Source organism: Ranitomeya variabilis, chromosome 1, assembly GCF_051348905.1.
Source record: "Ranitomeya variabilis isolate aRanVar5 chromosome 1, aRanVar5.hap1, whole genome shotgun sequence".
NCBI classification, from domain to species: domain Eukaryota; kingdom Metazoa; phylum Chordata; class Amphibia; order Anura; family Dendrobatidae; genus Ranitomeya; species Ranitomeya variabilis.
The window spans coordinates 669,923,156-670,067,334 of record NC_135232.1 but is presented as its reverse complement, the minus strand read 5'-3'; the positions used below and the strand labels follow the sequence as shown (position 1 = coordinate 670,067,334).

The window sequence follows — 144,179 nt, the reverse complement described above, 5'->3', positions numbered from 1 at the left end:
GCCTACCAACCCGAGGAACTGCTGGACTTCATGGAGGTTGCCAGGCTTCGGCCAGTCTTTGATCACAGTGACCTTGTGAGGGTTTGAGGCCACACCTTCGGCACTCACTACATGGCCCAGGTACTGCACTTTGGGTTTTTGCAGATGGCATTTGGACGGTTTTACCTTTAAGCCAAAGTTGGACGGGGCTTCGAACACCTCGGCCAGGTGCTTCAGATGGTCGTCATAAGTCTTGGAGAAGACAATGACATCGTCCAAATATAGCAACACGGTTTCGAAATTCTTGTGTCCCAGACAGCACTCCATCATCCTCTGGAACGTTCCCGGGGCATTGCACAGTCCGAAGGGCATGTAGTTGAACTCGCAGAGACCCATCGGCGTCGTGAAGGCTGTCTTTTCCTTGTCCGCCTCTGCCACGGGAACCTGCCAGTACCCACTGGTGAGATCCAAGGTGGAGAAGTAGTTAGCAGATTTTAAAGCAGCCAAAGACTCCTCTATACTGGGCAGTGGGTATGCATCCTTATGTGTAATGCGATTTAGCTGCCTATAATCAACACACATCCTCATTGTGCCATCTTTCTTCCAAATGAGGACTAATGGAGCTGCCTAGGGGCTACAACTGTCTCTCACTACCCCAGCCTCCTTCATCTCTCGCAACATGTCTTTGGTACACTGATAATGAGCTGGGGGTACAGGACGGTATCTCTCTTTTATGGGCGGATGATCTCCTGTGGGGATGTGATGTTGAATCCCTTTTACCTGCCCAAAATCTAGGGGGTGCTTGCTGAATACCCGCTCATACTCATGAACCACTCTGTAGGCCCCGTTTCTGGTGTGATGGGGTAGAGTCAGTGCCCACGTGTAATTCCTAACACCAATCTCTCATTTGCCCTGCAGAGCCACTGTTCTCCGCCTGGTTGGATGGGACCAAGGGTTCAGGTGCCTGTATCACACTATTATCAACAGTAAATAGTTTGGCAAGTGTGGCATATTTGGTTAGGTGGATCTCTTCCTCTCCACAATTAAGGACGCGTACTGGCACCCTCCCCTTGCGGACCTCAACCACTCCTCGGGCTGTCAGGAGGGTAGGCCTACTATCTGAATATACAGGTTCTACCAGGGCCTGGTAAACTTTACCCCTGAGGCCTATTGCTGCCCGACACCATATTAACATTTCACTCCTGGGGGGTATTGCAATGGGGGTTGAATCACTCACTGTGACACTGCCAATTTCACCACCAGTCAGTTCTACCTGTTGTCTCTGCATCAGAGCTCTGATTTCTTTCTGCAGGGCACGTTGTTCACTGTAACCAGCTGTTTCTGCCACCTGCTGTAACAAGACAATTTTCTATGACATTAGTACCAATGGTCATCATGGGGTTACATTCACGTCGGTCAATGTCAACAATTACAATTCCTTGGGCCTCCAATTCTACCCGCCCCACTTTAATGGTGACCTCTTTGTATCCCACTTGTGGCAATGGCTGACCATTACTGGCTATTATAGTGAAATCATCATCGTGGCCACGAGTAATGTCGGTGTCCTCCCAATAACGCTTGTAAAGGATGTAAGGCATAGTTGTCACCTGAGAACCGGTGTCCAACAGAGCGTTCATGGGAATTCCGTCGATCACAATGGGGAGAACAGGTCGTCCTCCAATATATTTGGCTCTCCAATTTTGCGGGCCGGGTCGTCCTACTCCTGGGGGTCAGCCCTCTGCCCCAGGGGTTGCTCGTTTAAATGACAGTACATTGCAAGGTGGCCCACCTGGTGGCAGCAGCGGCAGATGGGTCGTCCGTCCTGATGAAAGCAATCGTTGTCTCTGCCTCTGGTCGGCGGAATCCTCCTCTGTGTCCGCGAGGGGACATCCTCCGGTCTGGAAGCCAGCTTGATCTTTTCTTTGGGGGCCTCCTGTAGAGACTGTACGGTCCGGGCTAAGGCAGCAACGCTCTTGGTCAGTTCTTGCATCTGGAGGCGTAGTACTGCAGGGGAATCGTCTTCCAGGGTCTGGGCATCGGCCTCGGCGGAAACTGGAGTATCCAGCACCACCTCCTGGTGGTACGTGAGAACTTGCCGCCTGGGAAGTACTGTACGGCCGGGCTGTCGCTCCTGCAGCACTTGGATGGCTTTGTCCTTAAATTGCGCAAAGGTCAGGTCAGGGTTCTGCATGGCCAGGAGGTGCAGTTGGGCCCTTTGTTGACTGCACAGGAGCCCCTCAATGAACCACCCCTTCAAGAGTTTATCCTCATCTTGCATGCTGTTTGGATCATTCTGCTTGATGGCCCGCAGTGCCTCCTGGAGTTTAAGGGCATAGTCCCGTAAGCTATCCTGCGGCCTCTGCTTGCACCCATAGAACGTCAATTTAATTTCTGTGGCGGAGCGGGTGTCAAAGGTGGCTTTGAGCTTTGCAAAGGCCTGCTGCGCAGTTCTCTTATCCGCAGCGGGCCAGGACTTCACTTCTCTCAGAGCCACTCCAAACAGTTGACCCGTTACCATGTGAACTTTCTGAGGCTCTGTCAAGGGATAAAACTCAAGCAGGCTGCAGATCCCTGCTTTAAAGTCAGTTAATGTATGCTATTCTCCAGAGTATCGTGGGAGCCAGGCTGCTCCAGGTATATATGGCATAGAGAAGGGCATTATGGCCGCAGTAGCCGCGGCGGTGTCTGGCTGGCTGATGGGAGCGGCAAGCTCTGCGGGACCAGGCGGCGGTGCAAGGCCTGCAGCTGCGCCTATTGCGGGGCCTGGGGGCGCTTCTGAGTCTGCGGCTGCGACCACCGCCACCTCCCCTCCGGGATCGGACATGGCCGCTCTCCCCCTCCGCTAACCTGGTGGAAGTCGGGGTTCCTTTCCGTAATCGACACCCGGCCTCTTGCTTCGCGCTCCTTTCGGCTGGCTCCGCCCACAAAGCTACGGCTCCTCCCCTCGCGCTCCACACGGCGCGGCAATGGCGGATTTTGGTGGTAAATAGCAATACACAGTCTTTGCAATAAATCACGATTCAAGCACAATTCAGTCACAGTTCCAAGGCACACATGACCTGATTCTCAGGCTTAAGTAGATCCTGTTCGTGACGCCAAATTTGGAGCACCCCCAAACGCAGAGCAGTGGGGTATTCGGTACCGGGTCCCTCGGTCTCGGTTCTAGGGGTGTCACGGTGGCCCAACCCGGTCCGTGCTGCTAGGGGTCCGCTGGGGTGATGGAATGGCAGCTAGATGGTGTAACTTCCCACAGGTGAAGTATGTCCCCAGGGCTTCCCTTGATGAGTAGATGGTAATGGTGTAGGTCGCAGTAAATGACGAGGACACAGGGTTGCAGTCTCTTTACCTTTTTACTGAAGGCTTCGGCATCCACAATCCAGAGCACTGCTAACAGGGCTGGTTGAGACCGGCCGGTCCGAAGGCACATCCAGAGTTCCCTTTGCAGGTGGAAATCAGTAGCCTTCCTACTAGCGCCTGTGTGTAGTACTCCCCTGCTGAGCACCACGGGATAGTCCTCACAACTGTCGTGTATGTTTCTGTTCTCTCTCTCCGTCCCCCAGATGGTATGGATAGGACGCACCCGTATGACGGGGTAGGCCTGGAGTTATTTTATAGGGACCCTAGAGACGCCCCACTCCCACAATTGCCTCCGTTGTCTTCATTAGGTGTAAAGGTGAGACAGCCAACCTAGAGTTAACTGCCCTGCCGTAGTTAAAAGTAATGCGTAGAGCCTATTACTTCCTCGGTGTTCCGGCCACCGGCCACGCGCCTCAGAAGGATGTTACCGATCTTGGGGCACGACTCCTCCTGGTTCTATCTCCTTTTTGCTGTGATCTCTTTTCTCACTTCTCCACAATATACTTCGCTTCGTGTCCTTTCTTAGGAGACTGCCACTATGCAGTGCAGGCGCAGCTCCGTAACGATCTGTCTCGTGCTAGGCCACTGTCAGGATCCCACCTGACAGGTCCTCCCTGGAACTCTCCCAGGCTGCTTTCTGACTAACTTCCTATCCAACCCCCAGTTTTACCAGAGTGTGAGGAGTGGCCTAATACATAGAACCTTTTGCTCCCCCTGGTGGCCGGAGTGTGAAGTGTAGTGTGTGACTGTGATACCTGGTCAGGTGAACTCCTTTAGTGCCATCAGAAGTACCATCACTCCCCCTGGTGGAGGAGCGACGTTACTGCAACGACCAGACTCTGGGGCGCTGCACTTACACAACTCCATCACTTTAGACATGAAAGGAGTTCCTTGGTCCGTCAGGATCTTTTTTGGCAGATCCGTCAGGGAGAAAGTATAGACAAGCTCTCGGGCTATATTCCTGAATTTCTCAGTGGTACCGCTTCCGGGTACCATGTTGAGTAGTCCTTGATCACCAGGATATATTGGTGCCCTCTGGCGGATTTAACCATGGGTCTGGCAATATCCATAGCACTGAGGTCAAAAGGGACCTCAATTATGGGTAATGGCAATAGGGGACTACGCAAGTGAGAGACTGGAGCAGTTAGCTGGCAGGTGGGACAGGACCAGCAATAGTTAGCAATCTCATGGTGACATCCAGGCCAGTAGAACCTCTGAAGGACCAACTTTTTTTTATTTATTTTTTTTATACGCCCAGATGCCCATCCAAAACAAAAGAACGTGCCAGGTCTAACACCCTACGCGTATAGGGCTCCGGTACTAACAGTTGCTCTAATACCTTCCCCTCAGTTTAGTAACCCAATATAGCAAGTCCTCATTTACCGCACAATATGGAAATCTGGTATTGGCCTCCGGCTTTTAAGCAACCCTATTTAGAACAGTAACATTATCAAATGCCCATTAATGTAAGGTCCTTCACTTGAGCAGCCCCAAAATTCCCCCAGAAACCCCCAACTCAGGAATGTCAGCCTCATGGGTTGCAGTCTCGTCCCCAACAATGACACACAGGGGGGAACTCATCCACCTCCAACCTCAATGGGGAGTCTTCATGGTTGAATCGGCTCTTATCTGGGTAACTTGGCACCCCCACCTTTCGTCATAAGTCCCAGAAAAAGCTAAAGCCCTGACCTATTATAACTAGTAGTGATGAGCGAGTATGCTTGTTGCTCGGGTTTTCCCGAGCACGCTTGGGTGATCTCCGAGTATTTGTTATTGCTCGGAGATTTAGTTTTCTTGGCCTCAGCTGCATGATTTACGGCTGCTGGACAGCCTGAACACATGTGGGAATTCCTTAACAGGCATTCCTCACATGTATTCAGCCTGTCTAGCAGCCGTAAATCATGCAGCTGCGGCAACGAAAACTAAACCTCCGAGCACTAACAAATACTCGGAGACCACCCGAGCGTGCTCGGGAAAACCCGAGCAAAGAGTATACTCGCTCATCACTAGGTCTGCACTTCTAGCACCAATGGTGGTAAATTACCTCTTTAAGAAGCTGAGTGAGTCAATCACAGGAACACTTTCCGTTTCAGTTTTCAACTGGTTTATTAAAAACATAATTCAAAAACAAGTCCAAAATTAGGTAAACAAAAAAACTCTTCTGGCATAACGGGAAAAACAAAATAGCATACGATACAGTGTGTGGCTGCAGGTATGAAAAAACACGGTTCAGTTCTTTTTAAGCCATTCACCCTGAAGCCTGTTTTCACCTTCCTGACTAGGCCGATTTTTTCAATTCTGACCACTGTCACAACTCTGGAACGCTTAAAAGGATCCCACTGATTCTGAAATTGTTTTTTGTGACATATTGTACTTCACGATAGAGGTAAAATTTCTTTGATATGATTTGTGTTTATTTGTGAAAAAATTTTTTTTTTGCAATTTTCAAACTTAACTTGTATGCCTTAAGTCAGTCATGTGACACAAAAAAGTTAATAAACAACATTTCCCACATGTCTAGTTTACATCAGCACAAATTTTTTAAACAACTTTTTTTTCTGTTATGAAGTTATAAAGGTTAAAAGTTGACCAGCGATTTCTCATCTTTACAACAAAATTTACAAAAATATATTTTTTTACGGACATCACATCACATTTGGACCGACTTAAGGGGGCCTATTTGACAGAAAATACCCCAAAGTGACACCATTCTAAAAACTGCACCCCTTCAGTTTATTAACCCTTCAGACACTTCACAGGAATTAATGGAGCGTGGAAGGAAAAAAAAAACATTTAACTTTTTTTTCACAAAAATGTTCCTTTACAACCATTTTTTTTAAATATTCATAAGGGAACTGGAAAAATTACACCTTACAATTTGTTGTGCAACTTCTCCTGAGCATGCCGATACCCAATATGTGGGGGGAAACCACTGTTTGGGCACACGGCACTGCTTGGAAGCGAAGGAGCGTCATTTGACTTTTTGAATGTAAAATTTGCTAGAATAATTAGCGGACGCCTTGTCATGTTTGGAGAGCCCCTGTTATGCGTAAACAGTGGAAATCCCCACAAGTAACACCATTTTGGAAACTAGACCCCTCAGGGAACTTATAGAGATGTGTATTGGGCACTTTGAAACTCCAAGTGCTTGACATAAATTTATAACGTTGAGCCAATAAAAAAAAAAAAACATTTTTCCCACAAAAAATGTTCTTAGCCCAAAATTTTGTATTTTCAGAAGTGTACCAGGAGAAAACGGATCTCAAAATTTGTTGCGCAATTTCTGCTGAAATCACGGATTCCCCATATGTAGTCAAAAACTACTTTTGAGGCACAGTGCCAAGCTCAGAAGGGAAGTAACGTCATATTACATTGCAGATTTTGCTGCACTGGTTTGAGGGTGCCATGTCACATTGGCAGAGCCACTGAGGTCCCAGAACAGTAGAATCCCCATAAGTAACCCCATTTTACAAACTATACCTCTCAATGAATTCATCAAGGGGTGCGGTGATTATATTGACACCACAGGTGTGTCACAGATTTTTATACCATTGGCAGTGAAGGAAAAATAAATACAATTTTACCATCAAAATTGTGTGTTAGCTCCAAATTTTACATTTTCATACTGGAACATGGGTAAAAATGGCACCAAAATTTGTCACAATTTCTGCTGAATGTAGAAATATCCCATATGTGGGGTAAACAGTAGCCATGCAGATTTTAATAGAATAGTTTGCGGACTCCATACACAGAGCCCCCAGATATTAGAAAAGTGACTCCATTTTGGAAAATTATACCCCTTTGGGAAATTATATAGAGGTGTAATGACAATTTTGACTCCATGGGTGTTTTCCAGAAACAAGCAGCAGTGGGTGTTGCTGAGTGAAAGTTGCAAACTGTCATTGTAGTGATCAGTACATTGTAATGACTAGTACGTTATGGCCAGCTCATGCTTCTGGAGACAGGCACCTGTAAATTAGGTGGAATCTCATCCATACAGAAATGCCAAACATGTGGGAGCTTTATGTGGTTTAGACAAATTGTGGCTCAGAAGGGAGGGGGGCATATATATGCCACCAGTAACGTGGAAGCCCCTATATTTCCATTAACAGATGATGGACTTGAGTGGGGACTTGCTTTTATTGTGGATTGAGGTGAAGTTTTTTTTTCTGAACACTTTACATAACATTTTGGAGCACATTTATCCGGGGCTCTGCGCTGATCACTTACTTTGGGATTTCGATCTAAATCTCTGAGTGACGTGATTCAGATGAAACCCCCCCCACGAGGGATCCATTCACTATAATTGGGCAGCAGAGTTACTCTGCACTCTGACTGGCATCTGTTCAGCATTGTCCTTTTCAGAAGTGCACAAAACTGTGGTCGACCACACTTCTATGCATGCCTAAGAAGATGGACACCGCCGGATCACAGGTCCGATGGCGTCCACAGTGCCTCCATCTGCCTCATTATGGGGAATCTTCCACTGGAGGTTCCATCTGAATCATGTATTTCAGAGAATTACACGGAAACCCCGATGTAAGTGCTCAGTGCAGGATAGTCTTAGTTACTCACCGGTTAACGGTGTTTTTCGGAGTCCATGACAGCACTACGGAGAGAGGGGATCCGCCCTTCAGGAACAGGAAACCTACAGATACATAAGGGCGGCACCTCTCCCACGCATCAGTTGGTTTACAGAGCACAAGAGGACTACCAAGGTTAATAGCATACATAATAAACAATGATACAATAACTATTCACTACCCGTGAATTATAAAAATAAAGGAAGAGGCGTACACCCAGAACTTAAGAAGACGGGAGGGTATGTACAGGTGCTGTCATGGACTCCGAAAAACACAGTTAACCGGTGAGTAACAAAGACTTTATCGGTTGTCCATGACAGCACTACGGAGAGAATTACAGAGTAACTAACTAGGGAGGGACTACAGCTTGCAGCACCCTTACACCAAAAGAGAGGTCAGAAGAGGCACCCAAGTTCAATCTATAGTGGTTATAGAATGTGTTTGGGGAAGACCAAGTAGCAGCCTTACAAATTTGGTCGATCGACACCTCCAATCTTTCCGCCCACGAAGCCGCCATAGCTCTAGTGGAATGCGCTTTCAGACCTTCAGGCGCCGGCTTGCCCTTTGAGATGTATGCCAGCGAGATAGCCTCCCTGATCCATCTAGCTAAAGTAGATTTTGATGCCCTGTGACCCTTCCTACTACCCTGATAGGACACGAATAGGGCATTATCTATCTTCCAGGGATCAGTTACTGCCAGATATTCCAGGATACATCTTTTTACATCTAAAGTGTGTAGCTTCCTTTCCTTATCGTTAGTAGGATTGGGGAGGAAGGATGGAAGAACTATTTCCTGTGTTCTGTGGAACCTGGACACTACTTTAGGAAGATATGCTGGATCAGGGGATAGTATCACTCTATCATCCCTAAGCTGCATGTAAGGGGGAACCCTGGATAATGCTTGGATGTCGCCTATCCTACGCGCCGATGTTAGGGCCACCAGGAAGGCTACTTTAAGGGATACATTTTTAATAGAGGCTGATGCAATTGGCTCAAATGGGGCCTCTGTCATGGCCGAGAGGACTAGGTTCAGGTCCCATGGCATGACCCTATTCTTCACCATTGGCCTAGACCGTTTTGTCGCTCTGATGAATCTGCTGACCCAGTGATTCTCAGCAATGTTGCAGCCAAAGAGGGCCCCTAAGGCTGATACCTGCACTTTAAGTGTATTTGGGGATAACCCCATATCCAACCCCTTCTGTAAGAATTCTAAAATCTGGTCTATTGGTATTGACTGACCAGCTATTACCCCCGAGTTTTGAAGGAACTTCTTCCAGATCCTAACATAAATCTTTGTGGTGATTATTTTTCTGCTCTTCAGCAGAGTGTTAATGAGGCCCGGAGAGAACCCCCTATCCTTTAACAGCGCCCGCTCAAAATCCACGCCGTCAGATGAAGGCCAACCGCCCGAGGATGGTAGACTGGGCCCTGGGATAGGAGATCCGGGATGTCTGGCAAGACCCATGGGTCGGATATCGACATAGCCCTCAGGCATGGAAACCACGTCCTTCTGGGCCAGAAGGGGGCAATTATTATTACTGTGGCTTTGTCCTTCCTGATTTTCCTCACCACCAGAGGAAGTAGAGACAGGGGAGGAAAGGCGTAGGCTAGCCTGAAGTTCCAGTCTATGAGGAGGGTGTCTACTGACAGAGGATTTTCTCTGGGGTTGAGAGAGCAGAATTGTGCCACTTTCCTGTTTTCTTTTGTGGCAAACAGGTCTACCTCTGGTTGACCCCATCTTTCCACGATGAGGTTGAAGATGGAGTCGTTCAGGGACCACTCTCCCTGCCTCAATGTGTTGCGGCTTAAGAAATCCGCCGTAGTGTTTTCTGCCCCTCTTATGTGAAGAGCCGTCAATGAGAGAAGATGTTGCTCTGCTAGATGGAATAGACGATCTGCTACGCACATTAGGGATTTGGAACGAGTCCCGCCTTGGTGATTTATGTATGCCACGGCGACCCGATTGTCCGAGAATACCCGCACGTGGTGGCCCTGTAGATAGACAAGGAGTGATTTAACTGCCTGTTCCACAGCCGTTAACTCCTTTAGGTTGGAAGACATTTCTATCTGATCCCGATCCCAAAGCCCCTGGACCAACGTATCCCCCATGTGAGCCCCCCACCCAGAAGGGCTAGCGTCCGAGGTGACTATACGAGTTACATTATATTCCCAGGGGACCCCTGTGGACAGGTTCTCTTGGTCTAGCCACCATCCGAGGGACATAATAGCGTCTTGGGATAGGGTCATCAGGCTCTCCAGACATCCCCCCAACCTTTTTTGTTGTAACAGCACCTCGCCCTAAAGTATCCTCGTATGATACTGGGCCCATCGGACCGCTGGAATACAGGACGAGAGAGAGCCCAACAGAGACATGGCTCTTCTAAGGGACATGGTGGGGTTTTTAGAGGCATTCAGCACCTGAAGGTGCAGGCGATCAATTTTCTCTTGAGGCAAACGGCATTCCTGAAACTGGGAATCCAGGGTCAGGCCTAAAAATCGCTGCACCGTCATGGGCTGTAAGCGTGATTTTTTAACATTTAGCATCCACCCCAGACGCTCCAGAGCAGACATCACTTTATGTAACTGTTCCAGACAGTGATCCGCCGTTTTACCTACGATAAGGAGATCGTCCAGGTAGGGGATTATTAGAATGTTGGACTCATGCAGGTGTGCCATAACTTCCGCCATAACTTTGGTAAACACTCGAGGGGCGACCGATATACCAAAGGGGAGGGCCCTATACTGGAAGTGTCTGATTACCCCATCCAACCTTACCGCCACCCTCAGGTATCGTTGGTGACCTGCATAAATAGGGATATGGTAATAGGCGTCCTTCAAATCCAATACTACCATAAAGCAGTTTTTAAACAGCAGCTTTATTGCGGTGTTAATAGTTTCCATCTTAAATGATTGGACGGTCAGGAAATTATTAAGAGCCCTAAGGTTAATAATTGTTCTGAAGGAGCCATCAGGTTTACTTATTAGGAATAGAGGAGAGTAGAATCCTCTACCCCGTTCTCCTTCCGGAACCTCTGACAGGACATTCTTATTGAGCAGGTCGTGAACTTCTGCTTCCAGGGCCGCCTGTTCTGCTGGAGAGGACCTGAGTGGGGTAACTCTGAAGAAGTTCTGAGGGATGGAAGAGAACTCTAGCCGCAGACCCGTAGCTATTAACCCCAAAATCCAATCACTACTGGAGATTTTGGACCAGGCCGGGTAGAAGGCAGATAGTCTACCTCCCACCGGGGCGACTAGTCATTGGGGTGGTTTTTTCACCTCACGGGATGGCTCCTGACGTCCTCCACCTCCAAACATAAATCCAGTACCTTTCTTCTTTTTCTCATCCCATCTGCTCTGGTCTCTGGCTGGTCTCCTCCGAAAGCATTAAGCTACTTACGGGTAGCGGCATTTTTCGGAGGCCCATGACAGCACCACGAGAGAGGGGATCCGCCCCTTTAGGAACAGGAAACCCACAGATACAAAAGGGCGGCACCTCTCCCATGCATCAGTTGGATTACAGAGCCTGAGAGGACTAACCGCAGTTAATGACAAGCAAACACAAAATTGCATACAATTAAACACAATGACTTTTAATAAAGTAATACACGTGAGAAGATAACATTCCTTCTTTAAATTATTTGGTTGATTATAAACCCAGGATGTGCAACCCCATGTGAAAAGGGAGGGAACTAAGGGTGCTGTCATGGGCCTCCGAAAAATGCCGCTACCCGTAAGTAGCTTAATGCTTTATTCGGACTCCCATGACAGCACCACGAGAGATTTACAGAGATGTAAGCCATTTTTAGGGAGGGACCACAGCCTGTAGCACCCTTAACCCGAAGGTGAGATCTGAGGAGAACCCCAAGTCTAACCTATAGTGCTTAAAGAAGGTAGAAGGGGATGACCATGTGGCCGCCTTACATATCTGGTCGACCGACACTCCAGACCTCTCTGCCCAGGATGACGCCATGGCTCGGGTGGAATGTGCCCTCAGATTCTGCGGAGCTGGACCCCCACCTGTCGTGTAAGCGAGAGAGATAGCCTCCCTAATCCATTTCGCTAATATGTATTTAGATGCTCTAGCCCCTTTCCTTGGACCTTGGTAGGACAGGAATAGTGCATTATCCTTCTTCCAATCATTAGTGACCGAGATATATTGAAGAAGGCATCTCCTGACATCTAAGGTATGGAGCTCACTTTCTTTAGGGTTAGAAGGATTAGGGATAAACGAAGGTAAAACTATCTCCTGCGATCTGTGAAACTGGGATACTACTTTTGGTAAGTAGGCTGGGTCCGGTCTAAGGATAACTCTATCCTGGAGAAATTCTATATACGGGGGAAGTCTAGAGAGTGCCTGGATGTCTCCTATCCTGCGAGCTGATGTTATAGCTACTAGGAAAGCTGTTTTGAGAGATAACATCCTGACTGAGGCTTCATTCAACGGCTCAAAAGGGGGTTTTGTCAAAGAAGAAAGGACCAGATTTAAATCCCATGGTACCATTTTGTTTCTATACAGTGGTCTAATTCTGCCGACCGCCTTAATGAACCTCGACACCCAGTAGTTACCCGCAATGTTACATGAGAATAGGGCTCCAAGTGCTGAAACTTGTACCCTTAATGTGCTTGTAGAGAGTTTTAACTCTAACCCTCTTTGCAAAAATTCCAATATTTGACGTATTGGTACCCCATCATTAATATTAAATTTTGAGGAAGTTAAGAACTTTCTCCAGGTTCTGGAGTAGATTCTTGTTGTTATCGGCTTTCTACTTCTTAAAAGGGTATCGACTAATTTAGGAGAGAAGCCTTTATTTTCTAACAATGACCGCTCAAACTCCAAGCCGTCAAATGAAGTCCCTTTACTTGTGGATGGAGTATCGGCCCCTGGGAAAGCAAATTTGGGATGTCTGGGAGTACCCAGGGATCGCCCACTGACATCATCCTGAGCCATGAAAACCAGGTTCTCCTGGGCCAAAAGGGAGCAATCAGAATGAGTCTCGCCCGATCTTCTCTGACCTTCCTCACCACTAGAGGTAGTAGGTTCAGTGGCGGGAAGGCGTAGGCCAGAGAAAAATCCCATTTTATGAGGAATGCGTCCACTGCCAGTGGATTTTCCCTGGGATTTAAGGAACAAAAGTTTTTTACTTTTTTGTTCTCCCTTGTGGCGAATAGGTCCACCACCGGTCGACCCCACAAACGGACAATCTGTCTGAAGATGTCTCCATTTAGAGACCATTCTCCTTGCTTTAGGACATTGCGGCTGAGAAAGTCCGCTTTTATGTTGTCTTTTCCTGTGATGTGCAGCGCAGTCAAAGATTGTAAATTCTCTTCTGCCACCCGGAGGAGACGATCTGTGATCTGCATCAGAGCCTCGGAGCGTGTCCCTCCTTGATGATTTATATAGGAGACTGCCACCCGGTTGTCTGAGAGGATCCTGACGTGGTGGCCCTGCAGATACATGAGGAGGTTTTTAACCGACAATTCGATTGCTAATAATTCTCTCTGATTGGAAGAGGACGTTGAGTATGGTTCCCATTGGCCTTGCACTACAATGTCATTCATGTGAGCCCCCCAACCTGAGGAGCTGGCATCCGTAGTCACAACCCGGGACACATCTATCATCCAGGGAACGCCTGCTGACAAGTTATCCCTATCCAGCCACCAATTTAGGGATTTGAGAGTCGCTGGTTCAAGCGTTATTTTTTCCTCTAATACACCCCTCAAGATCCTATCCTTAACCAAAATCTCTTTTTGGAGGGATCTAGTGTGAAAGTGTGCCCACCTTACCGCTGGAATGCACGATGTGAGGGACCCCAACAGGGACATAGCTTGCCGCAGGGTCATAGAGGGTGTATTAACTGCTTTTAGAACCTGATGCTGAATCTGAGTTAATTTATTTTCTGGAAGATAACACTGTTGTGTAGTTGAATCTAGTAATAGGCCCAGAAACTTCTGAATTTTTTGAGGCTGTAACCGAGATTTTTCAAAATTAATTATCCAGCCCAGGCGTTCCAACTTAACTCTAGTTAGCTCCAGTTGGGACAAACAGTGTTCTACAGAGTTACCTACTATGAGGAAATCATCAAGGTATGGGACAATAAGGACATTAGATTCTCGCAAGTGAGCCATCACTTCCGCCACTATTTTTGTGAATACTCTAGGGGCTGATGTTATACCGAAAGGAAGAGCCCTGTACTGAAAATGATAAACAACTCCTCCCATTAACACTGCTACCCTCAAAAACTGCTGGAAATCCACATGAATAGGTACGTGGTAATAGGCATCCTTTAAATCGACTACCACCATAAAGCAGTTTTTGAACAGTATCTTTATTGTCGAGGTGATGGACTCCATTTTAAAGGTATGCTTAATCAAATAACTGTTAAGATGTCTGAGATTTATGATGGTCCTATACGTGTTGTCGGGCTTCTGAATAAGAAACAAGGGAGAATAGAAACCTTTCCCTCTATCAGCCTCTGGAACCTGTGTAAGGACATTTTTTGAACAGAGAGACCACACCTCTTCTTCTAGAGCAGATTGTTCTAGGGGATTAGAACGCAATGGAGTCAACATAAACTTATCCCGTGGGGTATGGCAGAACTCGAGAGTAAGACCCCGAGAAATAGTATCTTGCACCCAGATACTATTCGTGATCTCTGACCATTCTGAACCAAAATGTAAAAGTCTACCCCCCACCGGGGCTCCTAGTCATTTGTCCTCCTTCTTCCTTTCTTTTGAGGAACGACGGAACATATATCCCGTACCTCGTCTACGTCTGTCATCCCACCTAGACCGATCCCTTGAAGGTGAAAAGGTACGCTTCCCTCCGCGACCGAACCTTCTTTTATTAAAGGGACGACGGTAGGACCCCAGCAGATTGGGGAACTTCTTTTTGTCATCTCCCGCCTTCTCTAGGAGTTCGTCTAAGGTGGGCCCGAATAGGTACTCCCCTTTACAAGGAATGATGCAGAGTTTTGACCTTGATTGTATATCGCCTGGCCAACATTTCAGCCAAAGAGCCCTCCTGGCCGCATTCGAGAGACCTGCTGCTCTAGCGAGTCAATAGATGCATCTGATAAGAAAGCAGCCGCTTCTTGGATCAGTGGTAAGGCAGTCAAAATAGAATCCCTTGATGCACCTTCTTTTAACTGAGTCTCTAACTGTTCCAACCAGACCATCATTGATCTGGCTGTACAGGTTGAAGCCACCGCAGGCCTTAAAGAACCGGCCGCCATCTCCCAGGTACTTTTTAGAAAGGTGTCCGCTTTTCTATCAAGGGGGTCCTTAAGGGTCCCCATGTCCTCAAAGGGGAGAGAGGCCCGTTTTGCCACTTTGGCTATTGCTGCGTCCAACTTAGGGGCTTTTTCCCAGTTGGTGACTGCAGGATCATCGAATGGATATCTGCGCTTCTGCGCTGGAGGTAAGGAACCCTTTCTTTCCGGTTTTTTCCATTCTTTATTGATGAGATCCTGGATTTTCTCATTGAGCGGGAAGACTCTCCGTTTTTTCTGCTCCAACCCACTGAACATAATTTCCTCCTTGGAAAGTTGGGGTCTCGGTTCCGTTATGCCCATCGTTCCTCTGACCGCCTTAACCAGCTTATCCACTCGTTCAAGGGGTAGACAAAAGCGGGCGGTGTCCTCATCCGAGGAAGAGGATGACGCAGCTGAACCGGAAAAAACTTCCTCCTTATCCTCTTCCACTGAAGAATCGGAGAGTAACGGAGCTTTGGACTTAGAGCTCCCTCCTTGAGAAAGATCCTTTAAGGATTGTCTGACCTCCATCCTGATCATTTCCTTCAAGCTGGTGGTCATAGTAAGGGATTCCTCCGCTACCTGAGGGGGGTAAGTAAAGCAATCTAATCCCTGTAGATATAATGCTCTCCCCCTCACCCCTTTCCTGAGACCTCACCGTCTGCTGGATACAGGGCCCACATAATTTTTTAGGGCACGAATCAGGTAGGGGAACCCCGCAGATGCCACATTCCCTGTGTTTCGCCTTCCCGGCACATTTCTTCCCCTATAATGGAACATATGAGGGGAATCATGTCACTGGGTGAACTTTCACGAAGATCACTTACCAGCGCTGCCCAAAAAAAGTACCGGAATACGAGGGGGATTTCCACTGGCTGATGCTCCAGACCCCTGTCTGGAGGTGCTTTTGTGGCCAGACTCACTACTCCTCCTGTCGCGATCCTTCCCTTTGGGCTTCTGGGACACCTCTTGCAGCAACTGCACGTGCTCGTCCTCCATCTTCACCATATGAGGCCAGAAGCAAGGGATCACGATCCGGAGTTCCTTTTATAACCCCTCCTCCGGTCAGCAGCTGTGCCTAGCGCTCCCCTGATTACTTCTTCCGGCCTCCCCCTGGTGCAGGCGGCAAGCCCTGGGGCTCAGAACGCCGGCGACGCTATTACCGGTGGGCGCCGCCATCTTGGATTCACTGCGCATGCGCAGGACCCCGGAAACCCGGAAGTGACCGCCGACTCCTCCCCCGGCGTCACCCGGGCTCCCAGCGCTTCAGTATCGGCGCACAGAGCGGCGAGGACGCCGGACAGAGCCGCATCACTCCCGGATGGCACCCCCGAGCACCGCCGCATACCTGAGACCCCAGCCACCACAGAAGGAGGAGACCCAGGGGACATACTCACCCGGCGCTGGCCCGGAGACAGGACACCACCGGTGGCTGCTCCCTGCTGGAATGTCGCCACATGCAGCCCTGCCAGGACCATTGCAACATCTACCAGGAACCCCGCACCGGCCGAGGTAGGAGACCCCCTCGCTACCTGAGTCGGCCGGCCGGCCTGGGATCCTTTTGAAATCTGCAGGATCCCGTCCCGTTAGGAACAGGAAACCAACTGATGCATGGGAGAGGTGCCGCCCTTTTGTATCTGTGGGTTTCCTGTTCCTAAAGGGGCGGATCCCCTCTCTCGTGGTGCTGTCATGGGAGTCCGAATAAAGAATCTCTTCCCTGCGAAGGGACGCCTGTAAGAGGTACTTGGTAGATTGGGAAACTTTTTCTTCTCGTCTCCAGCTTTCTCCAGCAGTTCGTCTAGGACTGGCCCAAACAGGTATTCCCCTTCGCATGGGATAGAGCACAGACGGGATCTGGATTGAAGGTCACCCGGCCAACATTTCAGCCATAGGGCCCTGCGTGCTGCGTTTGATAGTCCGGCCGCCCTAGCCGCCATTCTTGCCGAATCCGCAGATGCGTCCGCGAGAAAGGCAGCGGCATTCTGAATTGTTGGCAGGAATTTCAACATAGAATCTCTGGAAACACCGCCTTCCAACTTAGACCCTAGCTGATCCAGCCAGACCATCATCGATCTGGCTGCACATGTTGCGGCTACAGCACGTCTCAGGGCACCCGCCGACATCTCCCATGTCCCTTTAAGGAATGAGTCAGCCTTCTTATCGAGAGGATCCTTTAGGGAAGCCATGTCATCGAAGGGGATAGATGATTTTTTAGACGCCTTAGACACCGCTGCGTCCAATTTCGGCGCCTTATCCCATGTATTCACCATGGGGTCCTCAAAGGGATATCTGCGTTTAAAGGCAGGTGGAAAAGAGCCTTTCTTCTCTGGTTTTTTCCATTCCCTTTTGATGAGGTTCTGGACCTTGTCATTGAGCGGAAAAGACCTACGTTTTTTAGGGTCTAGACCGCCAAACATTAGGTCCTGTGTAGAGAGTTCTGGCCTTTCATCAGCCACACCCATGGTGGATCTAACTGATTTAATTAGTTTGTCCATTTGGTCCAATGGGAAACAGAACCGGTTAGACTCTTCTTCCGAAGAGGACGCTGAGGAGACAGAGGCGTCTGACTCATTCTCCCTACTAGGGCCAGCGGACGAATCCGAATCTGAGGCGCTAGGCTCCCTTCTTCTTTTGGAAGGCTCCCGGGACAGGGATTTCAGGGAATCTTTCACCTCCTTCCTGATAATCTCCCTAAGGTTTGATGTGAAATCAGGAGACTCTTCCGCCACCTATGGGAGCGGAGAAAAAGGCTATGTAATTTATCTGGCGCTACCGCTATTAGAGTTTCCATCAATTTATTTCCTACCGTCTGCCGTACACACGACTGACAAAGTCTCTTAGGGTATGCGTCTGGCAAAGGGCAAGCGCATAGCGCGCACTCCTTGTTTTTTGTTTTACCAGCGCTTTTTTTCCCCTACGGAAATAAACATAGGAAAAGACTGCATCAGGGTACATTCACGAAGATCTCTTACCCAGGCAGTAGCGGTAGGTACCGGATTACTGGGGGGTCGGTCCAGATCCTTCTGTTTATATCTGTGACCGGGCTGGTTACTGCGTCCGCGGGCCTTCGGCTGGGGGTTCGCATGGGACTTCTCCGAGGATCTGTCCTGCTCCTGCTCCAGCAGACCGACGGCAGCTTCCGGCTCATCCATAGCTGCAGATGGGCTCACAAGCAGCCCTGCAGCGTTATGCTCGGCTATATATAGCCCACCCCCCGAATCCGGAACATGTGCAGGTGTGTGGCCAGAATCTTTTCCTCCACCTGCAAATCCGTGCCCCCCCCCCGCCTACAACCGCTCCCAAACCCCCCCCCCCCCCCCCCCGCCCCATGCAGGACAGTGGTGATTTTTGCAAAAAAAACGGCCGGCGTCCAACTTCCGGTTTTAGCCCCGCCCCCTGCGCGGCACTTCCAGTATCGGCCTGAGGGCTCAGGAACGCACCCGGAAGCCGGGGACAGCGTCGCCGGACCCCCTAGCCGCCCGCCGCTACACCACCGCCGCCCGTGGCCGCAGCACAGCGGCGAAAGCGGCAGAAGCCGGCACCCGACCCCCGGCCTGCCGACCAAAAAGGAGCGCACAGGGTGCCGCACCACACCACACTGCACCGACGGGGACCAGAGGCGGGGAAGACCGAGGCCCAGGAGGGTGAGCGGACCCCGGGGGGGCATACTCACCTCGCTGACCACTGGGGATGGACCTCCTCCGGACGTCGCTCCACCCTGCACCGCTCACTGTCGTGGAGTCCTACCCGGACCCACCATGGCGCTTCCAGGGACCCGCACTGCCCGAGGTAGGAGACCCCCTCGCTACCTGGGTCGGACAGCCGGCCTGGGTATTGATAAGAGAAACAAAGTCGTATCTGCAGGGAATCCTGTCCTCCAGGAACAGGAAACCAACTGATGCGTGGGAGAGGTGCCGCCCTTATGTATCTGTAGGTTTCCTGTTCCTGAAGGGCGGATCCCCTCTCTCCGTAGTGCTGTCATGGACGACCGATAAAAACGTGGGCTAGCCTTACTGCGATCTTTGGGAGGCAAAATAAAAAATAAAAAAATCAACAGCAAGCGAAGAATTGGTTTTATTTTTTACACCATTCCTCGTATGGTATAAGTGAGTAGAAGACTTTATTCTTCGGGTTGGTGCAATTACAGCGATACCAGATTTATTTTGGGCTTTATGTTTGGCTGCTGTCACACACTAAAAGACTTTTTATCGCATCCCCATATTTTGAGAGCTATAAGTTTTCCATATTTCAGCTGACAGTCATGTTGGGGCTTGTTTTTTGCGGGACAGGTTGACGTTTTTATTGGTACCATTTTCAGTCACATGACTTTTATTGCTTTCTATTCCGATTTTTGGGCGGTAGAATGAACAAAATTCAGCAATTCAGTAATTGTTTTTGGAGAGTTTTTTTAATGCCGTTCCACGGGTAGTAAAATTGATAAGGCGGCGTTATTTTCCGGTCAGAACGATTATTTTTATGTTTTGGTGCTTTTACACAATAAAAACTATTTTATAGAAAAAATAATTATTTTTGCATCGCTTAATTCTAAGAGATATAACTTATTTTTCTGCTGATGGAGCTATATGGCAGCTTCTTTTTTGTGGGACAAGAAGACGTTTTCAGCGGTACCATGTTTATTTACATTCGTCTTTTTAATTGCGTTTTATTGCACCTTTTATTCAGTGGTATGATGATAAAGCATTGTTTTTGCCTCTTTTTTTCACTGAAGGGGTTAACTAGTGGGACAGTTCTAAAGAGCGCGTCATTCCAAACGCAGTGATACCAAATAGGTGTACTTTTTTTTGTTTAATTTTTTTTTACATACATAAATGTATTTATTGGAATAATATTTCATTTTTCTTGTTCTTTTTTGTGGGGATCTTTTTTTAAATATTTGTACACTTTTTAATAACTTTTTCACTTCTTTACATTGTCCTAGGATGGGACATCACTGTACCGTAATAGATCGCTGATCTGATACTCTGCAATGCTTCTGCACAGCAGAGCATCAAATCAGTTTCTGACAGGCAGAGAAAGAGGTGTCTCAGGTCCTGCTCTTAGCAGGCACTGAGAAGCCACCTTCCCTGAAGGACCCCACAGCCATCTTGCGGCCATGGGTCTCCATGGAGATCATCAGGACAATGAGATCGTGAACGTGATCCCATGAACACACAAGGAGCCCCCTCCCTGTGTGCAATCTCCTTGCTGTCACTATTGACACCGGCATCAGAGGTGTTAAACGCCTGTGATTGGTGCTAGCACCAATCGTGGCGTTGCTGTAGGGTGTCAGCACTCACACAGAGCTGACACCCGCACCCGATTGCCGCAGCTCTCAGCATGAGGCCACGCGATCAGTGAGCCGTACATATACTTCTCTTGGCGGGAACGCAGTTCCTGCAGAGCAGCATATGTACGGTGCATGTCGGGAAGTGAATAACACGAACACATCTCTTGAGATCTCATCTCCAGACACACTGAACACTGAATCCAAAGGCTCAATTTCTGTATCACACCCTGGGGGTGGAGATATGGTGAATAGCCTTCTACCTACTCTTCAACTGTCCACAAAAGACCCGCCCTCAATATGGCCCTCTCAGCAGTGTTTTTCCAGGTTCAGATCACTGAGGCTAATATCCTGAGTGACACATCTCCCAGTCAGTATTTTACAAGTGACCTTCTCACAGTATATGCAACATAAGTAGAAGAATAAACAGCACCAAAATACACAAATAACGTGCATCAGCATGGATTACAAATTGAAGTACTTATTAACAGATCACCTGCATGGATATACATTATATAATTCTGACAATGTTTCTAATAGGATTCAGTTATGGTGTATCTGTTATTGTGGAATTTGTTGCACTTTATTTGGGTATTTTGCTGCCGTTGCTTGTTCTATATATATTATATATACACCGTCGCTTTAAAGGGAAGGTGCCACCAGTTTTCTTGTAGGTTTTTTCTGTGAAATTAAGCTTAAAATAGTAATTAAAATGTATTAATGCAATGTTTGCAAACATTTCTATATGAAAAATATTATATATTTTCTTACAAATATATATATTTACCACTAGGGGGAGCATTTTCCATTTTAGACCTCAAGCAGCTATAGTAAGACTTACCAGCTTTACTGTTAGCTGGAAAATTGGGGCAGTAACTGCTGTCATCACCATTTCCCTCCTCTTTTGGGTGGTCTAGTATCCCTGGGGCAGAATGAAGAGTAGCATCACAGGGCAGCGCCATTTTGTGGGTGACTGCCCTGTGATCTGCTATCACCAGCAGTTACTGTCTCTCTCACCCAGATTACATGATTCTCTCACCCCCCTCCACAATGTCTGGCCATTAACTGCAGACTTGCAGTTCCTTCTTATCTTACTGAGGGATTAATCACAACTCCTGCCCAGCAGCTGACAGCTCTGGTTCTGATAATGGTACACTGTTCCTCCTTGATGTCTCTGCTATTCTGCCCCTGCTTTTCTCCTACATTTTACTCCCTTCAGCCGTCAATCTAGGATCTGCTGGAAGCAGTACTGCTTATGTTAGCAGATCCGAGGGCTCCATGAATATGGCAGCAGAACACTCCCACTACTGTGAATTGCGCAGCCCACAGAGGCATGCCCAGTTCACAGCAGTGACAGTTTCATTACAACAGATGGAGTCGGAGTCTTTAATCTCCTATGACCATGGGGTGCCATATTATGACACTGATAGTGTCGTGCTGCTACTGTGAAACCATGTCAGCCTCCAGTGCCTTCGTTAAATTCCTATAACACACTAAATATGTTTCAAATGCAATCAAAACATGGTTATAACAGCATGTTATGCTACATTACATTGATTTATTAATGATCTACAAACGTGGTACCTTCCCTTTAAAATCCCCTATGGAAACAGTGTGCACGCTTCGCTTGCACACGTCTCTGGGCATCTATTGTGTTGTCTGCGAGCCTCGGCAACCAGCCGCGAACCTAGGCATGCACAATGACGGCCTGATGACTGGTTGGTTTCTGGATGACGGGCACTGTATGGGGCGCATGCTCCGCCTCTACCGATTCCATTTTCGGAAAAGGGTCGCATGACCGCCACTATGGACACATAAAGGTCCTGGTAAGTACTGCTGTTACCAATTCCCCTTGAGAAAGCAAAACACAAAGAGCAAAACGTGCTTTGGGGACTTCAATTTCTCTGGTAACAAGTCAAGCTATCATTGGAAAGGTGGTCTCTTTCTATCCTCAAGCAAAATTAAATGAAATAATTGTGGATACTTTTTTGACCATTGTGGCTCCACTTTGGGAGATCCCACATTTGCCTAATAGGTATAATCTGATATAATCTGATATCTGTCTATATGTATACAAATATGCAAATTGCCTCTTCTGTATATGTATACAATTCATCAGCGATTGTTACCTGTCTTTTTACATGTCTTTTTTGTACTTTGTAAATACTATTTTTCTATTCAAAATTTTGTAATGAATAACACATACTTTTTAACCATTTCAACTCCAAGTTATCCTCCTGTTTATACTATGCTAGTTAGAAGTGGTTCAAATTTTCTATTTGAGTAGATTTTTTTTTACCACAGGCAGTGGCATTATCCACATTTATTATGCAACTGGGTCTCTGTTTACATACAATATGTCATCTAGTTACCTGTCTAGCGTTTTATACTTTTCTGTCGAAATGCTTTCACTCCACTTCATGCGAAAAGGTCAACCATGGTGCCTTTTCTTATTTTTAATGGGACTGTCTCATGTTCCTATATCCAGGAGCGCAGCACTCCTCCGCCTCCAGCTTGCTATCCACCGGCCCAAACAGTGCACTCTTCCATGCTACCATTGACCCAAACAGCGCGCTCTTCCATGCTACCACTGGCCCAAACAGCGAGCTCTTCCATGCTACCACTGGCCCAAACAGCGAGCTCTTCCATGCTACCACTGACCCAAACAGCGAGCTCTTCCATGCTACCACTGACCCAAACAGCGAGCTCTTCCATGCTACCACTGACCCAAACAGCGAGCTCTTCCATGCTACCACTGACCCAAACAGCGAGCTCTTCCAGGCTACCACTGACCCAAACAGCGAGCTCTTCCATGCTAACACTGACCCAAACAGCGAGCTCTTCCATGCTACCACTGACCCAAACAGCGAGCTCTTCCATGCTACCACTGACCCAAACTGCGAGCTCTTCCATGCTACCAATGGCCCAATTAACAGCGCTGAGGAATAAGGGTATAGCTCCCCCCAGAGTCAGAATTTCTCCGGGGTCTCAGCTACCACAGGTAGCTGAGACCCAAGAGAACATGAATCGGGTTGGTTTTAACCAACCCCAGTGTCGAAATCGCCGTTAAATATATATTAAATACCGTATTTTCCGCTTTATAAGACGCACCTGATTATAAGACGCACCGCCAAATTTGGTGAAGAGAAAAAAATAATTTTATGTTAAATGGGGGTCTGTCTTATAATGCCAGTGTCAGTCTTACAAATCATATATGTTCCTCCTCCTGGCACACTGCCCCCCATCCCATCCTGGATATGGCCCCCGGTGACTATATGCCCCCCTGCTGGCACGCACATGGCCCCCGGTGACTATATGCCCCCCTGCTGGCACGCACATGGCCCCCAGTCACTATATGCCCCCTTGCTGGCATGCACATGGCCCCACTGGTCACTATATGCCCCCTTGCTGGCACGCACATGGCCCCCCGGTCACTATATGCCCCCCTGCTGGCACGCACATGGCCCCCCCAGTCACTATATGCCCTCTTGCTGGCACGGACATGGCCCCCCTGGTCACTATATGCCCCCCTGCTGGCACGCACATGGCCCCCCGGTCACTATATGCCCTCTTGCTGGCACGGACATGGCCCCCCTGGTCACTATATGCCACCCTGCTGGCACGCACATGGCCCCCCGGTCACTATCTGCCCCCCTGCTGGCACGCACATGGCCCCCCGGTCACTATCTGCCCCCCTGCTGGCACGCACATGGCCCCCCCGGTCACTATATGCCCCCTTGCTGGCACGCACACGATAGAATAACAAACAATTAACTCACCTTCTGATGATGGCTCCATGCCCCCAGCGCCTCGGTTGCGCTTCCTGTTTCCCGGGCATCGGATCATGTGACCTGGGCACACAGTGATATTACTGTGCTGATCACATGATCGGATGTCGGCACAGACACAGGAAGAGCCACACATCAGAGGAGAAGTAGGGTCCCCCGGTCACCTCCCCCAGTACCTCTGGTGTCCCTGCATGAAGGGCCTGTCTGGCCATGGGCTGCCTTGTCTGCTACATTGTTAACAGAATCGATGTTCTCAGGATACCCATACTGTTAAGAGTTGTGATGGAGCACAAAGTTGCTGGCTCCGTCACTTACCCCAGCAGGCCACGGGTATCATTAGAAATACTGGTCTTGTAGTAAATCTTCCTTTCCTCCATCCAGGGTAATATTAGTAATATATCCCATCTGGTTCATGAGGACAACATGGGCCTGTGTGATTTCAAATGCCAAAGCTGAATTTCAGCCCCAGTACATTCCTGCCGTGAAGTTCCCCGAGCCGCCGGCATCTTCTTCCGGGAGCCCACCAAGATCGCCAGCCAGTACCCGGCAGCAATAGGAAATTTTTCCTATTGGTTCATAGACCCTATCACAGTGATCAAAATAAAAAAAAAATTAAATAAACCCCCCCCCCTTTATCACCCCCTTAGTTAGCTAAACATAGTAAAGTACATTTTTTTTTTTATTTATTTCCATTTTTCCATTAGGGTTAGAGTTGAGCTAAAGTTAGGGATAGGGCTAGGGTTGTGTTTGGAATTAGGGATGTGATGGGTTTAAGTTTGTTGTTAGTGTTATGGTTAGGGTTAGAATTGGGGTGTTTCCACTGTTTAGGTACATTAAAGGGGCTCCAAACGTGACATGGCGCCACCATTGATTCCAGCCAATTTTGCGTTCAAAAAGTCCAATGGTGCTCCATCACTTCTGAGCCCTGCCATGTGCTCAAACAGTGGCTTTCCCCCACATACGGGGTATCAGAGTACTCAGGACAAATTGTACAACAAATTTTGTGGTCCATTTTCTCCTGCTACCCTTGTGAAAAGAAAAAAAATGGGTCCAAAGTAATTTTTTTGTGAAGTAAAATGTTCAATTTTTCCTTCCACATTGCTTTAGTTCTCGTAAAGCACCTGAAGGCTTAATAAACTTCTTGAATGTGGTTTTGCGCACCTTGAGGGGTGCAGTTTTTAGAATGGTGTCACTTTTGGGTATTTTCTGTTATATAGATCCCCCAAAGTCATTTCAAATGTGAGGTGGTCCCTAAAAACATGGTTTTGTAAATTTTGTAGGAAAATAAGAAATCGCTGGTCAACTTTTATCCCTTATAACTTCCTAACAAAAAATATATATTTCCAAAATTGTGCTGATGTAGAGTAGACATGTGGGAAATGTTACATATTGAGTATTTTGTGTGATATAACTCTCTGATTTAAAGGGAACCTGTCACCTGAATTTGGCGGGACCAGTTTTGGGTCATATGGGTGGGGTTTTCGGGTGTTTGATTCACCCTTTCCTTACCCGCTGGCCGCAATATTGGATTGAAGTTCATTCTCTGTCCTCCGGAGTACATGCCAGCGCAAGGCAATCCAATATTGCGGCCAGCATGCAGCCAGCGGGTAAGGAAAGGGTGAATCAAACACCCGAAAACCCCGCCCATATGACCCAAAACTGGTCCCGCCAAATTCAGGTGACAGGTTCCCTTTAAGGGCATAAAAATTCAAAGAATGAAAATTGCAACATTTTCACCATATTTCTGTTTTTTTCATAAACTCAAGTTATGTCAAAGAAATTTTACCACTAACATTAAGTACAATATGTCACGAAAAAAACAATCTGAGAATCATGGGGATCCGTTGAAGCGTTAAAGGGAACCCGTCACCCCCAAAATCGACAGTGACCTAAGCCCACCGGCATCAGGGGCCTATTTACAGCATTCTGGAATGCTGTAGATAAGCCCCCGATGTATCCTGAAAGATGAGAAAAAGAGGTTAGATTATACTCACCCAGGGGCGGTCCCGCTGTGGTCCGGGTCCGATGGGCGTCGCGGTCTGGGGCCTCCCATCTTCATAGGATGAAGGGCCTCTCTGAACTTTCCCGGCGCCTGCGCACTGCAGTACTTTGCTCTGCCCTCAACAGGACAGACAATATACGCCTGCGCCGCAGTGTGAAGACAAGAGGACGTCATCGTAAGAAGATGGGACTGGACCTTGACACCCACCGGACCGCAGCAGGACCGCCCCTGGGTGAGTATAATCCAACCTCTTTTTCTCCTCTTTCAGGATACATCGGGGGCTTATCTACAGCATTAAAGAATGCTGTAGATAAGCCCCTGATGCCGGTGGGCTTAGCTCACCTTCGATTTTGGGGGTGACAGGTTCCCTTTAAGGCCATGTGCACACGCTGTGGATTCCATTGCGGAATTTTCTGCAGCGGATTTGATAAATCCGCAGTGCAAAACCGCTGCGGTTTTTACTGCGGATTTATCACGGTTTTTATTGCGGTTTCCGCTGCGGATTTTCACCTGCAGTTTCCTATTGGAGCAGGTGAAAAACTGCTGCGGATTCTGCACAAAGAATTGACATGCTGCAGAAAATAAATCGCTGCGTTTCCGCGCGTTTTTTTCCACAGCATGTCCACTGCGGATTTCATTTACCATAGCTTTACATGGTACTGTAAATGCATGGGAAACTGCTGCGGATCCACAGCAAAATCCGCAGCGTGTGCACATAGCCTAATGAGTTATGACCCCAAGGGACAGTAGTCAGAATTGAAAAAATTGGCCTGGTCATTAAACTGCAAATTGGCTCTGTCACTAAGGGGTTAAACAAATAGAGAAATACATTATATAAAAATATATTCTGGTATAAGAAAAATTGAAAAATTTCTGTTGGACATTTAGAACTAACAAAATGTCGCAATTTGTGCAACACGTTTTGTGAAGAGCCAGATCCCGTCCGTCATTCCTGCACATCAGGAGCGTGTAGCAGTAGCATCATACAGGCATTTTGGGGATGTCACGTTTCCCGGGCGGCTGAGCCGGCTACTGTGTACAGGACGCTCCGCAGTCATTGCTCACCACATGCACACGCTCTGGGCCGGCATTAGAACACGTTCCCGGAGCCTCCTCTTCCTCGTCCCGCGCTCCTTCAGTCCTCACACTCTGCCAGTGCTTCAGCCTCAACTGGCAGCCAGGTCTCTCCTCGATACCCGGACACTGATTGGCTGCTCCAAGTCACGTGGGCGTGCCCCGGTTTTGCAGCAGCAGACAGAGGCAGGACAGTGCTCCGCAGAACTGAGTGCAGCCCGGGACCGGAGAGCTGCGGAGTCCGGCACACAGGCGCTGCAGCTGGGATTACCGGGAGCGCAGCTGTCCGCAGCATTACCCCCAGCGGCCAGAGGTGAGTGCAACTTTCACACCTGGCACAGAGAGGCGCCCCCTCCTGCCGGCGCCCAGCACCACACCTCTGGTCAGTGCAGCCCCTCTCATGTCCCAGTGTACGTGGCCATGCGCAGCACACCCATCGGTGCCCAATGATTGGACGATCAAACTGTCCCAATTCTCCAGCTCAGCGTAGTGTATCCCCCCCCCATTGCTCAGCGTAGTGTATCCCCCCCCCATGCTCAGCGTAGTGTATGCCCCCCATGCTCAGCGTAGTGTATGCCCCCCATGCTCAGCGTAGTGTATGCCCCCCATGCTCAGCGTAGTGTATGCCCCCCATGCTCAGCGTAGTGTATGCCCCCCATGCTCAGCGTAGTGTATGCCCCCCATGCTCAGCGTAGTGTATGCCCCCCATGCTCAGCGTAGTGTATGCCCCCCATGCTCAGCGTAGTGTATGCCCCCCATGCTCAGCGTAGTGTATGCCCCCCATGCTCAGCGTAGTGTATCCCCCCCCATGCTCAGCGTAGTGTATGCCCCCCATGCTCAGCGTAGTGTATGCCCCCCATGCTCAGCGTAGTGTATGCCCCCCATGCTCAGCGTAGTGTATCCCCCCCATGCTCAGCATAGTGTATCCCCCCCCCATGCTCAGCGTAGTGTATCCCCCCTCATGCTCAGCGTAGTGTATCCCCCCCATGCTCAGCGTAGTGTATCCCCCCCATGCTCAGCGTAGTGTATCCCCCCCCATGCTCAGCGTAGTGTATCCCCCCCCATGCTCAGCGTAGTGTATCCCCCCCCCATGCTCAGCGTAGTGTATCCCCCCCATGCTCAGCGTAGTGTATCCCCCCATGCTCAGCGTAGTGTATCCCCCCCCATGCTCAGCGTAGTGTATCCCCCCCCATGCTCAGCGTAGTGTATCCCCCCCCATGCTCAGCGTAGTGTATCCCCCCCATGCTCAGCGTAGTGTATCCCCCCCATGCTCAGCGTAGTGTATCCCCCCCCATGCTCAGCACAGTGTATCCCTCCATGCTCAGCGTGGTGTATCCCCCCCCCAATGCTGAGCGCGGTGTATTCCCCCCCATGGTCAGCGCGGTGTATTCCCCCCCATGGTCAGCGCGGTGTATCCCCCCCCCATGCTCAGCGCGGTGTATCCCCCCCCATGCTCAGCGCGGTGTATCCCCCCCCATGCTCAGCGCAGTGTATTCCCTCCCATGCTCAGCGCAGTGTATCCCCCCCGCGCTGAGTTTATTTTCGGCAGCATGTCACTTCTTTGTGCGGATTCCTCAGTGTTTTAAACCTATTCCTTAATAGGACTCCGCAGGTGTAAAAACGCAGGCGAAATCCGCACAAAAACTGCTCTAAATCATCAGTAAATCCGCAACGTGTGCGCATAGCCTTTGTGTGGAAACACAGCGTTTCTGGACCCATTGACTATACATTGTGTAAAGCAAATCAAAAAACACAAGACAATCTGCAACAAATCCGCAAATAATCCGCAAGATGTCCGCATCAATTCCGCATGAAATCCGCAAGCATTTTGGCCTGCGTATTCTGTCGAGATGCAGATTCTATGCAGAAAATTCCGCAGGCAAATCCGCAACGTGTGCACATACCCTTAAACAAACAGTGCACCATTTTTAATGAAAGCAAATGACAGAAATGTTTTTTTTAGCCAAAAAACTAAGGAAGAAAAAAAAAAAAAAAAAAAAAAAAAAGCAAAACTGTTCAGGTGGACAAATCCTTTTTAAAACTGCAAACCACTTACTGCTTTCTTTTGTGGCGTAGACTTGGCTTCCATTGGTGTTGGGTATACGCAACAGTTCAACATGGCAGATTGTCTTTTTGACAGATCTCGACAATCGGTTGACACCTGTTTTGCTCATTTGTGTTGGAAAGGCCCAGAAAAAGGTCTGAATTGTCATTTGTGTCTGTCATATCTCTAGTGCGTTCCCAGCATAGCATCATCTCGTGTGCACTATTTTGCTAAACTTGTCTCCCTGGAGAATATAAGGATCAGGTCTATTAAAGGGAATCTGTCAGTAGGATCAACCCTCGTCAGCCGTCTATATGGGCATATAGGTCATAGGGAGCTGAATAAATTGATACCTTGATATATGTGATCTGATGTCTTATTCCAGAGAAATCCACATTTTTCTTAATATGTAAATGAGCTGTTCAGATCTATGGGCCGGACATAGATCTGGCTTTGTTCACACCTGCATTTCAGATTTTCTCTGTTGGAACTGAATAAACAAATTCATATTGAGCACAGATATCTTGCATGACAGCTGTAAATGGAGAAAAAAAAGACCCCATTAGCGATATTGGGGTCTGTCAGAAAAATGGAATTGCAAAGTGCAGGTGTGACCAGAGCTTAAATGTCATGTTCAGCTGTATCCTTGCGCTGCGCACTAGTTCTGATTGCGTGTAATATGAACTGTTGTGCACGGCTGTGCGGGGTCAGGCACTGCAGGACTTTGTTCTCATGTGCACTATGGAAAAGCATTTACTGTCTGGCTATCTTAGTTCTAGCTAAACCATAGCAGCCAATCGGAGCCATGATTTCATTCTCTTGCACTTTTATTTTTGTTTTTCTTGATATATTTTTTTTCTTGTCATATATTATGCTGTATCAACTACTTGTAAAACTTGAGCTACAATTCCCAGGGTTTTCCCAGCAGGGCCACCCTTCGTTTTCTGGGCTGTTTCCTGAATTCTCAGCTTGTTTCTTGAAGCAGCTACTTGATCTACGCATTTCCAGTACAGCGCCATTGGATGGGAATTTTACAAACCACACCAAGCCCAGTTCCTGATTCCAATAATGCGTCGCTTACTGGGCTGCTTGTTGAAGTTTAGATAATCTCCTGCTGATAAAACTATGATCTTATCATTACAGGACTAGTAAACCTGCTGCCAGTTAGTCCTCCATATTCATGAGCTCTGTATAACCCCGTCCCCACCAATGATTGTCCGTTTTTCACTTTTCTGCCTATGCACAGTGTACTCAGAAAGCTGCCAATCAGTGGTGTGGCCGGGGTTATACACAACTCAGCATTCAGAGAACTACTAGATCTGCAGCAGAAAAAACAGGGATTTTATTAAAATAACATCAAGCAGCCCGGTAAGGGACACATCATGGAGTCAGGGTCTCTGCCTTTACATTATGTTGTTGTTTTCTGATGGAGGAGCGAAAACCTGGCCACAGTTAATTGTTAACAAATCTGTATTGTGCCCAGAAGCTTTTAGCACTATCACCTACAATGTTGTCATCGGCATAGGAAAGGCAGGGGTTGCCGTTGCCCCCAGGATCCTCTGCCCGAGTTCTCGCAGATTCCTTTTCCTATATTTATGGCCACTGTTGGGTGAGGTCTCCAGTTGTTAGAATTACAGAACTTCTTTTTTTTTTTTTTTGTTGTTAACCTTCATTTGAAAAAAAGCTTAAATATGTTATTGATGGAATGCTCTTTCAGCGGCTAGCAGTTCTTCCTGTCTCCCATACACATGCACACTCTATTTGGCCGAGCATGCATGTGTTCTCAAAGGGCATGAAGAGTGGGGAGCAAGCCCAATGACTGACACCTCTAACAACAGCCTCTCTCCCATAAGAGCGAAAGATTGAGCACAATGAAATCCAACCTGCCTGATCTTTCTTTCACATGACATCACCGCAAACACACATTCTGCCAGCTTTGTTCTGATGTGTGTAGAGGTCATTGTGTCCTGTGGAAACATTTATCGAAAGCTATTGATTTATCAAAGCAATCACCATTGTATTGTGAGAAAAGTGTTAAATGTAATTTGGTGACCTATATAGGAACTCACTAAAAGTAAGAGACTTGTGTGTTCTTGTGTGTAAAAGTTTTCCGAAAATTTTCTTGTCCGTGCCGGGTGGAGGTTTTTTTTTTCTCAGATTACAAACTTCAGTTTAAAGGCTATTTGTAACCAGATTTTTTTGTTATGTAATCTGAGAGCAGCATGCGGTAAGGGACGAGACACTGATTCCAGCGGTGTGTCACTTATTGGGATGGTTTTTGCAGTTTTGATAAACACCACTACTGATTGACTGCTTTCTGAGTGCATTGTGAATAGGCAGAAAACAGCCAATCGGAGCGGTGGGTGGGGTTAGACAGAGCTCAGCATTCAGGGAACCAGTAGATCTGCAGCAGATAAAATGGGGATTTTATCAAAACTATTATTATTATTATTATTTATTTATATAGCACCATTAGTTCCATGGTGCTGTACATGAGAAAGGGGTTACATACAGGGTTATGGATATCGTTTACAGTAAACACGTTTACAGTGACAGACTGGTACAGAGGGGAGAGGAAAACTATAGCAAGCAGCTCAGTAAATGGCACATTACTGGAATCGGGATCTCTCCCCCCTATATCATGCTGCCTCAGGTTGCGTAGCAAATGCCTGCTAACAGATTATATTTTAAGAAAACAATTCCATGGGTAGGAATTGCAAGAAATTAGTAAAATAAACATTATTCCCCTGCTGAAGCCTCTCCTGGGCGAGCGCTGCCTCTCCACTATTCCACTGGACCACGCTCCAGCAGTGACATGCCATCTACAACATGTGACTGCTGCAGCCAATCAATGACCTCAGCATCATGCTGGGACCACTGAGGCCATTGATTGGGTACTGTGATCGGGAGATGTAGATCACTTCTGCAGGCTGTCATCAAACAATTTGGAGAGTGTCGTGGCTGTAGCTGCGGAGTGGCGTCGCTGTAGCAGTAGGGGCTTCAGTGGGTAGCGATGCTTATTTTGTTGTTTTCATGCCTCATCTCCAGCCCCTGCTCATATGTTTTTAACCTGATTTTTCTTCCCATCAAATTTGCCCTGAAGGTTCTCTGCACTTTTCTTGATAAAACCTTGTATTATCCAGTCAACCAGTCGGTCTCTGTACCCTTCCTGTCTTATAGACGAAATACATTTATCAGAGACTTAATTGAATGAAAAAAGGATTGGAACAAGAAATTGTAGCAGAAATGTAAGATACTCCAGCTTCTCTGCATGAGAAGAGGAGATTTTGATTAAGGGGATTATGTGTCTCAGACGTTCATTTATAATAGACCCTATGAGGACATCCTGATCCCCTGAATTAGTTCGAAAAGAATTTAAAGATCCAACACTTCTAATACATGAACCAATGTTGCCTAAAAGAGAGAAATTCCCTTGTGATTACAAGCAGCGAGTGTCTGATGCTTTGTGTCATGAAATCCTCTTGGGTCGCTTGTCCACCATAGATGAGCCTCTGCATGCTTGTTTGGCCGACAGCTGTCTCCTGACTCCCCATGTACATTCTCCACTTGGTCAGTGGTTGTCCACCCTCTTTTTGATTTTAAAATGTGCCCAATGTTCTTTACAAGAAAAAAAAAAAAAAAAAAAGCAAATTTAACTCCTAATCCCCCACAGATGCCCAAGTCCCCATCTGTCTCTTCTGGTCTCACAGGGATGACAGCTGACCACCCGATCTGCCAGTTCCACTTTCTGACCCATGGGCCATTCTTAGTTTGGTTTCTGAGTTAGGGTACCGTCTCACTATACGATTTACCAACGATCATGACCTGCGATACGACCTGGCCGTGATCGTTGGTAAGTTGTTGTGTGGTCGCTGGGGAGCTGTCACACAGACCGCTCTCCAGCGACCAACGATGCCGAGGTTCGCTGGTAACCAGGGTAAACATCGGGTTACTAAGCGCAGGGCCGCGCTTAGTAACCCGATGTTTACCCTGGTTACCAGCGTAAAAGTAAAAAAAAACAAACAGCACATACTCACCTTCTGATGTCCGTCAGGTCCCTTGCCGTCTGCTTCCCGCTCTGACTGAGCGCCGCCGTACAGTGAGAGCACAGCACAGCAGTGACGTCACCGCTGTGATCTGCTCTCACTTTCCGGCCGGCAGACAGTCAGAGCGGGAAGCAGACGGCAAGGGACCTGACGGACATCAGATGGTGAGTATGTGCTGTTTGTTTTTTTTTTACTTTTACGCTGGTAACCAGGGTAAACATCGGGTTACTAAGCGCGGCCCTGCGCTTAGTAACCCGATGTTTACCCTGGTTACAAGCGAACGCATCGCTGGATCGCTGTCACACACAACGATCCAGCGATGACAGCGGGAGATCCAGCGACGAAAGAAAGTTTCAAACGATCTGCTACGACGTACGATTCTCAGCTGGGTGCCTGATCGCAGTAGCGTGTCAGACACTGCGAGATCGTAACGATATCGCTAGAACGTCACGAATCGTGCCGTCGTAGCGATAAAAATGCCACTGTGTGACGGTACCCTTAGTCTATTCCACAGCGTCACTGCTCTTACTGCAAAGACGGTATATAATCTCTTGGGTTTTTTTTTTAGATCCCATTTATACAGGACAATAATCTGAAGTGGTTATTTCCTGTTTTTTTGTTTGTTGTTTTTTTAATGTTTTTGGCCCTCTAACCTCTAGCCTTCTGGCAATCACCCAATTAATAAGCAAAACACTCACTCATTAGTTGGAATGATCCTTAAGCCTGCTTAAAAATCATTGTTCTCGGCAGCACATCATCCTGTGTAAACAAACAGGATATGTGCTGCCGAGAACAATAATACTCCAATTACACGATTGTGTGTGTGTGTGTGTGTGTGTGTGTGTGTGTGTGTGTGTGTGTGTGTGTGTGTGTAGATTTGGGTGGCCTGTCTAAGGAGGCTATTAAATGACTGCTGGTCAGCAGGCGTTTATCAGTTGTCGTTGGGCAGAGTAAATGGGCACTGACTCTCAAGCTTGGAATTACCTCCCATGTCTGATAGGGTGCCCTTATTTGAAAGTAGTCAGGCAAAGGTGAAAAATATATTTCAAGTCATATATAAGTAATGACTAAGACAAAAAAAAACATGTGAACAGCACAAGTTTTGGTCAGATTTGCAACCCTCTGGATGGTTTCCATTTACTTACAGCTCGAAGAGCGAGAGTATAAATGATGAATAATTGAAACAGGAAGTATATTTAAAGACTAATGGTCATTTCTATTTTTTTTCATAAATAGTATCTGTGAAAATAAGAAACTTTGTAATATACAGTTGTGGCCAAAAGTTTTGACACCCCTGCAATTCTGTCAGATAATACTCAGTTTCTTCCTGAAAATGATTGCAAACACAAATTCTTTGTTATTATTATCTTCATTTAATTTGTCTTAAATTAAAAAACACAAAAAGAATTGTCCTAAAGCCAAATTGGATATAATTCCACACCAAACATAAAAAAGGGGGTGGACAAAAGTATTGGCACTGTTCGAAAAATCATGTGATGCTTCTCTAATTTGTTTAATTAACAGCACCTGTAACTTACCTGTGGCACCTAACAGGTGTTGGCAATAACTAAATCACACTTGCAGCCAGTTGACATGGATTAAAGTTGACTCACCCTCTGTCCGGTGTCCTTGTGTGTACCACATTGAGCATGGAGAAAAGAAAGAAGACCAAAGAACTGTCTGAGGACTTGAGAAACCAAATTGTGAGGAACCATGAGCAACCTCAAGGCTACAAGTCCATCTCCAAAGACCTGAATGTTCCTGTGTCTACCGTGCGCAGTGTCATCAAGAAGTTTAAAGCCCATGAAACCGTGGCTAACCTCCCTAGATGTTGACGAAAAAGAAAAATTGACAAGAGATTTCAACGCAAGATTGTGCGGATGTTGGATGAAGAACCTCGACTAACATCCAAACAAGTTCAAGCTGCCCTGCAGTCCGAGGGTATAACAGTGTCAACCCGTACTATCCGTCGGCGTCTGAATGAAAAGGGACTGTATGGTAAGAGACCCAGGAAGACCCCACTTCTTACCCCGAGACATAAAAAAGCCAGGCTGGAGTTTGCCAAAACTTACCCAAAAAAGCCTAAAACGTTTTGGAAGAATGTTCTCTGGTCAGATGAGACAAAAGTAGAGCTTTTTGGGCAAAGGCATCAACATAGAGTTTACAGGAGAAAAAGAGGCATTCAAAGAAAAGAACACGGTCCCTACAGTCAAACATGGTGGAGGTTCCCTGATGTTTTGGGGTTGCTTTGCTGCCTCTGGGACTGGACTGCTTGACCGTGTGCGTGGCATTATGAAGTCTGAAGACTATCAACAAATCTTGCAGCATAATGTAGGGCCCAGTGTGAGAAATCTGGGTCTCCCTCAGAGGTCATGGGTCTTCCAGCAGGACAATGACCCAAAACACACTTCAAAAAGCACTAGAAAATGGTTTGAGAGAAGACTGGAGACTTCTAAGGTGGCCATCAATGAGTCCAGACCTGAATCCCATAGAACACCTGTGGAGAGATCTAAAAATGGCAGTTTGGAGAAGGCACCCTTCAAATATCAGGGACCTGGAGCAGTTTGCCAAAGAAGAATGGTCTAAAATTCCAGCAGAGCATTGTAAGAAACTCATTGATGGTTACTGGAAGTGGTTGGTCGTAGTTATTTTGGCTAAAGGTTGTGCAACCAAGTATTAGGCTAAGGGTGCCAATACTTTTGTCTGGCCCATTTTTGTAGTTTTGTGTGGAATGATCAATGTTTTGCTTTTTGCAAATGCTCTTTTGTGTTTTTTCATTTAAGACAAATTAAATGAAGATAATAATACCAAAGAATTTGTAATTGCAATCATTTTCAGGAAGAAACTGAGTATTATCTGACAGAATTGCAGGGGTGTCAATACTTTTGGCCACAACTGTATCGTATTTGAGAAATCTGCTTCTTTCACAATTCACAATTCATGGGCAAAATGTCTTCAGTGAATACAAACTTTCCCATTCCTGAGACAGGAGATGGCAGTGAAAAAGATGGGAAACTCCATCAGCAGCAAAAGTCATAAAACATCACATTTATTAGTAGATTTAAAAAAACATAACGGTCAACGAGTTTTGAGCTACACTAGCTCTTAATCATCAACATTAACAGAAATAAAAACTTGAAATAGATCACTTTGTTTGTAATGACTCTATATATGAGTTTCACTTTTTGTATTGAAGAACTGAAATAAATTCACTTTTTGATGATATTCTAATTTACTGAGAAGCACTTGTACCTGTCCCCATGCAGCCTCTAACCACTGACTGCTCCCTCTTAGGAAAACAATAGTTCTGTAGATATAAGCACAGTCTCGTCTGCTGACTGCCTGTAAATGTTCATGTCATAGATCTACGCTTTTATTACATTGAGCGAGTATTGGCAATTCTGTCAGCACCGTCTTGTATGCGCTGATGCTATATGATGCACAGATTAGCTGCATGTATTCCCATGTGTTCAATTTGCACTTAACTACATGGAAATATTTGGAAATTGTAGAGATTATATATTATTTGACTGCTCCAAAACTGAAATTCTTCTAAATCAATGTGCAAATAACAGCTTGGCCTTTTTGATTACACTGAGATGATAGTTTTGATTCATTTGACCTTCTTCCCCCCCCCCCCCCCCCCCCAGTTATTGAGTAAAAAAAACTCTGCCAGCATTTTTTTTCTTGGGCACGACTGCTATTTCACCCTATACATATTATCTGCTTCCTGCAAAGTAATAAAAAAATAAAAATTCAAGTATTGTCGCTACAGGTAGTGAAAATGCGTGTTTCAGATAACATTTTCGGCGTCTTCATATGCTGTTTTTTTTTTTTTGCAAAGAAAAAAATGCATTGTTTTTAAAGTACTAGCAGGCTGAACGTGAGATTTCTGTTGCTTATTTTTTCCTTGTGAATTTGAACCATCAAAACGTTTTTTGTTTATTTTTTCCCAAGTCTTCAACATGTCACTACTTTCAACATTTTTACCAGCAAAAAGCATGTAAAACGAGTAAAAAACACATATTTTGCACACTATTTTTCCTTCCATCACTTCGGTTTTTGATGTAGAAAAAACTGCTGCAATTACCGAAACTATGTTCGCACACTGCTTTTTTTTTTCTGCAGCCAAAAACTGTTCTCTTGGCAGTAAAAAAAAAAAAAAAAAGCCACAGCATGCTTTTTTAGAGGCTTTTGTTTTTTACACTATTTTTGTTTGCAGCCTAATTTTTTGGCATGTGATTTGTCTACATACATGTTTTATTAATCAAAAATGCAGCAAATCACGGCTTTTAATTAGCATTACAAAGTGCTGCGTGTGAACATAGCCTAAACATGTGCCCATAGGCTTGAAGTTTGTTGGCTACACTAAAGGTACCGTTACACTAAACGACTTACCAACGATCACGACCAGCGATACGACCTGGCCGTGATCGTTGGTAAGTCGTTGTGTGGTCGCTGGGGAGCTGTCACACAGACAGCTCTCTCCAGCGACCAACGATCAGGGGAATGACTTCGGCATCGCTGAAACTGTCTTCAACGATGCCGAAGTCCCCCTGCAGCACCCGGGTAACCAGAGTAAACATCGGGTTACTAAGTGCAGGGCCGCGCTTAGTAACCCGATATTTACCCTGGTTACCATTGTAAAAGTAAAAAAAAAAAAAAAAAAAAACACTACATACTCACATTCCGATGTCTGTCACGTCCCCCGCCGTCAGCTTCCCGCACTGACTGTCAGCGCCGGCCGTAAAGCAGAGCACAGCGGTGACGTCACCGCTGTGCTCTTCTTTACGGCCGGCACTGACAGTCAGTGCGGGAAGCTGACGGCGGGGGACGTGACAGACATCGGAATGTGAGTATGTAGTGTTTTTTTGTGCATTTTAAAATGCGCGCGTGTCCTGCCTCCCATGACGTCACGGCTTGTGATTGGTCGCGTCGCCCATGTGACCCCGACGCGACCAATCACAAGCCAGAATGTAATTTTAAAATCCTGAAGGACCTGAAATTACGTCACGGCTTGCTGTGATTGGTCGCGTCGCGGCCACATGGGCGGCACGCGACCAATCACAAGCCGGGACTTCACGGAAGGAAGTAAACGCGCGAATTTTAAGCAAAGAACGCTGCCGGTTCCCTCCGTGAGGTCCAGGCTGCGTCGGAGAGGTGAGTATAGCAATATTTTTTATTTTAATTCTTTCTTTTACACATTATTACATTAATGTTGTTTCGATACCGATACCCGATACCACAAAAGTATCGGATCTCGGTATCAGAATTCCGATACCCGCAAGTATCGGCCGATACCCGATACTTGCGGTATCGGAATGCTCAACACTACTGCTGACCCAATCATGTGTACATACTCGCCCATCTGTTTGGTTGGATGTTTTGCGTGGATTGTCCAGTTAGGAAAACACACCTGAATATTCCTTACTTGCTTATATTTGTTTTTTGTACAGCAGGATACCATGTGCTTGTAGCTTCTTTGCTTACATGTTTATAAATATAATAAAAAGAGAAACACAGTTTTTCATAGTGTCCTTCTTTAACAACCATGTTTACTGTCAGAGCCTTCCTAAGGCTATGTGCACACGTTGCAGATTCCACTGCGGATATTTCCACGCGGATTCTGAAGAATCCCCAGGTAAAACGCCACTGATTTAGTGTAGTTTTTGTGCGGATTTCACCTGCATTTTTACACCTGCAGATTCCTATAAAGGAATAGGTGTAAAGCACTGCGGAATCCGCACAAAGAATTGACATGCTGCAGAAAATAAACCGCAGCGTTTCCGCGCAGAATTTTTGGCAGCATGTGCACTGCGGATTTGGATTTCCATACGTTTACATGGTACTGTATACCGCATGGAAAACTCCTACGAATCCGCAGGGCCAAGTCCACAACGTGTGCACATACCTAGAGTATAGACTGTCGTCTCAAACTCAGCCAGTAAATTGGCCGCAGATAGAAACAATTTGAATATGAAGGGCTCCGTTCTTTGTGGGAGAAGATTATGTTTTCAGTGATGCCTTTATTTTTCCAAATGACTTTTTGAGCATCATCATTTTCTTGGCATTTTTTTTAATTATGTTCAATGGTTTTTTATCATATGGGTTATGGTACAGGTCTTCTCTTTTACTTAAATTTTTACATGAAACAGCATTTTTAGTGGCTAAATATTATTAAATTCTTTCTTCATTATACCGTGTGTGTGTGTGTGTGTGTGTGTGTGTGTGTGTGTGTGTGTGTGTGTGTGTGTGTGTGTGTGTGTGTGTGTGTGTGTGTGTGTGTATATATTAGTACTGTCCCCACCCTGATCCCATCTTATAGTATTCTTCCCATCCTTGTCCCCTTCTTGTAACCCATGTTCCCTTCCTGTTCCCCATTCTGCTGCTCTTTCCATACACATTATGATAAGCATTGAAAAACACCTTATTTAAAACCTAACTTTTACTTCATTAGTAATAAAATCCAATGAGACAATTAACTACCAGGATATAATATCCCAAAAATGCCTTTGTATTATGCGAATGATGCGAAGAAACGCACAACCTACCTTAGCTTTTAGATTCAGCATAAGTTATACATAGGGTTTGTAAAAAAAAAAAAAAAAAAAAAAGTCTGCAATCATAATGAAAAAACACACCAAAACGGAGAAAGTGCAAGTGCATAAAAATAGGTTGAATCTCACCCATTTGATCTCGGTGCGTCAGCAAATATTGTAGCCTGTTAACTATCTGCCCTATGGTGCCCCATGTATTTGCTCCCGCTCTCGTAAGGGCAGTACCCAAGTTGGCTCCATAGATACTCCTGGAAAAAAATATCAGTTCCGACACATTTCTCAATAATAAAAATAACTGATGTTACAAAGCAAGCATTCAAGACTTCTTAGGACTCTTCATCAGGCATGGTGTAGCAAAGTTTTGAAGAAGCATAAATATATGCCCAAAAAAAACAAACAGAGGAATGGCGTGATAAATGGATATTTACCGTATTTCTTATGCCAATCCTCTGTTGTTTGTATTGGTGTTTTTTTTGTGTGCATATACGGTATGTGTTTCTTCAGAAGCTTTGTTATACCAAGCCTGAGGAAGAGACCTAAGAAGTCTCGAATGCTTGCTTTGTAATATCATTTATTTTATTTTTGTTAGCCATTAAAAGGTATTATAAGTACAAGATTATCTGATTTTTCCGACTGACAACATTCTTTTTTTTTTTTTTTGTACTGGATATCACAGTACCAAATCCTTTTTCTTTTCTCAATAATGAGGTGTCATCATGGGAAGTTGACTTGTGTAGGGGAAAGAACAAAAAAGTAGAAAGGCATTCTGATCCTTTTCAGATAAGCTGCCTATATTTTTGTGTGTAGTGACAAGATATGTATGTCCTCTATAGGGATATCTTGCAGGGGTAAGAATGCCCTAATAAAGTGCAGAGTGCTGCATACTTATCCGGGCAAAATTGATTTTTTATGTTTTCTTTCAAAGCCTGAAGTGGTTAAAAGAATGTACAAAAGTTGAAACATGCGCAGAAGTTGTTTGTATGTTGTTGTGCATTTATTGAGCGCTTATTTAGGCGGGTTACAACCGGCATCTGCTAACGTGCACATTATTATATAATAATATATAGTATAGGTTTCTTTGAGGATTTTTTTTACCGTAAACTCTCCAAATCCTACCACTAAAAATCTCAAAACTCCTCAAAGACTTTGGATTTGATTCATCAAGACTTGTATATTTCACGCCGGTCAGATGATCCTGAGTCATAAAGAGGCATATGAATCGTGAGCGTCGGACAAATGGCGTCTGTCTCACCACAAATCCTACTCAAGTCCTTGGTGGAGTAAGATGAATGGCGCCACCAGTCATAAATTTGACTAGTGTCATTTGCTATGTCTGTCCCTCCCATTTTGCCAGTGCTGGGCAAAAATGACATGAGAACATCAGTCACACAATTTTAGCACCGCCTCGAGTTGAGTCCAAAAAATATTCAACTTCTCAAAACGTTTATGCCAGAATACTGGGGTAAAATCTTTCATGATTTGGGCTCTTAAGGTACCGTCACATTAAGCGACGCTGCAGCGATAGCGACAACGATGCCGAGGCCCCCGGGTAACCAGGGTAAACATCGGGTTGCTAAGCGCAGGGCCGCGCTTAGTAACCCGATGTTTACCCTGGTTACCAGCGTAAAAGTAAAAAAAACAAACAGTACATGCTCACCTGCGCGTCTCCCAGCGTCTGCTTCCTGACACTGACTGAGCTCCGGCCCTAACAGCACAGCGGTGACGTCACCGCTGTGCTTTCACTTTCACTTTAGGGCCGGATCTCAGTCAGAGCAGGAAGCAGACGCTGGGAGACGCGCAGGTGAGCATGTACTGTTTGGTTTTTTTACTTTTACGCTGGTAACTAGGGTAAACATCGGGTTACTAAGCGCGGCCCTGCGCTTAGTAACCCGATGTTTACCCTGGTTACCAGTGTAAAACATCGCTGGTATCGTTGCTTTTGGTGTCAAACACAACGATACACGGTGATCGGACGACCAAATAAAGTTCTGGACTTTATTCAGCGACCAGCGACATCACAGCAGGATCCTGATCGCTGCTGCGTGTCAAACGAAACGATATCGCTAGCCAGGACGCTGCAACGTCACGGATCGCTAGCGATATCGTTTAGTGTGACGGTACCTTTAGACTTTTCGCTCCGTTTCTCCTCTGAAAAGTCTTCAAAAAGAATCAGTGTACACATATGTTTGAAAATTAGAAAGTTTGCTTCAAGGTCACGCTGCTGGGTGCCTCATTTATTGTTGCTAAGTAGGACATCCACTGGCTTGGTAAGGCTTGGGGAAACTCAGTCCTGCCTCATGCACTATGTTTTAGAATTATTAACATGCTTGTATAGCACCAACATATTCCAAGGCATTTTACAGACTCACTCTCTCCAGTATGGCTCGCAATCTAAATTTCTTGTCCGTATGTCTTTGGGGGGAATAAAAGTAAACTAGAATACGCAGAGATAAAAAAAAAAAAAAAAAAAAATACTTAAACACGGGGAGATGTCATTGCATTGTAGATAAGTAATGGAATTGGTCTTCTTTATATGAATAAAAAGGGACAGTGAACATTGGCACCATTGTCAAGAGAAAAAAAACGAACACCTCGTCCTGTGCTATAAGGGTATGTGTCCACGTTCAGGCTTGCTTCAGGCTTTGGTCAGGATTTTATGCAAGTAAAATCCTGACCAAAACTGCACCTGAGGTCACTGGCAGGTCACCTGCGGTGTTCCTGCGTGTTTTGCTCATTGTAGCAACATGCTGCGTTTTGAAAAAACGCACCGCGCATGCGTTTTCGCGGCAAAAACACATGCGTTTTTTTAACGCATAGTGGAGTTGGGATTTCATGAAATCCCCTCCACTATGCTGTAACAACTGGACGCTGCGTTTTTAAAGCTGCGGAAAAACGCAGCGTCAAAAACGCAGCGTTTCCTGAACGTGGAAACATACCCTTAGAATATTTTTTTTTCCTCTTATGGTACTTTGTCATCAGTGTTACTCAAGTTGGAGGTTGGATTCTTATAAAGAATGTAAAATACTTTGTCCAACCGGCCATAAAATGTTATCTATGACAAGCGGATTTTGCTTAAAATTCCAACTGCTAGGCTATTCCAAATAGATAATTTTCCGGGTGCCTAAAAATCACTGCAAATTGTTAAAACCGGATTAATTTGCATTGTACTTTGCTGTGATTTTTGCAATTCATGCAATACAATATATGTGTCCTCCTTCCTCAGCCTCCGTTTCCTTCCACAATTGTAGACTTCCAGCTGCGGGAGTTCTCGCCTGCCCCTGTGTGAGGAGCCACTGGACTTTCCGGGACAGCCGGTACATATGTCATAGTCTCGGTTCTATGGCGTTAACCACTTATGAGTAGGCATGCTGCTTTTTTACTGGACCACCTTACCTCCCACGTCCCGCACTCCACAGTTTCCACATCTGAATAAGTACTTCTTTGTTTAATATTCACTTCTAAATCACTCAGGATTTCTGCTGTTAATAAATCTTTGATTTGCAAATAACATTAAATATTTATCATCATGAATGGAATTTGACTTCTTGCAATAAGTGATATTTTCAGTTCTTTATTATGTAGTGTGGTGCCCCAAATTCTGTTTATACTATGAAAATTACTTGTTTCATAAGTGGTTTTTCTTTTTTTTTCTTCTCTCCAAGTTATATATAAAGGGCAGTGCGAAAATTATTCATCTTATCAGTTTTGTACAGTGCAGTTTACTCTGAATGCGATAGTACAAAACATCATGCAAGACTTATCAAGCCTGCTCAACCAGTTACAAAATAGCTAAAATAAACTATGGCTGACTTCTGTTAATAATTTGCTCCACTGGGGAGTTGAGGGTGGTTGAAGTAGTCCTTTTTTTAACCCCTTCACCCCCAAGGGTGGTTTGCACGTTAATGACCGGGCCAATTTTTACAATTCTGACCACTGTCCCTTTATGAGGCTATAACTCTGGAACGCTTTGATGGATCTTGGCGATTCTGACACTGTTTTCTCGTGACATATTGTACTTCATGTTAGTGGTAAAATTTATTCGATATAACTTGCGTTTATTTGTGAAAAAAATGGAAATTTGGCGAAAATTTTGAAAATTTTGCAATTTTCCAACTTTGAATTTGTATGCCCTTAAATCACAGACATATGTCATGCAAAATACTTAATAAGTAACATTTCCCACATGTCTACTTTACATCAGTACAATTTTGGAACCAAAATTTTTTTTTGTGACGGAGTTATAAGGGTTAAAAGTTGACCAGCAATTTCTCATTTTTACAACACCATTTTTTTTTTAGGGACCACATCTCATTTGAAGTCATTTTGAGGGGTCTATATGATAGAAAATACTCAAGTGTGACACCATTCTAAAAACTGCACCCCTCAAGGTGCTCAAAACCACATTCAAGAAGTTTATTAACCCTTCAGGTGTTTCACAGGAATTTTTGGAATGTTTAAATAAAAATGAACATTTAACTTTTTTTCACACACAATTTATTTCAGCTCCAATTTGTTTTATTTTACCAAGGGTAACAGGAGAAAATGGACCCCCAAAGTTGTTGTACAATTTGTCCTGAGTACGCTGATACCCCATATGTGAGGGTAAACCACTGTTTGGGCGTATGGCAGAGCTCGGAAGGAAAGGAGCACCATTTGACTTTTCAATGCAAAATTGACTGGAATTGAGATGGGACGCCATGTTGCGTTTGGAGAGCCCCTGATGTGCCTAAACACTGAAACCCCCTACAAGTGACACCATTTTGGAAAGTAGACCCCCTAAGGAACTTATCTTGATGTGTGGTGAGCACTTTGACCCACCAAGTGCTTCACAGAAGTTTATAATGCAGAGCCGTAAAAATAAAAAATCATATTTTTTCACAAAAATGATCTTTTCGCCCCCAATTTTTTATTTTCCCAAGGGTAAGAGAAGAAATTGGACCCCAAAAAATGTTGTGCAATTTGTCCTGAGTACGCTGATACCCCATATGTGGGTGTAAACCATTGTTTGGGCGCATGGCAGAGCTTGGAAGGGAAGGAGCGCCATTTGACTTTTCAATGCAAAATTGACTGGAATTGAGATGGGACGCCATGTTGCGTTTGGAGAGCCCCTGATGTGCCTAAACATTGAAACTCCCTACAAGTGACACCATTTTGGAAAGTAGACCCCCTAAGGAACTTATCTAGATGTGTTTTGAGAGCTTTGAACCCCCAAGTGTTTCACTACAGATTATAACGCAGAGCCGTGAAAATAATTTTTATTTTTTTTCTCAAAAATGATTTTTTAGCACCCAGCTTTGTATTTTTACAAGGGTAACAGAATAAATTGGACCCCAAAATTTGTTTTCCAATTTGTCCTGAGTACGCTGATACCCCATATGTGGGGGGGAACCACTGTTTGGGTGCATGACAGAGCTCGGAAGGGAAGGAGCGCCATTTGGAATGCAGCCTTAAATGGATTGGTCTGCAGGCGTCACGTTGCATTTGCAGAGCCCCTGATGTACCCAAACAGTACAAACCCCCCACAAGTGACCCCATATTGGAAACTAGACCTCCCAAGGAACTTATCTAGATGTGTTGTGAGAACTTTGAACCCCCAAGTGCTTCACTACAGTTTATAACGCAGAGCCGTGAAAATAAAACATCTTTTTTTTCCCACAAAAATGATTTTTAGCCCCCCAAATTTTTATTTTCCTAAGGATAACAAGAGAACTTGGACCCCAGAAGTTGTTGTTCAATTTGTCCAGAGTACGCTGATAACACATATGTTGGGGTAAACCCCTTTTTGGGCGCACGGGAGAGCTCGGGAAGGGAAGGAGCACTGTTTTACTTTTTCAACGCAGAATTGGCTGGAATTGAGATTGGACGCCATGTCGCGCTTGGAGAGCCCCTGATGTGCCTGGACAGTGGAAACTCCCCAATTCTACCTGAAACCCTAACCCAAACACACCCCTAACCCTAATCCCAACGGTAACCCTAACCACACCCCTAGCCCTGACACACCCATAATTCTAATCCCAACCCTAATCCAAACGTAAATGTAATCCAAACCCTAACCCTAACTTTAGCCCCTACCCTAACTTTACCTCCAACCCTAGCCCTAACCCTAACCCTACCCCTAACCCTAACCCTAAACGTGACTGAAATACGTGGCACTGAAATACGTGGCACTGAAATACGTGGCACTGAAATACGTGGCACTGAAATACGTGGCACTGAAATACGTGGCACTGAAATACGTGGCACTGAAATACGTGATACGTGGCACTTAAATACGTGGCACTGAAACACGTGGCACTGAAATACGTGATACGTGGCACTGAAATACGTGGCACTGAAATACGTGGCACTGAAATACGTGGCACTGAAATATGTGATACGTGGCACTTAAATACGTGACACTTAAATACGTGGCACTGAAATACGTGGCACTGAAATACGTGGCACTGAAATACGTGGCACTGAAATACGTGGTACTGAAATATGTGGCACTGAAATACGTGGTACTAAAATATGTGGCACTGAAATACGTGATACGTGGCACTGAAATACGTGATACGTGGCACTGAAATACGTGATACGTGGCACTGAAACACGTGGCACTGAAACACGTGGCACTGAAATACGTGGCACTGAAATACGTGGCACTGAAATACGTGGCACTGAAATACGTGCAACTGAAATACGTGCAACTGAAATACGTGGTACTAAAATATGTGGCACTGAAATACGTGATACGTGGCACTGAAATACGTGATATGTGGCACTGAAATACGTGGCACTGAAATACGTGGCACTGAAATACGTGGCACTGAAATACGTGGCACTGAAATACGTGGCACTGAAATACGTGGCACTGAAATACGTGGCACTGAAATACGTGGCACTGAAATACGTGGCACTATGACTGTCAGAAAATGTTCATTAAACGGTTAGGGGTGAGGTTAGGGGTAGAGTTAGGGTTTGGATCCCTTTATCACCTTGATGGTGGTGGGTGGCTTTTCAGTGTGTTTTCTGTTTTTTTTTTCGAAAAAATGCATGCGTTTTTAACGCAAACAAACGCATGTGCTTAAAAACGCAAGAAAATACTGCAGGTTGTATTTCTGAAAATGAACGCATGCAGAAAAAAACCGCATGCGTTTGAAAACGCGACCAAACGCGTACAAAAAAACCGCATGCGTTTTCAATGTTAAATATAGGGAAAAAACGCATGCGTTTTTTTGTGCAAAAAACGCTGCAGACAAAAACGCAAGTGTGAAACCAGCGATGCTTTTTATAGCAAAAAAGTTTTTGCGTCTCCACATTTTGAGACCTATAATTTTTCCACATTTTGCTCCACAGAGTCATGTGAGGTCTTGTTTTTTGCGGGACGAGTTGACGTTTTTATTGGTAACATTTTCGGACACGTGACCGTTTTTGATCGCTTTTTATTCCGATTTTTGTGAGGCAGAATGACCAAAAACCAGCTATTCATGAATTTCTTTTGGGGGAGGCGTTTATACCGTTCCGCGTTTGGTAAAATTGATAAAGCAGTTTTATTCTTCGGGTCAGTACGATTACAGCGATATCTCATTTATATCATTTTTTTATGTTTTGGCGCTTTTATACGATAAAAACTAAAATATAGAAAAAATAATTATTTTGGTATCGCTTTATTCTCAGGACTATAACTCTTTTATTTTTTTGCTGATGATGCTGTATGGCGGCTTGTTTTTTGCGGGACAAGATGACGTTTTCAGCGGTACCATGGATATTTATATCAGTCTTTTTGATCGCGTGTTATTCCACTTTTTGTTCGGCGGTATGGTAATAAAGCGTTGTTTTTTGCCTCGTTTTTTTTTTTTTTTTCTTACGGTGTTTACTGAAGGGGTTAACTAGTGGGGCAGTTTTATAGGTTGGGTCGTTACGGACGCGGCGATACTAAATATGTGTACTTTTATTGTTTTGTTTTTTTTATTTAGATAAAGAAATGTATTTATGGGAATAATATATATATATTTTTTTATTATTTATTTAGGAATTTTTTTTTTTTTTTACACATGTGGAAAAATTTTTTTTTTACTTTGTCCCAGGGGGGGACATCACAGATCATTGATCTGGCAGTGTGCACAGCACTCTGCCAGATCGACGATCTGCTGTGCAGGGCTGCAGGCTTACCAAGTGTCTGCTCTGAGCAGACACTCGGTAAGCCACCTCCTTCCCTGCAGGACCCGGATGCCACGGCCATCTTGGATCCGGGACCTGCAGCCAGGAAGAAGGTAGGAGACCCTCGCAGCAACGCGATCACATCGCGTTGCTCCGGGGGTCTCAGGGAAGCCCGCAGGGAGCCCCCTCCCTGCGCGATGCTTCCCTATACCGCCGGTACACTGCGATCATGTTTGAAACGTGAGCGCCGCTGATCGGTGATGACGTACTATCCCGTCGGCGGTCATACGGGCCCACCCCACCTCGACGGGATAGTACGTCTGATGTCAGGAAGGGGTTAAAAGTATTGTCTGATGCAGTATTTGGAATAGGCTACTTTCACACTAGCGTTTTTGGCTGCTCGTCGCAATGCGTCGTTTAGGAGAAAAAACGCATCCTGCAAAGTTGCCTGCAGGATGCGTTTTTTCCCCATAGACTTACATTAACGACGCATTGTCACACTACGCATCCGTCGTGCGACGGTTGCGTCGTGTTTTGGCGGACCGCCGCCACAAAAAGTTACATGTAACTTTTTTTGTGCGTCGAGTCCGCCATTTTCGACCGTGCATGCGCGGCCGAAACTCCGCCCCCTCCTCCCCGGACCTTGCAATGGGACAGCGGAAGCGTCGTAAGACTGCTTCCGCTTCCCACGTCGGGCATTTTTTTCACAGTATGCGTCAGTACGTCGGGCCGACGCAGCGCGACGGCCCCGTACCGACACTAGTGTGAAAGCAGCCTTAGACAGGTTCTTCTTTTCTTGCTGGTGAGATAAACATATTAAAGTGGTTATCCAGGCTTGGAGTTCAGTGACTGAAGACATGTGAATCATCCCTGCATGCACTCTCCGGATTCTCCGGCACTAGGTGTGAGCTAGCACGTGACTGAAAGTATGTGATTTGCATTCATGTCGACTAGACTCAATAGGAATGCATTGAGTGAATTTAGGCACGTCTAGTCGGAATGTGGCCAGAAGTATGCAAATCGCTTACTTGGAGTCACTTAATGCTCTACTCCCAGCTCCGGAGAATTCTGACAGCGATCAGTGTGTTCTGTGAGGATTTACAAGTCTGCAGTCATATAGAGGGACTGCAGACTTGTACCTCAAGCCTGGGCAACCCCTTTAATTTGAATGCCCATGCTGCACATTGCAGTCCACCAGTTCCCTCTCCTTGATCTTTTCAGACCTTATTAACTTAATGTTTAGTTTCTCCTACTTACATACGACCTCCTCATCTAACCATATCATTTAGTGTTCCTCAAGGTTCTGTCCCGAGACCCCTACTCTTCTTCAAATAAACCTTTTTGCCTGGGACAGATTATCAATCCCATACTACTTTTATGCTTGCACTTGGTTACCTGGCTCTCGAAAATTCTTTTAGGCAAAGAGAGAATCTGTCCTGATCCATTTTTGGATTTGTGGCAGCTCTCGTTCCACTATAATTTAAATGTAGCTTTTTTCCTTTCAGGCCAGCAGGGGTTAAAGTCAGTTTTCCTTGCTGCAGCTGCTGAGTTGCTAGGTCAGCTGATGTGGGTGGTTACCGTTCCCACCATCCTTTAAATCAAGGGTGGCGGCCTGCGGTGACTTTTCATGCGGCCCAGGGGCAGGTGCCCAGAGTCCGCAATGCTCAGGCGGCAGCCTTATCCTGCCAGCTGCCAGCCCTTTAACCCCAAATGCATGCAGTGTTCATTACACAGGTCTGCAAAAAAAATTTGTTCAAGAGCGGTTTTGGTTATTCCACATAATCTTTATGTTTTTAAGTGCGCTGAATCCGAAAATGACCTCCATTTTGTCATAGAACATCACGTTTTCTGACAATTTAAATAACTATGTTAAATAAGACAATACCTCAAAATAAATGAAAATAGACTCATAAAATTAATTTTTTAATACAAATGTTTCATGAAAATAATTTTTTAACTGCAATGAGCTCACTAACACACACTAAAATCGAATCTTCTTCCCTGTGAGGCTTCTCTTGGTACATTTACACTTGTGAGTAGCATCTGGAATGTCTCTCTGAAGCGTCCAACAGTAATCTGCCATCATTGTAATGCTCCATCTTCCCTGGTATCTTCTTTCCATCTCTTTAATGTCCTGGTGGAATCGTTCACCTTGCTCTTCACTCACAGCTCCCAAATTTTCAGGAAAGTTGTCAAGGTGGGAATGGAGGAAATTCAATTTCAAACTCATCAGACAACCTAAAGCTTGAAATGCTTTCAGCATTCGTCCGACGATTTTTTTGTAGTCAGGGTCTTTGTTATTGCCTAAAAATTTCTCTCCGACCTCTTTAAATGCAAACCACTCTTCTTTTTGAGGATGCGTCATGGTATTGATAAACTCTTGATCAGCTATAAGCCTTCTAATGTCTGGTCCGACGAACACACCTTCCTTCAATTTTGCCTCCGAGAGGCCTGGAAACTTGGTGACCAAGTATTTGAAGCATTCTCCATCTTTTGGAAGTAATTTTACGAATTGCTTCATCAATCCCAATTTTATGTGGACAGGTGGTAGAAGAACTTTATGGGGAGGAACCAAAGTTTCTCGGAGGACATCTTTTTCACCAACTGTGAGCACCCTCGGCTGCCAATTCTTCTTGCTCCAGTGATTTTGTCGGTCTCGACTGTCCCATAGACACAGAAAACAAGGGTATTTGGTGTACCCAGCTTGTTGACCGAGCAGCATGCACAAGACTTTCAAATCCCCGCACACTTGCCAACCGTGGTCTTCATATTTAAGTTTACGAAGAACCAATTCCAAGTTCTCGTAGGTTTCCTTGAGGTGTACAGAATGACCTACAGGGATGGAAGCATAAAAACCGCCGTTGTGAAGTAAAACTGCTTTGAGACTTATTTTTGAAGAATCTATAAAAAGACGCCATTGCGCTGAATCATATTGGATTTTGAATTGACCCATCAAACCTTCGACATCGATGCAATAAACCAACTTATCTTCCAAAGTAAGAACCGAACTCGTTTTCACGATGTCTGAACCATGAAAAAGACACTCCTGGCAACAATAAATTCTTGCTTTTGAGCCTTGATCCGAGTAACTCAGCGGCATCTTTGGGAAGATTCAAGTCTCTTACCAAATCATTCATCTCCTCCTGGGAAAACAATTTTGGTCTTGTATCATCTTCAAAAGTCAGAACTTAATTCATCATCTGGTTCAGGTATGACTGCACCTTCATCAGAGCTAGTTATCTCTTCCAAGGTAGCAGGGGCCTTGGGTACTGGTATATCTGTGCCATGGAGGATGGGACGAATTGCTGAGTGAATATTGGGGTATGAAATGGAATGCTTCCAGTTTGAATTATACCCTTTCACATCGCATGAACAAAAGTAACAATCGTCACTATGGTTCTTTTGCTCTCGTCATACCATAGGAATCCCATAACGGAAAGCTTTTTTTCTTACCCTTGAACCAATTTCGGAGGTCCTCAACACACCGTTTGCACACTTTGAGGCGCCCAAGCTTTATCTTGATCTCCAAGCTTTAGTCCGAAATAAGCGAAGTATACTTTTTTCCCAAAGTTTGTAATATTCAGCTGTTGCTTCAACACTGTATAGTCACCACAAATGTAACAGAAACTGTCAGGCGAATTAATACACTTCCGCTGAGCCATAATGCTAATTTTGGGAAACACGGTTGAATATGACGAGCTAACACGAACTGAGATGAAGAAAAAGTGTGAACAGGCGAGAACCAAGATAAAACAATTGAATCAAGCCCGGGCATGTCAGAGCCTGCTCGTTCAGCTTGCAACATGTTTATGCTGGTTTCATTAGCTCACTCTGAAAGTTCTTTTGTTTGAAAGTTATATTTTTTTGGCATTGCATATCTTCAATGCATTGATGTGAATTAATTAATAGTAATTTTGACTTTCAAAACCCTAAGATAAAAAAAATACCAAAAATTGAGAAAAATATACTAAATTTGAAGAGAATTTTGCATTTTGTGGCAAATCCTGACGTCCAGGATCTTTTTCAATATCTTTTTCGTTTTCAGCACACCAAAATACATGGAAATTAGATGAAAATAATCAAACAGCTTTTTAGTCGCAGATCTGTGTTACAGAATGCTGCCTGCACATGAATCATGACATCGTCGGGGTGGGCGGGGTTAGCGTGCAATGCTCTCCTGTCCAGGGAGAGGAGCTGCTGCCAGAGAGTCCAGAGCGACCTCTGTGCCAGCAGCGCTGTACCTGTGTGCTGTTGATTTCTGTGACTTTCTGCTGGAGATCTCTGCCCCTCAGCTATGTGCCCCAATATAATCTGTGCCTCCCAGCTATTTGCCCCCCTGTGATCTATGTGGGCCCAGCTTTGTGCCCCCTTGTGATCTCAGTGCCCCCCAGCTATGTGCCCGCTCAGCTATGTGCCCCCTGTGATTTCTGTGCCCCCTGTGATCTGTCCCCCTTTGATCTCTGCCCTCCAACTATATGTCCCCCTGTGATCTCTGTCCACCAACTATATGCCCCCGTGATCTGTGGCTCCTATATTTCTGCTCCCCTGTGATTCCTGCGCCCTCCTGCTATGTACCCCCTGTGATATTTGTGCTACCATGGGATCTCTGTGTCCCCCTGTGATCTGTTCCCTCCAGCTATGTGCCCCTCCGTGATCTCTGTACCCTCCAGCTATGTGCCCTCCTGTGATTTCTGTCCCACCTGGGATCTTCATGCCACCCCCCAGTGATCTCTGTGCCCCCCAGCTATGTTTTCCACTGTGATCTTTATGCCCCTCCCCCGTGATCTTCGTGCCACTCCTCCGGTGATCTGTGCCCAAACCCCCCCCCCCCCCCCGGTGATCTGTGTGCCTCCCTGGCAATGCCTGTCCTCCTCAGTGCTGTATATCCCCCCTCCCCAAGGAGGGGAGGATATGACAAAAAGTTGACTGCTCTCCTGGCCGATACAAATCTAGAAAAACAGCTGTGAGAAGTAACATGATCAGTATCAGCTAACATCACAGCTGCACCAAAAAGAAGCAGCTCCAGCCGTCACATTAAGGGTGAGTTACCATAATTAATTGTTTGGCTAAATATAGCTAGGTAATTTTCTAAGTGATCATTTTTGTGTGGCTCCCAAATGATGGTAGAAATTTCCAAATGGCCCCAGCTGGAAAAAGGTTCCCCACCCCTGCTTTAAATGGTCACCTGACGCATCAGCTGAATGTTGGTGATGGTTATTCTGTGTAGACCAGCCTTGCAGTTGCAGCTTTCTGGTGGTGTTGAATCTGCTTTTTCTGTGGATTTTGGGGTCCTGTTTCCGTATCCTCTGCGGTGTGGAGCTTGGCAGCGAGGCTTGGATCTAAGATTTGTGTTTTTTACCTTGTCTGTCTCGTTCTTGTCACTATCCCCTGTGTTTGTATCATCTGCAGTGGTGAGGCTAGCGCCCTTGCCGGCCAGTGCATTAGCCATGGCAGTGTGAGGTGATAGTGAGGGATAAGGTTCGTGACGGCGGCAGGGGGAAGGATCCGCTTAGGGCCTTAGGGGAGTGCAGGGACAGGCTCAGGTTGGAGCTAAGGAGGTGTCCCATGCCTCTTTCCCTTTGGTTAAGGCCTTCCTCTCCCCTTTATCATCCTGTTGAGTGTGGTGTGTATTGTGCCCGTCCGCTGACCGACCCCGTATTGGATCATGACAGAGTCCAAAGTGTTAGGGTATGTGTCCACGTTCAGGATTGCTTCAGGCTTTGGTCAGGATTTTATGCAGGTAAAATCCTGACCAAAAATGCACCTGAGGTCACTGGCAGGTCACCTGCGGTGTTCCTGCGTGTTTTGCTCATTGTAGCAACATGCTGCGTTCTTAAACGCAACGCATGTGCGTTTTCGCGGGAAAAACGCATGCGTTTTTTAATGCACAGTGGAGACGGGATTTCATTAAATCCCCTCCACTATGCTGTAACATCTGGACGCTGCGTTTTTGACGCTGCGGCTCAGCGCTGCGTCAAAAACGCAGCTTTTCCTGAACGTGGACACATACCCTTAATCAGATATACTCTCCTTTTAACCTTTTCCTGATCAAATAATTTGTTTTACTCATTTTCGTCCTTTTTTTTTTCTCCCCTTCTTTCAAGAACCGTATCATAATATTATTATTATTATTATTATTATTATTATTATTATTATTTTTTATATTTTTAAGAAGTTTTTTTTCCCCCCAGTTTTACTTTATTTTGTAGTCCCTTTTGGGGCCCTTGAACCTGTAATCATTCAATTGCTTATACTTTAACACCACAATGTTTCAGTATATAGTAAAGAGATGTTCTGTTATGACGTCCACCCAACGGCTGAGCTTTATAGGAGGATCAAAATGGCGATGTCGAGGGGCCAACAGCAGGTTTCCTGCAGCCATAACAACCGAACGGTTCCACATAATTGGGTCGTTAGTGGCCAGCTGTCAGAGATTGACAGCGGCATTCAAGTGATAAAACGACAACTACTGAAGTTTTCAAGGATGATGGAGTGTAAACAGGAAGATAGTGATGTGATTAGTCGCTGTTATGGCCACGTGCGTCTCTGTTGTGAATTCCACATCAATGAGTCCCTTTCCTAATCCTTTAATTAAAAGTAATAGTAATTATTTCTAGTTGTGATGATCGTTAAAGGCTATGAATACCTAGTCCTGTTGTTAGCGCATCTCTGTTTCGGACACATAGAGGCTTGAAATAATAAATTCCCAAGTCTGTCAAGCTCAGTGTTGAAACCCTAAAGGAAATAACATTGACAACATTTCTTATTAAACCAGAATCAGTCACTTCGAACATGATGTTCGATCTGTGAGAAGTGATTCTAGATGATGTGTCATTAACTGGAGGCTTCAATCCACTCCTTAGTAAGCAATCACTAAAGTAATCCACCCACTGGACTGGTATGAAATAGCGGTCAACTCCATGACCTACAAATTTCTGTATGCTGAATGGTTTTCTAGAGATTCGTAAGTAAATTTAATCAGCTCACGTTAACCTGATCGACACCACGTTCAATGTTCACTTTTAAGGGATATACTGAGCATTGAAGGGAATCTGTCAGCAAGATTTCACCCTTAAAACTTTTTATATGCACATGTAGATCTTTAAAAGACAAGTCCTGTAATACCTTCACGTGACCAGTCTGTTCCTCCATTACTGAGAAATCAGTATTGAATTGATGTGCAAATAAGGCTGAAGGATTATGAAAGATAAAAGGTTCTGTCACTCCAGCTCTATTCCTTGTCCAGCACCGCCTCCTCCTGCTTGTCTGATGGCCTCTATGATCCACGACTTCAGGTAAAAGATACATTGGTCAAGCAGGAGGGTGGGGAATGGAGCTGAAGTGACAGAGGCTTCAGATCTGCAAATAGTTCTTCATCCTCATTTACTTATTGATTCAACCCCATATTTTTCAGAAATGGAGGAACGGACTGGCCATGTAAAGATATTGCTGGACTTGTTCTTTAGTGAGCTGCATACACACAGCATCATTTTCCCCCTAAATTATTTATAACAGATTCCCTTTAATCTAACTAAAACCTTCTAGCTCCCCTGGATCATAGGTTAAGCTTAGTGGAATTGTCCTCTTTTAACTTAAAAGGGTTGTCTACTACTCGGATACCACCTTCTCAATATTCCTATATTTCCCCAGTAAAATAATGTCTATACTTCCCTCCTGTTCAGGTGCCATTCCAGCAGTGTCGGCACTGGTTCTCCCGCGGCTTGCGTGACATTGTGCCATATGATCTTTTCGGCCAGTCAGAGCTGGCGTCATTTTCTCCTTCAGACAAATGGCACATCTGGAGGAAGTCAACAGCCACATTTCCTCTGGATGTTCTAACTGCAGGAATCGTGTGACATTTTCAGCCCCGGAAGAGCCGGTGCTGATACCACTGGAGCAGCATCAGAGGCGAGTATAGGAGTTATAATTTTAGTGGGGGGAAAACATAGGAATTGAGAAGGGGGTTGTCTGGTCTGAGTAGTGGACCACCCCTTTAAAAGAAAATCATTCGTTTATTTGATTTTGGCAATTTGCTTTACTGTCTTCAGAAAATCCATTGAGGTGACAAAATCCGCACCAACATTCAACTCCAGAAATGAGTTTCAATAATTAAAATACTTGGTGTTAAACAATATATAACTGTTCAGAAATGATCTCCGGGAAGATAAAATTTTCTATAGTAATAAACAAAGAATACACAATACCATACCTACACATGGGGAGACAAGACAAATACAAGGGATCAATTACACAGAAGGGAAACAAATAGGAATTCCACAGTATATAATACATTTAACATTAATATAGTTAATCATCCACGACCGCAGCATTAATAGTATAAATCATTTGTACAAAGCCATATATGAGGTATAATATTAGAAGATATTAAGAGAAATGGGGATTATTCATAGTCCAGAAACCGGTCTGCTCTGTTAGAAGCACGAGATCCAGCCGTCCCCACCGCACAGACCACCCCCTCCCCGAGAATCCCAATGTCCTGATTTATCAGGGAGATAGAGTAAGGGCCTGATTCAGTTGAGCATTAGGATCCAAATCTAGCCAAGGATTCCACATCTGAAAAAAAGCGTCCCATGTGTCATCCTAGCAGCTTGAATACACTCATAGTAAAATTGCATTCATCCTTTCTCTCACTAGAGATATTGAAAGTGAAGGGGATCTCCACTTCGCTGCTATGTGGATTTTAACAGCCATACATAATAGACTAACTAATCTATGTAGACCGTTAGAGAAACCAGGATATTTTGCCCCCAGTAAAAAAACAGAAGGGTCAAGTCGGATTGCCCTGCCAAACATTCGTTCTACCATAAGTTTCACCTCTTGCCATAGATCTGATGCTACTGGATATTTTCACCAGATATGTTTCATATCTCCTTGGGAGTTACAACCCCTAAAGCATCTATCTGAGATATTTGGGTACATGGTATGAAGTTTTGTCAGAACATGATATGTTCTGTGAAGGACTTTTTAAAGATGTTTCAACAAGAGAAGTCTGATGACTACCTTTTGATAATGTATCACTGAACTCCGGAAATTAAAAGGATATTAAAAAGCCCGTTTGCAAAAATTCTTTATATCAAAACATCTCTCGTTAAAATGCTGGACATGTTCACCTTTGGATTATGTTTTAAAGGGTCACCCCCCCCCCAGGCGGTTTTAACTAAAAGAGCCACCTTGTGCAGCACTAATGCCGCATTCTGTCAAGGTGGCTCTTTTAGTTGTGGTCCCTTTCAACGCTAAAATAATCGTTTTTATAATTTGTCCCTGATACCTCGAATTTGTCCTGGGGGCATGTCTTTTCCCCCGGACACACACGCCTCCCAGCCATCACTCACTCTGTGCGCCGGGCTCCGCCTCGTCTGCCTTCATTAACGTCTCACTGGGGCTCCTGGATTTACCGCCTTGTCAGTGACCACCGCGGTACGTCCCTTGCTTCCCAGACGACCTTCCGCGGTCAGAGCAGCAGCCGCAACAGCGACCACTTTGAGGAAGTCAACACGCAGCAGACGCCCGTGTGTTCTGCTGCGGCCTCGGCGCCTGTGCTGTAAGTTTGAAGGGCATCCCCCAGATCTTGCTTAGTTTTCCGTTGGTGGCGTAGTGGTGTGCGCATGTCCAAGGTCCCGAATCCACTGCACAGGGGAGTGAAAAGAGCGCGATGTGCACTATTTCATTGGTGATCGGTGGGGGCGGCCATCTTCCTTTGGCCGCGCATGCGCAGAAGCGGCGCTCTGCTGGCCGCGGCTTCAGGAAAATGGCCGCGGGATGCCGCGCGTGCGCAGATGGAGATCGCGGCGGCCGCCCCCACCGATCACCAGTGAAATAGTGCACATCGCGCTCTTTTCACTCCCCTGTGCAGTGGATTCGGGACCTTGGACATGCGCACACCACTACGCCACCAACGGAAAACTAAGCAAGATCTGGGGGAAGACACCACGCCCATCTGACCAGACCAGCCTGATTGACAGGCGAAAACAACTACTTTGGTAATGTATTTCGGCAGCATAGGTGGGGAATCGGGGTCCACAAAATACACTATTGCAATGCACAGCTCAGGCCCTATTTAACAGTATTTTTATCTCATACGGAAAAAACGGGGTGACAGGTTCCCTTTAACAGAATGCAGCATTAGTGCTGCACAAGGTGGCTCTGTTAGTTAAAAACGCCTGGAGGGGGGTGACAAGTTCCCTTTAAGCCAAGGCAGAGGGTAAAGATCTTATCAAAATCTGCGTGCATAAAATGCTTACCGGAGTTGCCTTAGTGCCTCCACAATAATAAGAAAAAAAATGTGTTTTATAACAACTAAAAAATGTGAGCACCAGATTCCTAATTTCTAAAACTTCTGGAAAAGTTCATCTGTTTTCTTTATTCTCCTCACCCCACCCATCTATTGTTTTCTGTCTGTTGCACTCTCCGGTTTTCCCTGTGTGACAGCAGAATTTCACTGCACTTCACCTTTCCATATTGCAGACTTGTTCCTACAACTGATCCAACTGCGACTTCATTTACTAGAAAATAGAATACTTTATAGGAACAGAAAGCGGATATGAGTTCCCATGATGTACGTAATATATGTGACAGCAAATGCCTCCTTTTACGAGTGTCTCATCTACATAAATTAGGTGTAGCCTCTGTGCTAGTCCTTCTTGTAGATGGCTACTTATGTGATGTCAAAGTATGATATTCTAGTGAGACAGAATATCGTCTAGAGCAAAAGTGGCAAAAATAGTAACCCAGAAATAGCAACGCAAGTATAAAGAGGATACCCCTAAAGTGCGTTTACTTCGTTGGAGGGGTTTAGTGTGAATCAAGAGAAGTATTTAAATACATTAGAGGATTTACCCTTAAGTGCTGCAGCTGTAATCAGCGTCTCTCGTCCAACGTCACAAAGCTGTGCCCCACCTTGACGAATATCGGGGCAGCGGGTATGTCTGATGTCATGTGATGCGTTACGTCGGAATCCGGAGTACTGGTCCAATAGCTGAGACACACACTGCTTCGCTCTGGTGAGTGGAGGTTAAAATTACAGCAGCGAACCAAAACAAAAGCACAGGGACTTTATATAGAGATATTATACCATAAAGAAATGAAACAATTGTTAAATATGCAAAGCAACCATAATAATATATGCTAGGCAATAGCCATGAAACACCTAAAAGGAAAGGTGCAATAATAAAACAAAAGGTAGCAATAAAGTGGGGAAAAAAAGTGAGAAAATAAAATAAAGTGAGTAACAAAGAGAATATAATGGATGTTTCCCACCTTCCCATGGGGAACCCACTAAAGTGAAAGGACTAATGCAAAGATAAGAGGGGGAACATCCTGATAACAGAATAGTCATAGAAGAAAAGGGAAGAAAATAATACCAATAGCACATGTGTGGTGACAGAGATAAATAAAATAAAGCGTATTGATGCTAGAAAAGTCCCCCATCTCCCAGAGGGACCCACAGCGAAGAGAAGGAACCAATGGGAAAAGGGTGATATGTAACAAAATGGGGGTTTGGAAAAATAATAAATAAGAATCTATATAATCATCTAAGGTCCACTTTCGTCTGTTTGTCTGTCTGTCTGTCTGTCACGGAAATCCTGCTTCACTGATTGGTTGCTGCCGGCTGGGAGCGACAAATCAGCGACAGGCACAGTCCGGCCGCGAATTCGCCCGTCCCTACTCCCCTCCAGTCAGTGCCCACATAGCATTAACGGACTGCGTTACACCTCGGCATAACGCAGTCCGTTAACACTGCCATTAACCCTCTAAGTGTGACCAACTTTTTACTATTGATGCTGCCTATGAAGCATCAATAGTAAAAACATATAATGTTAAAAATAATAATAATAATAATAATAATAATAATAATAAAATCATTATATTCTCACCTTCCGGCGTCTGCGGCAGCATTTCCCACTCCTCACAAAGCTCCGGTCCCAAGAATGCATTGTGGCAATGACCGGAGATGACGTAGCGGTCTCGCGAGCATCGCTAAAGGCCTGGGCTGGATCCGGGGGCCGCCGGAAGGTGAGTATATAACTATTTTTTATTTTAATTCTTTTTTTAACAGGGATATGGTGCCCACATTGCTATATACTGCGTGGGCTGTGTTATATACTGCGTGGGCTGTTATATACTGCGTGGGCTGTGTTATATACTGCGTGGGCTGTGTTATATACTGCGTGGGCTGTGTTATATACTGCGTGGGCTGTGTTATATACTGCGTGGGCTGTGTTATATACTGCGTGGGCTGTGTTATATACTGCGTGGGCTGTGTTATATACTGCGTGGGCTGTGTTATATACTGCGTGGGCTGTGTTATATACTGCGTGGGCTGTGTTATATACTGCGTGGGCTGTGTTATATACTGCGTGGGCTGTGTTATATACTGCGTGGGCTGTGTTATATACTGCGTGGGTTGTGTTATATACTGCGTGGGCTGTGTTATATACGGCGTGGGCTGTGTTATATACTGCGTGGGCTGTGTTATATACTGCGTGGGCTGTGTTATATACTGCGTGGGCTGTGTTATATACTGCGTGGGCTGTGTTATATACTGCGTGGGCTGTGTTATATACTGCGTGGGCTGTGTTATATACTGCGTGGGCTGTGTTATATACTGCGTGGGCTGTGTTATATACTGCGTGGGCTGTGTTATATACTGCGTGGGCTGTGTTATATACTGCGTGGGCTGTGTTATATACTGCGTGGGCTGTGTTATATACTGCGTGGGCTGTGTTATATACTGCGTGGGCTGTGTTATATACTGCGTGGGCTGTGTTATATACTGCGTGGGCTGTGTTATATACTGCGTGGGCTGTGTTATATACTGCGTGGGCTGTGTTATATACTGCGTGGGCTGTGTTATATACTGCGTGGGCTGTGTTATATACTGCGTGGGCTGTGTTATATACTGCGTGGGCTGTGTTATATACTGCGTGGGCTGTGTTATATACTGCGTGGGCTGTGTTATATACTGCGTGGGCTGTGTTATATACTGCGTGGGCTGTGTTATATACTGCGTGGGCTGTGTTATATACTGCGTGGGCTGTGTTATATACTGCGTGGGCTGTGCAATATACTACGTGGGCTGTGTTATATACTACGTGGGCTGTGTTATACTGCGTGGGCTTTTATATTCTACGTGGCTGTGTTATGTACTATGTGGGCTGTGTTATATAGTACGTGGCTGTGTTTACTACGTGGGCTGTTCTATACTATGTGGGCTGTGCATTATACTGCGTGGGCTGTGCTATATACTGCGTGGGCTGTGTTATATACTACGTGGCTGTTATATACTACGTGGCTGTTATATACTACATGGGCTGTGCTATATACTTCGTGCCTGCTGTGCTATAAAGTACGTGGCTGTGCAATTTACGTGGTTGCAATATACTACGTGGCTCTGCAATATACTACGTGGACTGTGTTATATACTGCGTGGGCTGTGCTATATACTGCGTGGGCTGTGCTATATACTGCGTGGGCTGTGCTATATACTGCGTGGGCTGTGCTATATACTGCGTGGGCTGTGCTATATACTGCGTGGGCTGTGCTATATACTGCGTGGGCTGTGCTATATACTGCGTGGGCTGTGCTATATACTACGTGGCTGTGTTATACTATGTGGGCTGTATTATATACTACGTGGCTGTGTTATATACAATGTGGCTGCTGTGCTATATACTATGTGGGCTGTGCTATATACTTCATGGCTGCTGTGCTATAAAGTACGTGGCTGTGCAATTTACTATGTGGCTGCAATATACTACGTGGCTGTGCTATATGCTACGTGGCTGTGCTATATACTACGTGGCTGTGCTATATAATACGTGGGCTGTTATATGCTACGTGGGCCGTGAGACTCTTTCGCCCGGAGCCCTCAAAAACCTGGAGCTCGCCCTGGCTTCACTGATTAGTCGCGCCCGGCCGCAAATAATCAACGACAGACGTAGTCCGGCCTCCAATTGGCGTGGGATTTGAACCACGCTTTGCTAATTGGTCGCTCCCGGACAGCCGAATCCTGTGTATTCGTTGCATTATTCTCAAATCTTCATAAATAAACTACATACATATTCTAGAATACCCAATGCGTTAGAATTGGGCCACCATCTAGTGCTTAATAATGAGTCCTAGGCAATGGTGAAAAGTGTATGTGAATTAGTATAATTTTTTTTTTTTAATTAAACCTTGTCGCGTTCCTTTCTACCTCAATTTTCTCATCCCTGTCTCTAAGTTTCTTTGGAAATTTAGTCCTATGAGAAAAATAAAATAAAAACTGTGATGACCATGTAATTTTCTCCAGTTGCTGAGTCCTGAGACTCTTATAACAAGATGGCATACACACACGGAATTCCTGAAAAACTTTGTCATATTACATTTTACAGATTAATTAGCTACGGTAATCAAATAGGCTTGGTATGTATAATTAGCAAGTCCAAACGAAGAGGAAAGCAGCAACACTTCGGTTTTGTGACGAAGAAACCTTAGTCCTTTATTTCCAATATAAATTCATGGACAAGGTAAACAGGGCAGGGACAGTGCAAGTAAAAAGGACGACGGCCGTTTCGCGTTAACCACGCTTCCACGGGTATAATTAGCAAGTGTTGGTACTAGTGAGTAAAAGACATTGATTCTGGCATCATTTCCACACCAAATGAGCTAGGGCCTTAAGAGTCCGCACCTCCCATACTGGGGGGGATTTTCAATTTTATATGATACTATATATGTTCTATAGATTGATCCCCTGTATATCTCTTCCTAAGCTACAATGTAGATGGATGTATTTGGGCTTTGTATGACATAGATTCTAATCATACCACTCATAAAAATCAATTTGTCTATTATTCCCATGCAACTGCCATCTTTGTTAGTCTTTACGGCTATCCCACTGACCTTATGGTTAATCAGAAGTCTCAATTGCTTTTGCCTAATCCCATAAACATTGAAAGAATTGTCGTTTGGGGCAAAAAAAAATCTTAAAAGGAAACCACATATGTTAATGGCAGATGTGGATAAAATCATGGCGACACATTAATATTCAGAGTATGTCATGGAAGACATGGGTGGCTCACTGGGAGACTTACGTTTGAACATCAGGCCACTCTTGAGCTTTGGTTATAACCAATACACCTGTAATTATCAATGTTATCAGTGTTTGTTCATGTTCTGGCTTTGACATTTTCTCTGGTATCACTCTATGCCATGCACTTACCATCTGCTAGCAGTTGTTTTATATATTGCAAATCGATAAAAAGAACTTAACCCCTTAATGACAGCCAATATGTCTTTTAACTGACCTGAGATATAAGAAATAGAATAGCCTCCCCATACAGGTGACAATCCAGCAGCTGTCGGCTGTACTCTATAGCTGACAACTTGCTGCATCAGCCACGATCAGTGTTTGCACCTTCCATATCAGTTTAACCCCTTAGATGCTGCTCTCAATAGTGACTACATCATTATAAATGGTTAACAGTGTGGGGGCATCCTCTTTATCCAAATTGGTGCCCTCAAATCATGGTTTTGGGGTCCTGATGTTTGCCATGGCAATTCACAACCAAATAGTGGCCTAAGAATCTAATGGCTGTTGTAACCTGTTCAGAAGTTAGAGACATTTAGGTGATAAAAATACACATTTTCATTTCTGTCATGCCACTTTGCATTAATTCCTGTAAAGCACCTGAAGAGTTAATAAACTACCTGACTGCAATTTTCAATACGTCAGGGGGTGCTGATTTAAAAATGGTATCACATTTGGGGGTTTCCCAATATATGAGACCCCTAAAGTCACTTCAAACATGGATAAGTCTCTAAAAAAATAAATTTTGTAAATTTCCTTGAAAAAATGAAAAATTGCTGCTACATTTTTAATCCTCCTAAAATGCTAGCAAAATAAAATAACATTTTACAAATGGTGCTGATGTAAAGCTGACATAAGGGAAATGTCATTTATTAATGGTTTGCTGTAGTATGGTCATCTAGATTAAAGGAATAATCATTCAAATTTTGGAAATTGCTAATTTTTTAACATTTTTCTCAAATTTTTGATATTTTTTATAAATAAACACAAAACCTATTGACCTAAATTTACCATTATCATAAAGTATAATGTGTCACGAAAAAACCATCTCAAAATCACTGGGATTTGTTGAAGCGTTGCAGAGTTATTACCACATAAAGTGACACTGGTCAGATTTCAAAAATTTGGCTCCGTCACTAAGGGGTTAAAAGAAAAAAAGTCTAAAGGAAAATAAAGTAAAGTCTCGCTAAGCAAAGCATTTCTGTCTTTTTGGGGTTTTTAGTAATAATTTTCCCTGCAGCCTGACCCAAAGGATTATGTCTAAAATAATTTACTATAAACAGTGAAAGTTTTGTGTATGAAGGGGACATAACATAGTTCTGTCAAGTGTCATCAGTTTGGGCCATTAGAATCAGGAGGCTGAGGGTGGGTCTACATTTGGCTTAAACATGTCCTGTATGAGTGTGCGTGTGTGTGTATATGTATATATATGTATATATATATGTGTGTATATATATATATATATATATATATACACACACACACACACACACACACACACACACACACACACACACACACACACACACACACACACACACACACACACACACACACACACACACACACACACACACGTGTGTGTGTGTGTGTGTGTGTATATATATATATATATATATATATATATATATATATATATATATATATATACATGTATGTATATATATATATATATATGTATATATATATATATATATATATATATTCATTCTAATATATAATGTGTATGTATGTGTGTATGTCCGGGATTGGCATCTGCACCGTCGCAGCTACAGCCACAAGATTTTGCAGTCACACGTCTGGACCCCGAGAGCGTCATAGGCTATGTTGTGAGGCGAAATTTCCAATTCACCAAACAATTTTACCCATCTACATAATGGGGAAAAAGTGAAAGGAAAAGTATTGGAGGCAAATTGAGAGCTGCCAGATGTAAACAAGGGGGACTTAAAAAATGAGAGCGATGGCGCCAAAGAATATATATCGTACAGTTGCTAAGGTGGGGCCCCGACATGGGATAATCACCACACCACCACGGGGATATGAACACACACACACAAAATGCGCCACACACTACCACGTGCTCGAACACATATACCACCCTCAGCGCACATTTCACCACACATACACCAACCTCGCCACATAAAAGTCGAAACACAAAAGTCGCCGCTCAAAACTCCCCACGCACAAAACTCTCCACATGCAAAACTCGCCACACGTGCAAAACTCACCTCATGGAAAACTCGCCACACGCAAAACTTTCATACGCGGAAAAATTGCCACATGCACAAAAGTTGCAACACATGCTAAAGTTGCCTCACACAAAACTTGCACATACTCAAAAGGCACCACACATAAAACTCGCCACGCGCAAAACTCGCCATGTGCAAAACTTGCTGCACACAACTTGCTACACTAACCTGTCACATGCAACTCGACACACAAAAAGTTGCTACACGCATGTCGCCACACAAAACTCATCTCACAAAAGTCGCTACATGCATGTCGCCACACGCAACTCAACACACACAACTTGACACACGAAACTCGCCCTAAAACACACACAAGTCTGGTATTATCCTTCAAAAATAAAAATCTGATTAATAAGCAGACAAACTACAAGAGCAACAAATGTACCATATAGGAATCCGGCAGCTGTCAGTCACATGACCAGTCTATTATGTGTATGTGTGAGCTAATATATACTGCCAGGGGGAGGGCTTACTGTTGGCTGGGGATTTATCAGGCTGCCAATAGCAACCAATCACAGCTCAGCTTCTATTTTGCTACAGTTAATTAATCTGAGCTCTGATTGGTTAATATAGGCAACAAAGACATTCTCAGTATAACAAAGCTAATATATGTTGTGAAATTCTTCTATTAGCTTAGTTTTTGCCTTTTAAATAATTACATTTCTATCTATTTGTGTTTTTTGTGTGCAGAATAAATTTTTGTTATCACATTCTATTTTGCTAACAGCAGTCAGTAACCCGAGCGAAGCCGGGTAGTACAGCTAGTATATATATATATATATATATATATATATATATATATATATATATATATATATATATATATATATATATATATATATATATATATATATATATATATATATATATAATTATTGTAGCATGGCTAAAGGGTGTGTAGTCGATGGGAGGTATGTGCCACATAAGTGCCTTGTTGCTGTAATGTAGCCCGGAGTATTTCTTGATTGTATATTACCATGTATATATGTGTGTTCAGGACCTGTGGTGATGTCAGACCACATGGCTAATCATTTGATGGGTTACTGGGTGTGGTTAGCTTTATATAAGACAGGCTGATCCTTAACACAGGGGGACATGTGTGGAGCTGCAGTGTGTTAGGCTCCAGCACGGAGCCTGAAGGAACGGACAGTTGTTTTTCTCTTTTGCCTGAGTTTAAGGCTATTTGTTTTTCCTGTTTATGCTAAACTGGTTTATGAAGCAATAAACCCTTGAACTTTTGTTGGAACCTGCCTCCTAAGTGTCAGCCGTCGCACCTGAGTGAGTGAAATCCCTACAATATATATATATATATATATATATATATATATATATATATATATATATATATATATATAATGTGTGTATATATATTGCTCTCTTATCCTTCTCGCTGCACAGATGTAGCAGAGCTGAGCCTGACATGTCCTGTATATATATATCTGTATATATATAGATATAAATATTCGCCATTTGGAAGTCTACACGTCTCCGCTATTCCCACGCAGGAGCAGTAACAGCCGCCTAGTTACTACACATGAGCGGGAATAGCGGTGACGCGGCCACGAACTGCGCCTGCCAAAAATGCAGAGGGATGATATAAAATAGATATGTTGGAAAGCGCAAACGGTTTGAGACATGTCTGCTACTGTCAGCACCACTAAGCATACACAGATGTTAAAGGGAACCTGTCACCCCGTTTTTTCAAGATGAGATAAAAATAGCGTTAAATAGGGGCAGAGCTGTGCTTTACATTAGTGTATTTTTTGTGCCTTTATTCCCCACCTATGCTGCCGAAATACCTTTAAGTCACCGTTTTGGGCTGTCACTCACGCTGGTCTGGTCATATGGGCGTGGGGACATCGCTGTTTCTCCCCCAGATCTTGCTCAGCTTTCCGTTGGTGGCGTAGTGGTGTGCGCATGCCCAACAGGCGAATCCACTGCGCAGCTGAAGGAAAAGAGCACGATCTGCGCTATTCAGCGGTTTATCGGTGGGCGCGGCCATCTTCCTGAGGCCGCGCGTGCGCAGATGGTAGTGCTCGGCTTCCCGGGGCTTCAGGAAAATGGCCGCCGCGATCTCCATCTGCGCACGCACGGCATCCCGCGGCCATTTTCCTGAAGCCCCAGGAAGCCGAGCACTACCATCTGCGCACGCGTGGCCTCAGGAAGATGGCCGCGCCCACCGATAAACCGCTGAATAGCACAGATCGCACTCTTTTCCTTCAGCTGCGCAGTGGATTCGCCTGTTGGGCATGCACACACCACTACGCCACCAACGGAAAGCTTAGCAAGATCTGGGGGAGAAACAGCGATGTCACCACGCCCATATGACCAGACCAGCGTGAGTGACAGCCCAAAACGGCGACTTTACAAAGGTATTTCGGCAGCATAGGTGGGGAATAAAGGCACAAAAAATACACTAATGTAAAGCACAGCTCTGCCCCTATTTAACGCTAATTTTATCTCATCTTGTAAAAACGGGGTGACAGGTTCGCTTTAATTTCACCGCACTCCTGATGCGATAGCATCGGGCCTATTTCTAGTGTGATACAAATGTTTCTGTGCTGCTCTGGTAATGGGGAACCTTATAGAAACCTTTAAAGGGAATTTGTCACCCCATTTTAGACCTATAAGCTAAGGCCACCGGCATCAGGGGCTTATCTACTGCATTCTGTAATGCTGTAGATAAGCCCCCGATGTAACCTGAAATAAAAAAAACAAGTTACATTATACTCACCCAGGGGCGGTCCGGTGCGGTCCGGTCTGATGGGCGTCACGGTCCGGGTCCGGCGCCTCCCATTTTAATACGATGTCGTCCTCTTCTTTGCTTCCTGTTGCGGCTCCTGCGCAGGCGTACTTTGTCTGCCCTGTTGAGGGCAGAGCAAAGTACTGCAGTGCGCAGGTGCCGGGCCTCTCTGACCTCTTTCACACTTCGGTCTTTCAGCTTCCGTCACAATCTGTCGAATTTTGAGAATGCAGGATCCTTCATTTTCCCATTGACTTGTATTAGCGACGGATTGTGACAGATGGTCATCCGTTTCATCCTTCGTGCACTGGATCCGTCGGAGAATAGCTGTCCGTCGTGCGGAGAAAACGTTCAGAGGAACTTTTTTTTGCACGTCGGAAAATCGGTCAGCGACACATCCTGCGCTGCCCGTCATCGGCTATAATGGAAGCCTATGGACGCAGGATCCATCGCTGACCGTCACACACAGGAATCCAGCGACGTATCACGTTTTTCCCCTCTGAGCATGCCCGGAAGGATTTTCAAATTCGGGAAAAAGTCTCTCTCTCTCTCTCTTTCTCTTTCTCTTTCTCTTTCTCTCTCTCTCTCGTCCCGGACATTTGATTCCCGGAAATGTCTCCATTGACATTGTGGCAACAACACAAACGACGCATCCGTCATTACACTGGATGGGATGCGTCACACACGTTTTTTCACAATTTTCATGACGTCCATCGATACGTCATTTCACTGCACAACGACGCACAGCAGAAGATGGAAGTGTGAAAGAAGCCTAAGGCCCTGATGGTGGTGGCCTTAGCTTATAGGCCTAAAATGGGGTGACAGATTCCCTTTAACTCCAAACTGCGTGACACATTTCTCCCCGTGCTGCTAATTGTTCCAGTTGATCTGTCTGAGTGCCAGCCTTGCTATGCCCACGCCGGAGCCATGCTTGTTGCGCCCACTGTTCCAGAATAAACGAGCGACATCTGCCCACACAGTTTTATGCACTAATACGAGCTCCTACCTGCCTAATTACCGCTATTAACATTTTACAGCTCATCTGGCTTTTCATGCTGAATGAGCTGTGCTGCGTCAGCACAAATAGTCTGTGTGAGCCGCTCGTGTTCTTTTCATATTCATTCCTTTCCTGATATGTAATTCTAGATGACCGAATGGATGTACCTTGCCTATGACATAACCATAAATTGCACGCTGGCCTCCTTCTGAGAAAACGTGACTGTACAAAGAGAGTCGTCATGTTCTGCAGATCATCATTTACACTATGGGATGTAGATACAGACAGGGACAATATGATGCTAGTTGTAATGGTCGTCCAAAGAATGGAGCATTTCACAGGACTGCATAAAGATTAATTAACAAATGTAAGGTACTTACTAATCCAATATCTTTTAGTGGTGAAACCATTATTTGCTAGCAAGTAGCCATCTAACAATCCGAACGAAACACGGTGACACTGCGTGGTTCAAAGTAGAGTGAGGAGTCAGTCAAGGCTGCATCCTCTCACCATTTCACTCTATTTTGTATGCAGTAGCTGTTATCAGGAAAGCTAGACTTGCTGAAAAAGTAGGAATCAAAATTACTGGATGAATCCTCAACAATCTAAAACCACAGATGATACAATATTGATAGAAACAAGCGTAGATGGAATGAAATACTTTCTTACAGTGTCAAGATGGAAAGCTCAAGCATGGGACTGCTACTCAACACAGAGAAGACCAAGATATTGCCTAATGCCAGGTATGACCGGGACACGTTTGAGATGGACGGTGTAAAGGACTTCAACCAACTCGTATTGATGATCTCTCAAGATGCAGCGACGAAACCAGAAGTCAAAAGGAGAACACTACAATAGGAAAATAGCTGTGGGCAAATCAACAATGAAGTCACTGGACAAGGTCTTCAAATCGAAGAATATCTCACTGGCAACGAAGACACAGGTCGTGCATGACACGTAGTTTGTTTTGGAACCAATTAAACCAGACCTGTCATTCGAAGCAAGGATCACCAAGCTAAGACTTGCATACTTTGGACACATAATACAAACAGAGCAATAGCTGGAGAAGAACATCATGGTCGGAAGAGTATAAGGAGCGTGGTGAAGAGGAAGACCAGCAACCTACTTGCTTGATACTATCAAGATCGTGGTGGGGAAGACCTTCATGGACCCATCTAGGCTTGCACAAAATCTTCCTACAGATCGTTCATCCATCAAGTCATAGTGACTCAAGATCAAGCTAAATGCTGTTTGTTTTTTTGTTTTTTTAAAGAAGCTATTTATTGCTGATTTTATGACTGACGGCTGAAGCCCCTGAATTTTTGGAGCTTAGGAATGACAGTGAAATCTGTCGAAAGTATGTTTTGGTGTACACATCATATCTACATTCTGTTTTACATCAAATTATTTCCTTCCGTTTTTGCACCTTGTAAATATCTCTTGTTATAGAGGAATGAAAGCTTTGCGCCTGCCAATCAGCACAGCAATTCTCTTCTGAGCAGAGAGATGTTGCCAGCTCACACTGTTGAAGATGCATGTGTAATGTAGGGAGTGATGACTATAAAGGATCTGCAAACACACAAGACCTCCTTTATAAAAACCAGTGCTGGCAAAAACTAGATTAGATGTTTCCAATGCAAGTCTACGGAATGGATCCTAAACAGATGTAAGATTCTGTCAGTCATGCTGAGTCCTTATTGTGGACTTATGCTTCCATACAACGACTCCATAGAACACCATTTTCTTTTTAAACAATCTTAGGCATCTGGAGATAAGTATGGACCCAGCGCAGCTTGCCCTTATTATTAATCTGCAGATCTGCAATATGACAGAATGCATGAAGCCTTAGCATATGCTGAAACCTACACGGGTCTGTTGTCTTGAGTCCACTGCAAAGCAATGGGACATATTTAGGACACTAAATGCACCAGAATTATAACTCCATTTGTGTGAAAAAAAAAAATAATGTTTTGATGATTGTTCTCGTGAGAATCCCCAATACATGCTGGAGTACTCAAATGGAACATATGCTGTGCTCACTTCCTCTGTTCCTGTTCCCACCCTGAACGTCATCAGTGACATTGATTTCAATGGCGGGACTAAGGCCGGTTTCACATTAGCTTTTGGAGGAGCTGCGGTGGGCTACGGACTTCCTCCGTGAAGCCCCGCCCTCGGCCGCACCTCCGCCTCTAGCTCCGCCTACTCCTGCATGCGGGCTGTGTACCTATCTTTAACATTAGGTTCGCAGGTGGTGCCGTTGTATGCGGATGCTTCCGCATGCGTCGTTTTGCCGGCCGCATGCAGAAGTAGGCGGAGCTAGCGACGGAGGTGCGGCCGAGGGCAGGGCTTCACGGAGGAAGTCCGCAGCCCTCCGCAGCTCCTTAAAACGCTAGTGTGAAACTAGCCTAAGCTAGTCCCTGCTATACTGAGCATGCGCCTGTTGTCAATTCCAGCGTATGCTCTGTGTGAGCTCCCATCTTAGGGTGTGTGCCCACGGTCAGTAAACGCTGCTTGTTTGACGCTGCGCAGAGCTGCAGCGTCAAACACGCAGCGTCCAGATGTTCCAGCATAGTGGAGGGGATTTTTTTAAATCCCGTGTCCACTATGCGTGGAAACCCGCACGCGGCGGGCCTGCGACTCCGGACATGCTGCGCGTCTTTTCAGATCGCAGCATGTCCGTACACCTTGCGGGGACGCAGCGTCCCCGCAAGGCATAACACAGGGCCCTATGGGAGGGGGGCGATGATCCCGGATGTGTACAGTTAACACATCCGGCATCATCGCGTCCCAGAAGGGGGCGGGGCTTAGCGCCGCTCCGGCGATACCGCCGGCCATCCTGAACATGGACACGCAGCCTAACTGTCCTGTTTTCTTGTCAGTGCACAGTGACAGTGCGCTCCCTTGCCGGCTGTACTTAATTCAGTGATGTTCTGGCAACAGAACTTCTAATTAGAACCATTAAGGGAGCACACTATCACTGTGCACTGACCAGAAACCTGCACAGTAAGAAGAGAGCTCACACTGAGCATACGTCAGAATTGACAACCAACGCATGCTCAAGTTGAGCAGCCCCTGAAACTGAGGTCACTGATGACGCTTCGTTTCAGGGTTGGGACAGAGGCTGTGGCGGTAACTGCAGCCTCTGTCCCCTGATGACGCTTTGTTTGAGTATCTCAGCATGCCCTGGGGATTCTCAAATGAAGCGTCATCAAGGTGGAAATGGATTAAAAAAATAGATAAATGAAATAAAGCAGTTGATTTAAGGAGTAAAGGGTAGAGAGTTTTTAACTGTTAAATAATTATACTATTAAAATAAGTAGAGAGACATTTAGGATGAAAATCGCTATTCATTTTGGACCACCCCTTTAAACACTTTTTGAACTTCTTAAAGCATTTAAAAGGAGGCACCCAAATTGTGCCACCATTAAGTAAGCTAACCAAGTGGTAGTAAATGTGTTTAGTAAGATGTGGGAATTTAATTATACAGATATGTGATCTAATTCTTCTGTTCTGATAGAAACATTGTAATCTATTTATAAATTGTAGGTTAAATGCTATAAAAAAAATGGAGAGAAGGATTTAGTGGTATTTCTTCTTTTTTATTTTTATTCTGTTTTTATATGTGTGCTATTGATATCTAGGTTTAGCATTGTTAGACTTAACTTTAAAGCTTAGTGTAACTTGGAAATTATAGACGGTTCAAAGAGCAAAAATTGGAAAATGAAATGTATTTGTTTTTTTTTTATTCTGCCTTTTATGCTGATCTTTTCTGCCTCCTCGCTCCTCCGTGCAGCACCCACACTGCCTGTCAGAGCTGTGAATGAATCTGCAGCAATCTCTTTTGTTATTACCTGTGTCAGGAGGTGGCTGCCTGAACAGATGTCCTGCTTCCAGTCTGTGCTGGGAACCTTCCCTCCTGCAGATGCTGATGAATGTTTCCTGCCTTAGGGAAGATACTGTGTCTGCAGATAGATCTGCTCATCACAAAACATCGTCTGAAGAGTAGTGACCAGCATGTTGTAGAGCACATCACAGATGCACTGCAGATACATTCTGCTGAAATAAAATAACTTTTTAAAGTAAATAATATACTCAATTCTGTTTATTTACTATGTAAATCAATGACCAGAATGATTTAAGCATGAGACTGTATGTTGTGTGTATACACACGTACATATATATATCATGTGTGTAATGTACTATACTCTCTACTTTAGGAGGATTGAAAGACCTTTCACTATTTGTCATGTTGCACGGGACACACGATGTACCGTAATAGTTTCCGCACAGTGAAATAAACACTTTTTTCCCCCTTTTAATTTTGTGCCTGCGTTGCAGAGATATTAGCAATCAAAGCATTTTGCCCCTAATGAGTTAAAGGGAACCTGTCACCCCCCCCCAGTCGTTTGCAACTAAAAGAACCACCTTGTGCTGCACTAATGCTGCATTCTGACAAGGTGGCTCTTTTATTTCGGGTCCCTAGCACTGCTGCAATAGTCGCTTTTGAAATTTGTCCCTCATACCTGTGAAATCGCCAGGGGGGTAGGTCTTTCCCCCCTAATCCAGACGCCTCACAGCCGTCACTCAGGGCCTCTGCGTGCCGGGTGCCGCCTCCTCTTCGTTCAGTTGCGTCCCTGGCGCCTGCGCTGTTGTTTTTTTTTTTTTTGGGCATGCGCATTTGCGCTGCCCTTCGAACTTACAGCGCAGGTGCCGGGGACGCTACTGAAGGAAGAGGAGGCGGCGCGCAGAGGCCCTGAGCGACGGCTGTAAGGCATCTGGATTAGGGGGGAAAGACCTACCCCCCTGGCGATTTCACGGTATGAGGGACAAACTTCCAAAACGTTTATTGCAGCAGTACCAGGAATAAGAACTAAAAGAGCCACCTTGTCAGAATGCTAGCCCCCCCCCGCAAATTAAAAAGAATACAGGGGGGGTCACATGGCTGCACAGATCTTTAGAGCTATGGATTTTTATTTTACCTCAGTGTGGTGATATGGGTTCATTTAGAGGTCAATCTAAATGTCCCAGGTGAGCTATTTTTAGAAGAACCAGTTCCAGCTGGTGTCTTTGGCGCCGTTTTTAACGGCTTTTCATTGGTGATTTTGGTTGTTGGGCAGAATTTTTAAACTATATATTAAGACCCACTTTTATGGACAGCTGTCAGTCCGCTTGTGCGGTGAAGAAGAGAAGATCCCACCCTCCCTCCCTCTATTATGTCCTTTGTCGTGATGTTTTATTGGCGGGAAAATCGCTCATTTCTTTGGGCGGATTGGTATTGGTGTATTTGGAATCTGGATATTTATATGAGTTTATTAATTAAAGTTATGTGTTTAATTGGTTAACCCTAAATAAACATCACGGCCATTTTTCTTCCACTATTATTTCTGTGTTGCGTTTTTATTTATTATGAGTTATAGATCTTGTGTTGCCATGCAGCATTAGTGCAGCACAAGGTGGCTCATGTTTCCTGAATCCCCGGTGCATATTCGTTGAGCCTCGCCTAATTCTGACAGGACTGTGGCATATACCTTGCCGGCCACTGGAGTCTCTTTACTGCGGACTCCAAGGGACGTTTCAAAGACTTAAAGTTGCCAGCCAGGAACGGATCATTGCCTTCTTCAGGACCACACCGAATCCTCATTGCGTCGACGGCTGTTGGCGCCATTATCTACTCTGGAACCATTCCTGTCAGGAAGACGCCTGATAAGTGACTTTATTGAGAACAATTTTCTTTGTTATACCTGCGTTGATTTTTCCCCTGTATTCCCTATTGTGCCTACATTTTACCTCACGTTTTCCCCTTATATTGCCTGCATTTTACCTCACGTTTTCCCTATATTGCCTGCATTTTACCTCACATTTTCCCTATTTTGCCTGCATTTTACCTCACGTTTTCCCTATCTCCCTGCGTGAAGTAAGACCTTGTTTATTAAAACTTGTTAACCCTTGATCTGCCTCCTGTCCGTCACTGCATCCCGCATCCTGCTCACACGGGGACAGTGTGTCTTGTATAACTAGTCTGAGGCCATGAAATTGTCCCCCTAACTTACCGTTGCTTGCATCAGCTTAGCATATGATGTAGTAGTGTGAAGTATTACAGGACGAGCATTCATGGTTTCTTTCTGGCCAGTCACAGGTGGCTGTGCTGGCAATGACATCTGTTCTTGTGTCACAGAAATGGTGTATCAGGAGAGGATGCACTCGTGTGTGAGGTTACCTTGCAATAAACATTTAAGGGCCCAATTCATCAAAGCTTAGAAAAGTCACATAATTTTGGCACAACTAACGGCTGCGCAAAATTATGGAACTTGAGGCAGTCTCGCGCCTTTTCCTCCCAGCTACAAGAAAGCAGGCGGTATGGGGTGTGGCAAATTCATGAGGAGCGTTGGCGTTCGCTTTGCCTCAAATCTTTGTGGCGAGGCGCACACAAGAGTTTGCGCCACTTGTCTGGCATGCACCTCTTCATAAATCAGGAGCGTCTGACTCCAGCCCATTTCCTCATCAAGACCAGCGTGAACAGTGCTGGTTTAGTCGTATTAGGCCCTAAGATTGCTGGCTTGTCAGTGGAGAACTATTGGGGAGAGGGCAGGCTATCTAAGCATAGAGCATGCCAAGGACCTGCTTGATTAGATGTGCATACATGTTACTACATTTGCATGGAGTGTGAAAGCCCACCATGTGTACACCGAAGTGATGTGCCAATAAAGGCATATAGGTGCCACAGCGATGATGGCTATGCACTCATGGGCAGTGTAATTTATAACGTCCTAACGGGACATCTTCTGGCCCGCCTATTTCAGCCTCTATGCAAAAAAAAATGTCCGAGGGCTGTAGGGGTCAGAAAAATAAAAATCAGCCTTCAGTGGAGGGCAAGGAACATATAATAGGCATGTGTCTAAAAGTTTATGAAAGTTTTCTCAACATTTTGGGAGTGGGAAAACTCACTTTAAGGATTTCATACCGATTAGAAAAGTCAGCCAAACCCACCTTCTAATGTGTATGCGGGCCTCAAAATTCTTTCCCAACCAAATTTATTGGGTAGAGGGTTATTGGGCTTGTTGATTTTTAATGTCTACTTTTGTTTACTCAATAGAAATTGGTCACTTGAGGTGTCTAGCAGCAGCTTTCTCACCTCTCTCCTTTGAAAACTCATACACAGTCGGCTGATTGCAATTCATTCTGTGTTTTTATTGTGATATAAGTGGCTGAAATTTCTGTATAACCTAAATGTTACAGAATGTTTCGCCACAATCCAGCTTCCTCCAGGGCTTTTGAGGTTACGGTTGCTGTGTTTATTTACCGCCCACTGCGGTCCATTTTTGTTTTTCCCTTTCTTTCTTTTTTTCTATACACAAAAAATAAATGTTTTACTATTTATTGTGTTTGACAGTGGGATGCCTTTTCCGTAATGTTTCTTCTTTTCAGTGTCTTGGGATGTTGCCTGGTCAATAGTGTTCTCTGCATCTGATAAGTGTCACCTTCAGAATAATTTGCTTCACTGAGATATTTTCATCCAAATAAATGCCAGTGTGATCGTTCCTAAAGCGCAAACTGAAAATCCTTCAAAGCTGTTACGTGCGGGAAATGGTGATCTGCCAAGAAAATCTGCATTTTTCTTTATATTGTCATCTAGTTCAAACCCTTAAACCATCAGTGGTCAGTTAGTACTTACCCATATGTCCAGTGTCATATTCTCTGGAACTATTGTACTAACGGCAGTAGCTGGCATTTATAAACTTGCAGCCCTACTGGAAAAGCAGTAGAGAATGGATTTGAAGTCACGGTCGGCCATGCGGGAATAGCAATTAGCCTGTTGTCTGCAGCTTCATTAGACATAGTGGAAGAGAGTTTAGAAGAGCCTGTAACATGAGCGGCTGCAACACAGATATAGCAGTATATTTATGTAACACGTTTCTATTTTTTTTTGGACTTCTGTGTTCGGAAACAATGTATGTGAAGCTTTATAGTCATGTGTACATAAATGTACAGCTACTTTTCATCCATGAATAGATTAACTTCTGAATGTTTTCTGTTATTTAACCCCTCCTAGGTGACGCTCCACCCTAACCTTACGCACTATGTCTGCTAAAGCCACTATTAGCAAGGAAGTTTTCTCTCCCCAAGATGAGCGTATGCTGGGGGCCGCGCTTGTAAAACGGAGGACCAAGAAAAAAATTCCATTCCTAGCAACCGGAGGACAAGGAGAATACCTCACATACATCTGTCTATCAGGTAGACCATATGAAGACTGTTAAAAGGAATCGGTCACCAGATTTTTGCTACCCCATTTAAGAGCAGTTATTGGGCTGCTTGTTGCTGTTTTGATAAAATTTGCTACTTTTCTCTGCTGCAGATCTACCAGTTCTCTGAATTCTGAGCTCTCTATAACCCCTCCAACATCTCTGGCAGATTTTTGTATACACTGGGCATAGGCAGAAAGCTGCCAATCGGTGGGGGTGGAGTTATACAGAGCTTATGAGTATGGAGGACAACATGGGAACGGGTTTACTAGTCCTCTAGTGATAATCTTTGGATAAATGAGTGATTTTATCAAAACTACAGCATGCAGCCCAGTAAGTGATACACCAGTGGAATCGGGGTCTCTGTCTTTTCATTATGCTGCTCTCAGATTAGCAGGTAAAAACCTGGTGAAAGATTTTTTTTACTGATATTTTTTTCTTTTTTTTTGCAATGAAGCCATTCACTACTATGATGCAGTCAGACGGCTATATAAATCGGACCGTAATGTACGGACTGGCTGGTGGCTCTCCTTACCCAAGCATGACAGCATCTTGTATGTCTGTGCAGCTGTCACGCTCGGGTCGGGAGCGCCTCGACCAATCAAAGCATTGCGGTCCAGTTTATATAACCGTCTGAGTACGCCCTTATCCTCAGAAGCGTTCACATTGCCTTGCTCATCTTACGTGGTATTGATATTCATTCCCCGCTGCATTTGCCCGTGTCTTACTGTATAACTCTGTTACTGACTGTCATGTGCCCTGTATACAGTTTTGTAGCCAGTAGAAAGAACATGTGCAGAGATAGAGCTTCAATGATACTTGTTTTCATCAATAACTTTTGCATTGATCTACGAAAAGCTGCAACTAGTTAAAATCTGCATGGCATCTTTAAAGAATAGTAAACTTCTTAAATGATTGCTTACATGAAATAAGAACAATAGTGGCCTTCACTGTTAGGCCTCATTCAGACATGAGTTTTTTTTTTTCTTTGCGCATGCACAAATGGACCGATTTCCATCAGTGCTCTGAATTAGATTCTCATTAAAGTTTGGTCAGTGTGTCCATTTTTATCATCAGTTCTTATTGCATGCAAAAAAAAAACAAAACACAAAAATCTGATGGCGGTTTCCCAAGCTTCTCCTAGCATCTTTTAGTGAAAAAATGACATCAGAATGCCGTCCCTTAAACACTAAACACAAAACCAGAGGTTTTTTTTTTTTATTTGTGGACGCTTATATTGCTAAAATGTGAACAGGACCTGTGGACTGACCCACAGTCTATAATTGGTATGTTTTTTAGCAATGAAAATTCCAGATAAGGCTACTTTCACATTAGCGTGGTACGACGCACGACAAATTGCGTCGTTGTGACGTACCGACGCAAGCAGTGAAAGCGCCGCACAACGGGGGCAGCGGATGCTGTTTTTCAACACATCCGCTGCCCCATTGTGATGTGCGGGGAGGCGCGGTCAGAAAAGACGGTCTCGACACACCACAAAAGTTACATGCAACGTTTTTTGGTGGCGACGGACCGACGCAACACGACGCAACCGTCGCACGACGGTTGCGACGTGTGGCAATGCGTCGCACCGCGTCGCTAATGCAAGTCTATGGAGAAAAAACGCATCCTGCAATCACTTTTGCGGGTTCCCTTTTTTCTACAAAATGGCGCATAGAGACGTGCAGTGCACGACGCTAGTGTGAAAGTAGCCTAAAACACGGATGTTTTAGTTGGGCCTTAGTCTGCAGTATTTTCTGCATGATCCTGAAGCTGTCTGCCTTGTAGAAATCCTGTAGAGAATCAAGGTGAAGCCTCACCCTGCTACTAAAAGGCGGTAGGGTGTCTTGTCCTATCACACATAGAACTCAGCAGGAAGGCTTCTGCAGCCAGTTGTTTCACCGCATCAGTGGGAGAATGGATGGAACCATGTACCGTAAAATCCTGAGTGACAACCTCCTTCCCTCTGCCAGGACATTAAAAATGGGTCATGGCTGGGTCTTCCAGCAAGACAATGACCCAAAATATACAGCCAAGACAACAAAGGAGTGGCTCAAAAAGAAGCACATTAAGGTCATGGTGTGGCCTAGCCAGTCTCCAGACCTTAATCCCAAAGAAAACTTATGTAGGGAGTTGAAGCTCTGAGTTGCCAAGCGACAGCCTCAAAATCTTAATAATTTAGAGATGATCTGCAGAGGAGTGGACCAAAATTCCTGCTGTGCTTGCCAACAAGGGTTTTGGCACCAAGTATTAAGTCTTGTTTGCCAGAGGGATCAAATACTTATTTCTCACTGCAAAATGCAAATAAATTTATATAATTTATACAATGTGATTTCCTGGATTTTATTTTTGATATTCTATCTCTCAATGTTAAAATTAACCTACCCTTAAAATTATAGACTATTCACGTCTTTGTCAGTGGGCAAACTTACAAAATCAGCAAGGGATCAATTCTTATTTCCCCCCACTGTAGATATGAACATATACAGTATATGTTCACCAGGATTGCCAGTAGACTTTTTTTTTTTCTTTCCTAGATCTTTCTTGATCTCTCAAGGTGCAGATTACCTGTAATTGGCCAAATACACTGATTAGAATTAGAACATCCCAGTAGTGCTACGTTTCTTGTGCCATTCGTGTCAGGGATACTCATTTATTGCAGCCACATGTCTAAGTGATTTTTACAACTACCAACTATTGCCAAATAACTTAGAGCTCTTTCAGACTTCCACCATCATTGGCCCAATCTCGGATCTCAATGCACCAACTGACCGCGTGTCTCCCGTCTTGAGTGTGACAGCTTGATATATTTCTATGAAGGCTGTCACTCTCCATTCGGGAGATGAGTCCGTGCATTGCGATCTGAGATGGAGCCAATGATGACTGATGTCTGAAGGAGCCATAACAAGGTATGTCCTAGCTCTTTACATACAATGGACTAGAAAATCAAATCTATATGTGGATCTAAGATATAACCCCCTGTTGTAAAATTTTTGTTGATCCAAATTGGCTAATCTCATTGATTGTTGTGACCTACAGAATAGAGCGTGCATTAGTGCTTTCAGTAGAGCGCCTCCAGAAAGCACTCAGCAGACAGGTGCCTCTTATAATGGCAGTGTGTCTCCATTGAGATGTGAGAAACATATCTCAGGCTACTAATTAAAATATCAAGCAGGATAGTGGGATTTTTTTAGTTTTCCCTGCAGGGTCTGTACAATGAAACTGTTCCTCTTCGCATGTTCACGGATCCTGAGCACTACATTGTAAAGCATGTCTTCTGCTTGACATAATGTCAATGCAAAGGGCTTATTCTTTACGCCCCCTTCTTCAGCTCCTAAATTATGTGTCTGATAATAGGAATCTATTTTAATGCTACCGAAGAGCAGCGGCTTCATATGTGACTTGTAAAGGACGTTCACTAGGGAAATGTTCTGATTCTGTGGTTTTTAGAGAGTGTCCAGTAATTATTTGTCCAGAAATAGAACATTTCGTCATCTATATTGATTCCACAGGTCAGTTCAATGCCAGTGGCCATACCAATGGCTTTCTTGGATAATACAATCCTAATTATAGAGCAAGACATGCCGATTGGGCCTCCCTTGTAGGAAAACTTTACTCCTTGCAGGAAGAGAAACAAGGCTGTGGTTGGCCAGATAGTAACAGATGGTCGATAAGACTTCTAGCAATAGGACCCCCACAATTAACTTTGCTCTGTAGGTGAGGGGAGTTGCTGTTTGATAATGTTGTCCAAACTGATATCTTGGACTATACTTAAGTGAACATATGTTATCGTCTTACTGCAGCGTGATGGTTTTAATGAACACTGGTCTAGAACGGCTTTGTTTATCAGTTCACCCTTGACTAGCTTTGCAAATGCAGCTTCAGAATGCTACTGGTTAAACATTTTACTGCAAGGTCAAAATACTACTCTTGACATTTTTGGGAACTATTTTTATCCAAGGAAAAGAATAGTTACATCTATAGACCCGTTCAACAGTATAACAAATGGTATCACAGTATAATAACCCAATGGTATCTATAGGTGTGCACAATTATTAGGCAATTTGTATTTTTGAGGATTAATTTTATTTTTGAATAATTCCAGTAATGTCTATCAACCCAAAAGGTTAATAAGCCTGAATGTTTAATAAAGTAAAAGGTGAGGTTTAATTTTAATTAGGAGTTTATCAGTGTGCAAAATTATGTAACTAAATGAAAAAAGTTAATTTTCATCTCAATTGTTTTTCATTTAAAAAAAAAAAAAAAAAAAAAAAGTGAGAATAATAACCATACAACTAAGGCTTCTTTCACACTTCCGTTTTTACAATCTGCACAGGATCCGTCAAAATGTTGAAAAGACGGATCCTGTGCAGATTAAAAACGGGTGCACTTTGCCCGTATTTCTGACAGACCTGTCGAGGCTATGTGCACCTGTTGTGTATCCATTTTTCCACTGCGAAAACCCATACACAACACAAACCAGGTTTAAAAAAAAAAAAAAAAAAAATCGCAGTATTCTCACCTACCTACCGATTATTTTTAACATTATATCTTGTTACTATTGATGCTGCATAGGCAGCATCAATAGTAAAAAGAGAAAGAGAGCGAGAGAGAATTTCCCTGACGGGAAATTCTTCCACGCATGCTCAGTTTGAAAAGACGGGACCCGTCGCTGGATCCCTGCTTTTCACAGTCAGCGACGCATCCTGCACCCATAGGCTTCCATTGTAGCCAGTGACTGGCAGCGCAGGATGCGTCGCTGACCGATTTTCCGACGTGCAGAAAAAACGTTCCTCTGAACGTTTTCTCTGCCCAACGGACCGTTTTTTTTACGCAGGATGCAGTGCACGACGGATGGAAAGGATGGTGGCCATCCGTCACAACCCATCGCTAATACAAGTCTATGAGAAAATGCAGGATCCTGCAAATTTTTTTGCAGGATCCTGCATTCTCAAAAATCGACGGATTGTGACGGAAGTGTGAAAGAGGCCTTAGTGTACAAAAATAAATTTGACATTTTATGAAAAATCGCAGGTATCAAGATAGTCGCCTTTCTTATCACTAATGACGGGCAATCCTCTGGATGGTCCAGTTCGGCCGAACATTTAATAAAATAAAACAAAAATTTGGTATGGGAACAGTACCCGAACCCCCAGTCCCTTATTCAGATGAATGAGGGGCCCTAACATTTGTTGTTTGCCATGTAGTCATATGCGTGACAGTGTGGCAAATCCAGGCTCTGATAGGTGGTAAGATCGTTACCTCCTGTAAGAGCGCTGCAGTTCCCATCTTATCTTACAGATGACAGCGTATGAGCCAGCAGCTGTGACCGTCGATAAAAAGGTTACCACTGGTCACAGCTGTCGGCTAATGAGAGAGTATTACTCTCATCAGCGTACGCCTGCGGTTGCTGATATCAGCTAGAGCAGGCGAAGCTGATGAGAGTATTCATCAGCCAGTGCCTGTGCAATAAATAAATAAAAGTGACATAGGGTCTCTTTTATTTTTGATAAACAACGCAGGCAAAACCGACAGCTGTGGGCTGCAACCCTCAGTAGTCAGCTTTATCATGACTGGTTCTCAATAATAGAGGGGTCCCACACTGGATTTTCTTTTGTTTAAGCTATTTAAATAAATAATTTTAAAAAATGGACTGGGCTTCCCTCATTTTTGATAACCATCCAAGCTAAAGCAGACAGCTGAGGGCTGGTATTCTCAGACTGGTAAGAGGCCATCGTTATTGAGGGCCCCCCCAGCCTAAAAATAGCAGCCTGCAGCCATTCCAGAAAAGGCGCATTTCTTATATGTGCCAATTCTGGAGCTTTGCACTGCTCTTCCCACTTTTCCTGGTGCAGTGGCAAGTGGGATAATAGGTTTGAGGTTGATGTAAGCTGTTTTATGGCAGCTGACATCAAGCCCAGAGGTTAGTAATGGAGGGGCATCTTATATACTACCCCATTACTAACCCCATAGTTAGATTGTAAAAAAAAAAAGACACAGCAAGAGTAAAGTCCTGTTAATTGATCTGTAGACACTGACTCCTTTATTTGAAATAAAAATAAAAAAGCAAAGTTATACTCACCTTTACGCCTAATCCACCAAGTCCATATCCTCCTGTAAAAGACTAATAAAGAACCATATTCTTCACCTGTCCGACGTGAAGATAATTCTCCCATGCCCATGTCATCTGTAAAAGACAATAATAAGCAACCATATTCCTCACCTGTCTGAGAAGATAATCCATATCTTTATCACGAAGATCCGGATGATTTGGCTGATGTGACTGCTCTTCACAACAGCCGGCACACATTGAAATAGGAGCATAATCCTGTTACTGCAATGTGTAGCGCTCAGCTGCTGTGAGAAAGGGCACTGAAGTTCATAGCTAATGAATCTCCATTTCCTCACTTACGGCAACGGCACCGTGGACTGTGTGAGAACTTTCTCACACAGCGAGCGATGCCGTAAGAGAGGAGACTGGGGTTCATCAGCTTTTTCCTGCACCACTGCTTGAAGGAAAGTGTTTTCTAAAAATCGGCAATAGGTATGAGTTGATTTTGAGTCTTATCTTAAACTCAGAGTCCAACTAGCTCATCTTTCACATTTTCATGTGCATATATTCACTTCTTGCAATCAAATTTTGTTATGTGAAACACTATATTGTGACTAACTACAAGTCTTCTATGGATAAGTTAGAGAGTAACCGTTGTTTTAATTTTTATGTCATAAATCAATAGTACACATGAAAATAAGTAATTTTGTAATATATTTTATCAGAGAAATCCTATATTTTCTCCTTCTGGAAGGACCATTTGTTTTCAATTTAGGGTAAGTTCACACAGGGTGTTTTTGCTGGTTTTTTTTTTTTTCAGCAAAACCTGATCATCTTGGTAGAAAAGAAGCTGCGCCAAAAGTGCACACAGAAGGAAAAAAAACAACTTCCTGTAGGTAGATAGAATGAATAGATAGATTGATAGAACACATAGAGTGAATAGATAGAATGATAGAATATAGATTTATAGGATAGATAGAATAGATACATTACCTGCGGTATCCTCTTCACTGGCATTTTCCCACTGTCCAGAGGTTATGAGGGAGCGCAGGCTCGGTGACATCACCGCTAGTTACTGAGCCTGCGCCCGCTCCGTCTCATTCATTCCCCAGTTGCTTACAGCCTGGAGCGGTCGCATTAGCAGCGCTCCCAGTTGTAATCTCCCCCAGATACTGTGTGGGACACTCGTTATATCGGACTACGACAGATCAGGGAGTATACTTTTCCTATTTTTTTTTTTTTTTTCTTTATTACAGAAGATGGATGGCTTCGCTTTGGAATGGCAGAATAAAATGATTGTCAAAACTGTGTGGTGTTTTATTTCATTAAAAGACTTTTTTTTTCTGCATGTGTATGTGTTTACTTAACACTTTAATATAGGATTAGTAATGGATAGGTGTCTTATTGACGCAATGTTACCTTACTGTAGCAAGGTGACATTAACCCCTAATTACCCTGCTTGCCACCTCTATAGGGCAAGTGGGAAGAGCAGGGCAAAGAGCCGGAATTGGCGCATCTAATAGATGAGTCTTTTCTGGGCAGCTGCGGGCTTTTATTTTTAGGTTGGGGGGGCCTATATCAATGGCCCCTTACCAGCCTGAGAATACCAGCCCCCAGCTGTGAGCTTTAGCCAGGTTGGTTGTCAAAAATAGGGGGGAACCCACGCCTTTTTTTTTTAAATTATTTAAATAATTTAAAAAGCGTGAGGACCCCTCTATTCTTGATAACTAGCCTTGCTGATGCTGAGTTTTGTATGGCTGGTTATCAAAATTAGGGGGGACCCATGCAGTTTTTTTTTTTTTAAATTATTTATTTATAGCGCAGAAGCGGCAGATGAAAACTCCCATCCGCTGCTCCTGCTGTCACTGTAATTAGCGGCTGTAGGTGTCAGATGATGGGAGCAGTAGTCCCATCAGCTGACACCAGTGATCGGAGGTGAAGTTTAAACCTCCGATCACAGCTGAGCGCTCCCTGCTGTCTTCTGACAGCGTGGGAGCCTCGGCTCTCTGACCGGCGGGGAGGATTTCCCCACCGATGAGAAGCGGTGTTTGCCGCGCTGTCATGCATATGACAGCGTGCCAAACACTGTAATGTCGGACCCCCCATTCAAGTGAATGGGGATCAGGTCCACTCTGCTGGATGACTGGCTGTATGGACGCATCATGCAGCCTGCCATCTAGATGCAGCAGAGCCGAGTGTGATGTCACATCCGGCTCTCTTTGACTTTTCTGCAGCAAATATGCTGCAAGAAAAGTCAACCTTGTGTATTTGCAGCATTTTTTCACCATCCATTCAAGTCAATGGGTGAAAAACGATGAAAAAATGCTGAAAGAAGTGACATGCCCTGTGTCGCTGCAAAGCACAAAATACTGATCACACAAAAACCGTGTGTGCATGAGATTTCTGGAATCTCATAGGCTTTGCTGGTACTGTAAAAAGCAGCTGAAAATTAGCATAGAAAAATGCAGCAAAAAAGCCTTGTGTGAACTTACCCTTAAAGGGAACCTGTCACCCCCGAAATGGAAGTTGAGCTAAGCCCACCGGCATCAGGGGCTTATCTACAGCATTCTGTAATGCTGTAGATAGCCCCCCCCCCCAGTTATATCCTGAAAGATAAGAAAAATAGGTTAGATTATACTCACCTGGGCGGTACGATCCGATGGGCGTCGCAGTCCAGTCCGGGGCCTCCCATCTTCTTACGATCACGTCCTCTTCTTGTCTTCAAGCCGCAGCGCTGGCGCAGTCGTACTTTGTCTGCCCTGTTAAGGGCAGAGCAAAGTACTGCAGTGCGCAGGCGCCGGGAAAGGTCAGAGAGGCCCAGCTGCTGCGCACTGCAGAGGTAAACTTTTTACCTCCGATCACAACTGCGCACTCACACTATCATTTGACAGCGTGGGAACCGTGGCTCTCTGACCGTTGGGGATGATTTCACCGCGATCAGAAGCGGTGTTTGCTGCACTGTCATTAATATGACAGCGTGGCAAACACCGGATATTTGGGCCCCTCATTCAAGTGAATGGGATCCGGGTACTGTTCTGGTACCCGAACCTGAACTTTTTGTAACTGTTCGGCCGAACCCGAACATACAGGTGTCTGCTCGTCTCTACCCAGTTGTATAGACACATGAATAAATGTGTATAGCTTATTGGAAGATCAATTAAAAACAATCGTTTTGTGCTTAAAGAGTATCAGGTTATCGGCAGCACATCAATTCTTTACAGAGGACTATGTGCTGCCCATAACTATCATAGTTACTTTTTTTTGTGTGTGTATGGGTAGTTTTACCCAGGACTGACACTCAAGGATCCAGTCACCTTCGCTGTTTGCTGATGTATGTGACCAGAGTTTTAGTATTGCTGTCTGAATCCGGCCTTAATGGGATTCTCCACGATATAATTGTAAATTGAATAATGGCTGATTAACAGATACTGAGTGCATAAACTGCTTCTAGTGTTTCCAAAATTATTTTGTGCTCAATAATGGCATAGGTAAGACGGGTAAGAAAATTAAATAATTTTATTCCCTGTTCATTTGTCCTTTCCTCTCCTATGTATAGCACTCTCGCTCTGTTCACATTACTTAACAGCGCAGATCCATTCAGTCCTAGCATCCAACTCAAGAGACGCTCTCACAAATCACTTAACCATCTGCTAATTTTTTCTATCCTACTTCTCCTAGTCGAAGGACACATCTCTACCAACCCCGGCCCCCCATGTTATAGCAAGTCAAACCTCCCAACCGCTGCACTCAGAAACCCCTCTAACCTTATTAACCCCTTAAGCCCCGAGGGTGGTTTGCACGTTAATGACCGGGCCAATTTTTACAATTCTGACCACTGTTCCTTTATGAGGTTATAACTCTGGAACGCTTCACCGGATCCTGGTGATTCTGATGTTTTCTCGCGACATATTGTACTTCATGATAGTTGTAAAATTTCTTTGATATTACCTGCGTTTATTTGTGAAAAAAATGGAAATTTGGCGAAAATGTTGAAAATTTTGCAGTTTTCCAACTTTGAATTTTTATGCCCTTAAATCACAGAGATATGTCACACAAAATACTTAAGTAACATTTCCCACATGTCTACTTTACATCAGCACAATTTTGGAAACACATTTTTTTTTTGTTAGGGAGTTATAAGGGTTAAAAGTTGACCAGCAATTTCTCATCTTTACAACACCATTTTTTTTTAGGGACCACATCACATTTGAGGGGTCTATATGATAGAAAATAACCAAGTGTGACACCATTCTAAAAACTGCACCCCTCAAGGTGCTCAAAACCACATTCAAGAAGTTTATTAACCCTTCTGGTGCTTCACAGGAATTTTTGGAATGTTTTAAAAAAATGAACATTTAATTTTTTTTTCACAAAAAATTTGCTTCAGCTCCAATTTGTTTTATTTTACCAAGGGTAACAGTTGAAAATGGACCCCAAAAGTTGTTGTACAATTTGTCCTGAGTACCCCGATACCCCATATGTAGGGGTAAACCACGGTTTGGGCTCATGGCAGAGCTCGGAAGGGAAGGAGCGCCATTTGACTTTTCAATGCAAAATTGGCTGGAATTGAGATGGGACACCATGTTGCATTGGGGAGCCCCTGATGTGCCTAAACATTGAAACCCCCCACAAGTGACACCATTTTGGAAAGTAGACCCCTTAAGGAACTTATCTAGATGTGTGGTGAGCACTTTGACCCACCAAGTGCTTCACAGAAGTTTATAATGTAGAGCCGTAAAAATAAAAAATATTTTTTCACAAAAATTTACTTTTCGCCCCCAACTTTTTATTTTCCCAAGGTTATAAGAAGAAATTGTACCCCAAACGTTGTTGTGCAATTTGTCCTGAGAGCGCTGATACCCCATATGTGGGGGTAAACCACGGTTTGTGTGCATGGCAGAGCTCGGAAGGGAAGGAGCGCCGTTTGACTTTTCAATGCAAAATTGGCTGGAATTAAGATGGGGCACCATGTTGCATTTGGAGAGCCCCTGATGTGCCTAAACATTGAAACCCCCCACAAGTGAAATCATTTTGGAAAGTAGAGAACTTATCTAGATGTGTTGTGAGAGCTTTGAACCCCCAAGTGTTTCACTACAGTTTGACGCAGAGCCTTGAAAATAAAAATTCTTTTTTTTTTCCACAAAAATTATTTTTTAGCCCCAAGTTTTGTATTTTCCCAAGGGTAACAGGAGAAATTGGACCCCAAAAGTTGTAGTGCAATTTGTCCTGAGTACACTGATACCCCATATGTGGGGGGGAACCACCGTTTGGGTGCATGGCAGAGCTCGGAAGGGAAGGAGCGCCATTTGGAATGCAGACTTAGATGGATTGGTCTGCAGGCATCACGTTGCCTTTGCAGAGCCCCTGATGTACCTAAACAGTAGAAACCCCCACAATTGACCCCCATATTGGAACCTAGACCCCCCAAGGAACTTATCTAGATCTAATCTCTTCATACCATGCACTGTCCTCCCTCCCCCCACTGCATCTAGTTCACTCTCTGACTTTGAACCAGTCACAGAAGAAGTAGTAATCAGGCTCCTTGCATCTTCTCGCCCAACCACTTGCACCAGTGACCCCATTCCGTCATATCTCCTCCAGTCCCTTTCCCCAGCTGTCACCTCTCACCTAACAAAAAAAATCAACCTTTCTCTCTCTTCCAGTTTTTTTCCCTCATTTAAGCATGCCATCATACACCCATTACTTAAAAAACCATCCCTCGATCAAAACTGTGCCGCTAATTATAGACCTGTCTCTAATCTTCCCTTCATCTCTAAACTCCTCGAACGCCTGTTCCACTCCCGTCTTCTCCGCTATCTCTCAGATAACTCTCTTCTCGACCCTCTTCAATCTTGTTTCACTCTTTACACTCTACTGAAACTACCCTCACTAAAGTCTCTAATGATCTACTAACGGCTAAAGGTACCGTCACACTAAGCGACGCTGCAGCGATACAGACAACGATGCCGATCGCTGCAGCGTCGCTGTTAAGTCGCTGTGTGGTCGCTGGGGAGCTGTCACACAGACCGCTCTCCAGCGACCAACGATGCCGAGGTCCCTGGGTAACCAGGGTAAACATCGGGTTGCTAAGCGCAGGGCCACGCTTAGTAACCCGATGTTTACCGTGGTTACCAGTGTAAAATGTAAAAAAACAAACACTACATACTCACCTTCGCGTCCCCCGGCGTCCGCTTCCTGACTGAGTGCCGGCCCTAACAGCAGAGCGGTGACGTCACCGCTGTGCTGTGCTTTCACTTTACGGCCGGCGCTCAGTCAGTGCAGGAAGCGGATGGCGGGGGACGCGAAGGTGAGTATGTACTGTTTGTTTTTTTACATTTTACACTGGTAACCAGGGTAAACATCAGGTTACTAAGCGCGGCCCTGCGCTTAGTAACCGATATTTACCCTGGTTACCATTGTAAAACATTGCTGGTATCGTTGCTTTTGCTGTCAAACACAACGATACACGGCGATCTGACGACCAAATAAAGTTCTGAACTGTAATCAACGACCAGCGATATCACAGCAGGATCCTGATCGCTGCTGCGTGTCAAACACAACTATATCGCTATCCAGGACGCTGCAACGTCACGGATCGCTAGCGATATCGTTTAGTGTGACGGTACCTTAAATCTAATGGTCACTATTCCATGCTAATTCTCTTGGATCTCTCTGCAGCAATTGACACTGTGGATCATCAGCTCCTCCTCACTATGCTCCGCTCCATCGGCCTCATGGACACCGTTCTCTCCTGGTTCTCCTCCTATCTCTCTGACCGCTCCTTCACTGTATCTTTTGCTGGTTCCTCCACCTCACACCTTGCCCTTACTGTTGGGGTTCCTCAAGGATCAGTGCTAGGCCCCCTCCTCTTCTCTTTGTTTGTCCAATAGGGGAAGTATACAATCAGTAGATTTGATTTCCAGTACCATCTCTATGCTGATGACACCCAATTATACACTTCTTCTCCTGATATCACGCTGAACTTTTTAGAAAACACCAGTGATTGTCTTACCACTGTCTCTAACATCATGTCCTCCCTCTATCTGAAACTGAACCTGTCAAAAACTGAACTCCCCGTGTTCTCTCCCTCTACTAACCTACCTTTGCCCAGTATTGCCTTCTCCGTGTGTGGTTCCACCATTACTCCCAAGCAACATGCCCGCTGCCTTGGGGTCATACTTGATTCCGAGCTTTCATTCACCCCCCCACATCCGATCACTGGCTCGCTCTTCTTATCTGCATCTCAAAAACATTTATAGAATTCGCCCTTTTCTTACTTTCAACTATGCAAAAACTCTTACTGTTTCACTTATTCATTCTCATCTGGACTATTGTAACTGTCTACTAATCGGCCTCCCTCTTACCAACTCCCCTCGCCAATCTGTCCTGAATGCTGCAGCCAGGATCATTTTCCTCACCAATCGTTATACCGATGCCTCTACCTTGTGCCAGTCATTACACTGGTTACCCATCCACTCCAGAATCCAGTACAAAACTATTACCCTCATCCACAAAGCACTCCATGGCTCAGCACCACCCTAGATCTCCTCCCTGGTCTCAGTCTACCACCCTACCCCTGCTCTCCGTTTTGCTAATGAGCTGAGGTTAACATCCTCAATAATCAGAACCTCCCACTCCCGTCTCCAAGACTTTTCACGTGCTTCGCCAATTCTTTGTTATGCACTACCCAGGTTAATACGATTAATCCCCAATCCCCACAGTTTTAAGCGTGCCCTAAAAACTCATTTGTTCAGACTGGCCTACCACCTCAACGCAACGGAATATGTTGGCGCTATATAAATAAAATTATTATTATTATTATTGACAGTCCAGGAGAATTAGGGGATAATGCTCACACAGACACTGCTTTTACATGAGCTTATTGTACGTTGACATACATGTCTCGCCTTAGCTGTGGGTTTCTGGATACCTTCCAGTCTAATCGCTCCGCTGGCAGCAGTGTAGGGCACTGGCTGACGCTCTAGTATTTGGCAGCTTTGGAGTGTTTGTGTTTTATGCAGTGGGAGTGCGCCAGGATCTGACCCAAAAGAAATTTAATTTTGAAAAGACCAGAAAATGGCTATATTAAAGCCTTGTCCTTGGCCATCTATTTGAAAGCACAATCCTTTCTAGATGAAGCTAAAGAAGCCAATTTGAGTCTGTTTTCCAGACGGCTGCACGAAGGCCTCTTCATTACTCCCTCTGCAATGGGCCGAACAGCTGACAATTATCTACTGTAGATTTCTGCAATGCATTAGTATAATTGTTCACGACCTTTGAGAACTTTTTTTTTTTCCCTGGCTTTTGCTATGAGCTATGCAGTGATTTTATTATAATATGCTATTAAACTTGCCATTGTTTGGCTACTGCAGCTAAGAACGCTGCCAAAAATGTGAAGAATAAACCTAAACAATTTTTAGAACTGTCCATGGAGACCATTTTAAAAGAAGTGGATGCGATGATCGTTTGCAAGTAGCTTTTGTTTTTTAAAGAAGTTGTCTCCTTCTCATACCCCACGCTTGGCTCCGATTAAAATAATAAAGCCTATACTCGCCTCCCCTGCTTCGCTGTTCCCGCAGTGTCAGCATTCCCTTTCCCCAGGGTTCCCTTGCAGTACCCCCAGTGCCCAAACAGCGCTGGCGTCACACTTCTCACCTTCTGAGAAATTGAACATGAAGAGGAAGTCCGAGCTATAGCTGATCTGACTTCCCTCTTCATGTTCAATTTGTCCGAAGGTGGGGACAGTCTGGGCTTTGGCTCACGTATCATAACAACGGCACGATAGCCCTTGGGAGAGCGAGTGCCGACAGCGCTCGCACGGAAGGTGAGTGTAGGCTTCTTTATTTTATCGAGCCAAGTGTGGGGTATGAGAAAAGGTTGTTCTAGTAGTGGACAACCCCTTTTAAGAATTAACTGGGAACACTGATGTATGTGGATACAAACTTAAACACACAAAATAGGGAGATCATGCACTTAAAATTGCAGCTGTACAGTCATCTTTATTGCCTACAACACATTACCAAGTCTGTTTTTATTAGGCTAGAGCATTAGGTGAATGTTGTCTAACCACTCTGACAGGTTTTGGAGTTATCACAAGCACAACAGTTTAATCAAGATTGGATTTAAACATCTGTTTTTTATGGTCGGAGTACATATTCGAACATCATCTAGGCAGGCTTGGACTGGCCCACAGGAGGACCGGTGAATTCCCTGGTAGGCCCCCATCCTCCAATATGAGCAGTAGTTGGCACAATATACTCAATTTCTACGTACAAGCAAATGTTACATCTTATTAAATTAACAAACTACAAAGTTTTGCTATTTTATACATTTGTGAACTAGGATAATGTAATATTTACATGTAGTTGAACAATGGGCCCCCAGAGTCAATATTACTTGTCAGCCCTTGGCCCCCAAGTCCGACACTGCTCATAGGCATAAAAAAGGCTGTCTAGTTAACCTGTGACCAGTCTGTGCCTTACACTCTTTACTCACACGGCAAAACACTGAGGTGTGAAACCGGTCTAACATTCACAGGGATAATTACTAAAGCGCATAAAGCCCTATAGGAAAAATGCTTTCCACTAACAGGCTAATTAAAACGCATTCTTTGTTAATATAAAATTAAAAATCTGATTGTTGTGTTTATGAACAGGTCGCAGTTGTTTAATTAAAAATATTCCCTTGCTAGGTAAATTAAGTACCTTTAATTATAGGTATGGATTGACATGAATCATGAAACAATTAGTAAAGTAGAACGTCAGTCCTGAACGGCAGTCTTATTTACATTATAACCAGGCACTGTTGTGGGATCACTGAAAACATAATCGCACAAGCCAAAAGTTTCCCTGATGCGTTTCACAACTTCTGTGGCATGATCAGGGAAAGGGACAATGGTGTGAGAGGCAGACAGCCTGGGTATGACTCGCATTTTTATATACCGTAATAATAAATCAATAAAACTTACATTTTAAAGCTTTATAGTTAGGATAAGTTGGGGTTCTCCCCAATTTAAAAATTTGAGGATAAAGAAAAAGGCTTTGGGGGTATACATCAATTATTAACAGTTTGTCTTAATGTAGTTGTAGGAAAACGGATCACACACAGACGTCACACAGGCTCCCAGGATTTTTCATACTCTCGTCTGCAGCCGGACTAAAGCAACGTGCATGTCCTTGTAACCTTAACTAGGACACATCTCTGTGACGCTACGTGCTTATTATTTCGCCCAACGAGACTACTTTGTTTGGATCACTAAAAGTCGGTTCACATCCCCATGAATTAATTTGCACTTTTGGATGCCCCAGTATTTTTAATGCCAAAGAATCCTGTGTTTTGATTAAACCGCATATGCCTAGATAATGTCCTATCGTGACCATTTTTTTTATAGAACTACTTTACTGTAAAATGTATCCTTAACTGTTTTAGTACTTTTCCCCACATAAAGTTATGGACAGGAGTACATTTCTGCATAAAGGGCTTCAGAAGTTGTACTGTTGATAAAGTGATGAATATTTATTTTCCTTTTTTGTCCACCGGATTAAGAAACCCTTTCACAACTGAACTGGATTTTTTCTTGCTTGACAATGCCCACATTTGTGAGAGCCAATTGTTTTGTTACTCAACCAAAACTGCTTTCCTTCAGGTGACTTGGTAATAACAGGGTTCAAAGGTTTTGTCCCAATCGACATATAATCATCGGACGTTCTCATATCATTTGTCAAGTCTGGATTGGTAACAAAATATGCCAGTGCTTTCAAAATATTCAAGAACTCGTTGAGTGTGCCTGTTAAAAGTACCGATACTTCTAGGATAAGGATCATTTTTTTCTGTTCTTCACAGTTTGATTATTACTCCCATGAATGGGGGTTATTCAGGACTATCTATATTTTTTCTATAACATGCCTGAGAACTAGTAGTTGCTAACTGCATGCTTACAGTGCCTGGTGCAGATCTCTGCCGTCACAGATCGCTCTTGCCGGCGATTCAGTCACACCCCATTGATAGAGCAACCCGGAAGTGGAAGAGCTACACTGTTGACGTCTGGCTGCTGAATTGCTGGCAGGAGCGGTTGGTAACTGCTATGAGCCAGCTCAAGGTACAACAAGCTCTGCTGCCAACCACCTGCCTATTTTTATGCGCATAGTAAAAAAAAAAAAAAAAGTCTTGGACAACCCCTTTAAGGATTTATATTGCTTGTGTAAACCATCCTTTGAAGGCTTTTTTCAGGAACTTGCAGGAATAGTGAATTATGAAAAATTATCTTTGCTCAAGTGTAAATGACACCAAGCCGGGACAGATCTTGTCATCTACTGGCATTTCTTTGGTTTCCTTGTATTTCTAATTTGTCATTTGCTGTAATCGCTATATGTTTTCTTCTTCTTAATTAACCATCTCCAACCTTCCTAATTCACTGTGTGGCTTTGGCTGTTTGATTTCTGCTTCGTTCTGTTTTTCCCTCCTGTATACCTGAAATAAACCTTGGCAGCGTTACAGTGAAGCGCTCGTTCATCCATCATTCTGGCGACATTTCCTTTGGGATCCTGCAGCAGGATTAAGAACTAATTTATGTGTGTTGCAGGTCAATACATCACATGCTCCTAATTACCATTACCAGTTACAGTAAGCTGGGCACATTCTACCATTGTTCCCCCCAACCATAGGCTGTACCTCTGCTTTATTAGGACTCCTTCTAATTCTGTAGATTTTGAATTTCTTTTATGTCATTTTTTTTCCATTGCATCACATAGTTCAGCACCCGGGTACAAATGATCAACTATAACTTTTATCAATTTTCGTCACTGTTAAAATGTTTGGTAAGTTAGTAAGAAGTTTGAGATAGAAGGAAATATGACTGTAGGATCGTCTACACATGGTTTGTTTTTAGTCGGTTACTTTTGTGATGCGTGGAGTCTCTAGTAACTGCAGGCCCAAAGTGAGAAAAAAATGTTGTTCTGCTTCAAAGCCTATAAAAAAGCATGGCTATGATCTCCCACAAGTTTAAACGTCTCCTAGTGCACATATTAGTCTGTTATTCCCAGTAACCATCCCCATTTTTATGCTCTACAATTTTCCTTGCATGCTTTTGGAGTTTTGATTTCTCTTCATCAGCATTCTGCCAGCACTGTAGGTTTGAGAACTGCCTGTCTTCTCACTTCTCAGCATGCATCCTGCCATTGTCCAATAGCTTGTCTGTAGTGATGAGCGAACGTGTTTTCCAAGCATCTTGGGCGTGCTCGAATAATAGGATTGAGTCCCTGCGGCTGTTAGACAGTCACAACACATGTGGAGATTGCCTAACAGCCATAAAACAAGGAGCCGCAGGATCTCGAACATATTATTAGTGCACTCCCAAGATACTCGGATAACACTCGAGCATGCTCAGATAACACGTTATCCATGCACGTTCTCTCGGTCTGTGTTTTGCTTCTCTTCTATTATAATGAAGTATGGCCCCCACTTCCCACTAATCCTTCTGCAGCTGGAGATGAATAACACTTTCCAACAGGCAGTCAGACATAATAGACATCTAGTGGTCATGAGAGGTATAGCAAGGTTTTTTTTTATTATTACCGTATATACTCAAGTATAAGCCGAGATTTTTAGCCCATTTTTTTGGGCTGAAAGTCCCCCTCTCGGCGTATACTCGAGTCATACCCGGGAGTCGGCAGGGGAGGGGGAGCGGGGGCTGTCTAATTATACTCACCTGCTCCTGGCGTGGTCCCTGGCTCCCCGGCGCCCAAGCTTCTTCCTGTACTGAGCGGTCACATGGTACCGCTCATTACAGTAATGAATATGCGGCTCCACCTCCCATAGGGGTGGAGCCGCATATTCATTACTGTAATGAGCGGTTACTGTGACCGCTCAGTACAGGAAGAAGCTGCGGCACCGGGGAAACAGGGACTGCACCGCGCCAGGAGCAGGTGAGTATAATGGGGAGGGTAGCGCAGCGCTGCGCAATATTCACCTGCTCCCTGTTCCGGGCGCCGCTCTGTCTTCAGCATCTTCTGCAGTGACGCTCAGGTCAGAGGGCGCGGTGACGTGGTTAGTGCGCGCCCTCTGCCTGAACGTCAGTGCAGAAGATGCTGAAGATGGAGCGGTGCCGGAACGAAGACGGGTGAATATTGAAAGTGCCGGGGGCCTGAGCGACGGAGAGGTGAGTATGTGATTTTTTTTTTGATTTTTTTTATCGCAGCAACAGCAAATGGGGCAAGTGTCTATATGGGGCATCTTATGGGGCCATAACGTTTGTGCAGCACTATATGGGGCAAGTGTCTGTATGTGGCCATAATCAACGTTTGTGCAGCATTGTATGGGGCAAATGTCTGTATGGAGCATCTTATGGGGCCATAACGTTTGTGCAACATTGTATGGGGCAAATATCTTTATGGAGCATCTTATGGGGCCATAATTAACGTTTCTGCAGCATTGTATGGGGCAAATGTCTGTATGGAGCATCTTATGGGGCCATAATCAAGGTTTGTGAAGCATTATATGGGGCAAATATCTTTATGGAGCATCTTATGGGGCCATAATCAACATTTGTGCAGCATTATATGGGGCAAATGTGTCTATGGAGCATCTTATGGGGCCGTTATTAACCTTTATGCAGGATTATATGGGGCATATTTTAATATGGAGCATCTTATGGGGCCATCATACTTTATGGAGCATTATATGGGGCTCCTGATTCAAAAAGAATATTCAAAAACACTTAACCTACTGATGTCTCAATTAATTTTACTTTTATTGGTATCTATTTTTGCTTTTGAAATTTACCGGGAGCTGCTGCATTTCCCACCCTAGGCTTATACTCGAGTCATTAAGTTTTCCCAGTTTTTTTGTGGCAAAATTAGGGGGGTCGGCTTATACTCGGGTCGGCTTATACTCTATTATATACGGTAATTTCTTTTGGACTGATTAATTAGAAACGTCCGGGCAATCCACACTTTACTATTAATTGTCTTTGTAAAATGTCAGTAAATGGTAAGCAGCTTGCAGTAATTGTGCAACTATGGGGGTGAAGAGCTAGCTGTTAGACACAGCCGGACTCCGCACAGAGAAGGCAAACATGGTTTAATAGTATGAAAATGACAAAAATTTAAGCCCTATGTATCGCAAAAAAAAAAGTCAAAAATGTATTAAATAATCAGAACATGAAAAATATTTTAGATCCATTAAAAGTGGTAGAGTGATAAAACTTGAACATATGCCATGTCAGAAGTGAGAAAACGGCCCGGTAATGAACTGGTTAAGTTATGTACAGATTAGCTGTCAAATGAGATTAAGTTGTCTGAAAGCACAGTGAAATTTAGGCTATTTGCCAGGAAGGATGTGAAGAATAAACTTTTCATTTGAAATAGGCCTCACTTGTGATATTACAACAGCTGAAAAAAGACCCACAAATTATTGGCCTTTAATAACAGTTGTGAAACTAGTCACTGGATTCAGAAAAAATAAAAAAGACCTCTATGATGAACTGATTGGCTGACTCTAAGGGCTCCTACTCACTTGCGCGAGAGTCGGATGAGTCTCGCATGGCAATACCCGAAACTGCACCTGGCACAGAGGAGCGGAGTGTGTGGCTGCATGTATTCCTATGCGGCCGCACGCTTCGATCTGAGTGCTGGGATTTAACATGTGAGACTCATCCGAGTTGCTCGAAAGTGTGTAGGAGCCCTAAAGGACATCTGTTACCAGGTTTTTGCTACCCTGTTTGAGAGCAAAAGCTTAAAGAGATGAGCCGGAATATAAGTTAGTGTGCATGCAGCGTGTAGGTGCATGTTCACACTGGCCACTAAACAGACAAAACTGAAGATAAAAACAAAATAAGCAAATACCCAGTAATAAATTGCAATACTGCATGCAAATAATATAGGGTCCTTAGCATAAATGTGAGAGCAGCATGTTGTAGGGGCAGAGACCCTGATTCCAGCTATGTCCCTTATTGGGCTGTTTGCTGTCATTTTGATAAAATCCCTTTTATCTTCTGCAGATCTAGCAGTTCTCTTAATGCTGAGCTGTATATAACCCCACCCACACCACTGTTTGGTGGCTTCCTGTGTACACTGTGCGTATGTGAAGAGGTAGATTTGTGGATGTAATCCGTGCTGCCGATTTAAAATGCAGGACCAAAGATATCCAAATGAAGGAAAGTGGTTTTTATTTAAACGCGTTTCGAAGTTCGTGACTTCTTCCTCAGTAATACAACCACATGATACATGTGGTTGTGTTCCTGAGGAAAAAGTCACTTGAACTTCGAAACGCTTTGAAATAAAAATCACTTTCCTTCATTTGGATATCTTTGGTCCTGCATTTTAATCGGCAGCGCGGATTACATAGACAAACCTACTTCTTCACAACTGATACGGTCGCCTAAAGACCCGTGGATCTGCTGCAGCTGATATTCTCAAAGAGATCTATAAGTCATTACATTAGATCTATCAGGTTAGCTCAATTTCAATGGATCGCTTATTTTGTCCATCGGATAACACCATTTGTGCTTATTTCCTCTACAGTTACGTTCTACACTGTGCATAGACAGAAAGCTGCCAATCAGTGGTGTGGTGGGATTATGCAGAGCTCATGAATATGGAGGACTACATAACAGCAGGTTCATGAGTCCTCTAGTGATAAAATTACTGTTTTATCATCCGGAGATTATCAAAACTACATCAAGCAGCTAAATAAGTGACACATGACTGGAATCAGGGTCTCTGTCTACATTATGCTGCTCTCAAATTAAGTGGCAAAAACTTGGTGACAGATTCAGGCTTAACAGACAAGTGAACAGCAGAAATGTAGGCCATCAGAAAGGGATCAGAGACTCTTCATTCTTAATTCTTTGTTCTTCATTCATGCTTTAAAATGCAGGAGAAACAAAGGATGAGACCAGAAAAGATAGTTGCAGTACATGTAAGCAGAGAAACACCCATCACTACTTCTGCTTCATTCATCCATGGACCTCGAACAGAAGAAACTTCTGCCAAATATTCCTTTATTTTTGCACTTTTCAGCAATCATCTTGGGGCGTTTGGCTGATGAAAAGACAAAGTAGCTGTACATTGTAAAAAAGTGATATAGGGCATAAATAAACAGAGCTGTTCAGAATGATGTTGACTCCAAGGTGGAGCTTCAGTACAATCCTGCTCACTAGTTGGTTCCCAGTGCACAGTCCATCCGTGTTCTGGAATTGTTTGATTTGTTTGAGTACAAGGAAATCCGTGTTACTTGTGTGTGAAAAGGGAATGGAGCCAATTCAGGAAATATCAGAGGTTCCTGTTGTGGAGAGGAGCACTCATCTCGTCAGTCATCTGTGCTTCATTTCTCTGTAGCTTCGTACCCCCATGAATCATTTTCTGGTCACATAGGGGTAGGACACTATTTAGCACACAGCCATAATGCTGTGTCGCACACAGCCATAATGCTGTGTATAAGTTTAGATTTTATACGTATATTTGGGCTTGAAGCTGTTTTTGCTCCACATTGTAGAGGTTTATGGCTTTGGGGAAAAATGCACCGTTTTTGAGCATTGCTGAATTACCGAGTTCACTGTGGAGACATCTTTTATAATTAATTTATATTTCCAGTGACTTTCCACAATATGTTACAGGAAATTCAAAGAAAAGAGAACTTTTTACAGTAAGTCTTCTGCAACTCTGACACTCCGTTGGATTATCCAGCAGTGTCCTAAAGGTGCATTTTCACTAAAGCCATAATCTTAAAGTTTTAGGGCTGTACAGTGGGTACGGAAAGTATTCATACGCCTTTAAATTTTTCACTTTTATTTCATTGCAGGCATTTGGTAAATTCAACAAAGTTCATTTTTTTCACATTAATGTACACTCGGACCCCATCTTGACTGCAAAAAAAACAAACAAATGTAGTAATTTTTGCAAATGTATTAAAAAAAGAAAAACTGAAATATCACATTGTCATAAGTATTCAGACCCTTTACTCAGTATTGAGTAGAGGCACCCTTTTGATCTAGTACAGCAATGAGTCTTCCTGGGAATGATTCAACAAGTTTTTCACACCTGGATTTGGGGATCCTCGGCCATTCTGCCTTGGAGATCCTCTCCAGTTCCGTCAGGTTGGATGGTGAACGTTGGTGGACAGCCATTTTCAGGTCTCTCCAGAAATGCTTAATTGGGTTTAGGTCAGGGCTCTGGCTGAGCCAGTCAAGAATGGTCACAGAGTTATTCTGAAGCCACTCCTTTGATATTTTAGCTGTGTGCTTAGGGTCATTGTCTTGTTGGAAGGTGAACCTTCGGCCAAGTCTGAGGTCTAGAGCACTCTGAAAGAGGTTTTCATCCAGGATATCTCTGTACTTGGCCGCATTCATGATTCCTTCAATGACAACCAGTTGTCCTGTCCCTGCAGCTGAAAAACACCCCCATAGCATGACGCTGCCACCACGTTTCACTGTTGGGATTGTATTAGGCAGGTGATGAGCAGTGCCTGGTTTTCTCCACTCATACTGCTTAGAATTATCACCTAAAGGTTCTATCTTCGTCACATCAGACCAGAGAATCTTATTTCTCATAGTCTGGGAGTCCTTCATGTATTTTTAGCAAACTATGCAGGCTTTCATATGTCTTGCACTGAGGAGAGGCTTCTGCCTGGCCACTCTGCCATAAAGGCCCAACTGGTGGAGGGCTGCAGTGATAGTTGACTTTGTGAAACTTTCTCCCATCTCCCTACTGCATCTCTGGAACTCAGCCACAGTGATCTTGGGGTTCCTCTTTACCTCTTTCACCCAGGTTCTTCTCCCACTATTGGTCAGTTTGGCTGGACGGCCAGGTCTAGGAAAACTTCTGGTGGTCCCAAACTTCTTCCATTTAAGGATTATGGAGGCCACTGTGCTCTTAGGAACCTTGAGTACTGCAGAAATTCTGTTGTAATCTTGGCCAGATCTGTGCCTTGCCATAATACTGTCTCTGAGCTCCTTGGCGAGTTCCTTTGACCTCATGATTCTCATTTGGTCTGACATGCACTGTGACCTGTGAGGTCTTATAAAGACAGGTGTGTGCCTTTCCAAATCAAGTCCTCTCAGTTTACGGTAATTAAACACAGCTGGCCTCCAATGAAGGAGTAGAACCATCTCAAGGAGGATCACAAGGAAATGGACAGCATGTGACTTAAAGGGAACCTGTCACCCCCAAAATCGATGGTGAGGTAAGCTCACCGTCATCAGGGGCTTATCTACAGCATTCTGCAATGATGTAGATAAGCCCCCGATGTTACCTGAAAGAGGAGAAAAAGAGGTTATATTATACTCACCCAGGGGCGGTCCAGCTGCGGTCCGGTCAAGTGGGTGTCTCAGGTCCGCTCCGGCGCCTCCTATCTTAATTCCATGACGTCCTCTTTTGGTCTTCACGCTGCGGCTCTGGCGCAGGCGTACTTTGCCCTGTTGAGGGCAGAGCAAAGTACTGCAGTGCGCAGGCGCCGAGCCTCTCTGACCTTTCCGGCGCCTGCGCACTGCAGTACTTTGCTCTGAGACGCCCATCGGAGCGGGACTGCCCGTGGGTGAGTATAATCTAACGTCTTTTTCTCCTCTTTCAGGTAACATCGGCGGCTTATCTACAGCATTACAGAATGCTGTAGATAAGCCCCTGATGACGGTGAGCTTACCTCTCCATCGATTTTGGGGGTGACAGGTTCCCTTTAAATATGTGTATGAGCAAAGGGTCAATACTATGACCATGTGATATTTCAAATTTTCTTTTTTATTATACAGAAGCAACGGAATCCACTACTCCTTCCCCATATGTGGGATATGCAGTATTTGATAACAATAACTAAAAAAAAAAAAATGTGAGCATCACTTTGTATTCCAGGGAGATAAACATCTTTTCTAAAGCTGTAATGACTCATATCCATCCTTCTATTTTTATCCCTCTTCATGTGATTTTTCTACCACTAAGGCAACTTTCACACTAGCGTCGCACGTCGCAATGCGTCGTTTTGGAGAAAAAACGCATCCTGCAAAGTTGCCCGCAGGATGCGTTTTTTCTCCATAGGCTTGCATTTGCAACGCATTGCCACACGTCGCATCTGTCGTGCGACGGATGCGTCGTGTTTTGGCAGACCTTCGGCACAAAAAAACGTTACATGTAACTTTTTTTGTGCGTGCGTGTCCAGAACTCCGCCCCCTCCTCCCCGGACATTACAATGGGGCAGCGGATGCGTTGAAAAACTGCATCCGCTGCCCCCGTTGTGCTTAAATTTCACAGTATGCATCGGTCCGACGCACTGCGACGGGCCGACGCTAGTGTGAAAGTAGCCTAACTGTGATTTCATATCACAGCTCCACTGCTGCTCCTGATTTCACACCTCCGCATGTAAAAAAAAATCCAGGATCCAAGGGCTAATGTTTCTCCTTGCGGAGAGCAATATGTCAATCCTGACATGCCAAGGTGAGGAGACTTTTAAGCCTTGCAATGCTCCTGTGGGAAATATGCAAATTGTTTCTTCAGAGAGGAAGAGGACATGAACTCTAGTGCCACTTATTGAAAGTAGCAATCCTAAAAGCCTATATCGAACCTCCAATGAGCCTTGCCACCTGACTTGGGAGAAAAACCAAAACCAATTTGCAGACAGTGTTTTGGGGGTAAATTCCATTGTCAGTGCAAAGTGAGAGATATGGTTTGGCTGGTTGAGAGGTGTCTGACCCTGGGGGTACCATTTCTCCTTGTGGAGAGTGACATGTCAAGCCTGACATGCCAATTTGAGGAGACTTTTAAGCCCTGCAAATTGAGGTTTTGGCTCTTACCCTAAGTCATGTAGCAAGACAATAAACATGGAAGAGCGCAGCATGAGAAGCAGCAGGTGGTTTGATTGGGATGTTGCAATGGAAGATGGGGGTATTAGCCTCTCACCTGGAAGGGTTGTGAACCCCTGCACAACTCCGTTAGCAGACCTTTCCGTTCAATTCTGCTCTGTTGCTCCGGGACTGCTCCTGTGCTGTGCTTCCTGGTCTGGTCACGTGGGCCCAAGATCCAGTCACGTGATGCCCTTCACAGGATGTGACTTCACTTCAGGTCCTGTTGCCTGGAGATGAACTCTATGGCCCCATGCTGCTCCTGCCACAATCACTCAAGGGGAATGTGAACTTTTTTTGGAAAAAATGTGGTCAATTTAACGAGCGCTATGGCTATAGAGCACACTGCAATAGATTGGTGGTGAACAAACCTTTTATTGAACCACTATTGTGGTTCAATAAAAGGTTTGTTCACCACCAATCTATTGTAGTGTGCTTTATAGCCATAGCTCTCCTTAAATTGACCACATTTTTTCCAAAAAGTCATGTGCCAAGGCTCTTTAGAGGGTCGATATTGACTTTTAGGATTGCTACTTCCAATTGGTGGCACTAGCGTTCATGTCCTCTTCTCTAAAGAGAGAATTTGCAAAAAAATCCAGGGGCATGGTTTACTTCTTGCTCCTTATTCAAAACAGTCCTTGACCAAGCCGGAGTGCCCGCCAGGGCCGTGGGGATACTTGGTACCGGGCCGGTTCTTAAAGTGGACGTGACACAGTAGCAGTGACCCGGTCCGTGGCCCTGGGTGTCCAATAAAAGGGAATTAAAGTTTATCGGATAAATGTTTGTGACTCCACCTGTGGTACTTGGCAAACGTGAGGTGTTAGCCGACTCTGCTTGAAGAGACTGCTGGGGCTTATGGTGATGCAGCAGAGTTGGTACAGCTCTCCATAGGCAGAGCTTTAGTCCCAGGGCACTTTGGTGAAATTGTGTGATGATGGATGTTGTAGTATCTGTGGTGCAGGGTGGATGGCGCAGTAAACAAGTGTGAGGACACAGCGTGGTGCATTTTTCAATGCTTTACTCAGTTCTTAGTTGCCCCAGCTGGGGTGCTGTGACCTCCAGGTTTGTGGTCCAGCCAGCTCTCAAGCGATTTGGGTGCACTTTCCAGAACCCTCTTTCTTATGTTCCTTTCTCTGGCCATCTCTCTGCGCTGGCTTCACCTCTCCTGCCCTGCCACACTGTCCCAAGCCAGCAGCCTTGTCGGGCGGGGTGCATTGATTCCCCTTTGATCCAATATGCTGCCTTTTCAGCGAATGTGTGCACATATGGCTGTGGCACACACAGATACCGCAGCCTCTGGTTAGCTAGCTGAGTCCTTAGTTTCTCCACTTGAATGGGGCCGGTCCCCTTGCCTGCGACCTGGGCTCTCCACTTCTGGAGCAAGCCCCACGGGTAGTTTGGTCGCTACCTGTGCCTCTGGGACCCCTTCTGTCTCTTCATTCTTTAGCTTCTTTCCTTCAGCTCCCTCTCTCTCTCTGGGAACTCCTTTCTGTCTGTTTCAGTCTTTCTGTCTCACAGTAGCTGCAGACCCTGATGTCTGCTCTGCTCCCCTGCTCTCACAATCTCTGTCTAGCCCCCTCTGACAGTGAGCTCCTTCTTAGCACATCTTCCTTCATCTCTGTCCTCTCACAATCTGACTTGCTTTCCCTCCTAATTAGCTCCTCCCCTACTCTACCTACCCCACCCACTCCTCCAACATCCTATCCTATCAGCCTGAGATGAGACTTTCCTCCCTTAGGGTACGTCCAGGTGCCCTGACTGAATTGACTAGTGTTGGATGCAGGTGTAGGGTTCTGTGCTGTGCCACCTCCTTACCTGAGAGCGGAATACCACACCTCTGGGTGAGGTGCAGTACTTTGTGGCGACTGGACCCTCAGGGGCGCCACATAGCCTTCTCTCTGCAGTCACAGATCAGGGTATGTTCCTTGTGTCTTCCAAGGTGGAAGTCAGTCCAATGACCAAGACTTCTCAGAGGCTTCATGTCTTCCTTCACCATCACTTTTTCTGCTGTGCTTTTCTACCATGCAGATTTATCGCTAGAGAACTGTGAAGAAGTGCAGACTGAGCCATGGATGGCCATAATGTACACTGGCATGGCTCGTTCTCCACTTGCATAGTTAGTAGTTAGTGATGTATGAAATAATCTATAGTACTAGTCTGTGCATCCAATGCGAGGACTAGTCAGGTTGTGGGTGCAGCAGGAGTACCAAAATGCTGGATTTTAGTCTCCCAGTGCTATGTGACCTGTCTATTAAGATGAAGGTCTCAGATGATAGGTCTGGTGCTGTGTTATTGTCAATTATCTTCGCGTTTATGAATAATGTATATATTATACAGTCTTTCAGCTCTGCAGAACATTAAGTTACTTTTTTTTCTATTGATATTTTCTCACTATTACCCTTTGTGTTTGCTGATTAATGGCCCAAAATGTTAAAGATTTCTGAAATCCAAAAGCTGTCAGTGTTCTACATAATTCACCCACCTTATTGGATATGAAAATATTCAGTGTTTCTGTGCATTCCTATATTACCTGACTAGATGAGATACAGTGCTCCTATAGTACCTCGCTAGATAAGATACAGCGCTCCTATAGTACCTGACTAGATAAGATACAGTGTTCCTATAGTACATCACTAGATAACAGAGCAGCGCTCCTACAGTACATCACTAGATAACAGATGCAGCGCTTCTATAGTACCTCAATTACACAGTTATATTATTATAGTTATATATATATATATATATATAACTATAATATATATTATAGTTATATAATTATAGTACCCAATTATACACCTCTTCTCCTGTTATCACGCCGACCTTTTTAGAAAACACCAGTGATTGTCTTACCGCTGTCTCTAACATCATGTCCTCCCTCTATCTGAAACTGAACCTGTCAAAAACTGAACTCCTCGTGTTCTCTCCCTCTACTAACCTACCTTTGCCTGACATTGCCATCTCCGTGTGCGGTTCCACCATTACTCCCAAGCAACATTCCCGCTGCCTTGGGGTCATCCTTGATTCCGAGCTTTCATTCACCCCCCACATCCGATCACTGGCTCGCTCTTCTTATCTGCATCTCAAAAATATTTCTAGAATTCCCCCTTTTCTTACTTTCGACTCTGCAAAAACTCTTACTGTCTCACTTATTCATTCTCGTCTGGACTATTGTAACTCTCTACTAATCGGCCTCCCTCTTACCAAACTCTCCCCGCTCCAATCTGTCCTGAATGCTGCTGCCAGGATCATATTCCTCACCAACCGTTACACCGATGCCTCTACCTTGTGCCAGTCATTACACTGGCTACCCATCCACTCCAGAATCCAGTACAAAACTACTACCCTCATCCACAAAGCACTCCATGGCTCAGCACCACCCTACATCTCCTCTCTGGTCTCAGTCTACCACCCTACCCGTGCCCTCCGCTCCGCTAATGACCTCAGGTTAGCATCCTCAATAATCAGAACCTCCTATTCCCTTCTCCAAGACTTTACACGTGCTGCGCCGATTCTTTGGAATGCACTACCTAGGTTAATACGATTAATCCCCAATCCCCACAGTTTTAAGCGTGCCCTAAAAACGCATTTGTTCAGACTGGCCTACCACCTCAACGCATTAACCTAACTATCCCTGTGTGGCCTAATAAAAAAAAAAACATAATCAGGTTCCTCGCATCATGTTCTCATACACTTTATGCAGTCAATAGCCTCTGTGTCTGTACTGCTACATACTTAGGCTGTTAACTGGTTCATGCAGCTTTACATGAACACCCGAGCCTTACACTATGGCTGGTCCAAATAACTAAAGCAATTGTTACCATCCACCTCTCGTGTCTCCCCTTTTCCTCATAGTTTGTAAGCTTGCGAGCAGGGCCCTCATTCCTCCTGGTATCTGTTTTGAACTGTGATTTCTGTTATGCTGTAATGTCTATTGTCTGTACAAGTCCCCTCTATAAGTTGTAAAGCGCTGCGGAATATGTTGGCGCTATATAAATAAAATTATTATTAATATTATTATTACCTCACTAGATAACTGATACAGCGCTTCTATAGTGCCTGACTAGATAATAGAGCAGCGCTCCTATAGTACCTCACTAGATAACATACAGCGCTCCTATAGTTCCTCACTAGATAGCAGATACAGCGCTCCTATAGTTCCTCACCAGATAACATACAGAGCTCCTATAGTACCTGACTAGATAACAGATACAGCGCTTCTATAGTACCTCACTAGATAACAGATACAGCGCTCCTATAGTTCCTCACTAGATAGCAGATACAGCGCTCCTATAGTTCCTCACCAGATAACATACAGAGCTCCTATAGTACCTGACTAGATAACAGATACAGCGCTTCTATAGTACCTCACTAGATAACAGATACAGCGCTCCTATAGTTCCTCACTAGATAGCAGATACAGCGCTCCTATAGTTCCTCACCAGATAACATACAGAGCTCCTATAGTACCTGACTAGATAACAGATACAGCGCTTCTATAGTACATCACTAGATAAAAGATACAGCGCTTCTATAGTACCTCACTAGATAAAAGATACAGCGCTCCTATAGTACATCACTAGATAACAGAGCAGCGCTCCTATAGTACCTGACTAGATAACAGATACAGCGCTTCTATAGTACCTCACTAGATAACAGAGCAGCGCTCCTATAGTACCTGACTAGATAACAGAGCAGCGCTCCTATAGTACCTGACTAGATAACAGAGCACAGAGCAGCGCTCCTATAGTACCTCACTAGATAACATACAGCGCTTCTATAGTACCTCACTAGATAACAGATACAGCGCTCCTATAGTTCCTCACTAGATAAGATACAGCGCTCCTATAGTTCCTCGTTAGATAACAGATACAGCGCTCCTATAGTTCCTCACTAGATAAGATACAGCGCTCCTATAGTACCTCACTAGATAGCAGATACAGCGCTCCTATAGTACCTCACTAGATAACAGATACAGCGCTCCTATAGTTCCTCATTGATAACAGATACAGCGCTCCTATAGTTCCTCACCAGATAACAGATACAGTGCTCATATAGTACCTCCCCAGATAACAGATACAGCGCTCCTATAGTACCTCACTAGATAGCAGATACAGCGCTCCTATAGGTCCTCACTAGATATCAGATACAGCGCTCCTATAGTTCCTCACTAGATAACAGATACAGCGCTCCTATAGTACCTCACTAGATAGCAGATACAGCGCTCCTATAGGTCCTCACTAGATATCAGATACAGCGCTCCTATAGTTCCTCACCGGATAACAGATACAACGCTCCTATAGTTCCTCACTAGATAACAGATACAGCGCTCCTATAGTTCCTCACTAGATAACAGATACAGCACTCCTATAGTTCCTCACTAGATAGCAGATACAGCTCTCCTATAGTTCCTCACTAAATAACAGATACAGCGCTCCTATAGTTCCTCACTAGATAACAGATACAGCGCTCCTATAGTTCCTCACCGGATAACAGATACAGCGCTCCTATAGTTCCTCACTAGACAACAGATACAGCGCTCCTATAGTTCCTCACTAGATAACAGATACAGCGCTCCTATAGTTCCTCACTAGATAACAGATACAGCGCTCCTATAGTTCCACACTAGATAACAGATACAGCGCTCCTATAGTTCCTCACTAGATAACAGATACAGCGCTCCTATAGTTCCACACTAGATAACAGATACAGCGCTCCTATAGTTCCTCACTAGATAACAGATACAGCGCTCCTATAGTTCCACACTAGATAACAGATACAGCGCTCCTATAGTTCCACACTAGATAACAGATACAGCGCTCCTATAGTTCCTCACTAGATAACAGATACAGCGCTCCTATAGTTCCACACTAGATAAGATACAGCGCTCCTATAGTTCCACACTAGATAGCAGATACAGCTCTCCTATAGTTCCTCACTAGATAACAGATACAGCACTCCTATAGTTCCTCACTAGATAGCAGATACAGCTCTCCTATAGTTCCTCACTAAATAACAGATACAGCGCTCCTATAGTTCCTCACTAGATAACAGATACAGCGCTCCTATAGTTCCTCACCGGATAACAGATACAGCGCTCCTATAGTTCCTCACTAGACAACAGATACAGCGCTCCTATAGTTCCTCACTAGACAACAGATACAGCGCTCCTATAGTTCCTCACTAGATAACAGATACAGCGCTCCTATAGTTCCTCACTAGATAACAGATACAGCGCTCCTATAGTTCCTCACTAGATAACAGATACAGCGCTCCTATAGTTCCACACTAGATAACAGATACAGCGCTCCTATAGTTCCTCACTAGATAAGATACAGCGCTCCTATAGTTCCACACTAGATAACAGATACAGCGCTCCTATAGTTCCTCACTAGATAACAGATACAGCGCTCCTATAGTTCCACACTAGATAACAGATACAGCGCTCCTATAGTTCCACACTAGATAACAGATACAGCGCTCCTATAGTACCTCAACAGATACAGCGTTTTACTTCAAAATGTGCAGGTATTGTGTTTAGCGCACTGGGAATTTACACATCTCCCCTACCTCACAGACCCTGAAAGAGACATTTCTCCTGCGCCTTCTTCATTCCCTTTTACCCATCTTATACTTACTATAACAGTCTATAGAGATGTATTCAAGGACGCAGGAAATGATTGTTTTCCTTTTGACACTTTGATTTTTTTTATCTACAGTTACAAATAAGAAACCCTCACAAGTCTACATTACCAAAGTGAAACAATTCGAAGGCTCATCTTGTTTCGTGAGAAGATCCCAGTGGACTCTGGAACAGCTCAGACAAGTAAATGGTATTGACCCTAATCGGGTAAGTTCTGTCCTTACTATGTCTGTACATGTATAATGAATACACCTTAGGGTACATTCCCACGATCAGTAACTGCTGCAGTTTGATGCCTCGTATTTATGCAGCGTCCAACCCACAGCGTCTAGATGTTACAGCATAGTAGATGGGATTTCTAGAAATTCCATGTCCACTACGCGTCCACAGACGCCCGCGGATCACCCACGGAGATTGACATGTGGCCCGTCTCTCCAGACCACAGCATGCCAATTTCTCTTGTGGAGACGCTAGTCTCCGCAAGAGAAATTACATCAGTCAAATGTATTGAATGCTGTAAATCCGCATTGTTCAGTGATTGCATACGGATTTACCTGCGTTTAATCGAAGGCAGCACTTCGGACGCAACGAAAATTTGCTGCGTCCAAATCGCTGCTAGTTCCGGATCGTGGGCAGCCAGCCTTAGTCCTAGATTGTATGTAATGTACTTCTGCATGTCTTTTTGTTGCTAGGACTATTAAAAAAGGGATGTTACAAACATAATCCACACTTTCACCGGTCTCCATTTTAGTAGTCTTGTTGGGCTAAGATTGGTTTCTGAAGACCATCTGCTTCACCCCCTCAGAACCCTTAAGGTAAGTTCACACTAGGCGTTTTGTCATTTTTTTTTTTTTTATTTCTGCAGCAAATTGTGAACTCTTGGCAGAAAAAAAGCTGCAGAAAAAAAAGCATGTTTTTCTTGCTGCGATTTTGGCATGCTAGATTTGTCTCTTGTGCATGCTGCTAAAGTTTAGTGTTGAAAAAATAAGTCCTATTCTATAGAATCAGGTTTTGGCACAAAAAAAACAGCAAAACTTGATTCATTTCAATGGGTGAAAAAACGCTGAAAAAAACCTGAAAGTAGTGACCATTCTCCATTGTGCAAAGAAAACATGCAAAGCACAAAATCCTGATGACAAGAAAACCAAGCTGTGTGCATGAGATTTCTGAAATCTCATAGACTTTGCTAGTACTGTGAAACACAGCCGGAAAATTGCATTAAAAAGCTGCAAAAATTGCCTAGTGTGAACTTAGCCTTAATGCTGCAGATCATGGAGCGGCTCTGCTGCCCTGCTTTAATGGGCTTGAGATGTCCTTGCACTACAGGAACAGCCATTCATCAGAATCACTTTGTCTTTCTGCTACAAATCATCTGTTTGCTGGGGTATCGAGAGCACAGCTCTTCTTGTAGCTGCATTTTGAAAAAGGTTGTCTTTTTTGGCAGACTTTATCTAGGCTTGGCAAAATATACCTAGGCTCGGATGTTTCTCTTTGTAAAAAAAAAAAAAAGTTTCTGTCCTACCACCCTATCCCACATGCCAGACGTGGGAAAAATACAGACAATTTTTGTCGCATGCAATACACAACCAGTACTTACATCTCCTTTAATGTCGCCAAATTTAAGTCACTTCGTCATTACTGTCTTCACAGTGTTCCACGATATATAATGTGTTGGACATTTTTTCACCCTTCTCCTAACTGATCACTTTAAATAGTAGGATCCCTTTGCTGTATTGTAAGTTGTTTAAGGACTTTGGCTTTTTCTGTAAAAGGCAACTAAGAAAATGTCATTAAAATTCAACTAGAACAGCTAAACTTTGTATGGGGCAAATTAGAAATCTACAGGATGGCACCTGTGATTGACTACTATGTAATATGAGTGTAAATGTGACTGAAGTAAACCAAATTATAAGAAGGTATTCACACTGGATTTGTACAGATTATGGGTGACATCAATGGTGGAAAAAGTTCTGAAATTGTTCTTCTGATTTTTTTATTTTTTTACATTCACAAAAATCTGAAATTTTAACAGGGGTGTAGACTTTTAATATCCACTGTGTCGGCAGAAATTTAAAGGGAATCTGTCACCTCAAATTGGCGGGATATGTAAATGCCTTTTTTTCCGGTCCAATGGGCGGCGTTTCGTCTTAGTTTCTCCACCCCACGCGCGAACTATGGAGGACAAGTACTCTAATTCTCAAACATATTGCGGACAACAGGGACGGATGGGGTGGAGAAATGAAGATGAAACGCCGCCCATCGGACCGGAAAAAAGGCATTTACATATCCCGCCAATTTGAGGTGACAGATTCCTTTTAACTTTTCTCTTGACTGGTGAGCTTGAAGTACATTTGTTTTGTTTTTATATCCACTGTATTAAAAGTTTACTAAGCCATTAGAAAGTGAATTCTAGAGATTTACAGATTTGTGAAAGTTTTATACAGTACTGGAAAATTGTTGCAAAGTCATAATGCTTATACAAATATTTGATAAAAGTAAAGTGACTGTAGAAAAGAGAAATCTAAATCCGATCAATATTTGGTGTGACAGCCCTCTCCTTTCAAAACAACATCAAAGCATCAGATCTTCTTTGTTTTCAAGGAACTCGGCAGGGAGGTTGTTCAAAACATCCTGGAGAACTAACCATGGACTTTCTGTGGATGTCGCTTTCGCAAATCCTCTAATTGTAATCCCAGACTGACTCAATGATTTTAGGATCAGGGCTCGGTAGGGCTACATCATCACTTCCAGGACTCCTCCATGACACTGAAGATATTTTTTAATTGCATAGACTGTATGTTTGGGGTCATTGTTCAGCTGCAGAATAAATTTGGAGGCAATCAGACGACTCCCTGATGGTATTATATGAGAGTTAAGTATTTGCCTGTATTTCTCAGCATTGAGGACACCATTAGTCTTAACCAGATCCCCAGCTCTTTTTGCTGAAATGCAGCCCCAAACTTGCAAGGATCCTCCACCATGCTTCACTGTTGCCTGCCATCAGTCATTATTGCCCTTCAGCAAACAATTGCCTTGTGTTACTTCCAAATATTTCACTTTGTGGCTCATCAGTCCAGAGCACATGCGGCCATTTTCTGCACCCCGTTTCCTATGTATCATTAAATGAATCCTGACGGCTGATACATGCTGCTTGATCCATGGGTAGCATGTACCGTATCAGACCCTGGCTGTGTGATTTAAGTCAGGTATATTTGACTCTGAACCACTGCAAGGTTTCAAAGAAAAATGCACTTTAACCCCTGCATGACCTTGGGATTTTCCATTTTTCCGTGTTCGTTTTTCGCTCCCCTCCTTCCCAGAGCCATAACTTTTTTATTTTTCCGTCAATTTGGCCATGTGAGGGCTTATTTTTTGCGGGACGAGTTGTACTTTTGAACGACATCATTGGTTTTACCATGTCTTGTACTAGAAGACGGGAAAAAAATTCCAAGTGCGGTGAAATTGCAAAAAAAGTGCAGTCCCACACTTGTTTTTTGTTTGGCTTTTTTGCTAGGTACACTAAATGCTAAAACTGACCTCCCATTATGATTCTCCAGGTCACTACGAGTTCATAGACACCTAACATGACTAGGTTATTTTTTATCTAAGCGGTGAAAAAAAATTCCAAACTTTGCTAAAAAAAAAAAAAAAAAAAAAATTGCTCCATTTTCCGATACTCGTAGCATCTCCATTTTTCATGATCTGGGGTCAGTTGAGGGCTTATTTTTTGCATTCCGAGCTGGCGTTTTTAATTATACCATTTAGGTGCAGATACGTTCTTTTGATCGCCCGTTATTGCAATTTAATGCAATGTCGTGGCGACCAAAAAAAGGTAATTCTGGCGTTTTGAATTTTTTTTCTCGCTACGCCGTTTAGCGATCAGGTTAATACTTTTTTTTTTATTGATAGATCGGGCGATTCTGAACGCGGCGATACCAAATATGTGTAGATTTGATTTTTTTTTTTTTTTTATTGATTTATTTTGATTGGGGCGAAAGGGGGGTGATTTAAACTTTTATATTTTTTTTATTTTTTTCACATTTTTTTTTACTTTTTTTTTTAACTTTTGCCATGCTTCTATAGCCTCCATAGGAGGCTAGAAGCTGGCACAACACGATCGCCTCTGCTACATAGCAGCGATCTGATGTTCGCTGCTATGTAGCAGAATTGCAGGTGTGCTGTGAGCGCAGGGTGGCGCTCACAGCTGCTGGGGATCAGTAACCATAGAGGTCTCAAGGACCTCTATGGTTACTATTCTGAAGCATCGCCGACCTCCGATCATGTGACGGGGGTCAGCGATGCGATCATTTCCGGCCGCCCGGCCAGAAGCGGTCGTTAAATGCCGCTGTCTAGTTAATAGGCGCGGGCAGATCGCGATTCTGCCCGCGCCTATTACGGGCACATGTCAGCTGTTCAAAACAGCTGACATGTCCCGGCTTTGATGCGGGCTCACCGCCGGAGCCCGCATCAAAGCGGGGCTTCTGACCTCGGACGTACTATCCCGTCCGAGGTCAGAAAGGGGTTAAAAGCCAACCAAAAAAGGGCATGGACCGCACCTCCTTGGATCAGCACTCCTTCCATTTGGCACAGGTGATTTTAAATAAGCAGGAGATTGCAAAAAAGGGTTCCAGCCTATGTTTTCTCTCACTGGAAAGCTTCAGGAAGGTGAATTTCAATGCTCCTTTCATTTGGTGTTGGTTCTGTGTGGCGGCCGTTATTGCTGTGGCTTTGTGCTGGTGGAGTGGCGTAGTCTGGAGTCATGGGGGACTCGTTCTTGCAGCAAGGACACTGTGAGGTGCCAGTCCATCCGCTCTACTGGTGCATTGTCGCTGCGGCGGTGGTTAGTGTATGACACGGCGGTGGTTAGTGCATGACACCTCTCCTTTAAGGCGATAGAAGTTAGGCCCCACTTAGAGGTTTGCCGAGACGTGGCAGTGGGCTTCATACAGTCTGATCAGAATGTTAAACTAAGAACCTTATGTTCAGTAATATTTTTTTGCCTAACGGCATTAGATCAATTTATGATTTTTTTTTTTTTTTGAGGTTTGGTCCATGGCCTTTTCTTGTGTATTGCACAGGAGTAACTATTCTCTCCCTTCATGTGTGTTTGTATAGTGAGAGGCTTGTCACTTCACGGGAGCTGGCGAGGAATACTGCTAGGTACCTGCCTGTCTGACTAGTCCCCCATGCATTGTGCATACCTAGCTGAAGTCATGCAGCCTGTGTCTGACACATGTTGCTTGCGGATCTGGCAGCATGTATCTGCTGTCAGGTTCCCTTTAAAGCCAATCTTTAGCGTAAAGAACAGGGAGTGCTAGAAGTGATGATATGGCCCCCAAGAGCCCTGATCTTAATATCGGGTCTAAGGTTACATTTATACGTCTGAATGTAGGGACAGTGAAGCCAGCTCTGATTGGGCGCTGAGCTCACGTGATCTAACAACCTCACTTGAGCCCCAGGAACACGAGTGCCGACACCGTTAGAACAGCGCTGGCACGGGAGGGCAGTATAGGTGGTTTTATTTTAGCATGGGCAAACATTCAGATTCGGAAGGGGTTGTCAGAGTAGTGGGCAACCTCTTTACCTGGCATACGTATAAAAAAAAAAATATCTAGAACAGTAGAATAAATCCTGTTGCTATATTTTCATATTTAGAATAATTGTATTCCTATATGCTTCTTTAGCTTCACTTTTGTTAAAGGGAATCCTTCAGCAGGATTTTACACTCCAAACTAGCTGTTTCAAAGACGAGCCCAGCAAGACCTTTAGATGGCCGGTCCTCTTCGCCGTTCCTTAGATATCAGTGTTTGAATTGATATGCAGTTGTGGATGTTGATTTGAAGCTGCTATCACTCCAGCTCTGTTTCTCGCCCAGCACCGCCTCCTCCGGACTGACTGTCTATGTGACTTAAGGCAATGCAGCAATCAGTCAAGCAGTAGGAGGTGGTGCTGAGTGGGGAATAGAGCTGGAGTGACTGATGCTTCAGATTTACCATAGCCCTTCAGTCTCTTTTTCATATCAGTTCAGACTCTGATTTCTCATGATCTGAGGAGCTGAATGGTCATGTAAAGATATTGCTGACTTTGTCTTTGAAAGATGTGCATGGGCATATAAATAGTTTGAGGGGTCAAATTGGGTGACCTGTTCCCTTTTAAGTACCAATTTACACTTTTTTTTCTATTTGAAAAAATACAATATTTTACGTTTTAGAAATTTTTTTTTTGTTAAATATAACTATGAATTAATATTTCTAATGGAGCCAAAAAAGTAGAAACAATAGATTTTAAGCATAAAAAAGCACGAAAAAGACTGAGATTGAAAGACATCTTATCCCAAACTGAAAGATTTCAACTCTGTAAAAAATATATAATGTCAGGATTGCTGCATCATTATGGCCAAGTGACTGCTACATAGAATGAAAGCGTTGAGGTTTTTGCTCTTGTGGTCCAAAGGATCACATGAAAATCCCACAAAAGATGTGAGTGATGTTAAAACTGCATTCACAAATAAGGGTAATGGTGTGTTTTTCTTCAAAATTTTATGTAACGAAGCTGATCAAGAAATGGTTTATCAGCTCCTGCAAAAAATATAGGATAATGAAAGAAGTGCCGTTTTCACAGCTGGGTTGCCTACAAGAGTGCTCCGCCTTAAACTAGAGTTGGTAGAAATGGCTTTTTTTTTCTTTTTAATTGTCTGTTATTAATATTTTATAGTTAATTTATTACTTTTCATAGTCATTTAGAAATGTTGATAAAGAAAAGTTAGTTTGTATTTTCAGTTTACATGGAATGATTATTCATTACGGCACACGGTGAATATAAAAATATCAAAGACTGACTGTCTCTTCCAAGAGGGTGTGCTCGGATATTATTTTCCAGTCTCCGCGGCTGTTGGACAGACTGAACACGTGGGGATTGCTTAACAAACCGGCAATCCCCAATGTGTTGAGGCTGTCTAACAGGCAAGAATCATGCAGCCACGGGGACTGGAACATAATATATGAGGACACCCAGATGCTCGGATAAGACGTTATCCGTGCACATTCACTCACCACTAGTGCATGCTAAGAGTAGCCATCTCCATAAATAACGTAGCACTCTGTAACACTATGGCATGCAAACATGAAATATATAAAATTGCATTACTGCTCTAGAAAATAATTTAAAAAAACACCTATTTACTTAGCGCATAAATTGGCCAATTCATGTGTGCCCAGCAGCCATGACAAAGCAATCCTCTATGCTGACAACCTAGCTTATCATGTACCTCTACTGGGTTGCTAGCCTACAATCATGGGTAGATAGGATCCTGCTGTGATTAAAACCGCCATAGGCTGATGGGTGGAGTGCTCAGTCAGAGAGCCTATGTATACAAATATAAAAAACTGACCCTCGTTCCAAACCGAGAACAGTTGTGAACAGGTGTTTACTAGAGAGTAGCCATATCCATACATAACTAATGAAGTTGCACTCTGAAACACTATAGCGTGCAAATCTGAAATATATGAAATTGCAGTTGGAGATGGCTACACTTAGTTTACACCTATTCACACCTGTTCTCTGTTTGGAAATGAAGGTCTTTCTTTGATATTTGTATACATTGGTTCTGTGACGGAGCGCTCGACCCTTCAGCGTATGGCGGTTTTAATCACAACAGGATCCTACCTACTCATAAATGTATGCTAGCAGCTCAGGAAAGGTACATGTTAGGTTAGGTTCTCAGCAAAGATGATTCTTTCCTTTGGCTATTGGGCTCAAATGAATTGGCACTAAGTATCTTAGTTTTTTCCAATTTTGCAGAGCAGTAATGCAATTCCAATTTCATGTATTTCATGCTTGCATGCTATAGCGTTACAGAGTGCAGCTTTATTTGTGAGTTACACCATGGATATATGTTGTGACAAGTTTTAATTAGGTTTGCATTCCCTCTTCTCCATTTATTACATAAGGGAAGGTAATTTCTCAACACGTGAGACGAGTCTTTCTTATCTCGGCAAACACTCAAATCCGGTCACTTGCTGCATGGACAAATAAAGGAAGGGCAATATCTGATATATACAACATAAACTACATGTACGCAGGGCATGAATCCTTACATACTGTAGCAAATGTATTTGTGCAAGGGACACATCATCAATGAAAATGAAGTAAACTCATCCATTGTCCTCTTATAGATCATATAATCCTCGCTCTGCAGCTGCTGAATTGGATTAGCAGAACATATGCCTAACGATAGATTAACTGCAGAAAACCAGCGTTCTCATTGAGGTTTCGGACTATTAATCCCCATCCAAAAAAAACCAGGAGTAAATCATAAATGTGTTAAAATGGACAACCTATAAAGAAAAAGTTAGAAAGCTACATAAAGTACATGTTGGCAACTGACTGCATAAAGCTCAGTGATTAAAAAGTGGCTCATGTTCACTGCCGTAGATCTACTGCAGTGATTTTCAACCAGTGTTCCGCGGCACACTAGTGTGCCGCGACACATGGTCGGGTGTGCCGCGGGGAAAGTTCCCCAAACTATGGTGCCCCCTTTGTTTTGTTCCCCGGCAATGTGCAGCGATGTGCAGTCACGGAATAACACATGCGCGAGCTTTGAACGCTCGTGCGACTTAATGACGTCACCGAGGCCGGCGTGTCATCCTGAGAGCGGAGAGACTCTCGCATTTGCCCGCCGCCAAGGTAATGCCCGCCAATAATGCTGTGTATAATCATTAAGTCAGCAACAGCTCATTAACCCCTTCCCGACCTTTGACGCCACGTAGGCGTCATGAAAGTCGGTGCCAATCCGACCCATGACGCCTATGTGGCGTCATGGAATGATCGCGTCCCTGCAGATCGGGTGAAAGGGTTAACTCCAATTTCACCCGATCTGCAGGGACAGGGGGAGTGGTACTTCACCCAAGGGGGGGTGGCTTCACCCCCTCGTGGCTACGATCGCTCTGATTTGCTGTTGAAAGTGAAACTGCCAATCAGAGCGATTTGTAATATTTCACCTAAAAAATTGGTGAAATATTACAATCCAGCCATGGCCAATGCTGCAATATCATCGGCCATGGCTGGAAACACTTATGTACCCCCCCCACCACCACCACCACCGATCTCCTCTCCGGTCCTCCGTCCGGTGCGCCGCTCCCCTCCGTCGTCCTGTCCGCTCCCCCGTCCTCCTGCCCGCTCCCCCCGTGCTCCGATGCCATCCCCCGTCCTCCGATCCACCCCCCATGCTCAGATCCCCCCCCCCCCTCATACTTACCGGGCCTCCCGGTGTCCGTCCGTCTTCTCCATGGGCGCCTCCATCTTCCAAAATGGCGGGCGCATGCGCAGTGCGCCCGCCGAATCTGCCGGCTGGCAGATTCGTTCCAGGTATATTTTGATCACTGAGATATAACCTATCACAGTGATCAAAATACAAAAAATAGTAAATGACCCCCATAGGTAGGGACAATAATAAAAAAAAAGAAAATATTTTTTTTTCTTTTTCCACTAGGGTTAGGGTTTAGAACTAGGGTTAGGGGTAGGGTTAGGGTTAGGGCATGTGCACAAAAAAAAACTAAAAACAGGGAGAGACTGAGAACTGTTGAGGAAGAGCTTCGTGTGTGTCTTTCCACCATTCCTGCCAGGATATCCCTTTTGTGTTTATCGAAACAGGCCCAGGTTTCACACTGAGTGAGTATAAATACATTTAGAATCTATATTATTAACTATATGTAGAATATGTACTGTTTTAGTGTCATTTTGTGCCATTTTGGTTGGTGGTGTGCCCCGGGATTTTTTAAGTATAAAAAGTGTGCCGCGGCTCAAAAAAGGTTGAAAATCACTGATCTATTGGGTGCACCACAGCCGGTCTATGGAGACCTCAGATTGGGCTGCTGTATTTGAGGACCATCAGACTAATAAGTTAAAGAAAAAACATCTCCATACAAAAATTGGAGGCATATGTTATGCGTTTGGAATAATAGCCTGCAGTGCTGAAAGTATAAATATGTTATGTTAGTCAATATAAGTCCCTTATTTATAAAAAAAAACAAAAAAAAACAAACAAACTGGGATTACCAGCAAATTTTCTACAATGAATTTTGATATTTCTACGTTGTCTTACTGACTTCACTGCTCTAGTTTTCATCCAGTACAACCATGAAAAAGTCTAACTCCTTGGTGATGGAGCCAAATTTTTGAAATCTGACCAGTGTCAATTTATGTGGTAATAACTCTGGAATACTTCAACAAATCCCTGTGATTTTGAGTTTGTATTTTCGTGACACATTATACTTTGTGATAATGGTAAATTTAAGTTGATATGTTTTGTGTTTATTTATAAAAAATATCAGAAATTTGAGAAAAATATTTAAAAAATTAGTAATTTTCAAACTTTGTATGATTATCCTTTTAATCCAGATGGTCATACCACAGCAAAACATTAATAAATAACATTTCCCACATGTCTGCTTTACATCAGCACCATTTGTAAAATGTTATTTTATTTTGTTAGCATTTTAGGAGGTTTTAAAATGTAGCAGTAATTTTTCATTTTTTCAAGGAAATTTACAAAATTTATTTTTTTAGGGACCGATCCATGTTTGAAGTGCCTTTAGGGGTCCCCCAAAAGTTATACCATTTTAAAATCTGACATATTGAAAACTGCAGTTAGGTAGTTAACCCTTCAGGTGCTTTTTAGGAATTAATGCAAAGTGGCATGACAGAAATGAAAAAGTGTATTTTTACCACCTAAATGCCTCTAACTTCTGAACAGGTTACAACAGCCGTCACTCTAAGGCCGCTATTTGGTCATGAATTGCTATGGCAAACATCAGGACCATAAAATCATGATCGGAGGGCACCAATTGGGATAAAGAGGAAGCCCCTACACTCTGTTAACCATTTATAATGATGTAGTCACTATTGACAGCAGCATCTAAGGCTTCTTTCACACTAGCGTCGTACTCGGCCCGTCGCAGAGCATCGAGCCGACGTACCGACGCTAACGTTGTTTGCGCCGCACAACGGGTGCAGCGGATGCTGTTTTTCCACGCATCCGCTGCCCCATTGTGAGGTGCGGGTAGGTGGGGGCGGAGTTCCGGCCGCGCATGCGCGGTCGGAAATGGCGGTCCGTCGGCAGCAAAAAACGTTACATGTAACGTTTTTTGCAGCCGACGGTCCGCCACAACACGACGCAACCGTCACACGACGGTTGCGACGTGTGGCAATGCGTCGGTAATGTTAGTCAATGGGGAAAAAACGCATCCTGCAAGCACTTTTGCAGGATGCGTTTTTTCGCCAAAAACGACGCATTGCGAAGTATTGCAAAAAACGCTAGTGTGAAAGTAGCCTAAGGGGTTAAACAGATATGGACGGTGCCAACACTGATCGTGGCTGATGCAGCAAGTTGTCAGCTATAGTGTACAGCCAACAGCTGCTGGATTGTCACCTGTATGGGGATGCTATTCTCTTATTTCTCAGGTCAGTTAAAAGACTTACTGGCTGTCATTAAGGGGCTAAATTGTAGATGCCTTTCTTGCGATGGCAGAAAACCTATCCAACGGGAGGCACATTTCACTAAGGGTCTGTGCACACGTTGCGGATTCGCAGCAGTTTTCCATGCAGTTTATAGTACCATGTAAACCTATGGAAAACCAAATCCGCAGTGCCCATGGTGCGGAAAATACCGCTTGGAAATGCTGCGGTTTATTTTCCGCAGCATGTCAGTTCTTTGTGCGGATTCCACAGCGTTTTACACCTGCTCCTCAATAGGAATACGCAGGTGTTAAAACACAGGAAATCCGCGACGTGGGCACATACCCTAATACTGGTGTGCCAAAATGTAATTACAATCTAGCATATGCCATATTCCACAAAACAATGCATGTAAAATACAGAATATGGCATAGTTACTGAACAATGTCCTCCATGTACCCAGCATAGCTCACAACCACCTGCTTTATTTCAGACATATATATGATATAGGCTTATGTCATACTTGTGATGTCATGCCTATGCCCTCACCTCACCACACTGCCCCCCCGCCATGGACCATGTAAACCTAAGACTTCATGTGACCTAACACACAGTGCGTATGGGATAATCAGTGTGGAAATGTTTTTATTTTCTGTTATTTTTGATTTAAAAAAAGGTTCAGGAAAACCTCTTCAAGGCTCTTTTCACATAGGAAGTGGGAGGTAAGGTCCTGGATGGCAAGTTTGTATCACCGAGGTAGATGGCCTCGGTGATGCAAGTCCCAGGATAAAGTATACCCATAACACTAGGTTAGTCAGAGGATTTTTATTTGACAGGATTTTGGGTCTGGGATTTAGGAGTGACCAGAAGAGCCTGGGTGGGAAAGGTCGCTCCACACTTATAATCTGGATGTTACAGGTCTAATAACAGGCAAGTCAGTTAGCTCAGTAGATTGTGTTGTGCTGAGACAGGAGAAAGACTATTCATAGAGGACAGTCTGTGCTAGAGACTGGGAGTTGCCTGTAGTACAAAGTTGGTGAGACCATTTGATTTACTTTGCCTTACTCGGAGAATGGACTGTTCTTTATTTATTTGTTCTCAAGTAAGGCTGTTTTCAGTTTGGAGCTGTGAAGTTTACAAAGGCCAATATCTTTATTCTGTTTTGATATAAATACCCTGTGCCGTCGTGTATCCTAGCGGCTACCAAATAGCAGAAACTACTACAATGTATGGAGGCGCCATTTGGAGTCTCTATTGCAAATCCAGCCAAAAATACCATACAAGCGTGCTGCGTTATTTCCGTCTCTTAAAACAATAAAAAGCTGGAAGGAAAGTAAAAGCGCAATAGGGTCTTATCTGGGTATTAAGAGATACCTCTAATCAGATTTTACTCCCCAGATAGAGCCCAAACACAGGCTCATAGAAATATTAGCTGCTGTCTTAAAACGACAGACCCACAAGTATTAGGAAAGCTGCCACTTTACCAAAAACCGTCCATATGAAAACAATCCGCTGTAATTTAGGCTGCCAGTTCTTTGCAGACCAGCAACATTCAGCAATAGGAGAAACAGAAATTAAAGTCAGAACCCCTGAAAATACTAAAACTTTGCTTCTTAATTAGAAATCCATTTAAAAGGGTGTAAAAAATGTAATCACCATTGGTTACAGATGTACGTGCTTATGGCTGGCGACAATGAATGAGGGAGCTGTGTACGTCAGAAATGTGCAAGTTTGTAACCAATGGTGATAACATGTAAACCCTTTTAATGTATTTCTAATAAAGAGGCAAAGATTTTACATTTTCAGTCGGTGTGCCGTCCATTCCTTTTTCTCCTATTGTTAAAATAACAAACACTGTGCGAAACCCAATATTCAGAAAACCTCCTTTGGTTGCCACTCGTGTCCATCATGTGACTGATCCTATAATGGAGCAGAACAATATACTAAGATCGCAGACAGGCGGCTGTATAAATGGGACCAAGATCAGAACGCAGTGAACGGACTGGCCGTTGGCTCTCCCTATCTTAGTGTGACAGCTGCGTAGAAATACATGAAGCTGTCATGCTAAGGCCGGGAGAGCCGCCGGCCAGTCCGTTGGTCTGATTTATACAACCAGCTGATTACGCCCTAGAAACACTAATATGAACAGAGCCTTAGGGCTCATTCACACTTCCAATTTTCTTACTTACAAGTCAAATGGATCGATTGTTTTGATCAGACTTTGCTTTTTCTCATACTTGGAGCAAAAAAAAACCTTTTTCCCCTTGTGACAGTTAATGAAAATTATACTGCACTCAGATAGTATCAAAGTGCAGTACAATTTTTTTTTTTCTCTTTCAAGGACTCATTGACTTGTATGGTCGATTTTGATCTGACACTGGGATCAAAATCAGACATGTCTCCTGAATTTTCCACGAACCACACTGTCCACAAAACATCATGGACATGTGAATGGCCCCTTAGACTATAGACGATATGAGTGCTGTCTGTGCAAATCGGACTCCTGAATGAGCCCTAAATGTGGGTGCAGCCTGCCTGTGTTGAGGATGGGGCGGACGCCCAAGCTGCGGTCAAGTACCCCTGAAGAAGCAACAGTAACTCTTGCAAAACACGCGTCGGGGTACGTGGCCGCAGCCTGGGCAGGAGTCACTACATAATGGGTAATTAACCCTCTTACCCTTTTACTTTGCTTTATTGTATAACGACTACCGGAGTAATATCATTGTCGGACTATATAGGGCTTACAGTAGCATGGTAGGGTCTGGATCGACTCATCCAGTCTCTCTCAGCTTGTTTTGGGAAACTGGTTGATTTGACTCATCATCCTATCAGGTGACCATTTATACAAATCAAATTGAGAGTACAAGAAAACGGTTTTTCGTTCAGCTATGCTGACCTTAGTCTCCAGCCACTATTTTACTGCCACCTTGTTGGACCATTATTTTGTGTATTTAATTTAAGACTGGTATTTTTAATTTCATTTTATGGACAGATGTTGTTCATAACTTTCATGGTGTAACACTTCTATATCGTCTGGACTTTAGCTGTCACACCTATTTACTGGAAAGGTTACACAGATGTCCAGAGGCAAAGGGAGCCAAAAACTAGCACTATTCCCTGTATATCAATCCTAAAGTTGAATTTTCTTTCACAGTTCTAGGCTTCAAGAATAAAGGACGTAAAAATCCTGTTATTTGGAGGTGATTTAGATGATTGTACTGTAAACACATATTCTTTGCCGTGTATTAACATGAGATTACTAGCATTTATCTCCCAAACTAACATCCTCTTATTGACTTATCACAGATAAATTTGAGATACAGGTCGGGCTCAGTCTTCGGACGCTCATCATTATTCACTGCATATGGTTATTCAGTTGAATTCTCTCAAGTGTGACTGTACCTCATGGTTCAGCATCATACTGATCAATAGCAATAATTTCCCACAGGACTGGATTAATTATTCCTCTATATCGTATGTATCCGTTGAATCTAACACCCCTTTTAATAACGCCAAATACATAAGCAAAATCGGACACCGGTAATACTTGTTCTGAAGTTGGTGTGTGGTTGAGTAATTTTAGTACTCTTGGTTGCAGTTAGACCCCACAGGAGGCACACTGAGAACCTGTGGCCTAGTCCTCAATGTGGCACCGTATTATGGGTCTATGCTACCTTAGAAGCAATTTTATTAGGGTAAAATATTTCTTCAATATTCTTAAAAGAATACACTTTCGGCCTTATGGGGTGTTATGGAAACATCCAGTATACTGTGGGCTAAGTGCTCAGACTCTATGCTCAGCCTTAGTACTTCGGGGGTAAAAAACTTGTATGTCTCCATATATGAAGTCAACGACATACAGAGTTTCAATAGGTCCTTATAGGAGTATATATTACAACTCTGTAGAACAGCTAGGGCATTGCATGGAGTCCATGAGGCATTATACAGTGTTTCCGCAGAGAAGGCTATTGCATGACTGTGCCATTCTTTGGACTCACATATTCTGTTTAATTGTGTCATATGTAGGAGTCTCCGGAATTTGATCTTCAGTTTGACAACGCTTCTGATCAGTGGGTGGCGAGTTCTGGCTCAGAGAAATTTACCTTCTTCCAAATCTTGCATCATACATGTCAGAGATATCTCTCCGATAGGAAGCCTGAGTTCATCAACTGTCAGTCCAGACTTTTCTCAGGTATGCAACCCCCAACCAAGTCATTTTAAGTCTGTTTGCAACACCCAAGAACAGTGTACATGAAACATTAGTAAAGGGAGGAAAAACTATTAATTACTAGACGAATATTACAATCTAGAGCACAAGGTGGCCCCACACATCAGATGACTGTTGACCAAACACTTGTTCGACCTACGGCTGTCTGTCAGTCCCAACTTGTCCATCCATATGCACACTTGGCTCTGCTGTGCGAGTGTTAGCGGAGGAAAGTAAATCCAACCATACACATTATATGGCTGTCAACCCAACAACAACTTAGCCGACGCTTCCATACACAGGATCACTCACTCGGCCGAGTACTCCTGTGTTCTGTGAGAAAGCTGCCCGCAGATGTGTCTCAGGAAGAACAGTGTGATCGGCAATTTTAAATTGGACGTGCCCAATCGACCTGTCAACCGGTGTCCCCAATACAAATGAGACAGTCAGCGAAAACCCATCTTTATCAGTGGGTTCAGCTGACATTGATCTACTGTGTATGTGGACCTTAAGCTGCTTCCAGGCGGCCCAGTCTCCTGCAGGAGGCCCAGTCTCCTCCAGGCACCTCTTTAGGTAGTCAGCAGCGATCCAAACTCAACCGCCTTACTGGTATAGATGAGGCTGTCAAGTTCGGGCAGGAGACTCGCAGCTGGTCTGTGCTTGGACTGTGGTGAACAAAGACGTGAGCACTGCTATGGTGGTGCACAGGTAGGTTCCCACACCATCATATCATGAATATAAAAGAACCTGGCACTCAATTTAAATGCGTGTTACTTGAAATATTTATTGCGTAGTACCAAAAACGTTTCGGTCTTATTTGACCTTCTTCAGTTACTCCGGCACATGCACTGACAAGCGGTGGACACCGCGTCAAGCTCCGGACGGCAACAGCTCTCAGCCCACCCCATGAGCAGGGCACCGGTACCCCAGTGATTCTAACTATACTCACTGGTCAGATGCACAAAGCGCCACGCAATTTTCACTCTAAGTACGTAACTGAAGAAGGTCAAATAAGACCGAAACGTTTTTGGTACTACGCAATAAATTTTTCAAGTCACACGCATTTAAGTTGAGTGCCAGGTTCTTTTATATTTGTGCTTGGACTGTGACACATGAATGGGTTAGTGCAGCCTAAATGACACAGGTCCAACCATCTAACAGGAGCAGTAGAGCCCTAAACAACCAATTCTTTTGGTTGCAGTGCCTAACATTAAAAAATGTTTTGCCTTTATAGATTAGATATGCCATAAGTATTGCTGTGGGTCAGATATTAGAAGGGTTCAAAATGGCCAAATCTATGCCATACCGCCAGACATGACTCCCTTGGAAAAGGCTCCTGTAATAGTTTCTGCTTTTTATTAGTGATGAGCGAGTATACTCGTTGCTCGGGTGGTCTCCGAGTATTTGTAACTGCTCGGAGATTTAGTTTTTGTTGATGCAGCTGCATGATTTACGGCTGCTAGCCAGCCTGAGCACATGTGGGGGTTGCCTGGTTGCCAGGGAATTCCCACATGTATTCAAGCTGTCTAAAAGCCGCAAATCATGCAACTGGGTCAACAAAAACTAAATCGAGGAGCACTCACAAATACTCGGAGACCACCCAAGCAAAGAGTTTCCTCGCTCATCACTACTTTTTATCTTTTATAAAGTTTTACATTTTATTGCCAGACTAAACTTTTGTATTCACTGCAGGCAATAGTATACTTCACTCGGCTGCTGACAGTGTAACCAGTGCTGTACAGAAAGCCAGCCAAGCCCTGAATGAGCGTGGAGAGCGGCTTGGCCGCGCAGAAGAATCGACAGCGGAAATGATGAACAGCGCACAGCAATTTGCAGATACCGCTCACAAGGTGAACATAATTCTGATTTGGCTGAAGTAAAGTGCCTGCTCCCATGACCGTATTTCATAAACTAAACATCAAAGTTAGTACAAGGCCACGTACGGTCTGGTACATGAGGGTCACAAGACATACACTGATATATTGCACAGTGCCGTTATAGGACTTCCAGTCAGCTGCTTTAACCAAGTCAATTCTCACTTTAGAGACCAGATGATGTGGAAGGGCTTTGCCAGACTAGAATTAGAAATCCTGACAAGTTTTTTTTCAGCAATACAGGGTCAACGTCTTGAGTTGATTTGTCAAAATGTAGGACTCGATGTCCTCAGGCAATGTTGGAGGCAAGTGCATTTAATGCATTGAGACCCAGGCACGAAAGAAGGTATAAAATAAGAAAATGAAAAGGCATTGAAGTTGTATACCTTGAAATGGCAAAGTTAGAATTTGCTCCGCGTGGAAGGAATTGATGTTTGGAAATGACTAATATTCACCTGTGTGTTTAGGCCTTATCTGCCCATACTTTTAGGTCATTCCATTTCTTATGTGCAGAGTTTCTATGATCACACTTCTGTTTTTACGTAGAGCTAGAACTCTTGCATGGATCAAGCTACTCAAATCTAACACTTATCGCTCCCAGACGCACATTCAGGACAGGTCTCCGTTTTTGTTGGAGTTTCTTCTGGGCACATACGACCCTCTTTTCTAAGTGGGAGATACATTGGGAGCACTGCAAATGAACAGTGGTCGAGTATTTGAGGATCCATCCTCAGTGTGCCTCTTGGAGAACACAATTAGACTTTCCCAACTTTACATTTCCTATAAGACTCGCGTTTTCTTCAGTTGCATAGAGATTAGGGGTTACTTGTCAAACTGACATCAGGACTGAGCATAAAAATCACATCCGGCTGTAGGTTGTCCCAATTATATAAATAAATTAAATTATAGGCAGTTCCTGTACTCCTCCGTCTTGCCGGCCAGCACACAGAGCCAGTCACTTCCGCAATTTTTCTTATCACTGAAAGAGGACCCTAAAGCCTCAGGAAGTTGCCACCAATTAAATTACTCCAACAAAGTGTTAATCCGCACAGCGGGGAAGCCCGCTCAGTGCACAAGTAACTGAATGAACTGATGCTGCAAGCATATATACAGCAGTAAGCGCTCCGTGAGCCGGGGTGCCACTCCAAAGAAATAGCCACAATGGGTACAAAAATTGAAAGAAACGGATGGCACTCACCGGTTAAAAAAAACTTAATTCCAATACTTTAAAACATCGGCATCGGGAATGTGACCAGTAGAAGCACCACTGCAGCACGAAACGGCTGTCCTCCATTCCAATCCTGCTCCCATCCTCCCGATGCCGATGTTTTAGAGTATTGGAATAAAGAAGGTTTTTTTAACCGGTGAATGCTATCCGTTCCTTTGAATTTTTCCACCAATTACCATATATACTCGAGTATAAGCCGACCCGAGTATAAGCCGACCCCCCTAATTTTGCCACAAAAAACTGGGAAAACTTAATGACTCGAGTATAAGCCTAGGGTGGAAAATGCAGCAGCTACTGGTAAATTTCAAAAATAAAAATAGATATACCAATAAAAGTAAAATTAATTGAGACATCAGTAGGTTAAGTGTTTTTGAATATCCATATTGAATCAGGAGCCCCATATAATGCTCCATACAGTTTATGATGGGCTCCATATTAAAATATGCCCCATATAATGCTGCATAAATGTTGATTATGACCCCATAAGATGCTCCATACAGATATTTGTCCCCATATCATGCTGCACATGGCCACATAAGATGCTCCATACAGATATTTGCCCCATATAATGCTGCACATGGCCCCATACAGATGCCCCAGACAGATATTTGCCCCCATATCATGCTGCACATGGCCCCATACAGATGCCCCATACAGATATTTGCCCCCATATCATGCTGCACATGGCCACATAAGATGCTCCATACAGATATTTGCCCCATATGCTGTTGCTGCGATTAAAAGAATAAGAAAATTACATACTCACCTCTCCGGCCCCCGGCACTTGCTATAGTCACCTGCTCCCTGTTCCACCGCTGACCGCCGTCTTCCCATCCTCTGCACCGACGTTCAGGAAGAGGGCGGCGCGCACTAATCGCGTCACCGCGCCCTCTGACCTGAGCGTCACTGCGGAAGACACAGCGGCGCCGACGGTGGAACGAGGACCAGGTGAATATCGCGCACTGCCCCCGTCATACTCACCTGCTCCCGGCGAGGTCCCTTCACGTCTGTTCCCCGGCGCCGCATTTTCTTCCTGTAGTGAGTGGTCACCGTTACCGCTCATTACAGTAATGAATATGTGGCTCCACCCCTATGGGAGGTGGAGCCGCATATTCATTACTGTAATTAGCGGTACCATGTGACCGCTCACTACAGGAAGAAACTGCAGCGCCGGGAAGCAGGGACCGCGCCAGGAGCAGGAGAGTATTATTAGACAGCCCCCGCTCCCCCTCCCCTGCCGACCCCTGGGTATGACTCGAGTATAAGCCGAGAGGGGGACTTTCAGCCCAAAAAAGTGGGCTGAAAATCTCGGCTTATACTCGAGTATATACGGTAAATTAATTCACTGACTGAGGTGGCACAAATAATACATAACTTTTAATAAATTCAATAAAATTAAAACCTAACCGGTCCACCCTAATTTAAAGCAGTCTGACCATCACCAAAAGATGCTAGGGTAATTGGCACTAATAAAGTCTAATATTAAATCGTTTCAAGATGTGTCAAAAGCGCTGGGCTGTGATACTAAAGCCCCTAGCGTTACTCTGTCACCTCGACGCGTTTCACCCTTTACAATATTTCTGGACACATTAGGAGGCTAATTTCTGTTTTATAAAAGACATGTACATGATACAGCTGCACTGGAGCATTCAACTCCCGGCCACGATATGGCTCATGTTGGATGACAAATTTTGCCGCGTCTTTAGGAACTGTTATCTAATTTTATACCCTCTTGGTTAGTTTACTGTATTTTCCTTAATCTCTGCTTAACACAGTATTCATATTGACTGTATTTTTGATCGAGTCACAAACAGATCTAAAACCAAAGTTACCAGTTTGTACTAAAATCTGCCTCCTTTTCCATCACAGTCAAGACTCATTGCAAATAGTACATCCACCCAAATGTTTTATATAATAAATAATATATAAAAAAAGAGGAGCTTATTCCAAATAAAACTGCGGTCACCCATTTTAGACACCCAGGAATGATTTCCACGACACCTCTGGATGACAGGCTTTTGGCCTGACCGCTGTTACGATTTCCATGGCCACAAATATTTATCTAGTGAGAGTTTTCACTTTCCTGTAGTTGATGTGTAATAGATGTGACGTGTTTGCACTGTTAATATAATGAATGTGCCCATATCTACATAGGTAATGACAAGGGATGTGCGGAAAAGTGGAAGTTCAGGTTCTTGTACCTGGCCAAACTTTAGTTCAAAGTTGAGTTTGGGTACCAGAACTTTATCTCTCTCTCTCACGGTTCTCCCGAAATGACAGTTACACTTTAATGCTTTTATTTATTTAAACTGTAGCTGTCATTTCAGAAGAACTTGCAGCAGAATGTCTGTCTCTAGCTCCTCCCTCCTCTCTTCATAGAATCTCATAAGCACCAACTGTCCTCTTCTATCTAAGTAATGGGGAAATCTATCTTTACTGAATGCAGATTTTACACATGAATTCAGAACAAATGATCCGTTCTGGAAGAGAAAGAAAGCAGAATTTTCAATGAGATATATTACAAAGCAAAGTTTCTTATCTTCATGTGAACTATTGATTTATGAATGAGTGACGGTAGCTCTTAAATATTCCTTCTTCTGGCATTTTTCTACTATATGTGAATTTTCATTGTAGTGATTCCAAACTTTTCCTTTTCTCCACAGCTTGCCATGAAACATAAATGCTGACAACTCTTAACAGGAAAACCGTGTCATTACCTTTATACCCCTGCCGAACTCTATATGCCAAAACCTCAGCACAAGGTTATAAGTAAAAAAAAATAAAAAATGTATCATTTATTTTGAATGGGACACTTACTGACTTCCTCTCGCTACTCATGTCGTGCTTCTCGGGCACAGGTGTGGCAAATGCAACAAAAAGTTAAAAACTCTGGGAATAACATGCAGGGTACAGCAGCTTCCAGCACCCACTACCATGCTACAGACATAATCGGGAACGGCATTGAGTATACGGAAGACACTGCATTTTAAGGAAAGGCATGAAGCAGAACTGTGCAACCTGAAAGTTTGCAATTGAAGATACGCTGTTTCCCATGATTACCAGCTATCCAAATACCTGCAATGATGTGAATGTGCATTATGCTGCGCCGCAGTGGCTGGGTATGGGAGGTCGGTGCTCTTTCAATTGCTGGCACAAGAGACTTCATATGAAAGACATATCTTATTCCGAACCCGGAGTGTCTAGTGGCAATATTTAAGCAGCTTTTGCGCAGACAAGCACTTACCGATTGTTTGCACCGCCTTTCGTGTGTGTGTGTGTCACTGGACATCCTTTTCATATTTTTAAGGCAAATTTTATCAATAGTATTGTGTGTTTTTGTTCATGCCAGTATTTCTATACAGCTGGCATATTTACAACATTTCAATGTATTTAATTTCCAAGCCATGCCATAATAATATGTTCCAAGCAATAAAAAACAGGTTTACTGATATCCTACGAAAATGTTACTGCCTCAATTTTATTTCTACATGGAGAAGTTTATGGAATTTATGTACAGGGAAAAAAAGGTAAGAAATTACTTCTTTTTATTGAAAGAATGGTAATAGTGGAATTAAAGAGCACAAATAAATATGTTTCTAAATTAGGTTTTGGGACCGGATAGTTAACACTGTCCCCCCCCCATAGACACTCAAAGTTTAGAATATGAATTTGTAATGACCTGGAGAATCATAATGGCAGGTCAGTTTTTATTTAGTGAACCTAGTAAAAAAAAAAAAAACAATTGTGGGATTGCACTTTTTTTTGCAATTTCACCTCACTTGGAATTTTTCCCCCCGTTTTTGAGTACACGATATGGTAAAATCAATTGTGTCGTTCAAAAATATAACTCGTCCCACAAAAAAACAAGCCCTCACATGGCCATATTGACAGAAAAATAAAAAAGTTATGGCTCTGGGAAGAAGGGGACCTAAAAACAGAAACGCAAAAACAAAAAAAGGCTCAGTCGTGAAGGGGTTAAATCTTAATTAAACCATACTTGCCACATCGCCCATTCCACAGACGCCACTGTCTTCTGCAAAAGAGTTAAAAGAAGAAACATCCATATTCCTCACCTTTCCACAGAGAAGATGATAATCCATGTGTCCCACGACGGGTCTAGCTCTGGCAGGCTGTATGTTCGCATCATGCAACCATGCAGCCTGCCATCTAGCATCCAGCAGAGACACTGAGCAGTGTGTGAAATTTTCCCACAGTGCTCGTGCTGACGTCAGATAGGTGAAGCAAGTTCATTGGCTGTGAACTCCCAGGACCTGTCTAACGGCACATTGAGCAGGAGAACTTCCTCACGCTCATGGTGCCATCAGACAGGGAATAGGAGTTCTCAGGGAGACATTGAGTAGACGCTGCTCAGTGTCTGCTAGATGACAAAAGGTGATGAATATGATTTTGTTGTTTTAACTCTTTTGCAGAAGACAATTGCGTCTGTGGAATGGGCGATGTTGTAAGTATGGTTTAATTAAAGATTTATTAAAGGAGTCTGTCATTCTTTCAATTAAAGAACTTTTTCCTTGATGTGTGTGTTTTTATACGATATGACTATGGGGTTAATAATGGGGGTGTCTTATTGACACCTCTCTATTATTTAAAGGGAACCTGTCACCCCGTTTTTTCAATATGAGCTAAAAATAGCATTCAATAGGGCCTGAGCTGTGCTTTACAATAGTGTCTTTATTGTTCCCTGATTCCCCACCTTTGCTGCCAAAATACCTTAGTAAACTCGCCGTTTTCGGCTGTGAATCACGCTGGTCCGGTCAAATGGGCGTTGTTAAATCGCTGTTTCTCCCCCCGCTCCTCGGCGTGTCTGACGTAACTCGATCTGTGAATAGCACAGATCGCGCTCTTTTTTTGCAGTTGTGCAGTGGATTCGGCTCTAGCGCCTGCGCAGTATGCTTTGCCCAACTGTGGGCAAAGCATACAGCACATCATTGCGCATGCGCCGGTTTTTCACTGTTAACCTCTGTGCCCGGAAGTCTTGATATGCAAATTTGCATACTGAGACTTCAGGGGACAGAGATTACAATTAGTGTTGAGCATTCCGATACAGCGAATATCGGGAGATACCCAATATTTGCAGTATCGGAATTCCGATACCGAGTTCCGATATTTTTACGATATCGGATCCCGGAATCGGAAGTTCCCATAGTGCAATAATGCACTATAATGGGGTCTGTGCGGCCTCTCGGGGGTCTGTGCGGACCTGCGTGGGGTCTGTGCGGCCTGGCGGGGGGTCTGTGCAGCCTCTCGGGGGTCTGTGCGGGCTGCCGGGGGGTCTGTGCGGGCTGCCTGGGGTCTTTGTGTCTGTGCAGGCATCGTCCGATGGGACTACAAGTCCAATCGGACGATGCCTGCTACAATGACAGTGATTGACACATTAGCCAATGATGGGACAGTAGTAGTCCCATCATCCAGCTAATGTGTTGAATGTAAAAAAATAAATAAATACTACATACATGCTACATACATACTATATGCTACATACATACATACTACATGCTACATACATACTACATACATACTACATGCTACATACATACTACATGCTACATACGTACTACATACATACTACAATGCTACATCCATGCTACATCCATGCTACATACACACTACATGCTACATACAGTGCCTACAAGTAGTATTCAACCCCCTGCAGATTTAGCAGGCTTAATAAGATGCAAATAAGTTAGAGCCTTCAAACTTCAAACAAGAGCAGGATTTATTAACAGATGCATAAATCTTACAAACCAAAAAGTTTTGTTGCTCAGTTAAATTTTTATAAATTTTAAACATAAAAGTGTGGGTCAATTATTATTCAACCCCTAGGTTTAATATTTTGTGGAATAACCTTTGTTTGCAATTACAGCTAATAATCGTCTTTTATAAGACCTGATCAGGCCGGCACAGGTCTCTGGAGTTATCTTGGCCCACTCCTCCATGCAGATCTTCTCCAAGTTATCTAGGTTCTTTGGGTGTCTCATGTGGACTTTAATCTTGAGCTCCTTCCACAAGTTTTCAATTGGGTTAAGGTCAGGAGACTGACTAGGCCACTGCAACACCTTGATTTTTTGCCTCTTGAACCAGGCCTTGGTTTTCTTGGCTGTGTGCTTTGGGTCGTTGTCTTGTTGGAAGATGAAATGACGACCCATCTTAAGATCCTTGATGGAGGAGCGGAGGTTCTTGGCCAAAATCTCCAGGTAGGCCGTGCTATCCATCTTCCCATGGATGCGGACCAGATGGCCAGGCCCCTTGGCTGAGAAACAGCCCCACAGCATGATGCTGCCACCACCATGCTTGACTGTAGGGATGGTATTCTTGGGGTCGTATGCAGTGCCATCCAGTCTCCAAACGTCACGTGTGTGGTTGGCACCAAAGATCTCGATCTTGGTCTCATCAGACCAGAGAACCTTGAACCAGTCAGTCTCAGAGTTCTCCAAGTGATCATGAGCAAACTGTAGACGAGCCTTGACATGACGCTTTGAAAGTAAAAGGTACCTTACGGGCTCGTCTGGAACGGAGACCATTGCGGTGGAGTACATTACTTATGGTATTGACTGAAACCAATGTCCCCACTGCCATGAGATCTTCCCGGAGCTTCTTCCTTGTTGTCCTTGGGTTAGCCTTGACTCTTCGGACAAGCCTGGCCTCGGCACGGGAGGAAACTTTCAAAGGCTGTCCAGGCCGTGGAAGGCTAACAGTAGTTCCATAAGCCTTCCGCTTCCGGATGATGCTCCCAACAGTGGAGACAGGTAGGCCCAACTCCTTGGAAAGGGTTTTGTACCCCTTGCCAGCCTTGTGACCCTCCACGATCTTGTCTCTGATGGCCTTGGAATGCTCCTTTGTCTTCCCCATGTTGACCATGTATGAGTGCTGTTCACAAGTTTGGGGAGGGTCTTAAAAAGTCAGAAAAGGCTGGAAAAAGAGATAATTAATCCAAACATGTGAAGCTCATTGTTCTTTGTGCCTGAACTACTTCTTAATACTTTAGGGGAACCAAACAGAATTCTGGTGGGTTGAGGGGTTGAATAATAAATGACCCTCTGAATAAACTTTTCCCAATTTAAAAAAAAAATAAACAAATAAATAACATTCTTTTTTTCTGCAGTGCATTTCACACTTCCAGGCTGATCTACAGTCCAAATGTCACAATGCCAAGTTAATTCCAAATGTGTAAACCTGCTAAATCTGCAGGGGGTTGAATACTACTTGTAGGCACTGTACATGCTACATGCATGCTACATACATGATACATGCATGCTACATACATACTACATACATACTACATGCTACATACATACAACATACATACTACATGCTACATACATGCTACATACATACATACTACATGCTACATACATACATACTACATACATGCTACATACATACTACATGCTACATACATACTGCATACATACTACATGCATACATACATACTACATACAATACATTCATACATTACATACAATACATACATACAGTACATTAAACATAGATTACATACTCACCATTACTTGTCACTTTGTTCCCCGAAGCCAGTGTCATCTGTAAAAAAGATTAAAATAACAAACAACCAATATACTCCCTGTCCGCAGAAATCCACGAGTGTCCCACGACGATCACCCGTAGAGAACGGCAGCATCAGCTGATGCAACCACTCTCTAGGGGCTCCAGGAACACAATGACGGGAGGAAGGTTTCCTTCCGCACTGTATTCCTCCGCCGCTGTAAAAAAAAATAAATAAATAGTCCCTTGTCTCACTTTATGCCATTGCTGTGTGAGAAATGTTCCCAGGCAGCAATTGCCATAAAGTAAGACTTTGAACTCAGGTAACCTCAGTGATGCACTGCAGGAGCCATTGTCTCCTGTCAGTGTGTCACTGAGGGTCCTATAGAGCAGTGACATCACCCGATGTCACTGTTTTATAGGGGAGATCGTCGTGGGACACTCATTAATTGGACTACGGCGGACAGGTAGTATACGGTTTATTATTTTACGTTTTTTGCAGGCGCTGAAGTATGGTAAGTATGGTTAAATGAAGAATATTAAAATACTTTTTTCCTTACGTGTGTGTTTTATTAACCCTTTATTAGTATTGGATTAATAACGGATAGGCGTCTTATTGACGCCTCTCCGTTATTAACCCGGCTTAATGTCACCTTACAATAGCAAGGTGACATTAACCCCTCATTACCCCATATCCTACCGCTACACGGGAGTGGGAAGAGGGGCTAAGTGCCGGAATTGGCGCATCCGAAAAAAAACGGATCCTGTGTGAAATAAAACAGATCCGGCGGAAAAAAACGGATCCGGACGAAAAAAACTTATCCTGTGTGAAAAAATGGATCCTATGGAAAAAAACGAATCAGGCGTGAAAAAACGGATTCGGTGGAAAAAAACAGATCCGGCGGGTTTTGGCGGACCGTCGGCACGAAAAACCGTTAAAGTGAACGTTTTTTGGTCCATCGCGTCCGCCATTTTCTACCGCGCATGCGCGGCCGAAACTCCGCCCGCTCCTCCCCGGACTTCAGAATGGGCAGCGGATGCGTTGAAAAACTGCATCCGCTGCCCACGTCATCCACAAATTTCACAACGTGCGTCGGCCCGACGCATAGCGACGGACCCGTACCTACACAAGTGTGAAAGAGGCCTTAATGAGCGTTGAATTTTTAAAAAAAAAAAAAAAAGAAAAAAACGGCGTGGGCTCCTGCGCAATTTTCTGCGCCAGAGGGGGAAAGCCGACGGCCGGGGGGCCAATATTTGTAGCCTGCTATGAATATCAGCCTGCAGCTATCTGCGTAGCCTTTACTGGCTATTAAACTAGGGGGACCCCCCCAAAAAATGACGTGGGGTCCCCCTATATTTTATAGCCAGAAAGGCTACGCAGACAGCTGCGGGCTGATATTCATAGCCTAGAGAGGGGCCATGGATATTGCCCCCCCCCCGGCTACAAATAGCAGTCCGCAGCCGCCCCGGAAATGGCGCCAATTCCGGCACTTAGCCCCTCTCTTCCCACTCCCGTGTAGCGGTGGGATATGGGTTAATAAGGGGTTAATGTCACCTTGCTATTGTAAGGTGACATTAAGCCGGGTTAATAACGGAGAGGCGTCAATAAGACGCCTATCCGTTATTAATCCAATACTAATAAAGGGTTAATAAAACACACACACGTAAAGAAAAAAGTATTTTAATATTCTTCATTTAACCATACTTACCATACTTCAGCGCCTGCAAAAAACTTAAAATAATAAACCGTATACTACCTGTCCGCCGTAGTCTAATTAATGAGTGTCCCACGACGATCTCCCCTATAGAACAGTGACATCGGGTGATGTCACTGCTCTATAGGACCCTCAGTGACACACTGACAGGAGACAATGGCTCCTGCAGTGCATCACTGAGGTTACCTGAGTTCAAAGTCTTACTTTATGGCAATTGCTGCCTGGGAACATTTCTCACACAGCAATGGCATAAAGTGAGACAAGGGACTATTTTTATTTTTTTTTACAGCGGGGGAGGAATACAGTGTGGAAGGATACCTTCCACACGTCATTGTGTTCCTGGAGCCCCTAGAGAGTGGTCGCATCAGCTGATGCTGCCGTTCTCTACAGGAGATCGTCGTGGGACACTCGTGGATTTCTGCGGACAGGGAGTATATTGGTTGTTTGTTATTTTAATCTTTTTTACAGATGACACTGGCTTCAGGGAACAAAGTGACAAGTAATGGTGAGTATGTAATCTGTTTAATGTACTGTATGTCTGTATGTAATGTATGAATGTATTGTATGTAGTATGTATGTATGTACATAGTTACATAGTTATTAAGGTTGAAGGAAGACTTTAAGTCCATCTAGTTCAACCCATAGCCTAACCTAACATGCCCTAACATGTTGATCCAGAGGAAGGCAAAAAAAAAACCATGTGGCAAAGAGTAAGCTCCACATTGGGGAAAAAAATTCCTTCCCGACTCCACATACGGCAGTCAGACTAGTTCCCTGGATCAACGCCCTATCAAGGAATCTAGTGTATATACCCTGTAACATACTTTTCAAGAAAGGCATCCAGTCCCCTCTTAAATTTAAGTAATGAATCACTCATTACAACATCATACGGCAGAGAGTTCCATAGTCTCACTGCTCTTACAGTAAAGAATCTGTGTCTGTTATTATGCTTAAACCTTCTTTCCTCCAGACGTAGACGATGCCCCCTTGTCCCTGTCTCAGGTCTATGATTAAAAAGATCATCAGAAAGGTCTTTGTACTGTCCCCTCATATATTTATACATTAAAATAAGATCACCCCTTAGTCTTCGTTTTTCCAAACTAAACAGCCCCAAGTATAATAACCTATCTTGGTATTGCAGACCCCCCAGTCCTCTAACCTTGGTCGCTCTTCTCTGCACCCGCTCTAGTTCAGCTATGTTTTTCTTATACACCAGAGACCAGAACTGTGCACAGTATTCTAAGTGTGGTCGAACTAGTGACTTGTATAGAGGTAAAATTATGTTCTCCTCATGAGCATCTATGCCTCTTTTAATACATCCCATTATTTTATTTGCCTTTGTAGCAGCTGCCTGACACTGGCCACTGAATAGGAGTTTGTCATCCACCCATACACCCAGGTCTTTTTCAATGACGGTTTTGCCCAGAGTTTTAGAATTAAGCACATAGTTATACATCTTATTACTTCTACCCAAGTGCATGACCTTACATTTATCCCCATTATAGCTCATTTGCCATTTATCAGTCCAAGCTTCTAGTTTACATAAATCATCCTGTAATATAAAATTGTCCTCCCCTGTATTGATTACCCTGCAGAGTTTAGTGTCATCTGCAAATATTGAAATTCTACTCTGAATGCCCCCTACAAGGTCATTAATAAATATGTTAAAAAGAAGAGGGCCCAATACTGACCCCTGTGGTACCCCACTGCTAACCGCGACACAGTCCGAGTGTGCTCCATTAATAACCATCCTTTGTTTCCTATCCCTGAGCCAGCTCTCAACCCACTTACACATATTTTCCCCTATCCCCATTATTCTCATTTTATGTATCAACCTTTTGTGTGGCACCGTATCAAAAGCTTTTGAAAAGTCCATATACACTACATCTACTGGGTTCCCTTGGTCCAGTCCGGAACTTACCTCTTCATAGAAGCTGATCAAATTAGTCTGACATGAACAGTCCCTAGTAAACCCGTGCTGATACTGGGTCATGAGGTTATTCCTCTTCAGATACTCCAGTATAGCATCCCTTAGAATGCCCTCCAGGATTTTACCCACAGTAGAGGTTAAGCTTACAGGCCTATAATTACCGAGTTCAGTTTTTGTCCCCTTTTTGAATATTGGCACCACATTTGCTATACGCCAGTCCTGTGGTACAGACCCTGTTATTATGGACTCTTTAAAGATTAAAAATAATGGTCTATCAATGACTGTACTTAATTCCTGCAGTACTCGGGGGTGTATCCCATCCGGGCCCGGAGATTTGTCAATTTCAGTGATTTTTAGACGCTGCCGTACTTCCTGCTGGGTTAAGCAGGTGACACTTAATGGGGAATTTTTGTTATCACTGATCATATTGTCTGCCATGGGATTTTCTTGTGTAAATACTGATGAAAAAAAGTCATTTAGCATATTGGCTTTTTCCTCATCCTCATCCACCATTTCCCCCAGACTATTTTAAGGGGGCCAACACTTTCATTTTTTAGTTTCTTACTATTTATGTAGTTAAAGAATGTTTTGGGATTATTTTTACTCTCTCTGGCAATGAGTCTCTCTGTCTCAATCTTTGCTGCCTTGATTTGCTTTTTACAGAATTTATTTAATTTTCTGTATTTATTTAATGCCTCATCACTACCTACTTCCTTTAATTCTCTAAATGCTTTCTTTTTGTCACTTATTGCGCCCCTTACAGCTCTATTTAGCCATATTGGTTTCCTCCTATTTCTAGTATGTTTATTCCCATATGGTATATACTGTGCACAGGTCCTATCCAGGATGCTAATAAACGTCTTCCATTTTCTTTGTGTATTTTTATGTCTCAGGATATCGTCCCAGTTAATTGCACCAAGATCATCTCTCATCCGTTGGAAATTTGCCCTCCTGAAGTTTAGTGTCCTTGTCACCCCTCTACTACACATCTTATTAAAGGATACACGAAAACTTATTATTTTGTGATCACTATTTCCCAAGTGACCCCCAACCCTTATATTTGATATGCGGTCTGGCCTGTTTGTTAATATTAGGTCTAGCAGTGCCCCCCTTCTTGTTGGGTCCTGAGCCAGTTGTGAAAGGTAATTGTCTCTCATAGTTGTCAAAAAACGATTACCTTTGCTGGAACTGCAGGTTTCTGTTCCCCAATCTATTTCAGGGTAGTTGAAGTCCCCCATAATAATGACTTCTCCTTGAGTCGCAGCTTCATCTGTTTGCTTTACGAGGATATTCTCCATTGCTTCCATTACTTTTGGAGATTTATAACAAACTCCTATCAGTAATTTATTATTTTTTCCCCTTTCCCTTATCTCCACCCACAGGGACTCTACATTTTCATTAAATTCACCTATATTATCACGCCGGATGGGTTTTAAGGACGATTTTACATACAGACACACCCCTCCCCCTCGCTTATCTGTACAGTCATTTCTGAAAAGGCTATAGCCCTGCAAATTAACAGCCCAGTCATGGCTCTCGTCCAGCCATGTTTCAGATATCCCCACCATGTCATAATTATGCTCCAACAACATTAATTCTAATTCGTCCATTTTGTTGGCGATGCTTCTCGCATTAGTATACATGCACTTGATGTTCCTCTCTGTACCTCTATTCTTTCTTAAATTATTAACTGTCCTAACCCCACCCCCCATGCCACCGCCACCCCCAACTTCCTTATTTGTGCCCAGGTCTCTATCTGCCCTATCTTCCCCTCCTATAAATTGAATACCCTCCCCCCCAATCCCTAGTTTAAACACTCCTCCAACCTTCTAGCCATTTTCTCCCCCAGCACAGCTGCACCTTCCCCATTGAGGTGCAGCCCGTCCCTAGCGTAGAGCCTGTAGCCCACTGAGAAGTCGGCCCAGTTTTGCAGGAACCCAAACCCCTCCTTCCTACACCAATTCTTGAGCCACTTATTAACCTCCCTAATCTCCCGTTGCCTCTCTGGCGTGGCATGTGGTACAGGCAGTATTTCGGAAAATACCACGTTGGAGGTCCTTGCTTTCAGCTTGCAGCCTAATTCCCTGAAATCATCTTTAAGGACCTTCCACCTACCTCTAACTTTGTCATTTGTGCCAATGTGCACCATGACCGCTGGGTCCTCACCAGCCCCTCCCAGTAATCTGTCCACCTGATCAGCGATGTGTCGGACTCGAGCGCCAGGTAGGCAGCACACCGTCCGACGATCCCTGTCTTTGTGACAGATTGCCCTATCTGTTCCCCTAATAATTGAGTCCCCCACTACTAGCACCTGTCTGGCCTGCCCTGCTCTCCTATTTCCCTCCTTACTGTAGCAGTCACTCCTCCGGCTTTCAGAGGACATGCCTGGCTGCAGCAGTGCTACCCCTGTACTGGCACCCCCATCATCTGCCAACCTAGCAAACTTATTGGGGTGTGCCAGATCAGGACTAGCCTCCCTGGCACTCTTCCCTCTACCCCGCTTTCTGAATGTCACCCAGCTAGCTACTTCACTGTCCTGCAGCTCCATCCTATCATCCCCCCTCATCTATCCCATTGAGCGTCTGCTCAGTGAGCAGAAGACTCCTCTCCATATTGTCTATGGATCTCAGTGTTGCCAGCTGCACATTTAGATCCAGAATCTGGGCTTCCAAATGCTCAACGTGCTCACATCTCGCACAGCAGTATGCACCCTCGACCGGCTGATCAAGGACTGCATACATGTGGCAAGATGTGCACTGGATGGCATTAACAATAGTGGAGCATATTTCCTAATGGGGATTGCACCAGACAGAAACCTTGAATAAAAATAAATACAAAGTATTAATAAAATACAGACAGCAATTCAGCAATTCCTCCCTTGGAAACTCCCTGAATCCAAAGTCACTGAATCACAAGTCACACTTACCGCCGTTCACACTTACGCTCAGGTCACACTCAGCTCGCTCACACTCGCTAAGCTGAAGATTTAAAGAGTTTTTTTTTTTTTCCCCTCAGCAACAATCCACCTTGCTGTTCAATGCTCTACCAAAAAGCAGCAGTATGCATGTAGTATGTATGTAGTATGTATGTAGCATGTAGTATGTATGTGGTATGTATGTAGCATGTAGTATGTATGTGGTATGTATGTAGTATGTATGTAGCATGTAGTATGTATGTAGTATGTATGTTGTATGTATGTAGCATGTAGTATGTATGTAGTATGTATGTAGTATGTATGTAGCATGTATGTAGCATGTAGTATGTATGTAGTATGTATGTTGTATGTATGTAGTATGTATGTATGTAGTATGTATGTAGCATTTATTTATTTTTTTACATTCAACACATTAGCCGGATGATGGGACTACTACTGTCCCATCATTGGCTAATGTGTCAATCACTGTCACTGTAGCAGGCATTGTCCGATGGGACTTGCACAGACACAAAGACCCCAGGCAGCCCGCACAGACCCCCCCGCAGACCCGCACAGACCCCCCGTAGGCCCGCAGAGACCCCTCGCAGGCCCGCACAGACCCCCGAGAGGCCGCACAGACCCCATTATAGTGCATTACTGCACTATGGGAACTTCCGATTCCGGGATCCATTATCGCAAAGATATCGGAACTCGGTATCGGAATTCCGATACAGCGAATATAGGGCGATACCCGATATTTGCAGTATCGGAATGCTCAACACTAATTGTAACCTCTGAGCCCCTGAAGTCTCGGTATGCAAATTTGCATATTGAGACTTCCGGGGCACATAGGTTACAGTGAAAAACCGGCGCATGCGCAATGATGTGCTGTATGCTTTGCCCACAGTTGGGCAAAGCATACTGCGCAGGCACGAGAGGAGACTTTATTGCGCAGGCGCGTAATACTGCGCCAACGCCGGGAAGACATTTTCTTAGAGAAAAGCAAGAGGTGGAGGAGAAACAGCGATTTGGCTACGCCCATCGTACCGGATCGAGGTGATTGACAGCCGAAAACGGCGGGTTTACTAAGGTATTATGGCAGCAAAGGTGGGGAATCAGGCGATAATAAAGACACTATTGTAAAGCACAGCTCAGGCCCTATTGAACGCTATTTTTAGCTCATATTGTAAAAACGGGGTGACAGGTTCCCTTTAACTCGGGGCTTGATGTCACCTGACTATACAAAGGTGACCTCAACCCGCTCAACTATTAACCCACTTGCCGTCGCTACAGGGCAAGTGGTAAGAGCAAGGCTAAGTGCCAGAATTGGCGCATCTTAGAGATGCACCTTTTCTTGGTTGGCTGAGAGCTGCTGTTTTTAGTCTTGGGGGGCAGCATCCATGGC

The 144,179-nt window shown here is 44.1% G+C and overlaps 1 protein-coding gene and 1 long non-coding RNA gene across 3 annotated transcripts; one reads left to right on the top strand and one right to left on the bottom strand.

Moving 5' to 3' along the window:
- The first annotated feature begins 27,231 nt into the window (after positions 1 to 27,231).
- On the top strand, positions 27,232 to 132,159 carry STXBP6 (syntaxin binding protein 6). 2 transcript variants are annotated; one of them, XM_077263975.1, is made up of 6 exons: positions 27,240 to 27,630; positions 77,234 to 77,415; positions 110,011 to 110,141; positions 125,415 to 125,580; positions 127,288 to 127,445; positions 131,361 to 132,159. In XM_077263975.1, the coding sequence occupies exons 2-6, from the start codon at positions 77,262 to 77,264 to the stop codon at positions 131,382 to 131,384; spliced, it is 633 nt and encodes a 210-aa protein (XP_077120090.1). In that variant the 5' UTR covers positions 27,240 to 27,630; positions 77,234 to 77,261; the 3' UTR covers positions 131,385 to 132,159. The 2 variants fall into 2 exon arrangements, with proteins under 2 accessions (XP_077120080.1, XP_077120090.1); XM_077263965.1 differs by lacking the exon at positions 77,234 to 77,415 and having other exon boundaries at positions 27,232 to 27,630.
- Positions 58,525 to 73,228, bottom strand: LOC143816474 (uncharacterized). Its single transcript, XR_013223953.1, has 3 exons — positions 73,035 to 73,228; positions 58,964 to 59,124; positions 58,525 to 58,629 (listed from the first exon to the last, which is right to left on the bottom strand). It is a non-coding gene; the product is annotated as an uncharacterized LOC143816474 (long non-coding RNA).
- Positions 132,160 to 144,179: the final 12,020 nt, after the last annotated feature.

Coding starts and splice junctions, on each gene's coding strand:
- STXBP6 (XM_077263965.1), top strand. CDS start 27,312: ATGCACACGCTCTGGGCCGGCATTAGAACACGTTCCCGGAGCCTCCTC. Junction 110,142..125,414: donor ATGGTATTGACCCTAATCGG/GTAAGTTCTGTC, acceptor TGTCATATGTAG/GAGTCTCCGGAATTTGATCT. Junction 125,581..127,287: donor TCAGTCCAGACTTTTCTCAG/GTATGCAACCCC, acceptor TATTCACTGCAG/GCAATAGTATACTTCACTCG.